The sequence below is a fragment of the Capra hircus genome, chromosome 15, assembly GCF_001704415.2.
Source record: "Capra hircus breed San Clemente chromosome 15, ASM170441v1, whole genome shotgun sequence".
NCBI lineage: Eukaryota > Metazoa > Chordata > Mammalia > Artiodactyla > Bovidae > Capra > Capra hircus.
Genome location: NC_030822.1, coordinates 8291178 through 8432977, shown reverse-complemented (window position 1 = coordinate 8432977; position 141800 = coordinate 8291178). Strand labels below are relative to the sequence as shown.

The 141800-nt window shown below is 52.7% G+C and overlaps 1 protein-coding gene across 4 annotated transcripts; it reads left to right on the top strand.

The window, feature by feature from the left end:
• Positions 73409-129728, top strand: CD82 (CD82 molecule). 4 transcript variants are annotated; one of them, XM_005690138.3, is made up of 10 exons: positions 73916-74065; positions 74389-74440; positions 104195-104277; positions 109944-110016; positions 114986-115110; positions 115254-115328; positions 124902-125003; positions 127827-128033; positions 128404-128487; positions 128788-129728. In XM_005690138.3, exons 3-10 carry the CDS (start codon positions 104215-104217, stop codon positions 128863-128865), a joined length of 807 nt encoding a protein of 268 aa, XP_005690195.2. In that variant the 5' UTR covers positions 73916-74065; positions 74389-74440; positions 104195-104214; the 3' UTR covers positions 128866-129728. The 4 variants fall into 4 exon arrangements, with proteins under 4 accessions (XP_017914700.1, XP_005690195.2, XP_017914701.1 ...); XM_018059212.1 differs by having other exon boundaries at positions 74340-74440; XM_018059211.1 differs by lacking the exons at positions 73916-74065; positions 74389-74440 and adding an exon at positions 73409-73580.

Below are 141800 nucleotides of genomic sequence, written 5' to 3'. Positions count from 1 at the left end.
TCCAGAAGTCCACGTGGGCTGGAGCCTGGGTGTGGCCATTGCTTCAGCCCGCATTGTCCTGGGCTGCTCCAGATCCCCACCCTCATGCCACAGCTCTCTGGTCAGGGACTCCTGCCATTCCAGGCGCTGGAGGACTTGCCAGGGGCCTGGATCTGTCTGCCCACATTAAAGCCCTGCTGAGTCAACCTAGATAGCATATTCAAAAGCAGAGACATTACTTTGCCAACAAAGGTCCATCTAGTCAAGGCTATGGTTTTTCCTGTGGTCATGTATGGATGTGAGAGTTGGACTGTGAAGAAAGCTGAGCGCCATAGAATTGATGCTTTTGAACTGTGGTGTTGGAGAAGACTCTTGAGAGTCCCTTGGACTGCAAGGAGATCCAACCAGTCCATTCTCAAGGAGATCAGCCCTGGGATTTCTTTGGAAAGAATGATGCTAAAGCTGAAACTCCAGTACTTTGGCCACATCATGCAAAGAGTTGACTCTTTGGAGAAGACTCTGAAGCTGGGAGAGATTGGGGGCAGGAGGAGAAGGGGGCGACAGAGGATGAGATGGCTGGATGGCATCACCGACTTGATGGACATGAGTTTGTGTGAACTCCGGGAGATGGTGATGGACAGGGAGGCCTGGCGTGCTGAGATTCACGTGGTCGCAGAGTCAGACATGACTGAGCGACTGAACTGAACTGAGTCAACCTGGTCCTCCTTCAGAGGTGCTTCTGGATAATGTCAGAGTCAAGGGCCAGGTGTGGGGTTGGGAGCCAGTTCAGGGTGAGATGCTGTGCTGGGTCATCCCATCTGACCCAAACTTGGGAAAATGAGTAGAATTTGACAATGCTGGCTGAGTTACTAAAATAACCAAGAATTCAGATCAAATCCTTTGAAAGATCATCAACAACAGTCAAGTGAAAAAATTTTTTAATAGGATTTGTAGAACTATCACATCTTTGCAAATACATGTACTTTAATGAGTGTTTATGTGTGAATCTATGTCTATTTCCGTATGGACCCAGAGATGGGCCAAACTTTACAGATTCAGAACATGGTCTTCCACAAACTGTCCTCTCATCAGCCGCCGGGGCTACCTGCACTTCAAACCAGCTGGCTCGGAGATCCCCATGGACTCCCTCAGGTTTGACAATTCACTAGAAAGACTTACAGAACTCAGAAAAACACTGTAATTATGATTACTACTAAAAGGGCACAAGTTAAAAGATACACATGGAGCTAAGTCTGGGAGGGTTCCAAATATAATGCTTGCATCACCCTCAGGACCGTGTTACCCTCCTGGCACCCACATATGACAAAGAATACTCCAGCCAAGAACCTCACCAGGACTTCAGTGTCCAGAGTTTTTAATGGGGCTTCATTGCATAGGGATGATTGACTGAACTCAATCGTCAGCACCTTCCCTTCCACAAATGTTGGGCTGATACCACATGGCTCAAAGCCTTGATCCTCTAATCACAGGACTGCCCTTTCAGGCATGGCCAACTCCTGTCCTGAGCCATCCTGTTAGGAGTGGCCCAGGGGTCCACCAGGAGCAATAACGCACTCCCGTTACCCAGAAAATTCCAGTGACTTAGAGACTGCCTCCCAGGAACTGGAGACAAAGACCCAGTCAAATGCTTTATTACACAAAATGTTCACAAAATTAAAAAAGATTGGAAGGAGCTCCCTCAAAATGTGAATATTGGTTCTGTCAGCATGCTGAAGGTTGGATTATGGCAGACATTGTGGTATATTCACCAGAACTCACTTCTCTGCTTCCTGACACACAGTTAGACTACATTCCCCAGCATCCCTTGCAGTAAGATGTGCCCATGGGACTTAATTCTGGCCAATGAAATGTGAGCGGAAATAATGCTTGCCATTTCCAAGCCTAACACATAAACTCTTTACCTTTTTTCTTTTTTCCCTACCTACTGGATAGAGACAAAGAATTCAGGGCCTTAGAGGATGATGGAACCATAGCATGTGAAGGTTCTGGGTCCCTGAATCATCCAGAGAAAGGTCATGGATCAAACACTGTCATTGGACTTTTGCATGAGCAAAAACAGTCTATTATTTAAAGCAACTGAGATTTGAAAGTTGTTTATGAACATCAGGTACCCACCTTAATTAATGTACAGGCAAATTTCCTTTCCTCCCCACTTATGTTAATTTTCTTAACATGCTGTAATAAATGTTATGCTGAAAAAAGCAAACACCAAGGTTATATTTTTAATGACAACATACAAAAAATTAGGTAGTTAGAGTGGAGAGTGCCTGAATGATTTTAAAATGTTTTTGAAGAAAAAAATTAAAAGAAACATTTGATAGCACGGGAAGGAAAATCTTTATCCTTCTTGAAACCCTTAACCCTGAGGATCCTCTCCTTTCTCAGTAACCCACCCAGCAGGCCTTGAAGTGGCCTTTTTTCTTGAGTACCCCCAGAGTTAAAATCATGTTTCCCCCAGAGGACTTCTTCCCAGCCTGCTATTTGGGTTGCCTCCCGGGAGCTGCTTCTGGTCCTACTCTGTCCCCTCAGCTTAGGGATGTGGCCCAGGGATGTCGAAGAGAACTCAGGCTATGACCCTAGTTTTCTCTCCATCCACAAGTTTTCTCCCTTATAAGGTGGGTGCTTCTTTATAGAGAACAATCTGGGCTCCATAAGGATATCTCATCAACCTTACTACCTTGATGTTTCATCAGAAGGAGGTTTCTTTTTTTTTTTTCTTTTTCCTCTTCTGCTGAATCTGCTGTGGTTTTACAGAGTAACCAGACCCAGGTGTGGGGCCTGTCCCCAGTGCCCACCCCTATGATGTCTTAGAGCTTTCCCATGGTCTGGGGCTCCAAGGATGTGCTTCCTGGGAATACACTTCCAGTTCAAATCTAGAGAATTTCCCTTTTCTCACTTTTCATCCATGAGGTGGTTGGTGCTGCGTGGGTATGCTTTTCATTATCAATAAATACAGGATTTGTATTGGGATTCTCCAGAGAAATAGAACCAATAGAATGTGTGTGTCTACATAGAATGTGTGTGTCTACATATAATGTGTGTGTATATTATCTATATGTGTGTATATATATACATATATATGTGTATGTATAAACATTTTTAGAGAGTGAGGTTTATTTTGAAGAACTGGCTCATGTGATTACAGAGGCTGGCAAATTCAGAATCTACAGGGTTTCTCACCAGGCTCGAGACCCAAAGACTAGTCCTTATTGCAGTTCAAATCCAAAGGCCCTCTTCTGGCAGGATTTCCTGTTGCTTGGGGGATTCAGCCTTTTGGTCTATTCAGTACTTTGACTGTTTGGATGAGGCCCACCCATATTTAGGTACTTCCCTGGTGGCTCAGACAGTAAAGTGTTTGCCTGCAATGCAGGAGACCTGGGTTCAATCCCTGGGTTGGGAAGATCCCCTGGAGAAGGAAATGGCAACCCACTCCAGTACTCTTGCCTGGAAAATTCCATGGATGGAGGGGCCCGGTGGGCTATAGTCCATGGGGTTGCAAACAGTCGAACTTGACTGAGCAACTTCACTTTACTTCACCCATATTTATGATGGGCAATCTGCTTTACTCCAAGTCCACTGATTTAACTGTTAATTTCATCTCAAAAATCCTCACATAAACATCGAGGGTAATATCTAACCAAATATCTAGGCACCATGGCTGGGTCAAGTTGGCGCATACAATTAAGCATCACAGTTTCCTTGAAAACCCAGTCTTTAGGTCAGTTTTCCTTGAGACCTAAGACTTCATATTCCAGGAGATTTTCAGCTCATGGAAATTATGAGAAACAGCTACCTGCTGAATGCTATGGACTCCTCACCATCCCCATCACCATCACTACCATCATTGTCATTATCATTATTCCCACTTTACCAAGCAGGTACCCAAAGCTCAGAGAGGCTCAATGACTCATCCAAGATTTCATAGCTGGGAAAGAGAGGAAATGGGTTTGAACTCAGATATTCAAACCAAGGCTGTGGTCCATGTGATCAGATTGGTTAGTTTTCTGTGACTGTGGTTTTCAGTCTGTCTGCCCTCTGATGGAGAAGGATAAGAGGTTTATGGAAGCTTCCTGATGGGAGAGACTGACTGAGGGGGAAACTGAGTCTTGTTCTGATGGGTGGGGCCATGCTCAGCAAATCTTTAATTCAATTTTTTGTTGAAGGGCGGGGCTGTGTTCCCTCCCTATGATTTGATCGGAGGCCAAATTATGGTGGGGGTAATGGAGGTAATGGAGATAGTGGAGACCTCTTCAAAAGGTTGGTCCCACGCATGCACTGCATCTCTCAGTGTCCCCAACCTTGCAGCAGGCCACCGCTGACCCAAGCCTCCGCCAGAGGCCCCTGGACACTCACGGGCTCAGACCATGAGCTCCTTATTGCCAAATTCAGACTTAAATTGAAAAAAGTAGGGAAAACCACTAGACCATTCAGGTATGACCTAAATCAAATCCCTTAGGATTATACAGTGGAAATGACAAATAGACTCAAGGGATTAGATCTGATAGAGTGCTTAAAGAACTGTGGTTCCTGACATGGTACAGGAGGCAGGGATCAAGACCATCCCCAAGAAAAAGAAAGGCAAAAAGGCAAAGTGGTTGTCTGAGGAGGCCTTACCAATAGCTATGAAAAGAAGAGAAATGAAAGGCAAAGGAGAAAAGGAAAGATATACCCATCTGAATGCGTAGTTCTAAAGAATAGCAAGGAGAGATAAGAAAGTCTTCCTCAGTGATCAATACAAAAAAATAGAGGAAAAACAATAGAATGGGAAAGACTAGAGATCTCTTGAAGAAAACTAGAGATACCAAGGGAACATTTCATGCAAAGTGGGCTCAATAAAGGACAGGAATGGTATGGACCTAACAGAAGCAGGAGATATTAAGAAGAGATGGCAAGAATACACGGAAGAACTATACAAAAAGATCTTAGTGACCCAGATAATAACGATGGTGTGATCGCTCACCTAAAGCCAGACATCCTGGAATGCAAAGTCAGGTGGGCCTTAGGAAGCATCACTATGAACAAACCTAGTGGAGGTGATGGAATTCCAGCTGAGCTATTTTAAATCCTAAAAGATGATGCTGTGAAAGTGCTGCACTCAATATGCCAGCAAATTTGAAAAACTCAGCAGTGGCCACAGGACTGGAAAAGGTCAGTTTTCATTCCAATCCCAAAGAAAGGCAATGTCAAAGAATGCTCAAACTACTGCACAACTGCACTCATCTCACATGCTAGCAAAGTAATGCTCAAAATTCTCCAGGCTTTAGCAGTACGTGAACCAAGAACTTCCAGATGTTCAAGCTGGATTTAGAAAAGACAGAGGAACCAGAGATCAAATTGCCAACATCCATCGAAAAAGCAAGAGGTTTCCAGAAAAACATCTATTTCTGCTTTATTGACTATGCCAAAGTCTTTGACTATGTGGATCACAATAAACTGTGGAACATTCTTCAAGAGATGGGAATACCAGACCACCTGACCTGCCTACTGAGAGATCTGTATGTAGGTCAGGAAGCAACAGTTAGAACTGGACATGGAACAACAGACTGGTTCCAAATTGGGAAAGGAGTACGTCAAGGTTGTATAATTGTCACCCTGTTTATTTAACTTATATATACAGAGTACATCATGAGAAATGCTGGACTGGATGAAGCACAAGCTGGAATCAAGATTGCCGGGAGAAATAACAATCACCTCAGATATGCAGATGACACCACCCTTATGGCAGAGCGCGAGGAAGAACTAAAGATCCTCTTGCTGAAAGTGGAAGAGAAGAGGGGAAAAGTTGGCTTAAAACTCAATATTCAGAAAACTAAGATCATGGCATCTGGTCTCATCACTTCATGGCAAATAGATGGGGAAACAGTGACAGACTATTTTGGGGGGCTCCAAAATCACTGCAGATGGTGATTGCAGCCATGAAATGATAAAATGCTTGCTCCTTGGAAGAAAAGTTTTGACCAACCTAGAGAGCATATTAAAAAGTAGAGACATTACTTTGCCAACAAAGATCCATCTAGCCAAAGCTATTGTTTCTTCAGTAGTCATGTATGGATGTGAGAGTTGGACTATAAAGAAAGCTGAGCACCGAAGAACTGATACTTTTGAACTGTTGTGTTGGAGAAGACTCTTAAGAGTCCCTTGGACAGCAAGGAGATCCAACCAGTCCATTCTAAAGGAGATCAGGCCTGAATATTCATTGGAAGGACTGATGCTGAAGCTGAAACTCCAATACTTTGGCCACCTGATGTGAAGATCTGAGTCATTTGAAAAGACTCTGATGTTGGGAAAGATTGAAGTGGGAGGAGAAGGGGATGACAGAGGATGAGATGGCTGAATGGCATCACCAACTCAATGGACATGAGTTTGAGTAAGCTCCTGGTGTTGGTGGTAGGCAGGGAGGCCTGGCGTGCTGCAGTCCATGGGCTTGCAAAAAGTCAGTCATGACTGAGGGACTGAACTGATTGACTGGCTGATTCAAACCAAACCTTGCACTTTTCATTATGCCGTGCTGTCTCTCTTCGAGCAAATACAAAAGCATTTGCAGCAGGGCCTGGCACCACTCTGGGCACTGATAGTATTCTTGTGCTTAGTCTCTCAGTTGTGTCCGACTCTTGGCGACCCCATGGACTATAGCCCACCAGGCTCCTCTGTCCATGGGGATTCTCCAGGCAAGGACACTGGAGTGGGTGGCCATCCCCTCCTCCAAGGGAACTTTCCAACCAAGGGATCGAACCCAGGTCTCCCTCATTGCAGGCGGATTCTTTACCGTCTGAGCCAACAGGGAAGCCTGATAGTATTCTTACCCATCAAATTTCTACAATAGCCCTATGACATCAGCGCCTCTAATAACCCCATTTGGCAAATGAGAAAAAGCAAAGTGCAGAGGTGGGCTAACCAGCATCACAGCAGAGCTGAGATTTGATCCAGGCAGTCTGACCCTGGAGCCCACAGCTAACCACAACCTCTCTCTGGTGTCCTTCTTTCCTTTCCACCCCTCAATTACTTATATTTTTAAAGAAATTTCATAGAAAAGAAGAATCTAAAAACCATTAGGTTCCTGCTCTTTGCAACCCTCCTAACTGAGCCTTTTGGGAGACAAGGACTGGGTCCCATGGTGTACCTGTCCTTAGACGTGCTGGCTACCCAGATATGCATGAGAGGCAGGTCCTGCTCCTCTCTGGTTCACTGTCCAGCCAGGCAGCATAACCATATCCTCTCCAACATGCAACTGACTTCCCAGGACCCCACGTTGCAACCCCTGGCCAGCCTCCACCTTACAAGTCAGCCTCCCAGCCTCCAGCCTGCCGCCCAGTGCCAAGGCCTGGCCTCCCAGACGAGGTGGCATCTGGTTCTGCTTTGCTTGGGAAGACAGCTCCATTTACAAATATTTGGACCATGTAGCTCGTCTCCCCAGTCAGCCTCAGTGTGGGCCTCAATATGAAGCCTTCCTGTAAGGCACCCAAGACAGGTTTACTGCCTGGGGAAGGGGAGGTCTTTGCTGAAGTCATCATTTTCTCTAATGGAATCTGCACTGCCAACCTCCTCCCCTGCAAAAAGGGCAGGGCTGCTGGTGGCCTGGAGGCCCTGGATGGGCAGTATTTCCAGATAATGGGGTTGAGGTGGTGGGGCTCACTGCCTACCTGCCACACGGAGACACTGGACCCCTCCCTGTGACCCCTCAACAAAAGGCCTTCTAGTCCCATTTCCCGTTCCATCCCTCTCAGGGTTTCCCTCCTGCCTTCTCAGATCCGGCAGCAAGGTTGGCCCCCCAACCCCAGCACTGCAGCACAGTGGCCTGCAAAGCTGGTGCCCTTGGGAGCAAGGGTCTGGCCCTCTAGAGACCAGGGAGGTTTTTCCGGGGGGTGGTGGGTGGCGGGTAGTGCTGTGACAGAGCTGCATTTCAGCCAGGAGTCTCCCCTGCGGACTCACAGGCAAGAGACAGCGCTGTTCAGAATTGCCAAGAGACATGAGTCATTCATTCACCGATCACTGAGTTCCCACTCAATGCCAGCTCCAAGCTAAGACCTGGGTGGGGAGCCAAAGCAGACACAGCCTCTTCCTTCCTAGGAGGTGGGAGGCAGTGAGAAATAGTGATGAATGAGAACTAAACTGATGGAAGATGCTGAGGGAAAGAGGAGACTGATTCTTTGAGGCCTGATACAAAGAACCAGATGGGAGTCTGGGAAGACTTCCTGGAGGAGATGAGGCTTCACTTTGGCTCTGTCATATCAGTAGGAGTTAACCGAGGGATGGGGGAAGAGTGAGGATCCCAGGTTTGGATGAGCAGCCAGTTTTGAGGAAGTATACAGAAATCCTGGCTGGCAGGAGGACAGAGATGACGGGAAGGTCATAGGGGATGGGCTGAAATGCCTTGGGCGAGAGATGGAGGAGGAGGCGGACCAGGCACGGTCTTGAAGGGTGTATTAGGGATCTGGATTCCCATCCCTCATCCCCCAAGGGGCAATCCGCATCTTTACCTGGGTCTGTGTACCTGTCGGGCAACTTGCCCAATGACCAGAGTGTTTAATGTCCATCACTCGCTGGAGGATTTTGATATCCATATTCACTTGTTATTATTTATTTCTTTTTAAAGAAATGCTAAATAATTTATCCAAGTGATGAAAAATTGTTAAAACATTAAAAAATGTTGCCACAACAATGTTTAAAAATCCTATTACAGTATCCACAGGAGACTGGTTCCAGGAGCCCCTTCATACACCAAAATCCATGGATCTTCAGATCCCTTATACAAAATGGCCTATTAGAATGAATATAATGGTCCCTCCATGTCCATGGATCTGAAACCTGCCAATATGGAGGGCTGACTATATTTTTATTGAAAAAGATCCGAGTATAAGTGGACCTGTGATGTTTACACTCATGTTGTTCAAGGGTCAACTGTGTTTATAAAAGTTTAATTATTGAACTGGAATCAAGATTGCCAGGAGAAATATCAATAACCTCAGATATGCAGATGATACCATCCTTATGGCAGAAAGTGAAGAGGAGCTAAAGAGCCTCTTGATGAAAGTGAAAAAGGAGAGTGAAAAAACTGGCTTAAAGCTCAGCATTCAAAACACTAAGATCTTGGCATCCAGTCCACGTCTATCTCCCATGACATGATGGGACCAATAAGGTTACTGTTGAGTCTAACAATTAAGAGCAGGCACATGTGTACTTGTGCCCTCTTTTCTCATCTGGAAAATGGGAAATTATTTAGTTCACAGTAATATTGGCTAGTTAAGGAACAAGTATAAGCACATGGCAGGTACTTTGTGTTCGATTCAGTTCAGTTCAGTTCAGTTCAGTCTCTCAGTTGTGTCCGACTCTTTGCGACCCCATGAATTGCAGCACGCCAGGCCTTCCTGTCCATCACCAACTCCTGGAGTTTACTCAAACTCATGTCCATCGAGTCGGTGATGCCATCCAGCCATCTCATCCTCTCATCCCCTTCTCCTCCCACCCCCAATCCTTCCCAGCCTCAAGGTCTTTTCCAATGAGTCAACTCTTTGCATGAGGTGGCCAAAGTATTGAAGTTTCAGCTTTAGCATCAGTCCTTCCAATGAACACCCAGGACTGGTCTCCTTTAGAATGGACTGGTTGGATCTCCTTGCAGTTCAAGGGACTGTCAAGAGTCTTCTCCAACACCACAGTTCAAAAGCATCAATTCTTCAACCCTCAGCCTTCTTCACAGTCCAACTCTCACATCCATACATGACCACTGGAAAAACCATAGCCTTCACTAGACGGACCTTTGTTGGCAAAGTAATGTCTTTGCTTTTCAACATGCTATCTAGGTTGGTCATAACTTTTCTTTCAAAGAGTAAGCGTCTTTTAATTTCATGGCTGCAGTCACCATCTGCAGTGATTTTGGAGCCCAAAAATATAAAGTCTGACACTGTTTCCACTGTTTGCACATCTATTTCCCATGAAGTGATGGGACCAGATGCCATGATCTTCATTTTCTGAATGTTGAGCTTTAAGCCAACATTTTCACTCTCCACTTTCACTTTCATCAAGAGGCTTTTTAGTTCCTCTTAACTTTCTGCCATAAGAGTGGTGTCATCTGCATATCTGTGGTTATTGATATTTCTCCCAGCAATCTTGATTCCAGCTTGTGCTTCTTCCAGCCCAGCATTTCTCATGATGATATGAAACAGAAGATATTCAGAAGAGGTGGCAAGAATACACAGAAGAAAAAAGAGCTTCAAGACCAAGATAATCACGATGGTGTGATCACTCACCTAGAGCCAGACATCCTGGAATGTGAAGTCAAGTGGGCCTTAGAAAGCATCACGACGAGCAAAGCTAGTGGAGGTGATGGAATTCCAGTTGAGCTATTTCAAATCCTAAAAGATGATGCTGTGAAAGTTCTGCACTCAATATGCCAGCAAATTTGGAAAACTCAGCAGTGGCCACAGGATTGGAAAAGGTCAGTTTTCATTCCAATCTCAAAGAAAGGCAATGTCAAAGAATGCTCAAACTACTGCACAATTGCACTCATCTCACATGCTAGTAAAGTAATGCTCAAAATTCTCCAAGCCAGGCTTCAGCAATACGTGAACCGTGAATTTCCAGATGTTCAAGCTGGTTTTAGAAAAGACAGAGGAACCAGAGATCAAATTGCCAACATCCGCTGGATCATCGAAAAAGCAAGAGAGTTCCAGAAAAACATCTATTTATGCTTTATTGACTATGCCAAAGCCTTTGACTGTGTGGATCACAATCAACTGTGGAAAATTCTGAAAGAGATGGGAATACCAGACCACCTGACCTGCCTCTTGAGAAATCTGTATGCAGGTCAGGAAGCAACAGTTAGAACTGGACATGGAACAACGGACTGGTTCCAAATAGGAAAAGGAGTACATCAAGGCTGTATATTGTCACCCTGCTTATTTAACTTGTATGCAGAGTACATCCTCATCATCAACATCATCACGTGTTCGATTAGCTATAGTTATTATTGTTATTCGTGAACTTTAAATTTTCTCCCACCAAAAACCTATTCCATTCTCACCAGGATATAGTACTGTTCAAGCATCAAATCCAGGAGCCCCCTTTGTAGCTTACACTTCCTTTACCCTCAAAAGCTGACCCGTCTGCAAATGGCGCCACCTCCTGAATCTGCCCATGTCGGCCACCTCTCCGTGTCTCCCCCACTGTCTCTCCTTCCAATTCTGCATTGCAATCCTCCTGCTCACTGTACTGTTTCCCAAGTGGTCTCCCACTTGCCCGTGCCCCACCCCACCCTACAGTCCATTCTCCACACAGTGGCCAGAGTGACCCTCAGGTCCCTGTAACTCTGAATCCTTCTTAACATTCAGGTTTAGGGTTAATTTCAGCTCCTTACAGAGGCATCTCCTGAGTACCTGTCTTAAGTCATTCCTCCCCACCTCTAACTTTCTATCCCTTTATCTTATCTACAACACTTCCACTGATTTGAAATTATCTTATTTATTTGTTTACTTGTTAGTGCCTAAGTTCTCGGAGGGCAAGGACCTCTCAGTGTGGTCTATCACTCTATCCCCAATACATAATACAAGCTTGGTAAATATTTGTCAAATGTAGTGATTACTGATAATGATATGGTTCCTACAAAATTAATTTGGCAGAGCCTCAAATGTCACCTCCTCTCTGAAGCCATCTCTGATTTCTGGAGCATTTTTGTGTCTATGTCCTTTAGCCAGCTGACCCAGAGTTGAGCTGGTTTAAGGCAAGGTGTTCCAGGGCTGCTGAGAATTGTTGTAGGGTTTTTCTGAAACAATAGCTCAGCCTTGTTGCCTTGGAGGCCTGGAACCCTCACAAAGGAACTGGCTAGCACAGGCCTTCATTCCCATCATGCAACTGATGGGCTGGAGAAGAAGGGATTAGGACCAAAAACTAGAAGCAATTTTCAAAAGATGGAGAAAACTTCAACCATTGACCACAACATAATGAAATGAGAGAGCTCCCCAGAGAAAATTTGAATTTTAAAAACAGATCTTCCTGGGCCCAGTCATATCAATTTAGCATCTGGGATTTGCCCTATAACTCATCTCTCCCCACATTTCAGTTCAGTTCAGTCCAGTTCAGTCGCTCAGTCGTGTCCGACTCCTTGCAACCCCATGAATCGCAGCACACCAGGCCTCCTTGTCCATCACCAACTCCCGGAGTTCACTCAGACTCACATCCATCGAGTCACTGATGCCATCCGGCCATCTCATCCTCTGTCGTCCCCTTTTCCTCCTGCCCCCAATCCCTCCCAGCGTCAGAGCCTTTTCCAATGGGTCAGCTCTTCACATGAGGTGCCCAAAGTAGTGGATTTCAACTTTAGCGTCAGCCCTTCCAAAGAACACCCAGGGCTGATCTCCTTCAGAATGGACTGGTTGGATCTCCTTGCAGTTCAAGGGACTCTCAAGAGTATTCTCCAACACCACAGTTCAAAAGCATCAATTCTTTGGCTCTCAGCTTTCTTCACAGTCCAACTCTCACATCCGCACTGGAAAAACCATAACCTTGACTAGATGGACCTTTGTTGGCAAAGTAATGTCTCTGCTTTTCAATATGCTATCTAGGTTGGGAAATAGATGGGGAAACAGTGGAAACAGTGTCAGACTTTGTGTTTTGGGCCTCCAAAATCACTGCAGATCATGACTGCAGCCATGAAATTAAAAGACACTTGCTCCTTGGAAGGAAAGTTATGACCAACCCCACAGTTAAGCCTCCCCAAATATCTGTTTTTTTGATAACCTGGGGCTGCCTGGAAAGCTAGGAGTCCCTGACTTCCTCAGGGTGGCTGAATCAAAGAAGATGCAAAAGAGAGAAGGCAAGTTCTGTGGTTAATCTGGATTTGGGTTTCAGAGGTTATTCTGGAGCTTGGAATAAAGAGGAGGTTTCTACTGAGTTAACTCATGCTACTGTAGAGACTATTGGACAATGAACTCCAGAATTACTGGATTCAAATCTTGGCTCTACAGACTGTAAGCCTAATGACCATAGAAAATTCATCAGCCTTTCTGGGTCTCAGTTTCTTCATCTGTAAAATGGGTACCCACTTCAAAGGGAGATTAAATGAGACAATTTATATAAGTGTTTAGGAGAGTATTTAGCATACAGCTAGTCCTGCTTTGGTGTTTACGTTTATAATTATCCTTTATCTACACAGACTGACTTCCTATAATATGACAAAATTACAGTTCAAAAATTCAAGGTTCATTTTACCTCGTCACCAATTCAATGGGGAGTTATTCTGGATTCTTATCTACTAACCTTGAAGTTTTCAGTCCAAGTGTAGATTAGAAGAAAGAAAACATATTTAATGTGATGAACCATTTTGGGCTAAGAGCTCACTCTGAACCTCCAACTTCTCCCACCCCAGTCTTTCCTAGAGAGTAATCTTCCTGAATAATAGATTTGGAGGCAAGAAGAATATCTTCATCTCTCTGTAAAGGCCAAGATGATAATGGAAAACTATGATAAACAGTAAAAAAGCTTGGGATAATATAAAGTTAAAAAATAAATATACAAAAATCAGTAGCTTTCTTATAAAACAGTAACCAGCACAGTGAAAATAAAGAACAACAATAATATCAACAAAGAATAAAATACCAAGAATAGATTTGGCAAGAATCAGCAAGTTCACATGAAAACTCAATATATATATATATGAAAAATAAATATATAACCCCCAGAAGTCCAGAGAGGAGAACCTGAGTAAATAGATATGTATCTTGCTCTTGTCTAGACGGTCTCAAAATTATATAAACGTCAATTCTCCTAAAACATATTGAAAAATCCAGTCCCATGTCAACCCAAACTCCAGTGTGGTTATTTTTGGAGTTTGACAGCATGGGAGAATAAATAGGAGAAAATAGATATCTGGGATAAAAGTGAGAAAAGAGGGGAAATTTCACTTTCAGCAGATATTGAAACACATTTTAAAAATAGGATACTATAGATGCTTTGATATGGGATCTGAAACAAGAATGTCAACAGAGTCGAGTAGGAGGTGCAAATGAATATGAGGACTTAGTGCTCTAGAAGAGACGCTTCTACTCAGAGGGGAGAAAGGTGTTATTTAATAGATGATGTGGGCAACTGGCTGGCCGTTTGGAAAAAAAAAAAAAAAGACAGATTCATACTTCTTTCACCAGAATACATTCCAGATGGAATAATATTTAAATGTAAAAATCCAAACCATAAAAATATTAGAAAAAAGCAATGGAAGAATATTTTATAAGGAAAAAGTTTTATAAGTAGCAAATGAGACCCAGAATCTATAATGGAAAAAGATAGGCAGTTTGAGGTTTTACAGATTTTACAGTAAAATACACTGCAAATAAAGTTGAAAGACAAGCTTTGCCTGGGGGAAAAATATGACAGAGATGCATTTAGTATCCATAAGACAAAAAGAGTTTCTACAAATCAATGAGCAAAAAAAAGCAAAGGACCAGAAAACCATTCAAAAAGATGATCAACCTCTCTAATAATAAAAGAAATAAAAATTAGAATAATGAAATGTATTCTCCCCCCACAACATAGACAGTTTTCAAAGATCAAATACTCCAAGCTGACTAGGAGGTAGGGAAATGGGCCTCTTTGTTCATTGCTGGTAGAAGTATAAATTGGTTCAAGATTTCTGAAGAGAAATTTGGCCATATCAATCAACATTTTAACCGTGCAAAATATGGAGAATATATTTTTGTCCTTTTTTGGGCTCTTACATATCTTTTCATGTGAGAAGCATGGTGATGTAGTGGACACAGTGGTGTGTTGACCAGATGCTCCCTCCGCTGCTGAGAGGGTGGACAGCTGAGAGCTCACAGTTGAGAATCACCCCCACTCCAACCACCCCTGGGACTGGATTGCATATTGTGCACGCCAAGTCGCTTCTGTCACCTCTGTCCATGAGATTCTCCAGGCAAGAATACTGGAGTGGATTTCCATGGCCTCCTCCAGGGGATCTTCCAGACCCGAGGTATCCTAGAAGACTCAGGAGCCACAGTAGTGAAGTTTGTGGTCCGGTCTAGTTTGTCCTGGCCTGCAGCATACCAGGACATTCCTCTAAAGTAAAGGGCAAGTGGCTGCATCTCACACCTCTCACCGCTAAGGCAGAACTACAGTGCCTGGTAGATCTCTGAGGGTTCTAGAAGCAGCATATTTTTACATGTGTTCCATCCATATATTGAAATATATGGGAAGCAGCCAGTTTCAGTGGAGATCAGAGCAGGGTTTGTCTACAACAGATCCAGACTGCAGTGTAGGAAGCCCAGCTGCTTGGGTCATATGGCTCAACAGACTAGATGGTACGGGAGCTCTCCAAGGTGGGAGAAAACACTATGTAGATTCTGTGGCGAGCCCCAGTAGGAGACTCTCAGTGCAGACCTCTGAAGTCCTGGAGCAAGTTCATGCCACCTGCAGTGGAAAATATATACATCTTTCAAGAACAGTTCTTGGAATGATTCTGTGCAAAGATGTGGATAGAGTACCCAACCACGGACAACAAGTTTCCAATAGCCAGGGCTGTGCCTCATTAGCTGAGTTCAGACAGCACTGCAAAGATAGAAGTTTGGCCCAACAAGACCAGAGGGTACAAATAGGCTGACAGGCCATAAGCCAGATCTCCTTACTACCCGCCACTGTTCCCCTCATCCCATGCCCGTCTCTAGAGTCCTTATAAATAACTGAGACAGGAGGGGACAAGTTCACAGATGACATTTAGAATGGATAAACCATAAGGTCCTGCTGTATAGCACAAGGAACTATATCCAATCTCCTGGGATAAACCACAATGGAAAAGATTATTTTAAAACGTGTATGTATGTGTATAACTGAGTCACTTTGCCATACAGCAGAGATTGGCACACCATTATAAACCAGCTGTGCTTCAATTAAAAAATATAAAACACAACACTTTAAAAAAAGGTTCACAGATGGGTTAACTTGATGTGTGGATGCAAGCAGCAAATGGACCCTAACACTGCCCCATTCAGGGTTTATCCTGGAAAACAGTAGTGGGGGGGAGATCCTGGCCTTGGGTGGAGTTTTGGGCAGTGATCTGGCCATCTACTCAGTGCAGAAAGAGAATTGGCCAGAGGTTAGAATATGGATGGATTCATAGGCAGAGGTGAATGGCTAGACTGGCTACTTAGGAAAACGAAAGAGAAAATTTGGAAGAAATGGGTGGAGGGATTTAAGGGAACAGGCCTAAAGTGTGAAGATTTCTTTTTTTTCATTGCATGTTAACGCCTGCAAGGGAGTGTCCACCTCAGAAGAGTCAGTAACCAACCAGCCAGACAGAATGACTCAGCCAGATGATGTCAGCTGGTGATATCAACCACCCCAGTGCCTGTACAACGGGCACGGAATGGAGGAGGCCTGGTGGCCAGGGTGGAGGCTATGCTTGGGAGGGGTCCCAGTTCTTAAACTGCCGCTGCTGAACAGCCAACCTGCCAGGAATGGGACCAACTCTGAGCTCCCTATATGACACTTGACCTCAAGGAGACCAAACAGCCACTTGGTGACAGGTAACTGTTTTGGATTCCTTCCACCCAGGAAGGAACAGATTTATCTTGACTGAAAGTTACACATACTCCATATGAGTTTGTCCTTTCTGTCCAGAGGGCTTTGGCCAATACCTACTCCTATTCCAGGTCTAGCCATGCGTTCATCCACCCAGCCAGGTTTGTGCATAATATTACATAGGATCAAGGTACCCATTTTAGAGCAAAGAAGGCATAGCCCCTTCCTCCATCTTCAAAGTGCGTCGTTTTAATCTCTGCTTCCAATGTCATATCTCCTCTCTGAGGCTCTTGTCTTCCTCTTGTAAGGATGCTTGCGATTATACTGAGCCCAACCTGAAAACCCAGGTTCAACTCCCTATCTCAAAACCCATAAGTTAACTGCATCACCAAATTTCTGTTTGCAATGTAAAACGACATAGTCACAGGTTCCGAGGGATTAAGATGTAGATAACTTTGGGGGAGAGGCAGCATACTGTCCACCACAAGTGATAACCCCAGCAGCCGCACTATTTATAAGACAGCCAAGATGAAACCCTAACTACAGTTCTTTCATCCACTACGTCTTGAAGTCGAGTGAGCTTGTTTACCTGATTTTAGCTGGGACAGAGAGCAGAGCAAGGCGTTTTAAGTTTGAGTCCTAGAAAGGCTAATGGCTTGGTGAGAGCTAAGGGTTGGTGATGGCAATGATGCTGGACAGGGCGATTAGCCCAGGGTCTCTGCACACGCGGGTGATGGAAGGGCTGCAATGCAGAGCCTGAGAGGATTGCAGTGCTGTGTTGGCAAGACAGTGCCAACAGTCAACCTTCAAGCCAGAGTCCAGAAATGGGACCCCAGCCACCTTGCCAGCTCCATTAGAACACAGACGAAACTGCTGCTTCTGAGAGGCAAGGCTGCAGCAAGGGGTCGTTGATCAGGGCCTCATTCCTCAGCTAGAAGATGAAGGCAACAATAAGGATCCTCTCTGGTAGAGCTGCCATAATGGTGGGCATAAAGGGTATCACATGGGACCAGGCACATAGCCAGGGAGTGCTAGCCATTGAGACAGTGTTGGTCCCCAGTGCTGCCCCCAGTGCTCAGTCCAGGGGGCAGAGTCATTGCTGGCAAAAGCAGTCAAGATGAGAACTGCGTTTCCCAGCCCCCTCATCTGTGTGTGCTCACATGACTGGTTCTGCCCGATGGAATGTGGGCAAGCGGTGAGTTCCTGCAGACTGGACACGGAAGGCCTCCTGGTGTCCCCTCTTCCTGTCTCTTGTGTCTGCCTGAACGTTGATGTCCCCTGTGACCTCTGAATCTAGGAGATGAAAATGGCAAAGCCTCCATCAGCCTATGTCCCTGGGTATGTGGGGAACACCTCCCTGGTATTCCACTGCCATTTAAATTTTGTGTGAATAAGACATACGCTTCTATTATGTTAAATCAATGAGATCTTGAGATTTACTCTTTTTTTTTTTTTGGTTGTGCCGCAAAGCATGCAGGATCTTAATTCTTTGACCAGGGATCGAACCCATGCCCCCTGCAAGGAAACACAGAATCCCCCAACCACTGGACTGCCAAGGAATTCCCAGGACTTACTCTATCTTTAATCTTAACTTTACCTCAACTGATCCAGTTGTCAGTGATGACTTAGCCATCTGATTATCCTGATGATCTAACTCAAGATATAAAACTGACATGAAGTTCAGAGAAGAGCTTCCATAAATTCAGAAATAGGAGGAAAGGGCAGTGTGTCAGCACCCCTTAGGTCCCAGGACTGACCCTGTTGGGACAGTGTGGGGCATACAGGCTCATTGTTGTGCCTGGGCTAATGAACACATTCATCATGACAGATCCAAGTCATCGAGCACTTCCTGTGTGCTGACTCCTCCTTTGCTTTCTCTTGCTTGTTGTCCAGTCGTTCAGTCATGTCCCACTCTGCAACCCCATAGACTGCAGCAGGCAGGCTTCCTTTCACCGTCTCCCGGAGCCTGCTCAAACTCATGTCCGTTGAGTTGGTGATGCCATCCAACCATCTCGTCTTCTGTCGTCCCCTTCTCCTCCTGCCCTCAATCTTTTCCAGCATCAGGGTCTTTTCCAGTAAATCAGCTCTTTGCATCAGGTGGCCAAAGTATTGGAGCTTCAGCTTCAGCATCAGTCCTTCTAATGAATATTCAGGACTGACTTCCTTTAGAATGGACTAGTTTGATCTCCTCACAGTACAAGGGACTCTCAAGAGTCTTCTCCAGCACCACGGTTTGAAAGTATCAATTCTTTGGTGCTCAGCCTTCCAACTCTCACAACCGTACATGTCTACTAGAAAAACCATGGCTTTGACTAGACGGACCTTTGTCGGCAATGTGATGTCTCTGCTTTTTAATGCGCTGTCTAGATTTGGAGAGTGAAAAAGCATTATCTCTCTGAACTCTGTGAAACAGCTACCAAGTTTATGTCCATTTAACAGAGAAGAAGCCTCTGTAAAAACCTCACAAAGAAGTTTTATGATTGCACAGCTGGAGGGCAGGGGAGTTAGACTCAGGGCCAGGACTCCTGAAGCCAAGCCATACTCTCAAGCCCTGTGCTGGCCTTTCTTCCTAGGCTGGTGGGAACTAAATAGATGGCCAGACTCATAAGGAGATTTTTTGTTTCAACACTGAATGGCTAAAGCCATCCTATTAATATTAAGATGCTTAGAATCAGATTTGTATAATTAACAGGGAAGGTCCTAAAAAGAGTGCTCTAATTTCTGATTCTGGAGCCAAGGTGGCTAAAAGATTTGGGTTAGAAGATATAGAAGGAGAAAGTGGTCTGGCCTATTTTCTCCTCTCGCTTCCTCTGTCTGGCGACATCATTAATGTTTCTGGCATTTTTTATTCTTGGTTCTTTACCTCAAACGGAACAAAGCAAAACAAAATAATGAAGCTTATTTATTATATCTCAGATCTGGAGATTCATGGGCTCACAGTTAAATAAGCTTATGGGGATTAGAGTAGGGTGAACTCTCTTTACAAATGTCAACATCTTTGGGTCTTAAATGCTGTAAGAGCCATCTAAGGGAGTCTGGATTTCATAAACAAGCATCACTAATATGGCATACTAAGATCTGAATCTATTATCTGTTGCCACAATAATGCTGATTTATAGCCACAAGGACTTGGATGCCTACATCAATAAACATGTCTTTGGCTCAAGAATCTGTAAGGTTCCACTGATCTGGTGTGGGCTTGGCTGACCCCCAGTGGACTTGCTCATGTGTCTGCTGCCAGCTGTGGGATGTCTGGGCAGCTCTATCTTGGCCAAGTCTGTGCACATGTCTGGAGTTGGCTGGCTCCCGGCTGATCTGGGCTGGCCTCATCTGAGATGACTGGGCTGACTTAGTGCTCCTGCAGAGGTGGCATCCTCCAGTAGACTAGCCCAGACTTATTCTCACGGCAGGTGCAGAGAAGCGAGACTGACAAAGTGGAAATGCGCAAGCTCTTGAAGTACAGGTGACCCTTGAAAAACATGGGGTTTGAACTGTGCGGGGTCCGCTTATACATGTTATGTTCAATAGTAAATACCATAGAACTGTGGGTACTTTAGTATTTACTATGGGTGGGTTGGTTGGTTGAATATGGAGCCACGGATATGCGGGATCTGCAGACAGAAGGGACCTGTGCATAAGAAGGGCCAACCATAAGTTACACTTGGATTTTTCAACTGCACAGAAGGTCAGCACCCCTAAATTCCATGTTGTTCAGCACCTACTATCATTTCGTTGGTTAAAGCAACTCACACGTCTGAGCCATAGTCAGATATGACACTAAGAAGTGCGTAACAGAGAATGCAGACATGGGAAGGCGTAAAGAATTAGACAAAGGGTGGGGAGGCCGGGATGGGGTGGAAGTGTTAGCACTGTTGATCTACCATGAAACTTATCGTTTATTGTGTATCTACCATGAGCCAGGTCCTGGACCAGAGCCTGCAAACATCGTCTTTAATACTCACAGCTATTATCATCCTGTCCCTGATTTCGACCTCAGAGGTGCAGTAGCTTGCCCAGGGTCACACAGCTAGGAAACCGCAGAGTCGAGATTAGATTTCTAGTCCTGCTGCAGTAGGTATTCTTGCCAGCACACAGCTTGGACCTAAATATCTTTATTACAAACTTTGAAGATTTATCATACCATAACTGCTTAAATTTTTACCTTAAGCTGAAGATCAGTCTAGAAGATTTGATTAAGTTTTTGTTGGTTTGTTAGGTGAACATCTAAAATGATTATCCCCAGATAACAAGGATAACAGCAAGAGTAGTATTAACAGGAACTTACCGTATGATAAGCACGTAACTGATTATAATCATGATGATGTAAGTATTATTTCTCCCTCTGTTTTATGGATGCTGGTTGGAGGCAGTTCTGGGTGCTGAAACAGATGGGATGGAGCCGGAGCACGATGGCTCCCTTCCTTCGTTATTAAGTAGAATTTAATATCTTGGGGGCCACGTTGGGGATGGTCAGGTATGTACCACGAGGCTTTCCCTCTTTATCTCATGTGATCAGTCTCCTCACAGGGATGAACAGGTTCTGGGTAGAGGTGGGAGGACATTGGGTGGAGGAGGGGCAGTTTCTCAAGCTGCAGCTAGGAAATTGTGCTGGAAAGGGGAGGAGGGATCCTCCTCACGGAGTGAGCAGCCACTGGCCATGGGGACCTGGCTTCTTGGCTGTGTAGCCTCCAAGATGGATGGCCACGGCCTTCAGGGCCGGACAACCTCTTCTTAGGCCTTTGATGCTGAAAGCAGAACAAATGTGAGTCGGCCGCCCGGCCACAGCTGCCTCTCATTAGGGCCCGCTTCCTTCAGCCCAGGACAAGGTGGGCCCGCGAGGTAAGCCGGGGCAAACACCAGATGTGTCCGCCACAGCTGGCTGCAAAACCTTGCTCTTGACTTCTCACCCCCAGACCTACTTCCCTGCCCCCACCGAACAGCCCCCTGGCTGCTCAAGCCAGAACGGGTCTTGCTCCCCACCCCCACCACTCCCCCCCCCCTATATATCCAATCCATCAGCAGATCCCATCAGCGCCGCTTTGGGAATGTCTCTGTCTGACCACTCTCTCCGTCTCCACCGACATCACTGATCCGGGCCAGGGGTTATATCTCTCCTGGACGATTGCACTAGCCTCCTGGGATGGAATGAAAAAATTTAAAAATGTTGAATGCGTATGTTGAAATCCTAGAGCCTCAAACCTCAGAATATGACCTGACTGGGGAGTAGGGTCCTTATAGATGTAATTCGTTATGATGAGGTCATACTGGAGTAGGATGGGCACTAATTCAACATGACTGGTGTCCTTATTAAAAGGGGAAATTCAGACACAGACGCATAGATAGGGAGAATGCCACGCGATGATAGAGGCAGAGATGAGGGTGATGCCTCCATAAGCTAAGCAATGCCAAACATTGTCCGCAAAACTTTAGAAGCTCGGGGAGAGGCCCGAATCGATTCTCCCTTCCAGCTTTCAGAAGGAAGCGACCCTGCCAACACCTGGATCTCAGGCTTCCAGCCTCCAGAATTGTGAGACAACACATTTCTGTTGTTTAAGCTGCCCAGCCAGTGGTTCTTGGTTGTGGCAGCCCTGGTAAAGGAACACACCTCAAACTGCAGTCTCTGCTTCCTCTCTTCTCTTCCTGTAACCCATATGCATGTTATACTCCACAGAAAGTGGGTATTTTAGAATTCCAACTGGGATCATGTAATTCCCCTGCACTTGCCACCTGTGGTCTGCAAAGCCCTGGGAGACTTGGTCTTGCTGAGTTCGCCAGTGTCCCCTCTTCCCCCTCCTCCCAGGACCCCTACACACCACTCACACCATGTCAGTCTTTGTGGGGTTTTTTTGGCCATACCACGTGACTTGCAAGCTCTTACGTTCCTGACTAGGGATCAAACCCAGGGCCTGGCAATGAGAATGCCAAGTCCTAGCCGCTGGACCACCAGAGAATTCCCCTCCATGTCAGTCTTGAACATGCCAAGCTTCTCCCAGCTAAGCGCCTTTGCACATGCTGTACCTTCAGCCCTCTTCCAAGTCTTGGCATAGTCACCATGTCTGGAGAGCCAGAGAGACATGGACACCAGTGACGTGGCTGGGACAGGGAGGAGGATGTCGCTGGAGAAAGGGGAGGGGAGAGAGGGATGCTGATGCAAGGCTGAGGGCCTGTGCCCAGCTCACAGCCTCTGAGAGGAGAGGTTTGCCTGTCAGGGGTTTTTATGTTTTGATGTGAAGACCCAGACTCTTTCACCCAATTCTTATCTAATATCGTGCGTAACCTTGGATGAGTCTTTGGGATAGCAACGTGGGCCTCAGTTTACCTGTCCGTAAAATGGATCTGTACATGACCTCATTCAGTTCTCCTGAGAACAAGTAGGTGTCATCTCATCAGTCACGTCTGTTAATGCCTTCATTCGTTAGAGGGGGAAACTGAGACAGGGTGGTCAATGAAGTCATTTACCCGGATCACCCAGCATGAGGGATGGCAGAGCAGACGTTTAAACCTGAATCTCTCTGGCTCCAGAATTCGCATCCTCGACCACTGTGCTGACGTGTGTCCAAGAAACTGGGCCTGTGACTGCCCCCACCCGCAAAATGGGCAGGTGTCTGTGGAGGTGAGGTTACAAGGCACTGGGTAAATTCACTCGGAGTGAGTCTATGACACCTTTCTAAAAGGAGCAGTCCATCAATATACGAAGCCAGATGAGAAGTACCCCACAGACACACACGCGGTAGTGGTGTACACATCCCGCGTGCCTGCCACTCTGTGGCTTAAGCAGGAGAGAAATGTCCAAACCCATGGGGCCAGACTCGGCGGGGTCTCCCCGCAGGGTCAGAGGTCACTGGTGTTGGGGAGAGGGAGAAATAGCTGGAGAAACCTCTGAGACTTTGCCGCAGTGGAGATGTTTCCAGTGGACACAAGGCCCCATTTCTCCAACTTAACACCAGTGCTGAGTTTAAGACCAAGAGATGGATGGAAGATTACAGGATCACTATGACTGGAATAAGGTTTGAATCCACTGTAAACAAACTACTTTTAAACATTGCCTTTGCTGATTGCGTATCATTCATGGGAAATCAGTAGAGCTTACCCACCACCTGAAAAGAGCGGGTCAGGGATGTCAGGCTTGAGTGCAAGTCTCCAGGCTAACACCCTCACATGCACGCCCATGAAGCTCTCCAACAAACTTCTGAGGTGGGGAGCAGCCTCCCTGTACCCATTTTACAGACAAGGAAACAGCTTCAGCAATGATGGCCTATCATGCTGGGATCACAGCAGGCTGATACGCAACATCTCAATTCATATGTTTTTCTACAACTTTCTTAACCCTTTGATGCTCCACACCTCTCACCTTTGTGTACTGATCCTTTTAGTTTTAAGTAGGCTTTAGCTGCGGAGAAGGCAATGGCAACCCACTCCAGTATTCTTGCCTGGAGAATCCCATGGATGGAAGAGCCTGGTAGGCTGCAGTCCATGGGGTCGCTAAGAGCTGGACATGACTGAGTGACTTTCACTTTTCACTTTCATGCATTGGAAAAGGAAATGTCAACCCACTCCAGTATCCTTGCCTGGAGAATCTCAGGGACAGAGGAGCCTGTTGGGCTGCCGTCTATGGGGTTGCACAGAGTCGGGCATGACTGACGCGACTTAGCAGCAGCAGCAGCAGGCTTTAGCTGTGGTCCCAGGGAGGTGTCACAAGCAACTGAGAAAGATCAACGATTCCAACATTCTAATTCACTCTGATTTAGGTGAGCTCAGTTCAGTCACTCAGTCGTGTCCAACTCGTTGCGACACCATGGACTGCAGCACGCCAGGCCTCCCTGCCCATCACCAACTCCCAGAGCTTACCCAGACTCATGTCCATCGAGTCAGTGATGCCATCCAACCATCTCATCCTCTGTCGTCCCCTTCTCCTCCTGCCTTCAATCTTGCCCAGCATCAGGGTCTTTTCCAATGAGTCAGTTCTTCACATCAAGTGCCCAAAGTATTGGAGTTTCAGCTTCAGCATCAGTCCTTCCAATGAATATTCAGGACTTATTTCCTTTAGGATGAACTGGTTGGATCTTCTTGCTGTCCAAGGGACTCTCAAGAGCCTTCTCCAACACCACAGTTCAAAAGCATCAATTCTTCTGTGTTCAGCTTTCTTTATAGTCCAACTCTTACATCCATACATGACTACTGCAAAAACCATAGCTTTGACTAGATGGACTTTTGTTGGCAAAGTAATGTCTCTGTTTTTTAATATGCTGTCTAGGTTGGTCATAATTTTTCTTCCAAGGACCAAGCATCTTTTAATTTCATGGCTGCAATCACCATCTGCAGTGATTTTGGAGCCCCCAAAAATAAAGTCTGACACTGTCTCCACTGTTTCCACATCTATTTCCCATGAAGTGATGGGACCAGATGCCATGATCTTTGTTTTCTGAATATTGAGCTTTAAGCCAACTTTTTCACACTCCTCTTTCACTTTCATCAAGAGGCTTTTTAGTTCCTCTTCACTTTCTGCCATAAGGGTGGTGTCATCTTCATATCTGAGGTTATTGATATTTCTCCCGGCAATCTTGATTCCAGCTTGTGCTTCATCCAGCCCAGCGTTTCTCATGATGTACTCTGCATATAAGTTAAACAAGCAGGGTGACAAAATACAACCTTGACGGACTCCTTTCCCTATTTGGAACCAGTCTGTTGTTCCAACAGATTTAGGTGAAGAGCTAAGCAATTTGGGGAAAGGGTTTATTTCAGGAACGGCAGAGTTTGGGGGAGGCAGTGGGAGGCTTTGTGTCAGAATGGGGGATCTGCTAGCACTGGAGCAGATCAGAAAAGCGGGAAGGACCACCTTCTTTACTCTGGGAGGTGAGGAGGCTGAAGGAAACGGCATCTCGTGGCTCAGGGAGAGCCCAAGGAAGCCTGGAGCTCAGCCCTCTGTCCCCCCAAGGAATGGCAATGATCACACATGTCCGTGAGAAAGAAGGACGTGGAGCAAGGGCATGCCTATAGTTTGGCTAGACGATGGAAAGGGAGGGACCCAACGTGGAGGAGAAGCCTGAGTCAAGGAGCAGCCCAGAGGATGCTGAGCTCTCTCCGTGGGTATCAGCCTGGGGCGCCGGCAGCTGAGAACTGCATCCGAAGGATGAAGGAGGAGGCAGCGGTCCCAGACCGAGTAACGCCTGCCTCTACGTCAGCCCGGGAAAAGCCCGAGACATTCATGGCCGTCAGTGTCTCCGCCTGGATGGGACAAAGCTCCACTGCATCAGCAGCAAGAGGGCTCCGGAGAGAAATCAAGATTGGTCCTCGAAAAACAAAGAGGTTACATTTGTTGACACACTTGAGTTTACAGCCTGTGAAGCATCAGTTCAGTTCAGTTCAGTCGCTCAGTCGTGTCTCTTTGCGACCCCATGAATCGCAGCACGCCAGGCGTCCCTGTCCATCACCAACTCCCGGAGTTCACACAGACTCACGTCCATCGAGTCCGTGATGCCATCCAGCCATCTCATCCTGAATATATGTAAAGCATATACCTGCCTTATTGCCCCGCCTCACAGTATGAGGGGGTTCCTGCTAGAACGTTCAGTTCTATGCACACCCACCGACCCTTTACACGTACGCGCGCGCATACACACACACACACACACACACACACACACACACACACACACATCCCGAGGAGGGTCTCTTTCTTAGCTCGTGTGACTGGCAGAAAATGCCCTCCTCCAGTATGTCCCTGTCCTAATTCCCAGGACTGGTGATATGTTACATGATGGGCAAAGGAAAGTTCATCTCAGCTGAGGCTGCTAGGGGCAGGCAGGTCCCATGGGGCAGGGCAGGAACAAGCCCTCACTTTCCTGGGCCTCTTCAGTCTTTTCCAAGGTGGGACCGATCCCCCACCTCCACCCCCTGGCCAAGGGTGGGGAGTGCAAGCCAGGGGCTCCTGCCTATGAAGGCTCTAATGTGGGCTGGGAGCGGGAAAAGGGGGTGGGGAGGGCCCCCGAAGTTCCCAGAGAACATCACACCTCATAAAGCAGCGCGAGCCGGAGTGCGGAGAGGGACAGCCCACCCGACTTTCATCTCCTGTCAATAAAGCATTATCAGCGCTGAGCTGGGTTTTTGGCTCTTAATTCCAGATGTGGCCCAAGGCCCATCCCCGGCAGGCTTCTTCCCTCCCCACCCCACCCTCTTCCCACAGAGGCCCCTCAGGGTGATGTTGCTCTGGGGGAGGGAGAGGGACAACAGGCCTTTTGGGACCCCAGTCTCGGGGTGCAGGAGTCAGGCTAGCCCGGCCAGGCTGGAGGAAGGTCACGCACATGGAGCTGCCCGCTCCTGAGACAGAGAAGGGATGGTGGTGCCCACCGAGGGGCTGCCTGTCCCTGCAGAGACGTGTGATGGGCACACCGTGCCCCAAGTGTTGGGATGGCTGGACCCCTGGCCTGGCCTTGACCTGAGCGGTAACCTTGGGCAAGTTGGTTTCCCTTTTTTGGTTTCAGTAGTCTTGGTGAAATGAGGCAGTCACTCTAGCTTCCTTTGTTAACCAGCCAACAAGCATGTATTAAGCCCAGTGTGCATGCTGGCTTCTGTTTAATCTTGGGAAATGCGGGGCAGACAGAGAAGGGCTCCTGTTTTTGTAAAGCACCCATTCTTGTGGGAGGAAGCAGTAAATCCCAAGTAAACAAACGCAGGGGTGAAATACCCGGACTGGGAAAAATGCTGAGTAAGAAAGTAAATAGGATGCTATGCCAGAGGAAATTTTATGTGCAGGACCTCTGCTGGGAAGGCAATGGGATGTTTGAGTGAAGCTAAATGGGAAGATGTGAAGTCAAGTGGGCCTTAGAAAGCCTCACTATGAACAAAGCTAGTGGAGGTGATGGAATTCCAGTTGAGCTGTTTCAAATCCTGGAAGATGATGCTGTGAAGGTGCTGCACTCAATATGCCAGCAAATTTGGAAAACTCAGCAGTGCCCACAAGACTGGAAAAGGTCAGTTTTCATTCCAATCCCAAAGAAAGGCAATGCCAAAGAATGCTCAAACTACTGCACAATTGCACTCATCTCACATGCTAGTAAAGTAATGCTCAAAATTCTCTAAGTCAGGCTTCAGCAATACGTGAACTGTGAACTTCAAGATGTTCAAGCTGGTTTTAGAAAAAGCAGAGGAACCAGAGATCAAATTGCCAACATCCGCTGGATCATCAAAAAAGCAAGAGAGTTCCAGAAAAACATCTATTTCTGCTTTATTGACTATGCCAAAGCCGTTGATTGTGTGCATCACAATAAACTGTGGAAAATTCTGAAAGAGATGGGAATACCAGACCACCTGGTCTGCCTCTTGAGAAATCTGTATGCAGGTCAGGAAGCAACAGTGAGAACTGGACATGGAACAACAGACTGGTTCCAAATAGGAAAAGGAGTCCGTCAAGGCTGTATTTTGTCACCCTGCTTGTTTAACTTATTTGCAGAGTACATCATGAGAAACGCTGGACTGGAAGAAACACAAGCTGGAATCAAGATTGCCAGGAGAAATATCAATAACATCAGACATGCAGATGAACCAGCCTTATGGCAGAAAGTGAAGAGGAACTAAAGAGCCTCTTGATGAAAGTGAAAGTGGAGAGTGAAAATGTTGGCTTAAAGCTCAACATTCAGAAAACTGAGATCATGGCATCTGGTCCCATCACTTCATGGGAAATAGATGGGGAAACAGTGGAAACAGTGTCAGACTTTATTTTTTTGGGCTCCAAAATCACTGCAGATGGTGACTGCAGCCATGAAATTTAAAGACGCTTACTCCTTGGAAGAAAAGTTATGACCAACCTAGATAGTATATTCAAAAGCAGAGACATTACTTTGCTGACTAAGGTCCGTCTAGTGAAGGCTATGGTTTTTCCAGTGGTCATGTATGGATGTGAGAGTTGGACTGTGAAGAAGGCTGAGGGTTGAAGAATTGATGCTTTTGAACTGTGGTGTTGGAGAAGACTCTTGAGGGTCCCTTGGACAGCAAGGAGATCCAACCAGTCCATTCTGAAGGAGATCAACCCTGGATGTTCTTTGGAAGGAATGATGCTAAAGCTGAAACTCCAATATTTTGGCCACCTCATGCGAAGAGTTGACTCATTGGAAAAGACTCCGATGCTGGGAGGGATTGGGGGCAGGAGGAGAAGGGGACGACCGAGGATGAGATGGCTGGATGGCATCATGGACTCGATGGACGTGAGTTTGAGTGAACTCCGGGAGATGGTGATGGACAAGGAGGCCTGGCGTGCTGCAATTCACGGGGTTGCAAAGAGTTGGACACGACTGAGCGACTGAACTGAACTGAACTGAACTGAACTGAACTGAACTGAAACGGGAAGATGAAGATGAAAAGCCTTCCAGGGAGACAGAACAGCAAATGCAAAGTCTCCGGGGGGAGCAAGCTCGGAGCACTGCAGGAACAGGAAGGCCATTGCAGCTCTCATGGAGCTCGTGAGGGGGAGAGGGCTGGTGAGGGCGGTCTGGTAGGGACAGATTTCCTAGTATTAAATAGGATCAGGTCAGGCGCATGGCAAAGATGTCCAGAGGAATGTAGCCTGGGGCTGGCGTGACTCTCTACAGTGCCACAGCCCCCGCTCCTTCCATGGTGCTTCTTTACATTCTCAGCATGTGACTTACTCCTCATGATACAAGATGACTGCCTGAGCTCCAGACAGCAAGTCCGCTTTTTAGTTATCCAGAAGAAGGAAGGAAACAAAGGAAGGTAGCCTTTCTCCTGTTTGGGACACTTCCTGTTGTTGAACACAGCATTTCTGCTCCCATCTTGATAGTAGGAAGTACCTCTTTATTCCAGGTAGTTATATGCCCAGCTAAGAATCAAGGGTTATATTACTAAAGAGGAAAGAGAGAGTAACTATTGAGGTGGACACCTGGCACCTCTGCCACTGCCTACAAGGCAGGGAGTTCTCATTCAGAACCTGCCTCCTGGTCCCACCACTCAGAGCCACCAACAGTTGTAAGCTAGTCACGTACCTTATACACCTAGTCTTCCCCATCTCAAGAACTGGCATCATTGCCCAGTGAGCTGCCCATGCTAAGCATCTGACAACTCTTCCCTCATCTCCAGCAAAGAGCCACACACAACATATTACCAAAATCTGCTGACTCGACCCCCCAAACATTCCTGAATCTCTCGTCCCTCTCCATCTCCCCAAGTCACTATCTTAACTAAAGGCCCGTCTCTTCCTTGGTCGACTGGGGTAGCCTCGAAACTGGTTTTTCTTCTTCCACACGATCAGTTCTGCACAGAGCAGCCACCATCATCTGTCTAAACGTCACTGCTCTGTCTAAAGCCCTTCAGGATAAAAAGTCCTTCAGGATAAAAATAATGAATTCCCGATCTATGACGAGGCTTTTATCTTACCTTGTTTCTTCTCCCCCCCTCCCCCACCGCTCTCTCCCTTCTTCCGTCCATCTGTTTGACTGTCTGTCTTTCTCTCTCCTCCTATCACACTGACCTTCTCTGAAGTCATCAAACTTTCCAGGCTCCTTCCTGCCACAGGGCCTTTGCACATGCAGGTCCCCCTGCCAGGAATGCTTCCCCCACCTCTTTTCTCACCTGATTCGATCCTGTGGAAGAGGGCTTTCCATCTACCCGGTCTTATTTGCTCCCTCCTTGCCCTGTGTATCTCACACATATTTATCACAACTGCAATTAATTGTTCCATGTCTGTTCTCCTGCCAGAACATCCACTCCTGCATGGGGGGAAATGTATCAGGCTCAAAAAGAGGGTGTGTAGTAAATGGTTCGATGCCTACACTGAACTTCTCCATCAGTTCCCTGCACCCCACTGTGCACTAATGGATGCCTCTCAACCCCGAAGAGGGATGCACAGACATCTGGGAATTGAGAGACAGTTCATGTTAATGGTAGGACTCATACGGCCTGCTCATTGCAAAGTAAAGCCTGTGGCTCCTTGAAGAGGCCCTAATAGTTTAACAAAGTGCTGGGTTCTCAGCCACACACACATGGTGGAGCCCGTCTCTGGGTGTCAGCAACGGGCTTAAACCTAACTCGAGAACTCCAGCAGGCAGAATTCCAGCAGGGGAGAGAGGGAGGGAAGGGGAGGAACTGGGGACTAAGGAGAAGGGGTCTCCGCAGAGTCTGAAGGAAGCCAGGGAGAAGAAGCAAGTCTCTTGAAATTTTAAGTTATTTTTCACTGAAGCTTTGGTTTGACCAGCTGGGCTGATAGGCTGCGGACCAGGAGACCCCCGCTGAGGACTCACCCATGGGGCACTCTAACGCCTCTCTGAGGCTGTTGCTCCTCCTCTCTGGGCCTGTCTCAGTTTATCCATCTGTGAAAAGGGGGTGGCCAAACTAGAAGACTTTGAGAGCCCTTACAATCAACTCTCATGTTGATAAAGCTATGAGCTCTTGCCTGTCTCTGAAACAGGTAGGGACATATTTAGATGTGAATCCAACTACTAGTCAGTATGGACCAGGTTATGTTATGGTAACCGACAGGCCCACCCAGCTCAGCAGCTTGGTGCAATACCCTTGTCGCCCTCACTCCCCAAAACTTTGCCGTGTGTTAGCAGCAGCCTTTGGAACAGGTGGCCTCCTAGGTCCCAAGGCGGAGGAGAGAAAGATGAGGAGGTAATGCTGGCTCTAACTGCCTCTGTCTGGCAGGGATGCCCAGAATCTTTGTTCAGAGTCCACTGGCCCAGGGAGTCCAGGGGGCCCGCCCCAGCTGTAAGGGATTCTGGGAGATGGAGGGACCACTTGGAATATTTGGTGGATTCCCACCGTTTCTGACACCCTCTATGATGTGATGTCAAGGGTGAGAAAAACCTCTGTACTCTTAAGCCTGTGTTGCAACACGTGAGCATCAAGCACCTTCCTGGTTTGTGTCCCGGAGCTGGGCTTCATCTACGCCCTCCCCTTGGCTCACACTCATCTCAGCTGACACATAGAGACCCTGATCTCTCTTCTACAACACAGCCCCCCCCCCATTGGCTGGGCAACCAGCTCCTCAGAAACATCTCGAATCCCTCCTTCCCAGTGGGAGACACGGAACTGGCCACAGATGGTGTCTCGCCAATTCTGGGGCATCCTCAGTATGACAAAGAGGACATCTGTTCTCTCCTTGTCTGGAGTATGGTTAAAGCGAAAGAAAGACAAGAATGGTCTTTCAACTGAAGAAAACATTCGGTTTATTGATCTGGCTACGTCTGTCGTTCTTTCTCCTGCCACACCCTCCGTCCACCTTTCCATTTAGCTATTCAGTCATTTCACACTGACCCCAGATGAGTTTAGAATTTTGTTTTAGCTCAGTTGCTAAGCTGTGTCCAACTCTTTGAGACCTCATGGACTGCAGCACGCCAGGCTTCCCTGTCCTTCACTATCTCCTGGAGTTTGCTCAGATTCATGGCCATTGAGTTGGTGATGCTATCTAACCATCTCATCCTCTGTTGCCCCCTTCTCCTCCTGCCTTCAATCTTTCCCAGCATCGGGGTCTTTTCCAATAAGTCGCATCTTTGCATCAGGTGGCCAAAGTATAGGAGTTTCAGCTTCAGCATCAGTCCTTCCAATGAATATTCAGGACTGATTTCCTTTCGGATGGACTGGTTTGATCTCCTTGCAGTCCAAGGGACCCTCAAGAGTCTTCTCCAACACTACAATTTGAAGGCATCCATTCTTCGGGGATCAGCCTTCTTTATCGTCCAGCTGTCTCATCCATACATGACTACTGGAAAAAACCATAGTTTTGACTAGGTGGATCTTGGTCAGCAAATTGATGTCTTTCCTTTTTAATATGCTATCAATGTTTCCCATAGCTTTCCTTCCAAGTAGCAAGCTTGAATACGACTTTAGAATACGAAGCCCCTCAAATGTGCAGAGTATTGTTGAGCACACAGGAGGACCATGTAGGGGCCTTGCCTTGGCGGCCAGTCTAACTGGCTTTACCATCACGCCAAGGATGCTGAAGACGATGGTGACAGCTGCTGTGTCCTGAGTGGCTGTGTCACCAGGCCCTGTGGTGCCCTGCTGAGTGCCTAACAGAGAGGGTTGTCTTTGAGCTGTAAAGCAATCCCATAGAAGCAGGAATTACTATCCTCACTTGCTCAGTAATTCAGTGTCCCCAAACCAGTGATGGTATCTGGCGACTGTCAAGTTAGCTGAGGTCTACTCGGGAATGATGGTGGCTTATTCCTGGGCCCGTTCCGTAGAGCAACTCAGGGCTTTGCTCCTCTTGAGGGCATAATATCTGAGCCTGGTTTTCCACCTGTGCCTGTGCAAAGTAGCAGCCATTTGTTTTGGTCACTTGTCACTAGGAGCTCTGTGTTGTTGGCATCAATCAGCTGGGAAATGCCCCAGAAAATGGGAGAGAAATTCATCAGCCCCTCAAAGGTGCCCTCTTTTCCTTCCCTCTGCCTGGGTCCAAGGCCACCTCAACTCTCCCTGCATCGTTAAGACAGTTGCCCGGGTGATCCTCATGATTGTGCTCCACATCATCCACACAGCCACCAGAGGGCGCTTTCCTTCTAATGTGGAAGTCTGAGCCTCACACCCCCACCTTCAAAGCGGGGTGAGCTCAGGAAAAAGAGTCCCTCTTCCCCCAGGAAAAAGAGTCCCTCTTCCCCCAGGGCGTCCGGGCCCTTCAGAATCTTCCACTGCCTGCCCTGGGCCTCAGCTCCAGTCTTGCCTTCTCTTGGCCACCTCTGGGCTGTTCGCAGAACCTTGATTCACATTGTCCTATCCAGTGAAGAGCTGTTGAATGTTGAGCCCCGTGTTGGTCCGTGAGCCTCCCTAGTGTCTAGCTTGGTGCCTGGCATACATAGAATTCCCCCAAATGGTTGTTGAATTGACTGAATTAAAGTTAGACAGGACTCTTGAGTGTTCCCCTCATTGGGAGGTTTCAAACACGGTGGCCCCCATGGAGGATTCAGCCCGCATCTTTTAAAATTCTATGTAACTAGCTTTGAGCATTTTTTAAAAGTTAGGTTCCATGGAAGAATGAACCCCACTTTCTCTTCGATAAGCAGAAGGGTTGCCACCGCCTCCTTTCTGGGACCTAGCTCTGACAAAAAGCCCTTTGGTTAAAGCTGGGAAATGCCCCAGAAAATGGGAGAGAAATTCGTTTTGGTTACAACAAAGCAAATGTTCTCCTTTTTTCCTGAAGCTTCTTCCCCTGTCACTTCTCCCATTTACACAAAATCTGTCCTAGACTCCTGTAAGCACTGACATTTTCGGCCTCTGATTTGTTTAAAACCTTATTTTGCAGGTGGACATAGATGCGCGGCTAGGGGGTTGTCCAAAATTTCATTTAGCGACAAAGTTTGGGCCAAGGCTGGGACCGAGGTCCCTGGGTCCTGCCTCCACTCTTCTGCCTGGCTCAGGGTCCCCATACGTCCTTCCCTGTACACTGGGACCAGCCCGCAAGCACCCCACACGTGCTTGGAATCTCCGCTTTGGATTTGCCTTAAGCTCCTTTTGCTACAAGGTTGGGATGTTTTAGAGCTTCCTAAGTCTACATCAGCCCCTCCCATTACCACCCCCAATGAGCTCCTCAGTGCCCCCGAGCGCGGTGTCCAGAGCTACATCCATCACGGACACTGGGCTGTCAGCGTGGCCACGTGCCCCTCTCAAAGGCCCGAATCCAGAATGGATTTATCCCAGGGGGAACCTTGTTATGCTTTTATGTCTTCAATTCATTAGATTCTCTGTCAGCAGCATAAATCAGGGCCGGACCCTCTTCTCACACACTCGGGAATGGGGAAGACATGCAGAGAACAGAGAGAAAATGCACCGAGGGCTGGATGTGCTGGACAGTGGCTTTCCCATCCCCATATTTATTCTTTTGTTTTTTTAGCCAGAAAGGGATCTTAGATCACTGGGGATACCAGGGAGAGGGAGAGGCTAGATGGGGGAGACTGAGGCTAAAAGTGTTGCTTTCCCCATAATTTTATCAGATTGCCCCTAACTCTACCCCATTTCCATAGTCAAAAGCTTTGGGGGAGATTGAGGCTAAAAGTGTTGCTTTCCCCATAATTTTATCAGATTGCCGCTAACTCTGTCCCAGTTCCGTAGTTGAAAGCTCTCCCTTTTTATTCCACCATGGCATGCCTAGAGGAGTTATCTTTACAAAAAACCAACCAAATCACGTTAAATTCTTCCACACCTCCCTGTTTCAATTAGTACAAGCCCCAAACCTCCTACCAGGGTCTCCTAGTTCCCCGTGGTCTCTCTCCTTCCTTCTCTCTCATCTCCCTCCACTTGATAAGTTGCAAAAACCCTTTTCGTTCATTTGCTCATGAATGCAATCATTCAACAAATGTTTCATAAGCACCTGACGGGGCCCAGATGCTTCCATAAGCCCTCAAAATGAAGTCAGGAACAGACTCACCTCCTTGTTCTCCTAGAGCTTACATTTTGGTGGGAGAGGGACAATATCACAAATAAACAAACAAACACATAATGTGTCAGACTGTGATAAGTGTTATTCACAAAAGGAAGTGGAATAAAGGTGGGGAGGCCCAGAGGACCTCTCTGAGGCCATGTCATTTGGGCAGAGACCTGCGTGAGGTGAGGGAGTGAGTCACTGGGGTGAAAGGAGAGAGAGTGGTCCAGGGAGAGAGAAGGGTGATGCAAAGGCCCTGGGGTGGGAGTGTGCCATGTGCATCAGGCAAGTGCCAGGTGGCACACACGGCAGCCAAACGGTGGGATGGGCGGGCATCTGGAAGAGGTGACCAGAAGCCAGCTCACACAGCGCATGCCGGGGAGCCACAGCAGGGACTCGGATGTATTCCAAGTGTGCTGGAAGCTCTGAAGGTTTAAGCCTATCAGTGGCAAACTCCTCTGCTTTAAAAGGATCACTCTGCATCCTTTTATCTTTGCATGGGATAGACCTCGGGAAGGTCTGAGTGGGTGCTGGAAGCAATCCAGGCGGGGGCCTGAAGTGGGGCAAGCAGAGACTGGAGAGGGAGAGTGGGCGGAGCGGGGGCTTTGACGTCAGTACAGAGGAGAATGAAGCTTTACACCTTAGGTGTTGGCCGGGGGCACACACTGTGCCATCACACCCGCACTACACCTTTATATCATGACCATTTCCGCTGAGCCATCCTGCTGTCCAAAAGCCTCCATGGGCTTGGAAACTCAGATCGTCTGCTGATTCCACCTCCCACATTGTTTTGCGCATCTGAAAAAGTGCTAGGTTTGAGCCAGCATGAAATGGGTCTAGAGGGAAGAAATGCTTTTCTAAGAATGCCTAGTAGAAAGGTGGGAATTTTATTCCTCGTATTCCCAAACTCATCCGCATATCTGAGCCTTTAAAGCAGCCACTGCTACCAGAATGCGGTCCCTTCTCCCCTGCACCTTCCCGCTTCCTCCAGGTCCTCATCCATCCACCCTTTAGAGCAGAGGTGTGTCCCCCCCAGACTCATAGGTTGAAGGCCTCACCTCCAAAGTGTTTGGAGATAAGGCTTTTAGGAGGTAATTAAGGTTCGCTGAGGAGCCTGGCAGGCTGCAGTCCATAGGGTCCCGAAGAGTCAGATATGACTGAAGTGATACAGGACACACGCACAAGGTTCAGTGAAGTTGTAGGAATAGGAGCCTAGTCGGATAGCCTTAGAAGAAGAGGGAGAAAACGGGGGCTCTCTCCCCACCCATGTGCAAAAATACTGGAGTGGGTTGCCATTTCCTCCTCCAGAGCATCTTCCTGACCCAGGGACCAAACCTGGGTCTCCTGCATATCCTGCGCCGCCGGTGAGTTCTTCACCACTGAGCCACCACGGAGCAAGAGGAGGGGCTTTCCAACTCTTCTGATAACGTTCCTCTCGCCCAGCAGTGAAAACACAGAGCGCACCCACCGCTGCGTGGAGAGCTATTTGTGATTTCATGTGTATGCCACATATCCTACCATCACGCATGTATTCAACGTCAGAAAAAATGTTCCCTTCTTTTCTTTTTTCTGTTTATGGTTTATCGATTTTTGACAATGGTACCAATGCATTTCAAGGGCAAAGGAAAGTCTTGATTGCCATACATCTGTTTATTCATTAACGTAACCAGTGTTAACCACCCAATCCGGGATGTGCCCAGTGGCAGTAACTGAGGGTCTTTTTGCACTGGAGTGTGGTCGCTTTACAGGGCTGTGTTAGGCTGTTGTTTGTCATTTAGTTGCTAAGTCGTGTCCGACTCTGTTGTGACCCCGGAGCTTGTAGCCTGCCAGGCTCCTCTGTCCGAGGGATTTTCCCGGCAAAATTACTGGAGTGGGTTGCCATTCCCCTCTCCAGCGGACGTTAATTTCTTATTTTTAAAACTGAGAAACAAAAGCAAATAGAATTTCTACTCTTTTCTTCATGTAATCCAGTCAAGTGAGAGTCGCTCAGGACTCGCCATTTGGGAGACATTATTTTAGAACTCAACCTCTGTCCTTCAGAAACCCCTTTTTTGATCTGCAGCTCACTCCTTTATTCATTCATTCCCTGGACAAATATCCATAAAGGACCTTCTGGGGACCCGATGTATGTGGATGCATCGGATAAGAGACAGTTCTGACTGTCCTGTTAGGTATTCTCCCCTGTAATTAAGTGCAATTAATTAAGGGTTGAATTACCTGTTTACAAGACATCGATCTTTCCTCCCAGAGGACTGAGGAGGACAGAGGTCAGCCTGTCCTCTTTCACGGCTGCATCTTCAGCGCCTGGCATATAGTACACAGTTAATAAAAAAGTGAATGGGCGAGAGACGGGTGATGGGTGAATGAATGAACCAGAAGTGAATGACAGAGTCCACTCCCCTTTTGTACCTTTTCCTCAAGTCAGTCTTGCCCGGAGAAACTGTCAAGAGTAGCTGAGGGGCAGGCGGGCTGGCCGCAGGGTGGGGGTAAGGGGAGAGATTTGTGAGCAGGGCCAGGTTAGTGGTGGTTTTATTACATGCCATTAAGCATCTGGTCATGATTATAATAAGCACATGAGTTATGGCGAGTGACATATGTTTCTTGAAGGAAGAAAAGGAGCGAGGAGGAGGAGGAAAAGGAAGACGGCAAGCCCCCAGTGGTGGCCTGGCTGGTCGACCCAGGCGTGGGCCGGGCGTGGGCCTGCGCTGCCCGGGGCTTTTTAACCCTCTCACATCCTGGGTGAGGTGCCGGGGAGAGAGCGACTCCTGGGGGACAGGCAGGGTCTCGGGGCTCCCAGGGGGATCCTTCTTGCCCACTTGTCTAAGAAGCCATCAGAGGACTGGGATGTGATTGGTCAGTTCAGCTTAAAGGCCTCAGTCTCTGGGACAAAGCCTGGTCCAGAGCAGACATTTGGAGTGTGAAAGGTCCGTCTGGTCAAGGCTATGGTTTTTCCAGTGGTCATGTATGGATGTGAGAGTTGGGCTATAAAGAAAGCTGAACACAGAAGAACTGATGCTTTTGAACTGTGCTGTTGGAGAAGACTCCTGAGAGTCCCTTGAATTGCAAGGAGATCAAACCAGTCCATCCTAAAGGAAATCAGTCCTGAATATTCATTGGAAGGACTGATGCTGAAGCTGAAACTCCTATACTTTGGCCACCTGGTGCGAAGAACTGACTCATTGGAAAAGACCCTGATGCTGGGAAAGATTGAAGGCGGGAGGAGAAGGGGACAACAGAGGATGAGATGGTTGGAGGGCATCACTGACTCAATGGACATGAGTTTGAGTAAGCTCCGGGAGTTGGTGATGGACAGGGAGGCCTGGCATGCTGCAGTCCATGGGGTCTCAAAGAGTTGGACACGACTGAGCGACTGAACTGAACTGAACTGAACTGAGGAGTGTGTAGGAGGGCAAGGAAGAAGAGAAAGGCAAGGTTGAAGGAAGTAAGGAGGAAGGGAAGGAGGAGGTCAGGGCTTCTCACTGAACTTTCATTCATTCAACAACCAGGGTCTTTCTATTGTACACAGTGTGGTAAAGCAGGTGAGGCCTGGGCTGAGGTCAGAACACCTGTGTTGCTCCCTGGGCTTTGCCATGAACTTCCTGCCTCTATGGCCTTGGATGAGTTTCTTTCCTTCTCTGTGTTCATTTGTAGAAGGAGGCAATCACTCAGGTCTCTCCCAGCTCTCTGGCTTCACGGGAGCTACAGATCTCTGATGGGAAGGACACAGAGACACCTGTCTCCTGCCGCAGCGTTGGGAAGGTCCACACGCAGTGCGCAGCTGGAAGGAGTCTCCTTCCTGCTCACCCATTTCACAGGTGTGGAAACAGAGGCCTGGATGTCCGTGCTGCCTAATGTTGAACTCTCCAGTTCTCTTCCATCTCTTTTCTCCCCTCCTCCTCATCCCAGGGTCAAAGGGGATCATAGCCACTCAAAGACCCAAGCTTCTGTGACCAAGGACATCTCCACATCTGGGCAGCAGCAGAGGAGAAGAGCTTGTGTTTGGGGAAGTTCCCTGTCACCCTAGCAACCAGGCTGTGGCTCCAGCAGCAGACCTTGGAGCTGCTGGGGGGTGTGGACACTGGGGTTCCTTGGGTGTCAGGAACTGTGAGGCCCCCACCTCAATGTGCTCGCGAGCCAGATCACCTAGAGATCTCGTCCTTAACTTCCTCACGTGGTTTCATATCCTCTCTCCAGCTGAGTGGGTGATGGAGCACAAGTGGGTGGTGGAGCTAGGCTGGGATCCAGGTCGGCCTGTCTCCAGAGTCTGTGCTAGGTCTTTTTCCCCGAGGTCTCTTCCTCTGCAGCCTGGAGGCCTGGCCTGGGCTCTGTCAGTGACTGTGGGCAAATCAGGTCACTTCCCTAACACCCGGTATTCTCACCCGGAGAATGGGCCCACTCTCAGAGGGCCGACAGGAGGAGGTCATCACAGTACCATCAAGCCAGGATCTGGGGCAGGAGGGTGGAGATGGGGCTGGACCAAATCAGAACTTCCCAGTCTTTTTTCCAAGAAAGGCAGCTCTTATCTTGTGTTTTGAGAGATCTTATTTCTCAAACACATTTTGTTTTAAAGTAATACTTAATCGGGAAAGACCCTGATGCTGGGAAAGATTGAGGACAGGAGAAGAGGGAGACAGAGGATGAACTGGTTGGATGGCGTCATCAACTCAACAGACATGAGTGTGAGCAAACTCCGGGAGAGAGTGAAGGACGGGGAAGCCTGGTATGCTGCAGTCCATGGGGTTGCACGACTGAGCTGCTAAACAGCAACAACAGTGCTTAATTCCCCTCTGCCCTTCTTAGTCCTCAGACACGCCCATGGCCGTCTTCTGAGATGACCGCTGTGTCCACCCACATTAGGCTGTCAGAATTCTAATCACCCCCAAGACAGAACATTCTCTGCCCGGGCAGAATTCCCTGAGCAGGGCCTGTACGGGGCTTGGAAATGCCAGGATAAAGGGATGGTACCCATTCTGTTACCTCTCTTGAGGACCCCAGGTCACGAGCCCCTGGGAGGGTGATGGTGGCAGGAAACGCAGTCACAGGCCTTCACAGAGTTCCCGTCCCATGCCTGCATGGTTCCAGGAAGTTCCCATGTGTTACCTCACAGATGCTGTTTCTTGTTCTCATTCTGCATGGAGGAAGCCTGGTAAAGGCCCAGAGACTTAACTGACTCCCAAGGTCATGAGCTGGGATACAGAGTCAGTTCTCCTGTGTGATTCCCGAGCCACGTTTCTGAATCACAGCACTCGTTTTCCTTCCCTTGCCTGAGTCTGTTGTGGTTTGTCAGTTGCTAAGTTGTGGCTAACTCTTTGTTACCCCCATGGGCTGCCCCATGCCGGGCTCCTCTGTCCTCCACTCTCTCCCAGAGTTTGCTCAAATTCACGTCCATTGAGCGGCTGATGCTGTCTCACCAGGTCATCCTCTGCCTTTCATCTTTCCCAGCATCAGAGTCTTTCCCAATGAGCTGGCTCTTCACATCAGGTGGCCGAAGTATTGGAGTTTCAGCATCAGTCCTTTCGAAGAAAGTCAGGGTTGATTTGCTTTGGGATTGACTGGTGTGATCTCCTTGCCTGAGTCTAGAATCCTGTGATTGGAGTGAGGGTTGGAGGACAGCGTGGGCCTTGCCTGAAGGACTTCCCAGTCTAGCTGAGGATACTGGACGTGAATGAATGTGCCCAAACTTGCAGAGCAGCAGCACAAAGGCCTCAGGAGCCCCTGCATGATTTGGCCAAAGATGGTGCCTGCAGCAGAGCCAGGCAGCCCAGGCGACCCGTGAACTGCTGCTCCCCACTCTGTGCCTCAGTTTCCCCAGGCAGAGCGCACAGGCGCTAACGCTCCCAAGGGCTGCTGTGAGGCTGCCAAGAGACAACAGAGGCCCAGACGCCCAGCCAGCATGGCCGGTGACTAAGACGAATTGGCTTCAGGCTTTCTCCGAGCTTTGCCAGGTGGGGGCTGGAAAGGAAGCTGGAGGAGGATCGCGTTCTGGGGGCCTGTCCCAAGAACCGGGGCTTCCCCGCAGAGTGATGGCCGCTGGGGGACGAACCTGAAGATAAATAAGAACAGTCCGCGTGAGCCCGGGCTCATCTTAACACTAAGCAGAGAGGCCTGGGGCTGGACTTGAAAGCGTCCGGCTGAGACGGATGGGCTGCGGCCGAGGTGGGGGCGGCTGGGCGTGGGGAATGAGTGATGGGGTGTCGGGGCGCTCAGTCACCGCCAGCCAGAGATGCCGGCCCCTGTCCAGCCGCCAGGACATGTGCGGGGGCCTGCCCCTCCCGCCGCCCGGCCCAGGGATTTATGGCTTCGGTAAGGCCTGGAGAGGGGCTGAGGCCAGGCCCGAGGTGGGAGGGTTTGATGTCAGCCTGGCAGCCCCTGTTGGATTTCCGCCCCGAGCAATGCCGGGGAAAGCAGGCCCAGCCCCACGGGGCAGCAGTGACTCAGGGTCACGCAGAGAGGGGCACAGGGCCTGGCCCCCTTCCTTAAGTCACCTGGGAGCCTCCTGACCTCAGCCACCTCCAGCCTCCAAGCATTTCCAGCCTGCTTACCTTTACCCAAGCCGGCCCCTCAGCCCAGGGGACCGGGTGCCCTAGAGAAACCCCAGCCGTCCTTGTAGCCTTGGCGTCTGTGCCACCTGCCGTTGGGAGGCTCGCTTTGGCACCCCTCCTCCACCAGGCCCACTCCTCGTCCTTACCAACCTCTTCCTCAATCATCTGGTATTTGTCCCCAGATGACCAGGAGCCTGCCTTTCTTCATCTTGACCCCCTGGCATTTACTCCATGATATAAACCACTGTTCACCAAGCTCTTGCTGTGTGCCAGGAGCTAAGTGAAGTGTTTTTCTATCTTACTATCTATCATATTCATCTACTTTACAGGCTCGGAAACTGAGGCTCAGAGAATCGTTAGCCAGGATTCAAACCAAGTTTATCTGATTCCAAAACACGAGTGGTGGCCTGCTGAGCTAAGCACCAGTCTGGGGGATAAGTTGGCAAGCAGGGAATGTTTCCTTTTTCCTCCCCACCCCTGACCCAACCCCTGGTGGCGGCGGTGGTGGTTTAGTTGCTCAGTCGTGTTGGACTCTTTGTAGCCCTATTGACTATAACCTACCAGGCTCCTCTGTCCACAGGATTTCCCAGGCAAGAATACTGGAGTGGGCTGCCATTTGCTTCTCCAGGGGAACTTCCCGACCTAGGGGTCGAACCCGCATCTCTTGCGTGCAGGCGGATTCTTTACCAACCAAGCTACCAGGAAAGCACTGACCCAATGCCTACCCTTTGCCATTTGCAGAGCAATGGGGCTTCTCCCATTGATCCCCATAGCAACCCTGGGGGTCAGCATTATGGTGATCATCCCATTATACAGAGTGAAAAAACTGAGGTCCGGAGAAGGGATATGTCTGCTAGGGTCACGTCCAGCAGGTGGCTAAGCCAGTGCTTTTGACGTGGACATCCCATGCCCTCCCCACAGCCCCTTGGCTATTCCCACACCTTCTGCCTCTCAGGCCCATCTCAGCTCAGGAGGGCAGGGCTGAGGGATGCTGAGGCTGCAAGTGGACCCTTGGCCCTTGCACTGGGCCACAGAGGAGCCTCTGCAAAGCCCAGGCCCTCCCTAACACCTCCCACCCAGGAGAGAGTGCTCCCTCTGGTAGAGTAGAGCCCCTGACTGCCAGCCAGCTGGACTCTCCTGAGCCCGGGACACTCCGGAAGGCCCTGCCTGCCTGCCCGCCTACAGCCCCGTGCCCGCCCCTTGCTGAGCTTGCAGGTGCCCCCCACCCCTTCCTGTCTGGGCCTGCTGCTCCAGAGCCAGTGAGCTGTGAGGAAGCCGCCCTCTGTCACCACTTCAGCCACCCTGGCGGGGGCCCCGCTTCCCACAGGGGTGTGGGTGATGGCCCATCGGGGCTGTCCGGAGCGCCGTGAGCTGGTCCTGTCTCTAGCTCCCCTTCCTCCCCCTTCATATCCCCGCAGCCTTGCTGCTGGCTCCCCCAGTCATCTATTCTGGGCCCAGGTGGTTAACAAGTGGGGATTCTCAGCACCTGTCCCAAAGGATCCCTCAAGCTCCCTGTTCACTTGCCTTTGGGGCAGGAAGGGGGCCTTTTTTCTTAGATTATTCAACCAGTGGTATAGTTGCTTTACAATGCTGTTAGCCTCCACTGTACAATGACGTGAACCAGCTATATGTCTACCCGTCCCTCCCACCCCACTCCCCACTATCCCACCCACCTAGGTCATCACAGAGCATAGAGCTGAGCTCCCTGCGCCATATAGCGGGTTCCCACTAGCTAGCTATTTCACACATGGTTATGTATGTATGTGAAAAGAAAGAAAGGAAGTGAAGTTGCTCAGTCATGTCCGACTCTTAATGACACCATGGACTGTAGCCCACCAGGCTCCTCCATCCATGGGATTCTCCAGGCAAGAATACTAGAGTGGGTTGCCATTTCCTTCTCCAGGGGATCTTCCTGACCCAGGGATTGAACCCAGGTCTCCCGCATTGCAGGCAGATGCTTTACCGTCTGAGCCACCAGGGAAGCACCTATGTGTTATGTCAACGCCAATCCCGCAGTTCACCCCGTGCCCCCCTTTTCCCCGTGCCCGCGCCTACACATCTCTTCTTTACGTCTGCATGTCTACTCCTGCCCTACAAGTAGGTTCATCAGTACCATTTTTCTAGATCCCACCCATATGTCTTAATGTATGATAGCTGTTTTTCACTTTCTGAATTACTTCACTTGGTATGACGGTCTCTAGGTCCATCCTCGTCTCTACAAATGACCCCGTCTCGTTACTTTTAATGGCCGGGTAATATTCCATTGTGTAAATGTATCACATCTTCTTTATCCATTCTCCTGTCAATGCCGTGTAGGTTGCTTCCACGTTCTGGCTGTTGCAAATAGTGCTACAGTGAACACTGGGGTATGTGTGTCTTTCCGAATCATGGTTTTCATCAGCTTATGTGACGCTCAGCATCACTGATGATTACAGAAGGGAGGCTTTGAGGAGGAAACTGACAATTCTGCATCCTCTCTGGGGCAGGAGTGCGATTAGAATTCCAGTGTGCAGAGATTTTCTGCCTCTCATTCATTCATTCATCCACTCACCTCTGTGTGCAAGGCACTGATCATTGAGCAGCTACCATATGCCAGGTCCCACTTTAAGCATTGGACAAGACAGGACAATGTGTGTGTGTGTGTGTGTTTTTTTTTTCATGGAGTGACAGTCAGGTGAAAAAGACAGACATTAGATAGACCTTCAGAGAAGAATGTGGTCATGCTGTGAGAAATCGTTTCCCTACAGCTCTGCTTTGGTATCACCTCCCCAGTGAGACTTTCCCTGATCCCTGTTTCTAAAATACCACCCTGTCAATCTCCATCCCCTTTCTTGACTATTTAATAACAGTAGGAGTATTTGGCGTTATGTATTTCTTTGTGCATTTTCCATCTTTCCCCTAGAATGTAAACACCGTGGAAGTGGATGGTTTTGTGCTCCGGCTCCAGCCCCCGGCAAGTGGTAGATGCTGAATAAACTCCTGTAGGATGAGCAGCGGATGGATGGGTGAAGGCTGAGGAGCCACAGCTTGTGTCGAGCCCAGGATGCCTCAAGGACCAACAAGGTCCCTGTTGATGCTCCCCTAGAGGACAGTCATGGGCAGCTGCCATGACATTTTCCCACAAGCCTTTGTTGGCACCACAGATGGGCTCTGGGTCCTTGGATTAAAATCCTCCATCTGCCTTTGTGAGTGATCTCGGGCAAGAATTAACCTTCCTTATCCTCCATTTCCTCATCTGTAGAATGGGGATGAGTATACCATCTACCTGGTCCGGTTACTATGGAGACACATGGGATGACAGCTGTGACTGTACTGTTTTCTCTTAATTTATTTACTTTTAGTTGGAAGATTGTGTTGGCTTCTGCCATACATCAACATGCATCAGCCTTAGGTACGCATATGTCCCTTCTCCCTGAGCCTCCCTCCCATCTCCCCGCTCCACCCCCGCCAGGTCGTCACAGAGCCCCAGGGTGAGTTCCCTGAGTCATGCAGCAAATTCCCACTGGCTATCTATGTTACCTGTGTTTCCGTTCATCCCACCCTCTCCTTCTTACCCACCCCGCTGTGTCCATAAGCCTGTTCTCTGTGTCTGCATCTCCATTGCTGCCCTGCAAATAGGTTCAACAGTTCCATCTTTCTGGACTCCATATAAATATATATTTATGATATTTGTTTACTCTTTCCGACTTGCTTCACTCTGTGTAATAGGCTCTAGCTTCATATTTAGACCCACAGTGAGAGCTTAATAAACGCTGGCTATTGTGGCCCAGTGCTGCCTCCCATCTCCCACAGAAACTTAGGCTAAGATGCTTGCTCTTTTAAAGAAGCCGTTCCCGGTTGGCACGGATATAGGAATGATGGGGTGGAAAGTTGGAAGCACCGAGAGTTAGGTCATTTCCAGTCTCTGCCTTGAACAAATCATCCATCTCTCAGCCTCAGTGTCCCCGTCAACTCCAGGGGGCGTCAGCCAGCTTCCCTCTGCTGCCAGCCCTTTCCCAGCCAAACTCCCTGTTCCCTGAGGCCTTAACTTCCTGTCAGAGCCCTCAGGGCCATGCAGAGCTGGGCCTTCACCTCCTGCATGAATATTTTGCACCTTCCCCCAGCCCAGATGTCCTGGAGTCTTGCCTCCCCCACTCTCCCTGGGGCTGCTCTCTGTCCCCACCGCCTCCCCGCCAGAAAGCCCCCGGCCCCACCCCATGCCCCCAAGCGCCTGTTGCAGGGGCTCTCTCAACCCAGGAAAGCCCACCGGACCCCCAGCATCCCGCAATCCCTCACTTCCTCCCATCTATGCAGCAGGAAGTTGTGCTCACACCTATGGGAATTACTCTTCGGGGGTTGAGTCACAGTGAGGCTTGGTTGGAAGGGTCCCCCACCTCCTCCTGCAGGAGAGACGTGCCCCAGGTAAGCGCAAGCGTGTGCTTGTGCACGCGTACACACACACACACACACACACACACACGGCTTCAGGAGGGCTGCAAAAGCTTCCCCCCCACACCCCCACACCCCCACACACCCCCCCCCCCCGAGACAGAGAGTGAGTTTCAGAAACTCGGGACAGTAAGAGAGGGGTCGCCGAGGGGGCAGGCTCTGGCACTGGGCCCAGAGCTGTGGTTTCTGGAGCGGCCTCAGCCTGGGGCTTGGAGGGAAGCAGAGGGTGGGGGTGGGAGGAAGTGCTGAGTCTATAGCTGAGCATGTCTGGAGAAGTTCGCCAGGCAGAGGTGGCCCCCGGGATCGGTACCAGGACAGGGTGACCTGGCTTCTCCTGGTGTGGGGACCCTGGGGAAGTCACTCTTCCTCTCTAGGCCTGTTCCCTTCTCTGCAAAATGTCATTTCCAGACAGTGGGCCACATGGAGCCAGGCAAAGATTAGGCAGGCCCGGGTCCCTATCACAGACCAGGCCCCCCAGGACTGCGGGGTTGCAACGGAAGGTTGCATCTTGCTGGACCTTCATCCCTTCATCCACAAAATGCAGAAAACAACCCTTACCTTCCCGTGCTGCTGTGAGGTTAGCTGATGTATGGAAAGCCTCTCACTCAGTGCCTGAAAACACATCCATTCCTCCAGAGGAGCCTGACCCCAAGGTGAGATCCAGCCTCATTGACAGGACCTTTCTTTATAGCCTCTGTCCTTGACAGCCCTGACTGCTTTCTGTAGTATGTATTTATGTAATGATTGGATGAACACCTTTATTCTCTACTAGGTTATACACTTCTTGAAGGCAAGAACCTGAGCCTGGCACATAGTTAGGGCTTTTATTAGATCCAGTTAGGAAACCAGAGCTCCTGCAGTTCTTTCCACAGAAGGGATTTAATATAGGGCACTCATTTTGAAGGGGTTGGAAGAGCCGAGCTGAAAAACTTTATGGAATGAGGGGTGACTCGAGGACAAGTAGCAGCAGGAAGCTGCAACATCCCTGGGACTAGAGGGACCGAGGAGTAAGTGCCCAGGAGCCAGGATCAGGGCAGGATGCTGGAATCACAGTTAGGCACGGGCTGCCCATAGGAACTGGAGCACAGAGGGAGCTCCTCCTGTCCCCAGGACCTGGGAGCACAGGCACAGACACTACCTGAGATGACAGCTGAAGGAACCCTGCCTCCTGTCCTCTAATCTCTAACTGGCTCATCCCACTGGTCAAGGATAACAGGAAGCCGGTCAGCAAGGGAGCTTCGGAGACGTCCTTCGGCAGGAATCATCCCTGAGATACAGAGGATAAAGAGCAGGGGGCAGATCTGAGTTGAACAGACAGCAGAATCAAGCCTCAACTATTTTGTTCATTCAGGAATGCATATAGTTGATCATACACGTGCATATACGTGTGTGCGTGTGCTAAGTCGTTTCAATAGTGTCCAACTCTTTGCGATCCTACAGATGCTAGCTGGCCAGGCTCCTCTCTGTCTGATTCTCCAGGGAAGAATACTGGAGTGGGTTGCCATTCCCCTTCTCCAGGGGATCTTCCTGACCCAGGGATTAAATACCCATCTCTTATGTCTCCTGTATTTGCAGGCAGGTTCTTTACCACTCGCAAGACCTGGGAAGCCCATGTGCGTGTATACATGTGGGAGGCTCAGCTGGTCAAGAACCCACCTGCAATGCAGGGGACCTGGGTTTGATCCCTGGGTGGGGAAGATCCCCTGGAGAAGGGAATGGCAACCCACTCCAGTATCCTTGCCTGGAGAATCCCATGGACAGAGGAGCCCGACGGGCTACAGTCCAAGTGGTCACAAAGAGCTGGACACGACTGAGCAACTACGCACAGCATGGCACAATGCTTGTATATACACTGGGCACTAGTGGAAGGGTGTTACAACGACGAACTCCTTTAATAAGCGTTTGGGTTAAGAATAAACAATATGCCCTCAGTAAATGCTGCCTGCCCTTGTTGACAAGACTGCTTGAAAGGGCTCAGGCTTGCAGCGACTCTGGGATTTTCCTGTCTGGGACACCAAGACCTCCACCCCCGAGCCTGGACTTCCTGGGCCCAGACAGCAGAGACCCAGGCCCCCAGGCTCTGCTTGGCTGAGAGCAGGGAGGAAGGGCAGAGGATGCGGGCCCTGGAGCCCCGAGCCCCACGGAGTCCCTCCATCTCTGCCCGGGTCTCCATGGGGAGCCGGCGCTCCCTTTCCGCGCCTGTCAGTCAAAGCCGGCTGCTTGGAAGTTCAAGCGTGGCCAAAAGGAAGCAGATTTCAAAACACACCTCTGCTTGCCCCGCTTCCCTTCCCACCCCCTCCTGGGCTGTGGCTCAAGGCTCCCCGGGGGCTCCCTTGCCCCTGGCCTGTCCCAGGCAGAGCTGAAACCAGAAGGATTGGGGCAGAGGTGGGGGTGGGCTGTGGGGAGTGAGTAGGGGGCACCAGCCTCTGTCTCATGCCCACATGGAGGGGGAAGGGATCGGAGCAGGATTGGGGTTGGGGAGGGGTGGTGAAAACTGCCTCTTCTTTAGTAAGGAAAGGGGTGGTAGGCAAGAGGGGGCCAGACCCTGAAATTCAAGGAAGCTTGCTATTTTCCTTAATGACTCTATGCCTACACTAGCACAAGCCTTGGCTTCTAGAAGATTCTCTGCAAGCATCTGTCACATAAATGAATGGATGAGTGGATTCTCACTAACGAGAAGTTGGCTCAACTTCGAAGCTGAAGGTAAAGTAGGCTGTCAGGTTGGAGGGCCCCCCTACATACACACACACTGCCACTGACCTCCAAGAACCAAAGTCTTCCACTCAGCAAGGGCATTTGGGTCCAAGCTCTTGGACACCATCTTGACTCTCACCTTTGAGCTGTGTGATATGGAAGAAGCCTCAGTTTTCTGCACCTGTAAAATGGGCAGAGATGTCCTCTGCTCCTGAGAGTGTAATGTGCGAAGTCGCTTCGGTCGTGTCCGACCTTTGCGACCCCATGGACCATAACCGGCTAGGCTCTTCTGTCCATGGGATTTCCCAGTTGAGAATACTGGAGTGGGTTGCCATTATCTCCGTTAGGGGATCTTCCCAACCCAGGGATCGAACCCACGTCTCCTGCAGCTGTTGCTTTGGCAGGCAGGCGCTTTACCACCAGCACCACCTGGGAAGCCCCCTGAGCATGCTGGGAGGCCTGAATTGAATGAGTCCCTGAAAATAAATCCTATCGCAGGCCTCTGGGTGCAATTAAAAAACTTCACAAATACGGAGGCCATTGAAAGTCAGAGAATGAGCTCGAATGTCCTCCTGTGAGTGTGTCAACAGCATTAATCACGTGGCCAAGGGTGCTAAGACGGAGCCACGGCTCCTTGTAATTTCTTTGCTGCAGCAGATGGAAGTGAAGTGAAGCCATGCCCAGCCACGGAGGCCGACCGTGGGATGAGCGCCTCGATGGGATGGCGGGAGTTTGCCTTTCCTGGTGGGTTTGTCGGGTTTTTCCCTCCCGCTCCGCACTCCCTCCCCGCTCAGAGCCCAGCCATAAACGCAGCGCCAGCCCAGCCCACGCTGTTCGCTTTATTGCCGTGTTGTTTTCCATTTGGAAGCTCTCTCTCTGCAGAACGTGCTTGAGATTTTGAAGAAGTGAGTTAATATATCGATGATGTCTTTATTGTCAGGACACTTCCTGAATTAGAAATAAAAGGCCCTGCTGAAGTCAATAAAATGACATGGGGGAGAAAACATTCTTTCCCAGCATGAGAGCCCTTCTGCTACGGCTGGCTCGGGGTGGGGGGGCGAGCATGGGGAGGCCACGTTCGGAAGCTTGGAGCTTCGCCTGAAGGTTCTTCCAATAACTCGGCTTCTCCCAAAGGCAGAGGAGAAATCCCTGCCCTTCCAGGAGCAGTGAGCAGGGCCCATGTGTGTCCGAGGTCCGGGCCTGTCTCTGACACTCTCCTGGCCTTCCAGGCCCCCTGACAGCTCTGACCTGACCCTCCCCCGGGCCCCCAGTACCATGAGCCACACAGCAGCGTGGGGCAGATCCTCCCCTCTGCAGAACTGGAAGGTAACAAGCCCTGCTCTTGAACGCCCTTCTCTTTCCAGACCCTGCCAGGCTATGCCCTCTGTCCCAAGACCCCACTGCCTTGCTGATCTTTCCAGTCTGAAGTCTGCCTATGAGTCATTAGAAGAGGCAGACTTGAAAAGCAAAGCCTTGGGTTCCCACAGGTCTAGACTTGTGTCTCCTTGACCTCTTCGTTGCTGTGTGACCTTGAGCGAGTGACCTGACCACTCTGTGCTTCAGTTTCCCCTGCAGTGATGGAAACACCCAGTACAGGGTCTGGTAACTAAGACTGCTACGTATTCACTTGCCTGTAATCTTGTTATCGCTGAGGAAGAAGTACGCTGGGGGAGAAGGCGCCTGTTAGATAGTATGTTGGCAATAGGAGGGGTGGAGCAGCGGAAGCCTCCTCTCAAGGGGAGACAGAAGAAGGGGGATGACCTTTTTAATGAGCACCTATCGTGGTCTGGCATACAGCAACCCTTATTCTACAAGGCTCAGAGAGGTTAGTTCATTCGACTAAGGTCACACAGCAAAGAGACTCAGATTCGTCCCTGGGTCTTTCAGACTGCCAGTTCACGCTTAGCTTACTCTGTCCTTGAGAATACCTCCCCCAAGGCCATGTGTGCCTTCAAAGGTACAACGGGGGACCCACAAGTGGGTGGGGTAGAGTCCTTGGGGGCCGAATCCTGCTGTGAAGGAGGGAGTGGCCGGGCCAGCTGTCCCCTTCCTCTGGCAGCCCTTGCTGTGGGTGATGAGGGTGTCTGCGCCCACCTATGCCGGTCATGTCCCGGGCAGTGCCCCTCTGCCTTGAGAAAACGCCCCGTGGTCCTGGGAGTATTTTGCTGACTCAGACACCTGAGTGGGCTCCGTCTCCCAGGGCCCGGCGCTTCCAGTTTCACTTCTCGTTTCCTGCCGGTGGGTTTGCCCTTCCATCCCAGCGCCTGCCACTTTGAGTCTCTGATGTCCTGCTTCCCGGCTGCCATCTTGGTCCCCATTAGGCCAAGTGGGAGGGGGCTCAGGACCCAGGAACAGGACGCTCGGGACAGTGGGCCATCTCCTCTGCACGGGTGCGGCTCCTGCGGTTTGGTACCCCAGCTGGGGAGGAGGCAACAGCTGGATGGGGTGGGACCCCAGGCACCCCCGGTCTGCCTAATCCTCGGAAGTGAAAGGCCCTCGGTCGTGTCGGACTCTTTGTGACCCCTTGGGCTATACAGTCCGTGGAATTCTCCAGGCCAGAATACTAGAGTGGGTAACCTTTCTCTTCTCCAGGGGATCTTCCCAACCCAGGGATCAAACCCAGGTCTCCCTCATTTCAGGAGGATTCTTTCCCAGCTGAGCCTCAAGGGAAGCCCTAAAATACCGAAGTGGGTAGCTTTTTCCTTCTCCAGGGGATCTTCCCGACCCAGGGATCGAACCCAGGTATCCTGCACTGCAGGCAGATTCTTTACCAGCTGAGCCACCGGGGGAGCCCGCCTAATCCTCAGGGCCAGCTGTGGGTCAGGCTGAGGGACCTCGTCCAAGGTCAAGGGAAGGTCGCGCTCTCAGCGGTCAGCACTGCTTCTCTCGTGCCGGGCACCCTGGGCAGGGACCCAGGGCCTCAGGTCCATGTGCTATGAGGTCCCCTGAAGGCGGGGTCCCGTGAAAGGATGACTGGCCCCCTCTGCGCCCTGTGGCCCCATCGACACCACCCACCCTGTGCGTGCCTCTGGGACTGCCGGATCCTCTGCAGCTTCACGCTCCTAAACTTCAACCTAAACTACGGCTATATCCCGACTCCTCTCCCCGCCGGCAACCCAGCTTTGTTTTCCAGAAACTTCCAGCTGGTCTAAGGACACCGGCCCATGTTTAGTGCGGAGGCCGTTTCCTCCCTCCCCGGCCCTGGGACAGACCCAGCTCTACGCCTCCAGCCGGGGAGCCTCGGACAGCTGTCTCCTGTTCCTCACGGGTGAGATGGCGATGACCCCTCCAGACCCCGCCTTGTGCCCTGGGTTGTTTGGAATATGAACCCGAGCTCCCATGGGATGAGTCACCCCTCTCCCAGCCTGGGCGTGCCTGGGGCCAACCAAGAGTCCAGAGACCAGCCTTGGCTTTCAGACCTGGTCGCCACCTTACCCTGTAGCCTCGGGGACGTGACCCTACCATGCCTCTGTGCCTTGATTTCCCCATCTGAGCAATGAACATGCCCCTCTTCCCCATTCTTCCCACTTCTCCCATCGTCTAGCTGCTCAAGGAGCCAGTGCCCGGAGGGTCTCAGTGGCCGGAGCCCCGAGGGGAACAGCTCAGTGGACCTGGTCTGGAAGCCTGGGGAGGGTGAGGAGGTGGGGTGAGGCCGCAGGGTCCGAGCTCCCCCCACCCCAGAACGCCCACCATACTCACATCTGCAGCCCCATCTGGAACAGCCGGGCCCCACCCCCACACACGGTCCAGCAGCCAGACCTCCAGTCCCCCTCCCCTCCCCTCCCTCTGCCTTTCCAGCCACCCCCGGATTTGTACCCATAATCTGCATATTTAGCAGTTCACCACGTTGCAGGCCAAACCATAAATCCTTCTCTGGCGGGACCCTGGGAAAGAGTCCCCGCGTTTCCACAGAGCCCCGAGCCCTGACCTCTGAGACCCCACTCCTCTGAGTCTTCAGGCCCTGAGGGGCATCTGCTCAGTCCTTAGGTGTCCTCTGGCCCCCAGAGGCTGAGCCACACAGCTCGGAAATTGGAATAACTGAAATGATTGGAGGAGGAATCAAAGAGAAAGAATGGTTTCATCTGACTTTTAGGTCACCGAGTGAGGTGGACTGGGCAGTACTTTTCTCCCTATTCTGCAGAGAGGTAAACTGAGGCTCTAATTCTGTCCTCAGTCATTCAGGGCCAGCTCAGCGACAATGCCAGGGTGACATGTCATTTCTCAAAGGCCTGGCCAGTGCAAGTAAACTTCCATTTCTTAAGTCTGGAAGCTGCTAGGAACTGTGGAAACACACAGCAGGGGGCCCATACACTTGGCCTCTAGTCCCCACTCAGTTCTGTAGTCATGGCAATGGGCTCGGGCCCTCTGAGATTCTTTCCATCACCCATTTAATCCTGAGCTCTCTCCAGCCTCCTGATGCAGCCTCCCCAGACTCTCCAGCCCCAAACTCAAAGGGGCAGGACCTTTTAGCGTCACTGATTCTCCTCAAAGAAATAGGAACAGACAGCTTTGGAAAGTTTTTACCAACAAATATGCAGAGTAGACCTCTTGGTACTCCTAACCCATCAATGAACCTGACCCCGCTATCCCAAAGTAGCAGGCATTAGCATCTTCTGAGCTCCTTCTATGGATCTGATGCTACAGTGAGCGCTCTGGGAGGACTTTCTCATTCAATCCTGATGTCGGCCTTTTAGAGAGGGAGGAAGACCATGAAGATGATGAAGAAGGTGGTGCTGGTGAGTGGCAAGGGCCAGATTCCAGGCCAGAGCTGTCAGACGCGGGGCCTGAGCTTTCACTCCCACGCTAGAGCCCACGGCCACGGATGTCCTTGGGAGGAAGGAATCCACCCAAGCTCTGTGCTCCGCTGCTCCCTGCAGCCTGGCCTGCCCCACGCAGCCCACGTCGGCTCTGGATCCCAAAGAAGTGCCCGCCTCCCCACTGCTCCTCCGGGGTAGGCTGGGGCATCTCCCACCCAAGATTTATGCCCACAGGTGTTCTCCACAGCCTGCCCCTGCCGCCCGGGGTCCGGCCCCTCTCCCAGGCAGAACTGGGTGCTCATCAGGGAAGGATTTGGGGTTCAGTATGTTCTCTCCTCTCTATTCATGCGTCTAAAATGTGCCTCCTGTCAGACACTGTTCTGGTGATGGAGATACAGTCATTTAAAATGGTCCTCGGTTCTGTTATCTTCAGAACAAGCTACTAATAGCCCTGGGCACCCCTTAAATGTCCACTGATGGATGGAACAAAGAATTTAGAAGGGAAATGCAAAAAGCCACGCCTGAAACGGGAAGACCAGGCTACACATGTTCACCTTGCTGTTAACTTCCTCTGTGACCTTGGACGAGTAACTCACACCCTGGGCCTCAACTTCCCCGTCTGTCAAATGGGAGGCCTGGACTCCAGCATTCGTGAGCCTCCCTCACTCCTGGTCCCCACTCCCAGCTTCTGCCACGTGTGCCTACCACCTGTAACTCTATTAACTAAATATTATTCTTGAAATCAATGTACGCTTTCTGACTCGGCACATTTATTTTAAAAGGGAATTTTGAATCACTTCTACAAATTGAAAATTGCAGTATCGTTTGCCAGAAGAAATAAAAGGTAACCAGAAAAATAAATACCATGAAGATAACATAGTGTTGTTAGTCTCGCTGGAAACTCTCCTGCCCAAAGCTGCGGTCCCATTGCCCACCTCTCTCTTCTGCCCATTCAACTGGCAACTGTTCTGGGAGTTCCTTCCATGTGCCAGCCACTGTTCTGGTGCTAGAATAAAGCAATTAGAAAGAAATAGCCGATGAAGGAAGGGGAATCCCAATTGCAGATGAAGTGAGTATTGGGAGTGGTGGGGGGAGGGTCTCAATGTGAACTGGAGCAAAGCTTTGAAGGGAATGAGGACAGAGCCGCGCGGATCTTTTTTTTTTTTTTTAAAGACAAGAGCATTCCGGTTAGAGAGGACAGCAAGTGCAAAGGCCTTGAGGCAGGAGTGGTTTTCTGTGAGCTGGGGGAGGGGCCAGCAAGGTGCGAATCGTACGAGGCTGCAGTTAGCAGGGGAGGTTGGGAATGTCCAAGGGGGGTTACAGGTGGAGGAGCAGCAAACTGAGGCCTCCTCTGGGGCTTGATCAGAAAGAGGGAAAGTAGTGAGGGGCTGACAGCTCCCTGGCCCTGTGACTGAGCGCTACGTGCTGCTGGGTCTTTGTGGCCTTCTAAAGTCATCTTCTGGAACTACAGGGGCACACATCCTCACTGCCTGCCCATGGAGCTCACCTCGGGGCAACTGGGGTTCTTTACTCCTCACCTGGCCCATGATTTCTTGTGTTTCCAGGCTGGACACCAAGCTCAGGAGGTCATCTGAAGCGGCCTACAGACGCCCAGCAGGCTGGACACCAAGCTCAGGAGGTCATCTGAAGCGGCCAGAGACGCCCAGCAGGCTTCCTTTCCACCTAGTGTTTCTGTATCTGCACATTATATGTCCTGCCTTCCTGCTAACCCTGGAATATTCATTGGAAGGACTGATGCTGAAGCTGAAGTTCCAATACTTAGGCCACCTCATGCGAAGAGCTGACTCATTAGAAAAGACCCTGATGCTGGGTAATATTGAAGGCTAAAGGAGAAGAGGGTAGCAGAGGATGAGATGGTTAGACAGCATCACCAACTCAATGGACATGAACCTGAGCAAACTCTGGGAGATGGTGACGGACAGGGAAGCCTGGAGTGCTGCAGTCCAGGGGGTCGCAAAGAACTGGACACGACAGAGCGGCTGAACAACAACAACCTTCCTGGACAGTCTGCACACACGAGGCACGCATTCATTCATCCAACTAAGCCGCACACATCCCTTCAGTGGTTAGAACTGCTCTAGGTTCAGATCAGTGCAAGGAGGCAGACACAGCCCTGCCTCAGGGACATACATGTGGGTGGGGAGGTGAGAGACAGGGCCAAATGATTTTAGCTGTAAGAGCTGTGAGGAAAAGACACAGTGGAATGAGCCTTGGGGAGGGGCAGGGCCACCTTAGGGTCCTTAAAGACGCCTCTTTGAGAAGCGACGTTTCAGCTGAGCCCTGGATGATGTGGCTCTCTGGAGGAAGGGGAGTCCAGGCAAGGGACACAGCCAGGGCAAGTGTCCTGGGGCGGGTACAAATCTCTCACTAGAGTGAAGGCCAGTGCAGCTGGAACTTGGTGAGTTATGAGGGAAGGAGCAGTTGACAGGGGGTGAGGAGAACAGGGCCCAGGGCGTGCAGGCTGAGGCTGGGTAAGGAGTTCGGCAGGCTGGAGCAGGGTAGCATCTTCAGCTTCAACAGACGGCTCCAGATGCTGGCTGAGAACGGACCTGAAGGAGAGCTAGAGGAAGCAGGCGTGCAACCAAGGTTGTCTGAGTGAGACGGCCTGGTGTCTGGGCTGGAGGTGGGGCAGATGGCGTGGAGGCTCTCGTCAGGAATCTGTTTGGAGGGAGGGCTGACAGAAGTTCTGAGTGGACCTGTCTCTGTGCTCTGCGGGTAGATGACCTGGGGGGCAACTCCCTGCAAGGGCCAGGTCTAGTGAGTGCGTTAAGCAACCAGCTTGTGAGCCCTGAAGGGCCTGGGTAATTCCTCACATGTCCTCAAGAGGGCAGAGTATGGCTAAAGAAAGCATCGGGAGAAGCAAGGGCTGGATGGGGCTGGGCAGGCTCGGAGGCAGGGCTCATCCCAGCTCCTGGGAGTCGGGAGCTGGCTGGAGTGAGGTCCCAGCTCGAGAGCATCCTGGGAGCTACGGCGGGCCGGGCCTGGAGCTGATTAGCCACTGGGAGGGGACCGTGAAGGTGGTGACCTTCAGAGACCGGCTGGCGTCCTGCTGGCCCCAGCACCAAGCTTGGCACCTATGGACATCCAGCCCCTTCTCCAGCAGCCTGGAAGAGGCTCTAGGGTGAGGGACAGAGGTGGGTGCAGTTTGGTGGGGAGGACCCAGCTCAGGACGGGACGTCCATGGACCTGGCTTCCAGCCCCAGCTCAGCCCCCTCCCAGACTCTGGAGACCTTGGACTAGTCCCTGATCGCCTCTCCATCACTTTCCCATCTACAGAAGGTGATGGATGAAGCTGGTGGCCCCTGCCAGGGGCTCCCTTCCAAGCCTCACGTGCCCTGGGCCTGAGACTGCGAGGAAAGTTCAAGGGATGGGAGGCCCGGGGGGTGGGTGAGGACAGCAACGTGACCGGGAGAGGAGGACCTGCAGAGTCATCGAACTGCGCTTGGAGGGGACCTTGGGGATGCTCAGGGTCATTGCAGGGGCGGGGTGGTCAGAGGGCTCCGAGCTCCTCTCCTGGCCCCTCCAGACCCTGACAGTCTTGCTTTATCTGCTCCCACATCTGACTCCACAGGGGATGTGGCTCAATGCAGTATCTACTGCTAAAGATCAGCTTGCGAACTCCTGACCTTCGCCCATCCCATTTCAGGAGAGAATGACCCAGAGAGGAGAAGGGACTTGCTTGAGTCACACAGCCTAAGAGGCTGAGGGGACAGAGGTGAGAGAGGACCATCCACTCCATGCCCTTAGCCCCTTAGCCCTAGCATGGTTGCCTCCCGAGAAAGATCTTCATTCTATCCAAGTGGGCTCAAAAGAGGTACCCAAAATTGTTTCCAGTGTGTCTGCAAATGCCCCCGGCATCCCTCCAAATGTAGGGGAACGGTCAACTTAAAGACGAACAAGGAAACTAGAAAGCAGATCAAATCCTTATCGATTATCCAGTAGGGCCTGCCTATGTCCAGTGGTAGCATTATTGCCCCCACTTGGCAGATGAGGAAAACTGAGGCTTAAAGGGTTGAAGGGACCCTCCTGATGTTGTTCCCTGCAAGGACGAGAGCCCAGGCCTGAGGACTCCACAGTGCACGAGGCTTGCTATGGTGAGATTTTTCATGCTTCTCCCGGTGCTTTCCCCTGGATATTGAAAAACTTCCTTCCTGCCCATCCACTGAGCCAGCAGCATCTTCCCGTGTCCCCTTCCTGTGCCCTTGCCTGAGCCTGGACCAGTGCACAAGGCCATGAAGTGTCCCCATTTCAGAGACAAGGGCGACACCTGGTGGCAGCTCATAAGTATGACACTCTGCTAAATGCTCTGAGCGTAGCCCTGGAAAAGAATCAGGGCAGTTACTCTCCTCTCCACCCTCTCTCAGCGTGCATTTATGGAAGGCCTATACTTTGCCAAGCACAGTTCAAGGTGTCAGGGACACAAAGCTAAATGTGATCTTCGCCCTCAAGAAACCTCAAGCATAAGAGAGAAGCTTCCCTCAAGAAACGTCAAGCATATAATATTCTTATATAAGAATAATTGCAATGTAAAGTACGAAAACCAAATTTTCACAGCCTTTCCTTTCAGTCAGGGCAAACTAACCCAATACGGAAGTGCAATTTACAGTAATATCTGACACTTCCTGAACACTTACGACAGGCCAGACACTGTCCAAAGTGCTTTATCTGAAGAAACTCACTGAAGCTTCCCAAACAGGCACTGTCATTAGCTCCATTTTCAGATAGTATGTATATTTCTAGCAACATGTGATACCATGCACACGCTATCACTCAGTCGTGTCCGACTCTTTGTAGCCTTATGGACTGTAGCCCGCCAGGCTCCTCTGTCCATGGGACTCTCCAGGCTAGAATACTGGAGTGGGTTGTCATTTCCTCCTCCAGGGGATCTTATCAAACCCACATCTTCTGCATTGCCAGGTGGCTTCTTCACCATCTGGGAAGACTCTGTGATATCAAGTACATGGTAATACTATTAGCTTCATTTGTGAAATGGGTGTCCAGAGAAGTTGAGCAACCTGGCCAAGGTCACACAGCTTGAGAGATGCAGAGTCAGGATTTGAACTCAGGACTTCCTCAGTGGCTCAGAGGTAAAGAATCTGCCTGTATTGCAAGAGTCACAGGTTCAGTCCCAAGGTTGGGAAGGTCCCCTGGGGAAGGAAATGGTAACCCACTCCAGGATTCTTGCTGGGAAAATCCCATGGACAGAGGATCCTGGAGGGCTACAGTCCCTGGGGTCGCAGAGTCGGACACGACTGAGCAGGCACCATACACGCACAGGTTGGCTTTATAAGCCTTGCCCTTCATCTCGTGTCACACTGCCTCTGGGGACAGCTTATACAAGCGAGGCTTCTCTGGCTGAAAAGAAGGGGGTTGTCTTAGGAGTCATGCTTGTTCAGCCCCTCCTTCACTGCCTCTGGACACCCAAGGAGTCATCAACAGCTGTTGACCTCACAGTGAACACCTGCCGTGGAGATGGTGACAGATTTTACACAGAAGAGGAAAATTAAATTTGCACGTTGCAATGATTATTTCGAGGTGGGCTGTGGACAAAAAGTTCTACCTACCATTCCATGAAACGACAAATGTCGCCTGCCAGCAGGCCGTTGGCCACTGCAGCTGTGCCCCGTGGCGCATCTTCAGGGGCATTCAGGGTGAAGAAAAACAGGATACTGGTTCTCGATAGTTAAGATGTATAACTAAGCAATAATTTCAGTGAACTCAGACTGTTGCATCTTCCCATACATAGAAAATCACTAAGATTATTAACTTGACATATCTTATGATTAGCGATTAGTAATCTTTTCATGTTTGACTACTTCTTTTTCTTTTTTTTTTTCCAGCAGAAACTACAAACACTGGATCCTCCCTTACCTCTTCAGAGCAGTTTCTCAAGGCTACCTGAGAAGCTGTCTCCCAGGCTACAGTTCTCAGTAAGGTCCCTGATAAAACATAACCTGCCACTTAGGCTGTGCATTTTTCTTCAGTTGTCGGGACCCAGAGGCTCAAGACTAGAGGCTGTGATCAGAGTGAAGGGGCTGAACTGGGCTAGTAGAGGACAGAAAGGCAGAGGGGGAAAAGTGACTGGCCTTCGTCATGAAGATCATATGGCCACAAGCCTAGCCTGTAATTTACTTGGAGGTTGGGGATGGGATGTGATTCTAATTTGCCTTGGGAGCCAATCAACTCACTGAAAAGTATTTATAAATAACTGCTATGTGTCAGCCATTGTTCTGGTTGCTGAGGATACAGTGGGAAACCAGAAGGCATTGCTAGCTTTGCATTTGTTTTCTAAGATTTTTGTGGATAATTTTTGCGTCATTGTTCATGAGAGATACTGGTCTGTAGTCTTCTTTTCTCATAACGCCATTGTCTGTCTTTGGTGTTAAGGTAATCCTAGCCTCATAGAGTGAGTTAGGAATTAGCCCTTCTGCTTTTATCTTCTTTTATTTATGGTGAAATCGAGAATGGAGCAAGTGTATATGAGCATGTGTCTGCTACAAGGACAATGTCAAAATCAAATGTCCAACAACACCTTTATAAATATCTTTACTTTCTCATATATGAAAAAAGAGCATGTTCAGTGGGTGGAGGCCCACGTGTGGGCACATGAAGTCTCATTTCCTCCCTTACTGAGCTTTCCTACTAGTAGATTAGACATTCCAGGCCTCTGGACTCACCTGCTTTCTTCCCAGGCTTTTTTCCTTTCGTAGAAGGGAAATGAGTACACTTAACAATGTGTATTATTATTAATAATAAGATGACAGTGGTGGCTCGTGGTCCATCACACGGTGTAGACTCTGGATGTAGCTCTCTGGGGAGAATCACTGAGCTGATGCCCCTGCTCACACGGTCTTTGCCCTGTACCTACCGGCAGTGCAAACGTTCTCATGCCGTCGTCCACAGAATCAGGAGACGGAGTTGGTTCATTAGAGAGTGAAGTTTGGGTAAGTATTTTTTTTAGGTCATTTGGAGCATGTGTGTGTGTGTGTGTGGCCCTTCAAAAGAAATCTTAATCTGATATATATATTAAACAGTTGAGCGCAGAGCTGTCCGAGGAAGCGAGTGATGGGGCGCGAACTCATGGCACCACCCTAGGGGACCCCAGGCACATCCACAAAGCTATGAAGATGCTCATCACCGTAAAACTTGCTTTGAAGAGCCTTGAACCGGATTATTTCCACTTTTCCAGCATTGCGGCGGCTCAGGTTTGGGCTCAATTGTCTGAGCTATTCTCAACTGGGCTTTCTACAGGTATAAGTTCCCTTTCTCTTTGTGACTTCCATCTTTTTGCATGTGTTGGTAATGTTTTCTGGGCTCCTCTCATTGTGACTGCCAGCTGCTCTTGGGGATGTATCTAAGCCGATGAACGTGCTACTGAATGCCTGCTGGGCCACCGTGGTCAGTCCAGGTCATCTCCCACCCAGATTATTCAGGAGCACCCCCTCTGGTTTCCCCTCTTCTAGCCTTGCCTCCCCAGGTCTGCTTTCAATCCAGCAGCTTGGGGGATCCCATTAAAACAGGAGTCAGATCGTGCCATGTCCTGGCTCCAAGGAAAGCCTAGGCCAGGAAGACCATCCAGCATTGGGCTCTGCCACCTCTCTGGCCTCATTTTCTATTGCTGGCCCCACATGCATCCTATTCAGCCTAGCCTCAGCCCCGGGGCCTTCACACAGGCACCTGCTCTGTCTGGGATGCTCTTCCTCCCAAACTTCATTCAGGGCTCTGCTCACATGTTACCTCCTCACATGGGCTTCCTTGACCTGTTACATGAAATACCTTCCTTCTTCCAGAAACTCCCTACCCTTTTCCCTGCTTCAGGAGTATCTAATACACACACACACACACACACACACACACACATGTGTATGTGTATGTGTGCTAAGTTGCGTCTTTGTGACCCTACGGACTGTAGCCCACCAGGCTCCTCTGTCCATGGGATTCTCTAGGCAAGAACACTGGAGCAGGCTGGGCAACCCACTCCATACCCACCACCCGCCATATTGCATATATTATTGTCTATCCGTCAATGGATGGGAAGATGCTCCAAGAAGGCAGGGCCCATGACTGTCCTCTCAGTGCTAGAACTGTCTACACTCAAACTTGTATGGAATGAAGAAATGAATGATCGTTAAATGTCAATTAGTGTTAGGTGTGATTTTTGGCATTTGGTTGCTTTGCTACTGGTTCATATGTTAACTCTGCTGCCTAGAATGCAGCTCTCAGTGCTAGGAGAGCTGGTGGTAGAGGGTACTTTTGTTCCCAATGATCCTTACTGCAAAATTCAGGCTTAAATTGAAGAAAGTAGGGAAAACCATTAGGCCATTTAGGCAAGACCTAAATCACATCCCTTACGGTTATACAATGGAAGTGACAAATAGATTCAAGGGTTTAGATCTGATAGACATTGTGCCTGAAGAACTATGGATGGAGGTTGGTGACACTGTTCAGGAGGCAGGAATCAAAACCATACCCCAAAGAAAGAAATGGAAAAAGGCAACATGGTTGTCTGAGGAGGCCTTACAAATAGGTGAGAAAAGAAGAGAAGTGAAAGGCAAAGGAGAAAAGGAAAGATATATGCATCAGAACGCAGAGTTCCAAAGAATAGCAAGGAGAGATTAAAAAAAAAAAAAAGCCTTCCTCAGCGATCACTGCAAAGAAATAGAGGAAAATGACAGAATGGGAAAGACTAGAGATCTCCTCAAGAAAATTAGAGATACCAAGGGAACATTTCATGCACAGATGGGCTCAATAAAAGACAGAAATGGTCTGGACCTAACAGAAGTAGAAAATATTAAGAAGAGGTGGCAAGAATATACAGAAGAACTGTACAAAAAAGATCTTCACGACCCAGATAATCATGATAGTGTGATCACTCACCTAGAGCCAGACATCCTGCAGTGAGAAGTCAAGCGGGCCTTAGGAAGCATCACTACGAACAAACTTAGTGGAGGTGATGGCATTCCAGTTAAGCTATTTCAAATCCTAAAAGATGATTCTGTGAAAGTGCTGCACTCAATAAGCCAGAAAATTTGGAAAACTCAGCAGTGGCCGCAGGACTGGAAAAGATCAATTTTCATTCTAATCCCAAAGAAAGACAATGTCAAAGAATGCTCAAAATACCACACAATTGCACTCATCTCACATGCCAGCAAAGAAATGCTCAAAATTCTCCAAGCCAGGTTTCAGCAGTACGTGAACCAAAAACTTCCAGATGTTCAAGCTGGTTTTAGAAAAGGCAGAGGAACCAGAGATTAAATTGCCGATATCCACTGGATCACAGAAAAAGTAAGAAAATTCCAGAAAAACATCTACTTCTGCTTCAATGACTATGCTAAAGACCGACTGTGTGGATCACAACAAACTGTGGAAAATTCTTCAAGAGATGGAAATACCAGACCACCTTACCTGCCTCCTGCAAAATCTGTATGCAGGTCAAGAAGCAACTGTTAGAACTGGACATGAAACAATGGGCTGGTTCAAAATTGGGAAAGGAGTACGTCAAGGCTGTATATTGCCATCTTGCTTATTTAACTTATATGCAGAGTACATCATGAGAAACACTGGACTGGATGAAGCACAAGTTGGAATCAAGATTGCCAGGAGAAATCTCAATAACCTCAGATATGCAGATGACACTATCCTTATGGCAGAAAGTGAAGAGGAACTAAAGAGCCTCTTGATGAAGGTGAAAGAGGAGAGTGAAAAAAACTGGCTTAAAATTGAACTTTCAAAAAACTAAGATTATGGCATCTGGTCCCATCATTTCATGGCAAATAGATGGGGAAACAATGGAAACAGTGAGAGACTTTATTTTCTTGGGCTCCAAAATCACTGCAGATGGTGACTGCAGACTAGACAGTGTATTAAAAAGCAGAGATATTACTTTGCAGACAAAGATCCATACAGTGAAAGCTATGGTTTTTCCAGCGGTCAAGTTTGGATGTGAGAGTCGGACTATAAAGAAAGCTGAGTGCCGAAGAATTGATGCTTTTGAACCATGTTGGTGGAGACGACACTTGAGAGTCCCTTAGACTGCAAGGAGATTAAACCAGTCCATCCTAAGGGAAATCAGTCCTGAATATTCATTGGAAGGACTGATGCTGAAGCTGAAATTCCAATACTTTGGCCACCTAATGCGAAGAACTGACTCATTGGAAAAGACCCTGATACTGGGCAAGATTGAAGGTGGGAGGAGAAGGGGACGACAGAGGATGAGATGGTTGGATGGCATCACCGACTCAGTGGACGTGAGTCTGAGCAAGCTCTGAGAGTTGGTGATGGACAGGGAAGCCTGGTGTGCTGCAGTCTACGGGATCACAAAGGGTCAGACATAACTGAGGGACTGAACTGAGCTCAACTGATCTTGACTTGTTCCTGGCTTTGCCACTTCCCAGCTGCGAGATCTTATTCATTACATTTAGTTAAACACACGAGCCTTAGTTTCCGTCTCCACAAAACAGAGGTGGTAATTGTCCCTACCTCTGAGGGTGAGTGTGAGAATAAGATGGGATAATGTCTGGAGCCTGGTGTGTGGTACACCCTCCATCAGCAGGAGCTGCAGTGGACACTTGTCATGCTCACAGCCACCCGGCATCTGTTGGATACTCTTTCTATACTGGAAGAAATCCCCACATTACAAGTTCTGCCTCCCGGAGCGAGCATCAGAACTCTTAATTCCCAGCCTCCCTGGCGCCTGCAGGCCAGCGGCCTCGGGGCCTCGGGTCTGACACTCATTCGGAGGGAACAGGCTCCGCGAGGAGCTTCTGCATTTCACTGTTGTGATCGAGGTGGTGGGCTCCCAAGGGTCTGCAGTTCCTGGGGCAGAGAGGAATCAGGAGGAGGATGCGATGGGGACAGCTGTCATATCAGGCCAGTGCTGCAGCATGGTTTGAGCTTCCCTGACGGCTGGGTGGGTAAAGAATTTGCCTGCAGTGCAGGAGACACAGGAAATGCGCGTTAGGTCCCTGGATTGGGAAGACCTCCTGGAGGGGCACATGGCAATCCGCTCCAGTAATTCTTACCCGAAAAAATATCCATGGACAGAAGAGCCTGTCGGGCTATGGCCCCCAGGGTCACAAAGAGTCAGCCACGGCTGAGCGACAAAGCACGCAGAAGCATGTAGTGTAGTTTGGGGCCTTATTCCTGGAAACTGAGCTGAAGCCTGGATCTCTGCTGCTGCTGCTGCTGTCAGTCGTGTCTGACTCTGTGTGACCCCATAGACGGCAGCCCATGAGGCTCCCCCGTCCCTGGGATTCTCCAGGCAAAACACTGGAGTGGGGTGCCATTTCCCTCTCCAACGCATGAAAGTGAAAAGTGAAGACGCTCAGCCGTATCTGACTCTGCAGCCTTCCAGGCTCCTCCATCCCTGGGATTTTTCAGGCAAGAGTACTGGAGTGGGTTGCCTGAATCTCTAGCCAACCCCAAATCCACTCAACAATTCAGGGGGCTTTGCAAGTGCTGTTTAGTAAATTTTTCTGCATAAACAGCTAGACTCGACTTCCTGGGCTTTCAATGCCTCAGTCAGTCAGTTCAGTCGCTCAGTTGTGTCCGACTCTTTGCAACCCCATGGACTGTAGCACACCAGGCCTCCCTGTCCCTCACCAACTCTCAGAGCTTGCTCAAACTCACGTCCATTGAGTCAGTGATGCCATCCAACCATCTCATCCTCTGTCGTCCCCTTCTCCTCCTGCCCTCAATCTTTCCCAGCATCAGGGCCTTTTCAAATGAGTCAGCTCTTTGCATCAGGAGACCAAAGTATTGGAGTTTCAGCTTCAACATCAGACCTTCCAATGAACACCCAGGACTGATCTCCTTTAGGATGGACTGGTTGGATCTCTTTGCAGTCCAAGGGACTCTCAAGAGTATTCTCCGACACCACAGTTCAAAAGCATCAATTCTTCAGCACTCAGCTTTCTTCACAGTCCAACTCTCACATCCATACATTACCACTGGAAAAACCATAGCCTTGACTAGATGGACCTTTATTGGCAAAGTAATGTCTCTGCTTTTTAATATGCTGTCTAGGTTGGTCATAACTTTCCTTCCAAGGAGTAAGTGTCTTTTAATTTCATGGCTGCAGTCACCATCTGCAGTGATTTTGGAGCCATAAAAAATAAAGTCTCACTGTTTCCACTGTTTCCCCATCTATTTTCCATGAAGTGATGGGACCAGATGCCATGATCTCAGTTTTCTGAATGTTGAGCTTTAAGCCAACTTTTTCACTCTCCTCTTTCACTTTCATCAACAGGCTCTTGAATTCTTCTTCACTTTCTGCCATAAGAGTGGTGTCATCTACATATGTGAGGTTATTGATATTTCTCCCAGCAATCTTGATTCCAACTTGTGCTTCCTCCAGCCCAGCGTTTCTCATGATGTACTCTGCATATAAGTTAAATAAGCAGGGTGACAATGTACAGCCTTGACGTACTCCTTTTCCTATTTGGAACCAGTCTGTGTTCCATGTCCAGTTCTAACTGTTGCTTCCTGACCTGCATACAGGTTTCTCAAGAGGCAGGTCAGGTGGTCTGGTATTCCCATCTCTTTCAGAATTTTCCTCCACAGGAGACACTCAAAGACAGTTCTGCCTCAGTCTCTGTGGGGTCCCTGGGTCCTGGTGTGCATAAGGTTTGTTTGAGCCCTCTGAGCCTCTCTGGCGGGTATAGGGTTTGATTCTAAATGCGATTTCACCCCTCCTATTGTCTTGCTGGGGTTTCTCTGCCCTTGGACGTGGGGTATCTCCTCCATATAATGCCTACTGCAATATTATTTCATTGCCTACTTAATATCATCTCAATGCCTACTAAATTTTTTTCATCACCATTATTAAACAAGAGTCATCAGTCTTCAAGGCCTTCAGACACCCAAAGGTGCTGCAAGCCAACTAACACTGGCTCCCACATCCCATACCAAGTTTCTGTGTCCACGCTGGGTGAGGAGTCTGCAGCTGGAACCTCGTAAGGAGACCTCATTCCACATCCACCCTTACCTGGCCCTCATGTTGGGCCCATACTTTGCTCCTGGGAGCCTGAACTGACCCGAGGCCCAGGGTGGAGGCTGGGGACCCTTGCCTCTCCCCCCAGCCTTTCCTCTCCAAGCTTCTCTTGATTGGTTGCACTGACAGCTACAGACACCAGACGGCGCTCAGTGCTCATTTCAGAGGGAAGCCTGTGAAAAGTTTTTTTAATGTTTTGTTTTCATTTTAGTTTCTACATGTCTGCTAGTGAAAGCAATGACTTGGAGACGACTAACTAGTCCATCTTAACACCCTACTGTCGCAAACGTTGCAGGTATGTTGTCTGCAGCTTACAGACGAGGGAACAGACCCAGACAAGTGAAGATGTGAGCTTAAGGTCATCTGGCCAGAAAGCTACCAGGGCAGGGACTTGAGCTTAAACCATCCCTCACAGAGGAGAACTGTGCTAACACTGCAGCTTTCTTAGGGAGGGTCGTGGAGAGAAGGGAAGAAAGTCTGTGGTGTCTTCTGGCAGAGGTCTGTGAGGCAGTGCTGCTACTCAGAGAGCTCTCAGTACGAAAGCCAGTTCAACCAGCCTGTGATGAGCCCAGGACTTGCAAGCTCAGTTGCCCACTGCAACCCGGCAGATCCCACAGAAATGAGGAGTGCAAGTCAGGTAGGCAATAGGGAGAGGTGGGGACTGTGGTCAGCTGGGGGGTGTAGATTACAATCAAAGCGGGTGTCATACTCAGGTCCACTAGCTATTGCCCTATCAGAAGGCACATCGGGGTGTTTTGGACTTTTCTGTTTCTTTCTCAGAAGGTGTACATCTAAATATTGTGAAATCCCCAATGATGAAATGCTCATGATAAAAGCAAAAAAATTTTTTTTCAATTCAGTTCTCTGAGCTTTGGCATCCTCAGCTTTACAATGGAGGACACTGTCGACACCCCTAGCTTTTGGGGTCACGGGACTGTTCTTTCTGGCCTTGCACCTGCTTTAGGGAAGGATCTCACACTGGTCTTGTGCAGCGCCACCCAATGGCGGGCGTGAGAGCTGCCATTTCTGGTCCCCTTTTGGTAGTAGTTCCCCATCCACCTCAGGGATATAGGTGTATTTAAAGACACTGAAATATGTTGCCCAGAGGAGCCTTCTCTGTTTTCTTCTCTTCTGCTCCTCCCTGTGGGCACTGAGGCCATAAGAGATGGTCTCCAATAGGATTTACTGTGGTTCAAGGAGAAAATAATAGGGCTGCCTACTGATCTTTATGTTTGCGCATGTTTTATGTATCTTGAATATTTTAAATGATTTTTTATCTTGTTTTTTAAAATTTTGAATTGCATACAGTTCAAACTATGCCAAATGGAAGCAAGGTGCTACCATTCATTTGCTTATTTATAATCGAGATGCCTACATCTCGATTTTTATTTATAAAGAAATGTTGCCATTTATTTATAACATATGTAATCAAGAAGCATACATCTCCACATTTATTTATAATCAAGACGCATACATCTCAATTATAAATAAATAAACTAACATTCATTGGCATGTGGGCTCATGACTGTTTGGGGTGCCCAACCCCTGCCATGGGGTTGACCTGATGCCCAAAAGTGGAAAACAACAGATGTAACAGGGAACTGAGGATGGGGAGACATCCTTTAACAAACAGTTGCCCAAGGTGTTTTTAAAAAAGCTTCATAATATGTAAAGCACTACACAAACGCTAGTTATCCAATTAGTTGAATATACTCATAGCCGTTTTTAAATCGTCTGGCGCACGGTAAGAGCTGGCTTTAAGGATGGAGACTCTGCCGTTACTGTTGCCATCATGCTTGGTGCTGCCACGCTGCAGGGCGCCCCTGCCCGGGTTCTGGGTCAGCTTCCCAAATGTGCCGAAAGCCCCATGAGGCCAGGGCTGTATGGGATTAACCCTCAGACCTTCAGATGTAGTAGGGGGCAGGGTGGGATCCAAGCAGTGGTCTAAATGATCTTTGTTAAATGGCTGAGACAGAAAATTAAAAAAAGAAAAGAAAGCAACCAACGGCTCAGTCCCTTTGGTGGGAACTTGGGGCTTCGCTTGTGGCTCAGCTGGTAAAGAATCTGCCTGCAATGGGGGAGACCTGAGTTCGATACCTGGGTTGGGACGATCCCCCAAAGAAGGGAAAGGCTACCCACTCTAGTATTCTGGCCTGGAGAATTCCATGAACTGTATAGGCTATGGGGTTGCAAAGAGTCAGACACGACTGAGTGACTTTCACTTTCACTTTGCGTCCTGTCCCAGCTCTAACCCAGCAATGAGGGGCTTAGAGTTTAGATCCTCATCCAGTCCTTCGGAGAAGAAAGTAAAGACCTTGGCTGTGCTGAGCCTATTCAAATGCAGGCATTACCATGCTCAACCATAGACTCAGGCTTGAGAAATTGCTATTGACCATTTCTTGGCCTAAGGCTCAGAAAGAGAACACAGCAAGGAGCAGGTGTGTGCCCAGCAAGGGTGGAGCCCAGCTCCCCGGAGACCAGCATTTTTCCTGCGTCTCAGGCAGGAAGGCGAGTGTTTTCAAGGCCCCGGGGGAGCTTTGATTCAGTGTGAGCCTTCAGAGATAGACCTGGTGGCTTGGTGCTGGTGGTCAAACTCTGGGTGTCTGTGTCCTGCCCAACATGGGCCTTTCCCATTGGAGTCAGTTTCTTGCGACTGAAAACTGGGTTGGCTATAAACTCTCACTTCTCTTCCCTTTGTCAGTTACTAATTATATGACTCTGAGCTGGTTACTTGCCTCCTCAGGGCCTCCGTTTCCCTATCTTAGAAATGGGAATCATAATAGTGTGTGCCTCCCAGGATTGTTGTTACGAGGATCCAACGGTTGCTATTTGAGTTTAGAACTTTAAAGACACGGTACAGGTCGAAGTTCTGAGAACTCTGAAGAAGGACAATCCTAAACAATCCAAACTCTCAAGACTGTGTGTCCGTTACCAGGGTTCTGATTTATTTGTGCACAAATGGTTGTGTGAGCAAATATTGGGCACCTTTTTCTTTAAAGCAGCTTAATTTGGATTTTCAGTTCCCGCCAGAGGACTTTCTACTACAGTCATTCTGAGGTCCTGCTCAAAACAGATTGTATTTTTCAGACTGATTCTCCCGCCAACAGGAATATCTGAAACAATATTTTCTGTCCTGCAAGCACTTTTAGGACACTGCAACCCCTCACAGAGAGAAGGGGACTATACCCCCTCCCTTGAACCAAGTGGAACTTTGTGATTGTCTCTACTGACAGGAGGGCTTCCCAGGTGGCGCTAGCGGTAAAGAACTCGCCTGCCAACGCAGGAGACGCAAGAGACGTGGGTTCAATTCATGGATTGGGAAGATCTCCTGGAGGGGGCATGGCAACCTACTCTAGTATTCTTGCCTGGAGAATCCCATGGACAGAGGAGCCCAGTGGGCTACAGTCCCTAGGGTCTGAAAGAGTTAGACATGACTGAAGCAACTTAGCATGCACACGCCACTACTAGAACACAAAGGAAGGGAGGCAACATGATTTCTGAGTCTAGGTTGTTAAACATCATAAAATGTCACATAACATAGTTTTAAACATGTTTTGTGACATGTTTTAAACTTAACATAGCTTTAAGTTTCTATCTTGATCTCTGTTAGCTCTTGAAACCCAGCCATCTTGCTGTGAGGGGGCCCCAGCAGCCTGCCGGGCCTCATGGGGAGGATCAGTTCCTCAGCTCTAGCTGAGCTCCCAGCCAACAGCTGGCGCCAACTTGCTAGCCAGCTGGGTGAGTGTGCCATCTTGAAAATGGATCCTTAACTTCCAGCTGAATAGGCTGATATCACGTAGAGCAGCGAGAAGCCTTCCCTATGGAACCAACCCCAAATGGCAGATCCGTGGGCTGAATAAATGATCAGTGGTTTGTTACACAGCAATCAGAAGCAGATGCACCTCTTGCCCTCCATTCTTCCCCCCCAGAGCTGTAAAATGTCTTGGCCACTTACCTTGGCCCAGGCATCAGTGAGAGCCTGACACCCATGCTCTTGCACCACACAAGGACCTTCAGGTCTCCTGCTCGGCAGCTCCTGAGCCGCCTCTGGAGTGGAGAATCTTTTGAGAGGCTGCTGCTGCTGCTGCTAAGTCGCTTCAGTCGTGTCCGACTCTGTGCGACCCCATAGTCGGCAGCCCACCAGGCTCCCCCGTCCCTGGGATTTTCCAGGCAAGAACACTGGAGTGGGTTGTCATTTCCTTCTCCATACAACCACACCCTTTGGAGGTCTTGCCATAATCACGGTCTCCCCTATCTCCAAGCTGGTCATCTGAAAGCTTGCCTCACGTCTTTCTAGAGTAGTTCTTCTTGCTCCTTTTCCTGCCTCCAGAACTCCCAGATTCACCTCTGAAATGGACTGGAGGTTTCCCAAAAGATTTCTGTCTGTAATCTCTCACTAGAGGTGGCTCAGCTCTCCGCCAGGAAAAAGCCCGAGGCAAGTTATGACAAAGGCTGACTCCAGCTGGAAGGAAATGCTGGAAAACCAACCCAACTTGATATTTCATTAAATAACTGAGACACGCATATACTCAATGACTGTACCCTGAAGGCGATGTCACCCCACTCCAGTGCTCTTGCCTGGCAAATCCCATGGACGGGGGAGCCTGGAAGGCTGCAGTCCATGGGGTCGCTAAGAGTCGGACACAACTGAGCGACTTCATTTTCACTTTTCACTTTCATGCATTGGAGAAGGAAATGGCAACCCACTCCAGTGTTCTTGCCTGGAGAATCCCAGGGACGGGGGAGCCTGGTGGGCTGCCGCCTACGGGGTCGCACAGAGTCGGACACGACTGAAGCGACTTAGCATCAGCAGCAGCAGTACCTTAAGCTTCTAGTGTGTGCTTGGCATTATGCTAGGTGCTTGAAAGACCAGGCTGAACGGCAGGGCCACTCATCGCCCTGGACAGGAGGCCACCTGTGTCTACCCAGAGCCTGCACCCCAACCCCTCCTCTATCATGCTTCAGGTATCTAAAAACCTAGATATTGCTGCCTAAATGGCCCAAGCATAGTTTTAGGATTTATATGAGCAACTTCTCCAGGTCCATCCAGGGGGACAACATGCCCTCCTATGCACCCCTAGAGATGTGACTAGTGGTAGCTGCAGGCAAGTTGTGTAGACAGAGTTTGGGCCTGTGGGCTGGGGTGTTCACAGGCCAGCATCCTAGGCTACTTGTGACACAGGGCAGAGATGGAGCTAGGAAGAGAACTGGGGTGGGTGGCACGGAGGGCTGGGGTCAGGGCCAACTTACTCCACACCGCCACGTTCCCGCACAGAATTCCAGAGTACAAGAATTCTAAATTTCAGCATGGCCTTCTTGGTCGTTGTAAAGAATATTTCTCAAGGCAGAAGAACATGTTTTATTTTCAGTTCAGTTCAGTTGAGGAAGGGGGTAGGGAGGGATGATGGAATCCAGCTGTTTAGCCACCTGCCAATCACCATCACCAACACTCCTGGCTTGAGGGAAGGGGATCTGGAGCAGGGTAGGAAAGGAAGGTAGTTTATGCCCATTTTTCACGGATTGGCTAGGGTGGGGAGTGGGAATCCAGCCCAAGGCAGAATAGCACCATCATTCTCAAAGTGTGGTCCGTGGACCAGCAGAATCAATATCACCCAGGGCTTTTTAGGCTCTTGGCCCCCTGCAGGAAAGACAGGGTCCTTCTAGGAAGGACAACACTATGGGGCATTTCTAGGCTTAGAGGACTCCCCAAACCCACTCCTCTAGCTTCATGTGGAGATTCTATGAAGGAGACTTTTTACTAGAAAGAGAACAGTTATTTATTGAGTAGGCAGGGTGTCTAAGAGTGGCCAAATACTTCATGGGCATTACCACATTTAATCCTCAACAGCCACCCTCAAGATTGTTCCCATGATTTTCCCTTTCAAGGGCTCGGTCTAGAGAGGTTAATTAAGTACCTTTCTTATTTGCCTTGGGTCACAAGGCTCCCAGGAGCCTCCCTGGTCTTTGTGATTCTCACATCACACTAACTTCACCTTTATGCTGAACAGTGTTTCTCGAGTGTGACTTAGAATCACTCTGAAGCCTTGTTAAAGCAAACTTGCTAGGCTCACACCTCAGAGTTTCTTAATCAGTAGATCTGAGATGGGGCCCCCAAACACATGTTCCTGACAAGTTCCCAGATGCTACCGCTGCTGCTGCTGCTGGTCTGAGGACTGCGCTTCGGGAACCACCTTGCTGGGCAGGGATCCAGCTCCCCAGCCTACTCCACCCATGCAACACCAGCATAATCAAGTTCTTGTGAGATGTCAGTGAGATAATGGGAGAGAAAGAGCTTTGTCAGCAAGACAGGTCAATGGCTCTAGTCATTACACAGGGACCCAAGGAGGGCGATGGGATGCAAGTGGGGGTACCACAGCCATCTGAAGATCTTTTGCCACCCATCTTAACTCTGAGCCACTTCTTCTCAAGAGAGAAAGCCACCTTCACAAGGGATGGACCAGCAAGCCCTCCCTGCCACCCAGCTCATCACCCCAGCCTCCTCCCCTTACCTCCGGCAGCCTGCTAGAACTGTCTCAGCAGCTGGCTGGCCTGGGCTACTTCTCCAGGGGCCAGTCCAGACAAGCTGGTGCAGCATCAAGCCTTATGATTCACGGCCCTGGGGCTGGGTCCTGCTCACCACCCCTGTGAGACTCGGGAGGCCCCTGACTTCCCTTCTCTGAGCCTCAGGTTGCTCATCGGTAAAACGGATGCAACACTTGGCCAGAGTCTTGTGAATTCAACGGCCAGTCCTTGTAAAGTACTCTTCTTAAGCCAGAGTTTGGCATAGAGCCTGGCCCATGGCGAGAGTTCAATCCGTGGTGGCTGTTAGTATTTTCAAATCGTGTCTGGGTCCAAGCTACGTCTTGATAGAGGCCCGGACTTGGAACGCAAGCCGCTCCCACGCCGCCGTTCCCCGTAGCACCCGGATATACCCGCCCTGGAATGCCAAGTGTGGGCCCCCCCTCCCCTCGCCCGGAGGCGTGCCTGCCCGGGCTAGGGTTGCCAAGGCAGGGCAGGATTAGACAGGCGGTGAAGCGAGGGAAGGGGCGTTCCTAGGGAGTGGCCTCTTCCTAGGAGGGCTGGTGGCGGGGGGATATAGCCCCGGAGCGAGGGAGGCAGAGGCAGGGATGCTGGGAGGACCTTCCAGCGGCCTGGGAGGAGCCTGGGAATGTTGAGGAAGGCTGAGGAGGGGGCGGGACCGTTAGGTAGCGCTGAGACGGGGCGCTTCCCACCCAGCCTGGGCTGGAGCTCGGGGCCTGGGCCAGAGAGAGCTTTTTATCCAGGCAAGGCCCGGCGGCTGGAGGTGGAGTGGGGTAGGCCTAGGGAGGGCCCCATCCCCAGGGTGACCGTGGGGGCGGGGCCGACCGGGAATGTTTTTGGGGGGAGCCGTAAGCGGGGCGGGGCAAGGGGCGCAGCTCCCCTCGCCACAGGGCCCGAGGCGGGGGAAGGCCGAGGCGAGCAGAGCCGGATCGGGCTGGGAGCCCAGCCACGTTCCAGTAGAGCCTGGAGGCTGAGCTGGAGGCTGAGCTGGAGGCGCGGCTTGGGCCCCGTCCGGAGGCCGAGGGGCGTGCTCGGGGGGGCGGGTCCTCTGGAGGGGGCGGGGCCAGGCCGAGGCCGTTGAGTTCCCCGAAGACCGCTGGGAGGGGAACGGACGACCGAGCGACTGAACCCCGCGCTGCGCAGTGGGACGCGGAGCACTGGGGCGCAAGCGGGCGACTCTTGAGCTTGCAGCGCCGAGCTAAAAAAAAAAAAAGAGCAGAGGCGGCAGGTGAGAAGTGGGTGGGGGAGGCCCTCCGGCAAACCAGGAGCAAGGTTAGTCTTCGCCCCCAATTTCCAGAGCCCGCTCGGGGCAGCTTTCTCGGAACAAGTGACAGGTCGGGCCGCGCAGGCAAGCTGGTGGTTGATTGAGAAGGAGCTTAAGTTCCCAAGTCCTGACCGCCACCCGCCTCCCAGTTCTCTGCCTCCGCCGCGCACCAGCTGTGTGACCCCAGGCGCGTCCCCCTCGCCCCCCGATTAACCGGCTTTGGACCTCTCGGTTCCAGTACAAGGAGGGGCTGGACCCAGGTGGACTCCACTGCCCTTTCTCGCTAGGAACCCTCGGAAGGTGAGGCCGGCAAGTGAAAGCGAGAGCGGACTGCAACAGGTATTTCAGATCGCGTCACCCAGACTAGTCTGTTTCCCTGCAGAGTGGCACTGGGCAAAGCGGGCTCTCTGTGAGCTTGAAGCGCATTGCTTTAAGGGTCTCACTCGTTCCTCCGATGGGACTTGAACTCACAGGCCTGGGAAAGCTGGAGAGCGGAGGGGGCGTGGTGACCCAAGTCTGGGAGGTCTCAGCCTTCCCTTCCCCACACCTGTGAGAGCCCAGTAAGACGTGGGGTGGGAAACTCAGCGGGGACTTTGCCCATCGCGCCGCCCCCCCCACCCCCCGCCCCGCCCCGTCCCAGGGCTTTTCCAGGTGAGGAGGCTTGGGAGGCCCCTGGCGGAAGCTAGGGGACAAGTTCTTATCTGGGTGAGTGGGGAAGACAAGGGAAAACCCCACCAAACGTTGGGCCCAAAGTCAAGCTCAGAGCCTAGGGCGCTTGCTGCATGCCAATTCCTTCTTGGGCTGGAGGTTTCTGTCCCTGTGGCGGTGGGTGTTCTGTGTTGGGCCCTAGTAGCTAGTTCGGTGGTCAAGGCGTTGGGACCACATTGATTCGGGTTCCAGTCACTTTTCATGCTTCAGTTTCCTCATTGGTAAAATGGGCATAGTGATGGTAATCAACGATGGTGGTGGTGGTGGTTGTTTAGCTGCTAAGTTGTGTCCCTCTCTTTTGTGACCCTGTGGACTGTAGCCTGCCAGGCTCCTCTGTCCATGGAATTTCCCAGGCAAGAATACTGGAATAGGTTGCCATTTCCTTCTCCAGGGGATCTTCCCGACAACCCAGGAATTGAGCTTGCAACTCCTGCATTGGCAGGCGGATTCCTTACCACTGAGCCACCTGGTAGGGAGGACATAATACAATAATGTGTATACAGCGCTTAGCAAGGCGCCAGGCACCCAGTGAGCCCTCCCTGTGTGACATCTGCTCTGATGTGGATGGGCAGGTGATAGACTGGCTTCCTGCCTGGGAATGAGACTGTTTTTGGAGGGCTGGCTGAAGCTCCTGATCTTGTGAGAGCCAAAACTCGCCACCTGCCACCAGCAACACTTTGTCCATTTTGGGGTTGGGGGGGGCGTGTCATCTAGACCAAAGACTAGCTGAGTTTTGGGTAATACTCTTGCAGTCTTTAGGTATCTGGCTAAATAACCCCCCAGATGTTTACTTAACATCTATTATATATCAGATGGAGCTAGGTGATGTGATGTAGAAATGAACTAGCCTTCGGGTTCTGCACTCATTTTGAGTTGCTCCCAGTGGGGTCCCTATCCCCACCATGCCTCTGCTGGAGAAGATAACTCACACCCAGAGCTCAAGGCCAGATGAGATGTCATGGATATGGAACTGCTCTGGAGGCCAGAATCCAGCTCTTCCATTGCATGCTGGGCTCAGGGTGGAGGTGAGGGGCAGTGTGTGCACCTCTTATCTGTTTGATCAGGGTTGGGCACTGAAGGTGACTGACTCCTCGAATCTCCTGGCAAGATGAGCCCTATACTTTGGAACCAGCTGGAAAGCACTACAGGAGAAGGAACTGGCAGCCCACTGCAGTATTGCAGCCCGGAGAATCTCATGGACAGAGGAGCCTTACAGGCTGCAGTCCATGAGGCCACAAGAGTTGGACACGACTTACACCACCATAGGACAGAGTTTGGTTGAGGGCCGTACTATTAATATGTGGAGGGGACAGCATGTGTAGGTATGGGAGGGGTGGTGCCCAAGAGAGGTGAGACACTAGGGAAACCAGGGCAGGGGGTGAAGGGGCTTCCTGGAGTTGTTGAGACTTGAACAGGACTTTCTGCCTTCGATACCAAGTCCTGCTTGGGCTTAGATCAACTTGGGGCCCCAGACTCCCTCTCTATGCTTTTGAGTGGCATAATATTAAGAGTTTGGTATGGTGGGGCGGGAGAGGGGTCAGTAGGTGTTGCCTGTGTGGGGCACAGGGAAGAGATGTTCCTTTCCAACAGTGCTTAGTAAACATCTAGAGGAAAGTCCTCCCATCACCCCTCCACCCCATGTGATGACTGGCGGATGATGACACACTGACCCCATCCTTAGTTGCTTACAATCTGCTAAGGAACTTGGACAAGGGGACTCTGACAGGAGATAGACGAAGAGTCAAAGGGATCTTCAGGAAAGTTTCTGGAGCAAGTGGAGTCTTGGGTGGGCCTTAAGCATTTCGAAGGTTTCAGCATCCACAGCCAAGGCAGTGTTTTGGGTAGATACGGATGCCTAGAGGAAGGTAAGGGGGTCAGCGTGTTCAGGGGAATTTTTTTTCAACCTTGTTTGAAAGTAGCCCATATGCTATACAGCAGATACTATAAGCACAGCTTCAGTACCACTGTGCCTCCTTTTATGACCACCAAGACCAGGGTTCAGATTTGATGGAAAAGGGAAGAGGGGGGGTCAGGGAATTTTGAAGAAGCAGCTCGATTCATCAGTCTGGCTGAAGAGTTGCGACTCGACAGGAATGGGAAGGGAGAATGGTAGGTTGCATCAACTCATGGAGGACTTTGAATGCCAAGATGAAATGTTTGGATTTGCGTTATAGACCTTGCGGGCTGCTGAAGGTTTTCGAGCAGGGGAGTGACCCCGTCAGAGTGGCACTTTAGGATGGACGGTCTGCCAGACGTGCTGGGGTTCAAGACCCAGCGGTCAAGGGAGAATGAGCCAATGGCAGTAGTGATAGGGAAGGAGGGCCCACAGGGGCTTTGGGAAGGTCTGGGGCTGGGGTTGGGGGGAAGACACTGTCGGAGGGGAGGGAAGAGCGAGTGTCCCGGAGTGTCTAATGTGCCCTGTGTGTCTTTCTATCCCCCCCCCAGCCTGGACCGAGGAACACGGCAGACACTCAGGAAGGTGGCTGGGCTGGGTGGGCACGGACGCTGGGGAGGGTGATGAGTGCTACAAAGTGATAGGGAGGGAGTCGCCCAAGAAGGCTCTGTGTTTGCCCATGCAGGACAGGCGTCTGGGCGAGTGGAGGGAACGTGAGCCAGTCGTCAGGGGGCGGGGGCTGGAGAGCTGGGTGTTTGGAAAGAAGTGCCTGCAGCCCCTCCCCTCCTCGTCCAGCCCAGGGAGGTCCGGGGTGAAAGGTTAGCCAGTGGGAGCACACATTTCTCACATGGTGGGGGGATTTTTTTTGGTTCCTCCAGGGCTCCTTTGAAGTTTCAGCAGTGTGGGGCAGTCCCCTCTCTCTTGAGGCCTCAGAGTTTTGAACCACTGTCTGGAAGCTCCTCCCCACCTTCTCACCCCCTAACCCTGGGGACGCGGCCCCTGTCCCCCCACCTCTGAGACCCAGACAGCCCCTCCCGGTGGCGCAGAGGGTGGCAGCCCCAAGCCCCAAGCATTCCTTTTGAGTTATAGCATCTGGGGCCCGCTGGCACCCCGTGGTTTTGGCTTGGCCTTGACCCCTTGCTCCAAATCTTTAAACCCACTTCCTCTACCCCACGGGGAACTCAGGGGGCGGTTACGATTTCACTGAGAGCATCAAACGGTCAGGAGTTGGCTGTGTGAGAGGCAGGCAGGAGGGAAAAGCCTTGGTCCGTCTCTGGGACAGACCAGGGCCAGGGGTGGAGGGGATGCCGGTTTAATCTCAGCAGGAATTGTCCTGCCCACCGGCTTCCCCTCCCGTAAGCCTGGGTCTGAGGAGCCAGGAGGGAAGCCCAGAGGTAAACATGGGCTGAGTGTCCTGCTACGCCGGCTTCCCTCTTCCCCTCACCCCCTGATGCTGCCTGGGAGGAGGTGGACCGCAGGCCCAGGGCCTCTGTGATGGGCCCACTGGGTGTCTGAGGGCTGCTTGGTTCCTGACTCATCCCCGGGGTTCCCCTGGCCCTGTGGGTTTCCTGTGAGCAACAGATTCACTCTGGGCTGACCTGAAGAGGCAGTTGAGGGGAGGGAAGAGGCCTGCAGTCTGCATCTTAGACTTTGTCCTGGCTCCTCTGTGTGACTTTTCAGAAGTTCCTTCTCCTCTCTGGGCTGTCCTTCCCTGCTCTGCTAATGACTTATTCTTTACTTGGCTCTCAGGAAGTTCTGTAACACCGGACACTTGCAAAGGAGGGTACATGTGAGTGTGTGTGTGCACACACAGACACACAAAACACAGGGTCCGCACAGAGTGGAACTGGGCAACTCCTCTCAAACACATGGTAATCGATCCCACTTCCTAGCCTTGCCTACCTCTTACCTGAAGCACCCTTGCTTCTCTCTGCCTGTCCACACGGATTTGGTGATGGACAGGAAGGCCTGGCGTGCTGCGATTCATGGGGTCGCAAAGAGTCGGACACGACTGAGCGACTGAACTGAACTGAACTGACACAGATTAGGAATACAGACTAGCATGGTGGTGAAGAACTGGAGCTGCAGTTTTGGCCCTGCCCATCCCTAGCTAGGTGACCCTTTCTGAGCCTCAGTTTCTGAATCTGTGCATTGGGGATAATAATGTTTAATACTTCGTAGGGTGTCGTGAGGATAAAACAAAAAAGCTGCATGTGAAACGCTTAGCAGTTTTCTGCCTGCACACGGTGAACCCTCCTTCAGTGAGAGCTGCCATTGTCCTTGCTTTCTACATCTGGCTAGTCTTTCCAGGCTGTGCTGGGCTGCTCCTCAGGCCCCCAGAAACCTTCCCCAGAGCCGCAGCCTTCCGTACAGGCCCTCCGCATCTCGCCAGCGTTTGTGTGCACGTGCCCCAAGACACCAGTCATTTCTGCCTGCGTGGTGTCCTTCCCGGGGGTCACTGGGTTTCCCCAGCGTGACTCTAAGCTTCCTGAGGGGAAGTGGGTCTAAACGGCAGTGGCAGACTTCCTTCAAAACCCTTCCTTTCCCTCCCCTTCTTCTCTCTGTGCTTGTCCACACGGAGCCCTTGCCTCCCCGCTGCTGTCTTGCGGCACACGGAGTGTGTCCCTGGGAACCCTCCCAGTCAGGGACCGCCCCGTCCATCTCTGTGTCCCCACTCCAGGCACAAAGTCTGGCCCACAGCGGGCACTCGGGAAATGGAGTTGGAACGAGTGAGTGATTCTCCTTGGGGTGGCCCAGTGGGACCCAGTTTGAGCCAGATCCTCGGTGACTCCTGGGCAAGGGTGGGGCCGGGATGCGGGGTCTCACGCCCCTGCCTTGCCCTTCAGGACTGCCCACCCTGGGCCTGGAACTGGGGTCCAGGGAGGTGGGAACAGGGCGCCTGGATTGCTTCAGCCTGGGTTTCGGCTTCCCATGTGAGGCCTGGCCTTTCCCCTCCTGAGAGGGGAAGAGCCCAACTTCCTCCAGCCCCAGCCTGGTGGGGGCATCTCCGGCCTTTAGTGAACCCTGACTCAGCCAGAAAAGCTACCTTCAAGTCAGCAGTTATTTGTGCCAGGTGCCCCTGTCCCGTGAGGCACAGGCTCAGGGCTGGGAGATGGGAAGATGCCCTCCCAGACCCCTGCTTCCTCCAACGTTATCCCTGGAGACCACCCTGTGAGGAGCTCTGGAAGGCCTGTCCGCTCTCCCCTCCGGCTTCTTTCCTGGCTTCTTTCTTTGCCTTTCTCTGGGCCCCACCCCTGGCTCGCCCTGCTGTGTTGAGGGGTGATCCAGGATGGGAACTGCTAAGGATTCCAGACCTGGGCCCATAGGACCCATGCAGGAAAGTGGATGAAGTGCTGTAAACGGGGCACTAGGAAGCCTGGTTCGGTTGCTGGCTCCGCTGTGAAGTGGCAGTGTGAGCTGGTCCAGGGGGCTGGTCCCCTAGGCCAGTTCTCTTGCTTCTCAGGCAGTAAGCGCTCCAGAAGCCCGCCGGAGGTCCAGCTGGCCTCGGCCCAGGACAGTGGAGAAGGAACCACAGACCATGTCGAGGACTCTGGAGTCGGACTATCATTTCTGCTTCTGCTATTTACCTGCTGGCTGTGACCCTAGGCACACCCTAAGGGTCTTAACCCCTCTGCCCATCCGTTTCAGCATCTAAAATGTAGACAGTTATAATGTGTCTCTCATGGGGTTGTTTGAGAATGATATGAATCAATGGATGTGAAGCCTGTGTGATACGTACCTGGCACACAGTGAGTGCTTTCTATTACTATGTGCCAGTTGTTTTGGGTAATGTTGCTATCATTAATGTGCTTGTGCTCAGTCGCTGTAGCCCACTAGGCTCCTCTGTCCGTGGAATTTTCCAGGCAAGGATACTGGAGTGAGTTGCCATGTCCTACTCTGGGGAATCTTCCTGACCCAGGGATTGAACCCACGTCTCTTGTGTCTCCTGCCTAGGCAAGTGGCTCTTTTACTACTCTGCCACCTGGTAAGCCCATAGGGAGCAGAAGTTAAGTCTTTGGGGGCAGTCTTTGGTGAATGGCTTGAGTCTGGGAATCTGGAGACCTGAGTTCTGACCCCAGCTCATCCTTTTCTTGCCATGTGACCTTGGGCAAGAGATAGCCCTTCTCTGGCTGCAGAACTCTTATTATCGTACATTTGGCTGCACTTGGCTTTTGTAAGAGAAGCCCATGCGATATCACATTGGGGAGCTGCAGGGTTTTATTTAGGGAAAGGGCTTGTGGGTGCCCACCCTGTTCTCCTGCCCCAAAATAGTCACTGGAGGTGGGCAGGTCCCCACAGTGTCGTAGAGACACCTCAGAAACAGAATGAGCGAGTGCTCCCCCATGATTGCATTCAGCAAGGCTAAAAACCAGATGAATACATTTATATACAACATAATAATGGGATTATCTAGATCAAATTACAGGCTTTTTTTTTTAACTTTTCCCCATTTTCTGAATCTTCTGCAATAAACCCACATTATTTTTATGCTCAAGAAAGAAAGAACAAACATGATAAAGCTATCAAAAAACGTACTATACATATTTAAACAGAAATGCATTATGTGAACTTGGGGATCACATTGAGGGTTTTGTTGTTGTTAATAAATCATATTTATTTCAAAAGGGGGTGGGGTGTTGGTTTGAAATGAATGTCAATTTGTCAAGCCTCGAAAGACTGAGGGAGTGTCTGTGGAGGAAGCCAAGAGTCAGACGTGTATGGGCGCCCACTCCAGCCTGCGTCGTGGTGGACACGCCCTGCGTGCTGCCTGATGTTGAGAAAGCATTTCAAAAGTCTTTCGCTCCAGAGGGCTGACTTTCCTCACTTGTCAAATAGGAATGATAATAATAACAAACAATTCAGAAGGATGCTGTGAAGGTTACAGGAGCTTCACACTTTAAGTTTAGAGGGAAGCCCTCTCCTGAATTTGGAACCAAGCGAAAAGCGCAGTTGCAAAGGAAGGCAGGAAAACGTGGCTTGAAATCTGGGGCCCGGAGGGCTGGCTCACTCTTCCCTGGAACTGGCAGAGTTACATGTCCGGTCACAGGCGGCTCTGAACAGGAGCCAGCCTCTCCACAAGAGCTGGTAGCGTGTAGGGGAGTAGCCCAGATGGAATGCTTCCAGCAGACAGCCTGGTTCACTGAGAAGGGGAGACTCCCACTGAGAGTACCGAGTACATCTCCCAAATGAACCAATCAGACAAGCCGCTGCTGGGGGTCCTGGCAAGAAGTGAAGACGTGGGTGGAGCCAGGCCTCAGGTGTTCGGCCTGCATGGGTGTTCAGGGAAACAGGTGGAGAGAAGAATATGTGTTCCGCCTCATACCTACAGGGCGCTTCTAATGATACCTGGTAGGCAAACACTGATTAATGTTCATTTGACGTTGCTGACGATAATGTTAGCAATGAGTAATTCTACTACTGAGGCTGGAAAATCACTCTCCCACACACTGTCTTAGGAGATGGAATATGAGAATGCTGTTGCAATGGGACACGGTGAGACGTCCTTATGTATAAAGGAGATAAAAACTCAGTGGGGGTGGATATGACTGGTTTGTCTGAGATCTCGCCGCAAGTGAGTGGGTAGCCAGGCTCTGGGTCACTGTCGGGCACCTAGGCAGAGAGGCCTCCGTGGCCTGACCCCTGGCCTCTCTGAACTCACAGCCGCAGGAGGCCGTGTCGGAGGCTCTCCAATGCCCCTCTGATCCCTTCTCTCACAACTTTTGGTGAGGATTAGGTGAGATCATAGTTCTGGGTGAAACGGTGGTGGGCCCAGCAGAGTACACCCTCCATTCAAGCCAGAGGATGATGAGGGTGATAGTGATGAATGAAGGCTGCCCCTGCCTCCCCTTTGGGGAAATAACAGAGTCCTTCTTCCCCAGAGACCGAGGTCCCTGATCTGGAGTGAAGGACTTTTCTGGGGCTATTTGGAAATCTGGGTCAGGAGGACCTTGGGCCTCTATGGGCTCAGTCCTCCATGAGACTGTCCGAGCCCAGCCTCCACCCGCGTGTGCTTTTGGCCGAGAGCGAGGGCAAAGCTGGGGGCTTGTGACTAAATTCACAAGATCATATAATGCCGTCCTGTGAGCAGCGTTATAGTTCCCTGAGTCAACCTCTCTGCCCTGTCTGATCCCAACATTCAGCCTTTGCTCGCACACCTCAAGGCTTGGAGAACTCACTGCCTTTCATCTCCGGATGGATCGGACTCTTAAAAAACATCGTGTAGAATTTGAACGAATCCATCCTCCCTTCCATCTGTTGGTCCTGATCATGGTCGTGGGGACCTCTTGGAGACCATGCAGAGTATGATAACTCCCTGAGTGTGTGCGTCGGGGGTGGCAACCAAGCCTCCCTTATAGCACCCTCCCCCTCTGCCCTCAGGTCAATGATTCTGACGTAGGAAAGAGACATTTCTATCATCTTTTTTGTTTTTGTTTATTTTTTACTAATTTTTATTGGAGTGTTGTTGATTTACAATGTTAATTTCTGATGTACAGTAAAGTGAATCAGTTGTAGATATAATCAAATATCCATTCTTTTTAGATTCTTTTCCCATATAGGTCATTACAGAGTATTGAGTAGAGTTCCCCATGCTACCCAGAAGGTTCTTATTAGTTATCTATTTTATATATAGTAGTGTGTGTATGTCAGTACCAAGCCATTTATGTCAATTAAAAAAAAACCTTCATCTCTGCCTGAACTAATGGGCCCTTTAAAAAAAAAAAGACTTTCTAATTACTGAAGAAATAGTTTTGTGGAAGAAGTTTGAGGGTGAAGAACAGATGCAGAGGAGGAAATAACTGCTCAGAGATAAGTCCTGAGAAGGGTTTGGTGTTCACACACACACACACACGCGCGCGCGCGCACGCGGTTGGAATCTCACATATGAACCACTTCCTTGCTGTTGCTTTTAGGTTAACACTATGAGGAGGGTTTTTCCATGTTGTTCGATATTCTTCCACAGCGTGTTTCACAGGTCCATAGCATCACACCACATGGATCTGCTGTGACCCAGTTAAACACACCCCTGCCGTTGCACATTTAGGCCGTTCTGAATTTTTCATTCGTGCCCACGTTGCCATAGTGACCACCTTGTCCATATGTCTGTTTGGTTCTCAACTTGAGTGATCTCCACAGGCTGAATTCTTCAAAGTGGCTTTCCTGACAGATGATTTTTAAACTCAAGGTCTGAGGACCAGATTCTCAGGGAAACCCCTCTCTGTGATACATACCAGAGTGTATGTGCCCCCCTCCCCTACATTTAGCTCCAGGTCTCCTGAGGGGAGGCTTCCCTCGTAGCTCAGTCGATAAAGAATCCGCCTGCAATGCAGGAGACCCGGGTTCAATCCCTGTGTCGGGAAGATCCCCTGGAGAAGGAAATGGTAAGCCACTCCAGTATTCCTGCCTGGAGAATCCCATGGACAGAGGGGCCTGGCAGGCTTCAATCCATGGGGTCGCAGGAGTTGGACACAACTTAGTGACTAAACTGCCACCTCCTGAGGGGAGGAGGGGCACCGTCTGTCCCTCAGTGCCGAGCAGGCTCACGGAGGGAAGCAGGCAGGCTCTTGGGGCATGCATGTGGAACAGTCAGTCAGAGACAAAGAGAAAGACAGATATGAAGGAGATTTTCCTCTACGACTGCAGTCTGACTTTTGACCCTCCTGTCGGGGAGCCTGGCATGTCATTAACTAATTATGGGATCTTTACTATTTAATGCCCTCTCTCCACGGTGACGCCTTCCCAGCAGCCTGCTGGGAGCCAGGGAATGGGAGATGAGTCTGTGGGAGGGAGTTTCTCTGGAATAGGAGGCGGGTCATGGGGTGTTGCAATGGTTCTCAAACCCTGACATACATCAGAGTCTCCTGGAGGGTTTGTTAAAACGCAGATCGTACAGTTTCCGGTTCCGTCCGTCTGCGGTGCAGCCTAGGAATGTGTGTCGCCAATGTGTTCCCGGGACGTGCTGCTGGTCTTGGTGTGGGATCCCAGTCTGAGAGCAATGGAGTAGTGGGTTAGGGCAGAGGAGGCTCTGCAGTGAATTTCAGCCCCTGGGGTTGCTGCCAGTAGGAACCTTGGCTTCTTTAACAAAGGCCGGTGTGAGATCTGAACTCAGCTTGCCCCTGCCCCCAGCTCATCACCCTTCTCCAGGATGCACTATTATATAGCCGTGTGCAAGAGGAGAAGATAATCAACCACCATTTCCACTTTATGGAAAGGAAAACTGAGGCTCTGACAGGTGACCTGATACATCCAAGGAGAGCCACCAGGAGCTCTAATATAGGACCCCTGACGTTGTCACCTTTCCATGCTCCTCCCGAATACCCTCCCCCCACCAAATGTGCATGCTGTCTCGGGCTTCCCCCACGCAGGGGTCATGCAGGAGCAGAGATGCAGTCCCTGAGCCCTGCGCCTGCCCTGGGGGACTGACGCCACATGAGGGAACGGGAAGCCAGGTTCCCCCACATCGCCTCTGAGCCAGTGTCTTGCTCTACATCTCACCCCCACTGACCATCCAGTAATGTGATCTCCTGCCGAGATCTCGTGTCCTCCAGCCAGTTTACGTTCCCAGTTATGGTTCTGGGCCGCTTTCCTGGGAGGCTGGCAACTTTTCTCTGGTTGAGCCCAGGCGCTGTCTGGCAGGCACAGCAGAGGAAGGGGAGAGAGCCCCATCTGATGTGTGCCAGGCCTGGCCCTGGACACTTTGCAGCTGTGATGTCTGGTCATCCTCCCACCAGCCCCCTTCCCCCAGTAGAGGTTATCATACAGACACACACACACACACACACACACACCCCTATTTACAGATGAGAGAACTGAAGCTCCCAAGGCTGGAACGACTTGTCCAAGGTCACAGCTGAAGGCAGCAGAGCTGGGCTTTCATTTCTATACCCCAAGGTTGGGCCCCTGGTCTGGAGTGGTAGCAGGTCGTGGAAGGAGCTGGACTGTGGGGGTCATAGCCTGTGCCCCACCCACCACCCATGCAAAGAAGGTCAGCCCAAGCGACAGGGCTCCCCAGGAACTCGGGGTGTTGCAGTGGGAGGACTCTGGCCCGGCCACCAGGAGCCGTACTTCAAATCACGCTCAGTTGCCCCCTGGCTGCGTGACGATGGCAAGTCACCCTGTGCCTTGGGGTGCCCAAGTCTTCATTTCTCATAATGACACCTTATGCTTTATAGCTTTTAGCTGTGGACGTTTTCTCATGTGCTTACTCCTGCAAGCCTCCCAGCCCCTTATGAAGTAGGAGGGGGTGGTGATTACTGGGCCCACTTCACCGATCATGACAGAGGCTGTAAGCGAGATGTCCAGGATCCTACAGCTAAGGAGGGCCTCGAGCCAGGACTTGAACCCGTGTTGTCTTTGCTTCCCATCTTGAGCCTGGTCCAGCACCCCAGCTGCCTCCTAAGTAAGAAGGGAGAACTCTGGGCTCCTTTTGCTCTCAGCTCAGGATTGGGGACCCCAGGGCTCTTAGTTGGGCTGTTGGCTCTTGGGTGCCAGGGGCCAGGACTCCAGGAAATGCTGGCCAGAGGTCCTCGCTCTGGGCTGGGAGCCATGGAGAAGGAAGATAGGGTGGTCCAGGCTGCCCCTGTTACCAGTTCCTCCCCAGGCCCAGGCATGTAAGGTCCCTGGTGGACAGGGTGTGGTCTGGCCAAGGTCCTCCTCACATTTCAGCCCCTGGTCCCCCTGAGGACTGTACCTGCCCTCCAGATATACCATGCAGAATTTCCCAGATCTCAGGACTCAGCTCCCCTGCCCTCTGGTTCTGCCTGAATGCCTTCAGCTCCTCCTCTCCTGTTCTGGGTCTTCCTCCTTCCCTCCAGACCCAACTCCAACCACCTTCTTCCCCTGTGGCCAAGCCAGCTTAGCTGTCTCAGGTTCTGTCCTGCGGGTGAGCTGTCTCACAGGATTAGTTAATGCTCCAAGGTGGCAAGGAGGGCAGCGACTGGCTGCTGTGGGCCCGAGCCCCCGGGGGTCTGTGTGGGCTGGGGACAGCTGAGCTACCTATGGTCAGCCTCAGACCATGAGCAAGTCACTTCTCGTCTCTAACCACCAGCTTCTTTCTAAAAATTAGAACGCCATCTTCCTCACCAGTCACTGTGAGGCTGGCGTGAGATGCAATGGATAAAACACCAACCGCTGATGTCCAGTGGGTTTGAGGCTCTCAGGAAACGCTGGCCACTCCCCTTTCCCTGCACTCAGCTTGGGGTTCATTCCTCTTCCACCACCCAGTCCAAGGGCTGGGTGTCTGGTTGGGCCTTGGTGTCAGGCCTGAACTCTATCTGCTCAGGTTGGGGGGTGTTCTAGGCAGATAACAGGAAGATTGGGCAAACAGACAGAATCAGCTCCCAACAGGCCCTGCCAGCCCCACATGTGGCCCTGGGCACGGGGCCTCCTGAGCCTCAGTTTCCAGGTCTGTGGAAGGGGCGCATGCCTCTGACCTGTGTTCCTAGGGTCACACGGGGCCTCCTGGGAGAGCTGGAGTAGCAGGGGTGGGAACTCAGGTGGCCTGAAGCACTCCCAGGAACACCTCCCTGGGAGGTGTTCTCCCTCCCAGGAGCCTGGAGTCTGGCCAGTCGCAGTTCATTTCCATGTCCACTTTCCTCCTGCGACACAAACAGTCCCCGTTCCCTCTGGCCCCCCGGAGGCTCCTCAGGCTGCTGTGTTCCTGGCTCTGGGCCTGGTGTGCGGGGTTGCCAGCCTTCCGGGCTCCTCTCTTCCTGTGCAGCCCAGAGAGCCGGCCCAGGCCCGGAGCCCTACCTGATGGAAGGAGGGTCCCTGTGCTGAGAACTCTCGGAACCCCATGCCTGGTCCCTGGGGCTCACAGGGGGCACAGATCTTAGCAGCAAGCCCCTTTGCTTTCCACTTTATCTGTCTGTCTGTCTGTATACCCTCCTCCTCCCAACTGCATGTGGCCCGGAACCTTCTCACGGTGATAATAATCACCATACTTCCCTTGATTGTGCGACAGCATTTTTATTCTCCAAGCCTGTCTCCTCCCTGTGAGGTAGGAGTGAACTGCGGTTATCTGAGACAGGGGAGGGGACTTTTCAAAGCCCGCAGTGGGGGCCTCATGACCTGTCTCCCCAGCCCCATTCCCCAGCCCTCAGTGGCCGTTCGTATCTTGGCTGCATTTTGCCGCAGGCGTGCCCCTGGAGTCAGGAGTGGGAAGTGGGTAGTGAGAAGGTAAGGGTGGCAGAGCTCTAGGTTTCCAGGGTCAGGGTGGCAGGTTCCCTGCTTTAGGGGCCAGTAGAGGGCCTACCCCCATGGCTGAGGCAGGGCAGCTGAGGGTGATGGACGAGGAATCAGAGTGTGGGGCTGCTTGGGCTTTCATCTCTCTTCCCCAGGGCCCGAGCTGGGGAGGTCCCAGGGGGCTGTTTGGGACCTGGGTGCTCGTTTTGGTGGCTTAGGTGCTGCTGCCTGAGGTCAAGTCCCTCATCCGGCTTCAGCTCCTTTAGGCCCGGGAGCGACTCTAGCACCTAGCTGGTGATAAAGACCCAGGCTCCTCAGGAATCAGCATGTGTGTGTGCGTGCGCCTGTGTCTGTGTGTGTGTGTGTCTGTGTGCATGTGTGTGTCTGTGTCTCTGTGTGTGTGTCTGTGTGTGTGCATTTGTTTCTGTGTGAGTCTCTGTGTTGTGTCTGTGTGTGTGCGTGCGCCTGTGTCTCTGTGTGTGTGTGTCTGTGTGCATGTGTGTGTCTGTGTCTCTGTGTGTGTGTGTGTGTGTTTGTTTCTGTGTTGTGTTTGTGTGTGTGTGCATGTGTTTCTATGTGTACGTATATTTCTGTGTGTGTGTGCCTCTGTCTGTGTATGTGTGTGGTGTGTGGGGTGTGTGTGTGTGTGTGTGTGTGTGTGTGTGTGTAGGAAGAGGGGGTGCTTGTCCAGGCACTGCTTGGCACTCCCTGAATCTGGGGGAGGCTGAGGCTGAGAAGAATGGGCTGAGGAGGGAATGGACCTTGGTTGAAGGCTGGTGGGAGAAGGGTGGTGCCGGCTGGTCCATCCAGGAGGCCACAGGGGGTGGCAGGGCTCTCGGCTACAGAGGCAGGTGAGGGCAGAGGGCTGGTCAGGGGGCAGAGCTGAGCTGGCTCCCAGGGTGCTGTCCTGCCTGGACCAGTAAGGCCTGCAGTCCTGGTCAGGGGTCGCCTCAGGGCCCCCTGGGCTCTTCGCATGGAGACCGCAGGGCCTGAGGTCTGGAGCCCGGAGCCCTGGCTGTCCTGGAGGCCCGCTTCACCGGGGGTCTGTCTGTCCTCCGCCTATCATTCTCTCTCTCTTTCCGTATCCCTGCCTGTCTCCCTCTCCCTGCCTCTCTTTTACCTCTCCTGCTACCAGCGCCCCATCAGTCTCCTGTGCCTCTGAAGCCAGGGCATCTCCGGAGGGCCTAGCAGGGACTGAGGGGCCACCCTGGCCGAGCCCAGCATAGGGGAGCTGTCCCGGCCCTGCCCCTCTGCAGTCCCGGGGGGCCCTGGGTAAGGGAGCCCCCACAGGCTGCGCTGGTCTCCCCTGTGACCCGCTTTCCCACTCCAACTGCCATGTGTCTGGGCCAGTTACAAGCCCACTGCTCTGCCTGGGAACCAGGGACTGGGTTCTGCCCACCGTGTGGAGGTGCAGCCCTTCCCCTCAGCCTTGGGGGGCCTGGACCCCTGCAGCTGACCGTGGAAATGGGTCCCCTAGGCCGTTCCTCCCTGGAGCCCATGCCCACCACAGAGAGGACTGTCTGTGCTGGAGTCTGGGGTGAGTGCCGTGGACACTCTGGGTGTTCAGAAGCCCTCAGGATGTGAGAAGAGCGACTTGAGATCTGGTCTGAGAAATAGGAAGAGGGGAAGGCTGGAGGAAGCCCCCGACAGATAGACGGACAGATACAGATGGGAAGAGACAGGTGAGCAGGAAGGGCTGCAGGACAGAGCGGGGAGGCCCCAGAGGCCCCTCCCTGGCCCCTCCTCCCCTGGCTGAACGGGGTGGAAGACCCCCGCTCCATCCGGCCCTCCTCCTCCAAAATCTTAGAGTCACCGACCTGCCCTTACCCTCCTTCCTCTTCCCCATCTTTTCTGCGTTTACCCCAGGACTCATGAGAGACAGCGCCCCTATAGCTGTGTGTGCAGCTCTTTGCCATTACTGTGTCTCACTCACCTCTCTCTCTGTCTGTGTCTCTCTGTCCATCAGATAGCCTCAAGGCCAGAATAGCTCTTAGGCCTAGGAAGGTGCTGAGAACTACAGCTTGGGAAGTAGGAAGTATTAGTTCACTTTTCAGATGAGGAAACTGAGGCTCAGAAAAGTTAGGTGACACTGAGGGGTGGGCAGAGTCAAGGTTTGAACCTCTGTCCACCCGATGCCCACCCCAGTGACTCAGGCTGAGATGATCAGGGCTGCCAGATAGTGCCCTGTGTGCGTCTGTGTAGGAGAATGTTCTGGGGAGGCTGCTCAGAGGAGGTGGTGTCACAGTGGCCCCATCTCTTCCTTACTGAGCCCAGGGCGGGAAGGGTGCTGTGTCTGCTGCCATGTGAGGTCCCTGATTAGCGTTTCCCCTCCTTCTCCCTAATCACCTTGCTGAGGGCCCACACCCAGCTCCCAGTCTCCATTTCTGCAGCCCTGACTCAGAGGTTAACCCCTCTTTAGGCACCTGCCCCCAGCTGCCCAGGCCCCTGGGTGGGTAGGGTATGCAAGCTGGGACCTGGTGCCTCTGTGGAGTATCTTCAATTGCCTGGGTTCAGAGGCTCAGCTGTGAAACCCAATGAACGTAGGTTGGACCTTGGTGAGGTTAGTTTTGTATCATGAATCACTTCATTTCTGCAGGTAGTACGGTCATGCTCAGGGCCTCTGGTCAGGCTTCAGGGTTCAACTCCCAGCCGTGTGGTCTGTGTAAACCATGGGCAAGTCCCTTTGCCACCCCGAGTCTCAGTTTCCTCAACTGTAAAATGGGGTTCAAAGCAGTGCTTGCCCCATAGGGTCGTTGCAAGGATACACTGAGCCATGTGAAGGACTGGGCACAATCTCTGGCAGTTGGTAACTGCAAGGGCGCTAGCTTTTGTGATTCTGGAATCCTGGGGGCTGTGTTCTAAAGAGCCCCATCGAGGGAGAGTGGGAGGCTGGGTGGAATCACGGGGCCCAGCTTTATGACGTTGCTAGTGTCTAATTGCTCACTTTCCTGTCTGTCCCCTCTCCAGACTGAGCACTCCCCGAGGGCAGGGTAGGTTTCATCCATTCATTTCCTGTGTCCAGTCTGGGGCCGGAGCTGGGGGTTCAATGAACTACATGGACTCAGGACGGAAACCTAACAGGCATGGCCACTTGGGGGGCCCTCTGGGAGGGCAGCCACTCAGGCTTTCTGGCCCATGAGCCGTTCTTTCTCTCTCTTCTTTTTTTTTTGGCTGTCCTGGGTCTTCGTTGCTGCATGTGGACTTTATCTAGTTGTGGTGGTCCTCATAGGGGTGGTTTCTCTTGCTGCAGGGCACAGCTTCTAAGACAAGCGGGCTCAGGAGTTGTGGTGCATGGACTTAGTTACCCCAGAGCCTGGGGAATCTTCCTGGACCAGGAATTGACCAATGTTCCCTGCATTGTCAGGCGGATTCTTAAACTCTGGACCATCAGGGAAGTCCCCATGAGCCATTCTGGAAGTCCCCTCTCGTCCTGGGTTTGCTGCCCTCTTTGAGGTCACCTCTGAGGATTAGTCCTGGGTTTACTCATGTCCTGGAGGTTCTACCCGGCCCTCTGCGCCCACAGCTGCCACAGTTGCTGGGTGTAAGGTGAGAGTTCCACAGCGCCTGTGTGCTTGTCAGACCTGCAGACACCTGGCCCGGCTCCTGGATACTCTGACCCCATGGGCTTTGATGTTGGGCTGTTGTGACCCCATGTGAGAAGGCTTGGCATTGCGGGGGGTTGGGGGGGCGGGGAGCGGTGTTACAAAGCAGGTGGGACACTGGACTCCAGAGTTGCAGGGTCTGGGACACAAAGTTCAGCTGGGCCGCTGTCCTCCACATGACTGGAGAAGGCGCCCCTGCCTTCCCGCGCCCCAGACACCTGCTCAGAGAACAGAAGCCGTGCTCTGCACATGGCAGGGGCTCATGGGGCTAAAGGAGATAAGATCAGTGAAGCGCCGCTCACGTGAGGATGCTTTCATAAATGTTCGTTTCATCACCCATCCCTCTGCCTGGGATCTGTTTCAGGTTCTTGGGTGATGGTAACTTTCCAGGGGCAGTTTGTAGGAATCTCTTGGCGCCCCACATCTCAAGGGACAATCTTTATGCATACCCTCCGCCTGCCATGTGAGGAGGGGACTCTGCCTAACACGACCTCTCCCCAGAGACTTCTGCCTCTGCCATGCTTGCTTCCTAGGGTTTGGCAAGTTGATTCCACCATCTTCCTGAACAAGCTTTGATATCCCCATTTTATAGACAAGGACACTGAGGCTCAGGGTGGGTAGGCTGATTGCCAAAGGTTACATGTCGCTGTGAAATGGAATTGGAATTTAAGTCTCTCTCAATTTAGAGTTCATACTGTGAACTGATTTATTATTCTGCCTCCATACCTGGGGCTGGGTAAGGGTCCTCAGAAGCTGGTTGACTCCCTGAGAACCCACTTGGGAAGCTGGGTCTTCTTGTCAGGGCCCCTAGACTCTGGGGCTCCTGGGCATCCTCTCATATACTCCTAAAGATAAGGTTGGATGGCATCACCGACTCAATGGACATGAGTCTGAGCACATTCTGGGAGTTGGTGATGGACAGGGAAGCCTGGTGTGCTGCAGTCCATGGGGCTGCAAAGAATCAGACACGACTGAGCGACTGGACTGAACTGATCCCTTTAACTTAGCATTTCCCAAGTGATGTTCCCAAATGGCTGATTATCTCCTCAGCCCCTGGGAGCAGAGCCCTGGCTCTGTCCTGTCTGTCTGCCTCAGGGTGCTGAGCAAACATGTGCACTGCTCCACACGTGTCATGATGGGAACAGGTTGGGAAGTACCGACGGCTCTAACCAACACCCCCCCCCCCCCGCCATGCCCTGTACACATATACTCCCCAGAAGTGGGGGAGTCGTGGTCCTCTTTGTGTCTCGGTCACTTCATCGTAGAAATAAAGACTCAAGCAGGTGACGTCAAAGGCCTTCCTAGCACTGTGAATCTGAGTGTGTGAGCCTTAGCTCCCAGGGTTAGGAGGGAGCAGGGTTTGCATGGGGCCCAAGCAGCCTGCAAAAAACATCAGAAAGGGAGTCATGGACAGAGAAAGATCAGAGGCTATGGTTCAGCCTCAGCTTGAGTCTTTGGCTGCATCAGGCCTGGTGGGGAGGTTGCAAGATTTGAGGGGGTCTGCTCTTCCCCAAGCTGCACCCTCTGTCAAAGCGGCCCCTTCTTCATGCCGAAGGCCCTCTGGTCTCACCGCTTGGGCTTCAGAGAAAAGCAAGGAAGGGCCACATCTGGTGGCCTCATCAGCCCCTGAAGGAACAGCATGGCCAGGATTGGTGGGGCTGATCTTTTCCTTCCTGACAGGAAGCCAAGAGTCATGTTTTGGAGCTGGGGTGGGATGGGGGGTCAGGCAAACAGACCGAGGTTCGGAAGGGTGGGGTTGGCGGGCTCCACCATCGACCTCTTTCGCTTTGGCAGCAGGTGGAGAGAGAGGAGCTCCCGTCTCAAGGCAGACCTGGAGTTGCGTCAGGGCTTAGCCATTGACTTGTGTGGCCCAAGGCAAGTCACTGAACCCGAGTCTCAGTCTCTTGATCTGTAAAATGGGGGTGATGATATCTCAAGGATCGTTGCAGATGAAATGAGGGATGGTGGGTATGGGCTGATGCAAAGACATGGTGCCGTCCCTCTGCTACTGCAGTCTGGCCGGGTAAGACAAGCAGAAGGCTTTGAGCTCTGGTTTGGGCTCTAGGAAATCAAACCAGTCCATCCTAAAGGAAATCAGTCCTGAATGTTCATTGGAAGGACTGATGCTGAAGCTTCAATACTTTGGCCACCTGATGCAAAGCACTGACTCACTGGAAAAGACGTTGATGCTGGGAAAGATTGAAGGCAGTAGGAGAGGGGGACATCAGAGGATGAGATGGTTGGATGGCATCACTGACTCAATGGACATGAGTTTGAGCAAGCTCTGGGAGTTGGGGACAGGGAAGGGACAGGGAAGCCTGGCATGCTGCAGTTCATAGGGCTGCAAAGAGTTTGGACACAACTGAGTGACTGAACTGAACTTGGGCTCTAAAATCCTGGGATTCCTGGGAAGGTCTGATCTGGACGTGTTTCTTCCACCCCATGGTGGTGGTTGTGGGGTTTGCTCACTTGCGTTGTGAGGAGCTGATAGCGTCCCCAGAGCTCTTCACATGCCTCATCTCGGTCCTTCAACAACCCTATAAGATGGGAGGTCCTGCTAGTATCCTCATGTTAGAGCTGAGACGTTGGGCTCAGAGAGGTTGAGTAACTTCCTCGCTGGCGGTCACACAGTAGGAAGCAGAGCTGGGATTCACACCGAAGTCCTAAAGGAAGCCGAGATCCTAATCATGCTGCTGTTTAGTCGCTCAGCCATGTCCAGCTCTTCGGGACCCCATAGACTGTAGCCCACCAGGCTCCTGTATCCATGGAATTCCCAGGCCAGAATATTCGAAATGGCAACTTGGACTGAATACTTGGAAATGGCAACCCACTCCGAGGGCCTCCTTATTTGCCAGTTGCCCAGGGTAATAGCTTTCCATTTTTCTGTTCCAACAACGGGAAAGGTATGACCAGAGATTGAAAAGTAGGATATAGGGAGGCCAAAAAGCCAGCCCCCTCCAGGGAGTCAGCATGGGTTTCTGGAAACACATCACCTGTCACAGACGAAAACAAACACAGCAACCTGTGACCCGTCTCTTTTCTCGGGCAATCGGGACAAAGTCCAGAGAACTGCAGAGCTGAGTGGCCGAGAACCAGCTTGCAGGTGGCGTTATCAGTCGACAGGCAGGCTTCCAGAGCTGAGCAGCCAGCCAGGTGTGCTCTCTCCTCTTTCTGTCCAAGCTGCCTGGGCTCCCACGGGATCAGTTGTCCCAACTCACCCAACTGGCTGGACACCCAAGTCTCAGGCAGGCCGCTGAGAGACAGCCCAGAGGCTCAGAGACAGGGGCCCTGCCCCCACGGAGGGCAGAGGCCTCCTTCCTCAGGTGGCCCAGCCCCGCCCTGCTTCACCCTGCCCCCCTCGCCTGAGAGCAGGGGTAGTCACTCTCTGGCACTCCCCTGCACGTATCTAGAGGCTGGCTCGAGGCCCTGCAGAGGGCTTTGGACTGTTGGTCAGGAAATCAACAACTTCCGGATAACCATCATCATCATCATAATTGGTGGCATTTATTAGACACATACTGGGTGCCAGGCACTTTACAGATACGAAATCATGTAAACCTCACCAGGCCCATTATTAAGTCCATTTTACAGGTGGGAAAGTTGAGGCATGGGGCTGAAGTGATTGCCCAAGCCCGCACAGTTGGTAAGATACGGCAGATTTGGCATCTTTGGGCAGGGATAGTGGGAGGAGGGGGGGCCAGGAGACCTGCATGGATCGAGCCCTACTATGTGGAGCCTGAGTCCAGTTCATCTTCACACCTGTGAGTGGTGGGTGGGTTTAGTCTCTCCATTCAGTGATAGGGAGGCAGCTCTCCAGATTGTGTGGCCCGGAGGTAGCAGATGCAGGGGTGAGAACCAAGAACGACTGTGTGATGCAGAGTCAGTTCTCCTTAAATCTCTATAAGGAAGGCCTGAGGAGCCGGGGCAGGGCAGCAGGTGGAGAGAGAAAAGCTCTGGACCGAGAATCTCCAAGTCCTCCATGGCGTGCTCAGCCCTGAGTTTGCTGTGGGATCTGTAGTCTCCTGCGTTCTCCAGCCCCTCTGAGCAAAGCAATGATCTCAAAAGTCTCCTCCTGCACAGTGGATACTGCTCTGGGATGAATCACCCCAGGAATGTGCCTCCAGGAAGTGGAGGACAGAGCAGAGGTGCAGGGAGCTTCACGTGAGATTCTCCCTGGCCAGGACCTGCTGCCCCGGGGTTCCCAGGCCCGAGACACCCCCACTCAGAGCAGAGGGACCAGGCCACGCTGGGTCTCGATGTATGATAATCCTCTGGGAAGCTTAAAAAATAAAACCCTAGTGTCCAGGAGAAGAGGGGGACAGAGGGTGACATGGTTGGATGGCACTGCTGACTTGATGGACTTGAGTTTGAGCAAGCTCTGGGAGTTGGTGTTGGAAAGGGAAGCCTGGCATGCTGCAGTCCATGGGGTTGCAAAGAGTTGGACACGACTGAGTGACTGAACTGAACTGAGTGCCCAGGCTGCACCCCAGACCAATTAAATCAGGATTTCAGGGGTTTGGGGGTGGGGTTAGCAGGGTAGGCACCAGCAAGGTTTAGAGCTAATTCTAAGGTTCAGCCAAGATTGGGGGCCACTGCTTTAGCAATCGGGAGATGGGGGAAGTAAGGCCCTGGCTTTCTAGGGTTAGTGACCCCATGAAACCAGAAGAAAGCGCGTCCTCATGCATCTTTCTAGAGAGAGGGTTCACGGCTTCTGTCAGCCTTTTCTGATCCAGCAGAGATTAAAATTCAATCTCTTGGGAGGGGAAGTAACCCCCTCCCCACAAGCCAATGATGTTATTTTTAAGCTCCAGAGACTTGCCTTTTCATACTGTTCATTCCAGTAGTCACGTATGGATGTGGGAGTTGGACCAAGAAAAGGCTGACTGCCACAGAATTGATGTTTTTGAACTGTGTTGCTGGAGAAGACTCTTGAGAGTCCCTTGGACAGCAAGGAGATCCAACCAGTCCATCCTAAAGGAAACCAACCCTGAACATTCATTGGAAAGACTGATGCTGAGGCTCTAATACTTTAGCCACCTGATAAGCTCAGTTGCTCAGTAGCGTCCCACTCTTTGCGACCCTAAGGACTGTAGCCCACCAGGCTCCTCTGTCCAGGGGGATTCTCCAGGCAAGAATACTGGAGTGGGTTGCCACCCCCTCCTCCAAGGGATCATCCCAACCCAGGGAAGAAACCCAGGTCTCCTGCACTGCAGGCGGATTCTTTACTGTCTGAGCCACCAGGGAAGCCCTAGCCATTTGATGCAAAGAGCCAACTCACTGGAAAAGGCCCTGATGCTGCGAAGACTGAGGGCAGGAGGAGAAGGGAGTGACAGAGAATGAGGTGGTTGGATGGCATCATCGACTGGATGGACATGAGTTTGAGCAAGCTCCGGGAGTTGGTGGTGGACAGGGAGACCTGGTGTGCTGCAGGCCATGGGGTCGCAGAGTCAGACACGACTGAGGGGCGGAACAACAGCAAGAGGCCCGCAGCTGCAGGATCAAAGCTGGTTTGCCTCATCCCCTCTAAGGCGCTGGTCCTGACTTCTCCAGACCTTCCTTTCCTGTCCTTCTTCCTGCAGGTACACACGGAAGGCTTACGGTGTTCCAGGCACTGTCCTGGACTGTGGGTTACTGGGTAAATGAGACGGATGCTGCCCCTCCCCTGAAGGAACCATATTCTATTAGAAGCATAGAACTAACAGGACCATATGCTATTCTAATGGGGGCTCCGGTCACGGTAGTGGAGCAGTAAGGTGACTGCGGCGAGCAGGGCCATGTGACGAGCCCAGGTGTCCAAGCTGTTTCAGGGGACTCCCCGACCCCGCACCCAAGAGTCCGATGATTTGATTGGGACAGGGGCCAGGGGCTGCGTATTAGCATATTTTGATTCCCACACGCAGCTGGAGTTGTGGCCAGCCAGCCGGCCGTGTAGATCAGGTGTTCAGAGAAGGCCTCTGGGGGGGAATACCTCTGCCTGCCTAGGGGAAGGGAGGGAGCCAGCCCGGGTCTTTGTGGGCAGAGTGCTCCTGGCAGAGGAACTGAGAGGGCAAAGATGCTCCGGTGGGCAGGGGCCTGGTGTACAGAACAACAGGAAGGAGCGGTCTTAGGAACAAACCAGTGATCAGAGGACGGAGGAGGGGCGGGGCCAACCGGGCGGGGCCTCACCGGCCACGTAAGAGTCTGGATCTTACCGCGAACGCCTCGGCTCTGTCACCACCGGAGGGTTGCAGGCCAGGGAGTGACAAGATCTAGTTTGCATTTTCCCAGAGTCCTCCCTGCAGTGGGCATGATGGCCTGACGAGGGCAGGAGGGGATCCCGTGAGCAGCCAGGAAGCTGCACTGGTCCAGGTGGGACGGGGAGCTGGGAGGGTCAAGGGTTGGAGACCCATTCCCGCTGTGGGATGAAGGAAGGAGGAGGAGACCCGAGCGTGGCTCTCGGGTGTCGTGTCTGAGCCAGCTGGTGGGTCGAAGGGCCGTTCATCTCCCCGTCTCTGAATCCTGCAGCACTTGGAGCTCAGGAGCCCCGGTCCCAGGGGACCTTCAGGAGCCTTGGGCTTGCCATTTCCTAAGATGTATTCCGTGCGATGTTAGGCTGTTGAGTGATAGATGGTTTTCGGTCCCCGGTGTTTACTGCTGGGTGTCTTGGAGACGCTAATAGCCTAATGTGACCCTCGGGAAAAACTGGCGCTCCATAGACTTGGTGACAGGGGAGTCTCTAGTTCTGAACGGCGTGTCTTCTAGGACTTGTATTCCGAAGAACTACCTTGGAAACTGCCTCTGCTCTGGTCCCAGCCTGTCACTTGATGGTTGAAGAGGCAGGTCTGGGGTTAGGGTGGGAAGGACAGTGCTGGGTCTCAAGCAGGGCAGAGCAGGGCGTCCCTTCAGAGTAGGCGCCAAGCTTGAGGCCTGGAGGGCACTCCCCCGCCCTGGCCACTTGGTCTCTGCAGGGCTGTTCAGGGACATCTGGGTTCCAGGGTCAGGCCAGGGGGTTCCTCCTTCATCAGGTGCAGGATAAACCTACCTTCCCCTCTACCAGGGTGAACTCACAGGGGCCCGGCACGGACAAGGGGTTCTCTTAAAGAAGGGGCTCTTCCCCACGGGCTTCCCCCCACCCCCGGGGAAGGTGAGGGAGCCGTGACTGTGGGTCCTGGCACGCAGAGCTGGCCCTGAGAGCTGCCCCTATGCATCCCTCACCCCACCCCTTGGCACGAGACAGAAGAAGTCTGAAAAGGGAGTCTCAGCTGACTTAGGGGCAACAGATCTCAGGCCCCCTTCGAGTGACTGCGCATCTGAAATGTCCTGGTTTTCCGTGTGGAAGTTCCTTCCCCTCCCCTCCACCTCTCTATCCACCTCTCTATCCATCCACCTGCCCCCTCTCCACTCACCCCTCCCTCCATCCACTCATCTGTCCATCACCCACCTATGCCTTCATCTGTACTCATCCCTCCCCCCCTCCCTGTATCCATCTAGTCTCTCATTCAGCAAATTTTGGATGAGCCCACTTTGACCTCATAAAGAATACATCACCTTTCCCCTCAAGATATCACAGTCCATAGGGGAGATGGACAAATAAGTAGAAAATTACTATACAGCTTCATGAGTTATAATGGTAATCTCCATTTATTGAAAGCCTCCTTCGTGCCAGGCATTTGACCCACATTATCTAGTTTAATCTCTGGGCAAATCTGCCAAGCAGGTTATATGTTTCTTCTTCTCACAGATGAGCAAGGTAAGGTTCAGACAGGCTAAGTCACTTGTCAGAGGTCACACAGCCAGGAGGTGACAGAACAGCGTTCAAACCCAGGCAGTCTGATGCCAGGGCCTGTTGTGGGAACTGCTTTAGTGCCCAGTGCTGCTGGAAGGAAGCAGAGGGGGAGGGCTCCTAACCAGCCTGTGTGTGAGTGGGGAGCGGCTGGACAAGGATGGCCAGAGTGGGTTTCCTGGAGGAGGTGGATGTCTGAAGTGAGTGTTGAAGGATGAGCCAGAGTTAGTAAAATACCAGTAGTATAATAATTTCATTGTACAAACTGATTTGGCGTAGAATTTCTGTATTTTGGTCAATTTAAATTGAAGTTGCTTAGAAACGGTTCGTTTTCCTGCTCCAGAGTATTCCATGAAATCAGCAGCTCCTTGCTGCTGCTCACAGAGCCGTCAGTGACTGTTCCGGAATTTTCCAGAGATGGGTTTGCATCTCCTTCCCTTTTTTTGTGGCTGTTAAGACATCCTCGCAGGAAAGCATGGGCAGACCTTCTCGTGTCTACGGAAAGCGTATACAGGAAAGCCTAACATCGGGAGCCTCCCTCTTTGTCTCATTTCATGTGCAAGTGAAATGCTCACCCATCGCTTCTCGGGAAAGCGCTGATGAAGACGCTTCCCCAGCCCTTGCTCATCCAGCCCTGACTGTGCCAGGCGCTGACCTCACTTTTCTTTATAACACGGGCTTCCACTGGGCAACGAGACCCCGGGAGCCCCTTCTATGGCCGTGCATTGGCAGAACGAGGATTTGAACCCTTATCTGGGGATCCTGCAGCTTCTCCTTCCTGATTGTTCACTTTCTGCCACCCAGCTCGCTCTCTGCCAAAATCCCAAGCTATCAGCAGTCCTGGTTCTTGCCATCTCTTCCAGACACATGTGCGTGTACCGTCTGCTCCCCTGCGCCAGGAGCCTGCAGCCTTCTTCCATAAAAGGCCAGGCAGGGGATGTTTCGGGCTCTGCAGGCCAGTGGTCTGAGTCACAGCCAGTCCACTTTGCCATTTCTTGAGATAGCCACCATGGGCAAATACATAAAAGGGTGGGCATGGCTGGGTGCCAGGACAGCTTTATTTATTTGAATTTCGTGTGTTACAAGATACTCTTTTTATTTTTTCCCACCTACTTAAAATGGTTCCTGGTCAGGGAAGGTATCATTTGGGGCTCCCCTTGTGGCTCAGCTGGTAAAGAATCTGCCTGCAATGTGGGAGACCTGGGTTTGATCCCTGGGTTGGGAAGATCCCCTGGAGAAGGGAAGGGCTACCCACTCCAGTATTCTGGCTTGGAGAATTCCAGGGGTCACAAAGAGTCAGACATGACTGAGAGACTTTTCTACCTTTCTAACTACTTACAAATGTAAAATCTGTTCTTGTGAGCCATACAGCATCTAGAGGGTGGGTTGGATTTGATCCACAGGCCTAACTGGCCAGTCTCTGCCTTACACCAACCCTTACTCTTACCTCGTGGATGGAGAGACTGAAGTTGAGACCACTGGAGTGTGACCCCAGACCCTCGGATTCCGACTTTGGGGTCTCCTCGGGGCTTGGTGGTCATTGTGATCTCACTGAGGTTGATGTCACTCTGCATCAGGGGCAACCTGGGCGGGTCCCCAGCCTGAGCTGATTCCCTGCCCTTTGTGGGGCCACCCATCTTCTGCCCAGTATGGAAGACGTGTTCATCTCCTGCTGTTTCTGTAAGGGGTAGTGTCAGCACTCGAGGAGCAGAAACACTCTGTATCCCGGATCTCGGCCGACAGGTCCAGGAACCACCCCAGGCTCAGCCCCTTCTCTTCCCTCAGATGAGTCTCAGGTAGTCTTTGGGCTTTCCCTGATTGGCCAACCTCCCTGTCAATCATGGGGCTGCCTGTTTCAGCATCTGAATCCACCCAGTTGCCTCCTGGAGAGGAGGAGGTGGCCTCAGGGGCCAGGAGGCCTGGGTTCTGTCCTTGCTGGTCCATGCACCCTTGACCTTGGGCAAGCTCCCTCACCCCTCTGAGCTCCAGTTTGCTCATAGGGTGCTGAAGGGCTTACTTTGCAGAACTCCTAGTATAATTTGAGCGCATGAAAGAGACCAGCAAGGTTGCCTGTAGTATCAGGGAGTCCCAGCCGAGCAGCCTCTGCCTCCTCCTTACCTGCAAACCAGAGCTCCTTTGAACAGTGGCCTTGGTGCTCACCACCTACTTAATGGAATCCCAGCCATTCCCAGAGGCCCCTTTCTGCAGTCAGGGCCACTCCTGGAAGGCAGCACTCCACAGTCCTTGGGTCTGGAGGTGTCGTGTGTGCTAAGTCGCTTCAGTTGTGTCCGACTCTGCAGCCCCATGAACCGTAGCCCACCAGACTGCTCTGTCCGTGGGATTCTCCGGGCAAGAATACTGGAGTGGCTTGCCATGCCCTCCTCCAGGGGATCTTCCTGACCCCAGGATCGAACCTGCATCTCTTATGTCTCCGGTATTGGCAGGTGGATTCTTTACCACTAGTGTTAGTTGCTCAGTCGTGTCCGACTCTTTGCGACCCCATGGACTGTAGCCCACCGGTCTCCTCTGCTTATGGGATTCTCTAGGCAAGAATACTGGAGTGGGTTGCCATTTCCTTCTCCAGAGGATCTTCCCGACCCAGGGATTGAACCTGGGTCTTCTGAACTAGAGGCGAATTCTTTACCATCTGAGCTACAGGGAAGACCAGAAGTGAAAGTGAAAGTCGCTCAGTCTGTCCGACTCTTTGTGACCCCATGGACTGTATAGTCCATGGAATTTTCCAGGCCAGAATACTGGAGTGGGTAGCCTTTCCCTTCTCCAGGGGATCTTCTCAACCCAGGGATCAAACCCAAGTCTCCCACATTGCAGCCGGGTTCTTTACCAGCTGAGCCCCCAGGGAAGCCCAAGAATACTGGAGTGGGTAGCCTAACCCTTCTTCAGTGGATCTTCCCAACCGAGGAATTGAACCGGGGTCTCCTGCATGGCAGGCAGATTCTTTATGAGCTGAGCCCCCAGGGAAGCCCTTCTTTACCACTAGTGCCACCTTATAAAAATCAATAAAAAGCAATACCACTCCCATGAAATAGAGTGGAATGTGGTGGTCCTATGGCTCAAATACCACACCACTGCTTAAGGATCTCTGTGACTCGGGCAAGTTACTTCACTTGCCTCCCCCTGCCCCTGACCCCCGCCGGAGAGGAAGACCCTCCACACCTTTGGGCAGGTCGTGAGGACTAAAGGGATGACACGCACCGACAGCTGCCCGGAGTCGGCGCCGCTCATGGGGGAGGCCAGGTGGCTGTTTCTGTTTAGTCGCTCAGTCATGTCTGACTACTTGGCAACCCCATGGACTGTCCATGGAATTTCCAGGGCAAGAATACTGGAGTAGATTGCCCTTTCCTTCTCCAAAGGGATCTTCCTGACCCAGGGATCGAACCCGAGTCTCCTGTACTGGCAGGTGGGTTCTTTACTGCTGAGCCCCTGGGGAAGCGCCGGCCAGGGGGTTACTCTTGTCTAAAAATCGCCCCTTTCTGAACACCTGCAACCTTGCAAGGCTGCCCTGGAGACCCGGCCTGAATGGAGGACGTGAAGCCAGAAAGGGTAGAAATGCCTTTCTCTGTGCAACAGCCCCGGCCGGCATGGATTGCCAAAGGAATGACCGTCCCACACTTCTCCAGTTTCACAAGGATGCAGCCAGCATCCCCGCTCCCCGAGGCCGTGGGGTTCTTCTCGGGAAGGGGTGACTTAGCCACAGGCGGCTTGGGGCCGAGCCTGGGGCAGCCCCTCTGCCTTCACGGGGAGGAAACTCAAGCAGGGCCGTGGTCGGCAAGAAAAGCATGCCTCCTTCGGCGAGAGGCTCTTTCTTCTCTTGCTGTTTTGTTCTGTGCCAGTTTACCAAGTGCCTGTGGTTGTCAGGCGCTGCACTGGGAGGGAGACAGAAGACAATAGCTCTCCTTCATGGGGACACCCCCAGCAGGCCTTCCTAGGGCCAGGCCTGGCTTCAGATCGCAGATCTCTGGATCTCTTGACAAGAGGGGAACCCGTGTTCTCTCCCCACTCTGGGCCTGGGGGAGGCCCCAGGTGGAGTTACCGAGGCTGGACTTCCCTGGCTCTGAGTCACTGCTGTTCCCACATTTCTCAGACCCAGGCCTTGGACCCTGGTAGCCTGGAGGAGTGTTCAGTCTAATTTCTCCCAGTAGCGCTTGAATTCCCATAAGTCTTTATTCAGCTGTTGCTTGCACACCACTTGGGACCTCACTACCACCCAGGCCATCGTTTCCTTCCTTGGACGGCTTTGTTCCATGTTGTGCGAGAACATGGGCACATGTCCCCCCTTAACTCCCCTACCCTGGTCCCTGGAGGTGTAGAAAATTGAAGCTGAGCTCCCATTTGGCAAAAATGATGGATTAGACCTGGGTGAGGGTACCTCCACGTGGACAGGGGGAGCCACAGGCTCAGGAGGAAGAAGGGATGAAGCCCACGCCTTGGGCCCTCTGCTCCCTCTGCTCCGTAGCTGCTCCTCCCCACCCTCCACGGGGCGGTGGGAACAGCGTCTGGTGCCTACTTCCCCACCCCCAGGCCAGCTCGGCCCCTGCAGCTGTCCCAGGCCAGCTGTCTCAGCCCCAGCTGCCTTTGCTGGCTCCCTTGGCCCCGTGGGGCCTGAAGGCTGGCCGTTAGGCATTCCTGGTTGTGTCTGACCTCAGGGAGCCTGAGGGTTATCGTTAGTAACTTTCCTGTAGGCCCAGCCCTGGTGGAGCGGCTAAGCCAGACCTTAGCTGCCACCCACACCCTTGCCCCTCTGCAGTGTGGCTCTGGGTCGGTCATCTAACCTCTTGGCCTCAGGGTCCCCTGTGATAGGACCTGACGTCGTTAGCACCTACCTCGTGAGGTTGTGGCGAGGGTGAGCTGGGGTGATCGAGGGTCAGTGGGTCTGGGGTGTCCGTCCTGCGCAGCACTGACCCACCTGCCTTCTCTTTTCTGCCCAGGGAGCTCCAGGACCGACAGGATGGGGTCAGCCTGCATCAAAGTTACCAAGTACTTCCTCTTCCTCTTCAACTTGCTCTTCTTTGTAAGTATGACCGGCACCATCCAACTGCCTAGGAAACAGTCTCTCTTCCTGGGGGCATCCCAGTCCAAGACCTTCCAGCCTGGGGCTGATGGTGGGGGTGTGGCGGCGCTGGGGCCTCAGGCAGACTGTTGGAAATGGAAGCAGGTGGGGGTGGAAGGAGATTCCCAGCGTTCCCAGCTGGTGCGGAAGCAGAACACTGGGCCCCTGCCCCAGCCCTTCCCTCTCCCGAGCTCCGAGGCCATGGGGGCGGTCCGGGTGGGAGGTGGGCGTGGGGAGAACGGCATCTTCCTTGTCCGGTCCTGACTCCCCATCCTCCTCTGCCCGCCCCAGCTGCCCCACCACACTCCCACCCACACGGTGAGGGGTGTCCCCTGCTGCTCTGAGCTCCCAGAGGGTGGGCAAGAGGAGGCGGGGCTCTGGGCAGAGTGAGGACACCGTCGCCCCTCCCCAGACCCACCCTGCAGGCCTCCTGGGCCTGGAGCTGCTGTTCGCTCCGTGCACATCTGGAGCTGCTTTTCCCAGGGCCTTGATTTTCCTCTCTGGTCTGGCACAGGAGGACTCCTCCTGCCTCGGAGTTGCCAGGATGATGGAATGAGTGTGTGTGTGCATGCATGTACATGCTTATGGGTGAGTATATATGTGTGTGAGTGTGAGATTATGTGTGAATGTGTGTGTGCATATGTGCACACACTTATGGGTGAGTATATGTGTGTGTGTGTATGTGAGATGTGTGAGTGTGTGTGCGCGCATATGTGTAACACATGGGTGAGTATATATGTGTGTGAGTGTATGTGAGATTATGTGTGCATGTGTGCGCATGCTTATGGGTGAGTATATGTGTGTGTGTATGTGAGATGTGTGAGTGTGTGTGCGTGCATATGTGTACACACTTATGGGTGAGTATATATGTGTGTGAGTGTATGTGAGATTATGTGTGAGTGTGTGGGGGGGTATGTATGTTTGTGTGAGCATACATGGGTGTGCATGTGTGTGGGTGTGTGTGAGTAGTGTGTGAGAGTGTGAGTGTGTGATGGGGGTTGGGGTGGGTGGAGAGTGGACTAGAGAGACCATTAAAAGAGTGCTGCTGGGGGCTGTGGCCTCTCATGCTATTGGTTCACCCGATACTATTAAAAAAAATCAAAATGTTTATAGGATGTTTATTATGACTCAATTTTATTTTTTTAAAGGTATATAATATACATGCATATTTTTAAGAGGAACAGAAAATACCTCTGAATATTCTTGTTGGGATTCCTGAGATATTTGGTTTCATTCTTTTTGGTTCTCTGCATTTTTCAAATTTTCTACAATGAATTCCTTGTGGAAGAAAAGTTTTTTTACATTACAAGTTACACAGGAGTATAGAAAGTTTGGAAAACAAAGCATCATGCTAAACTCCCTCTCATAGCTTTAACCCAACACATAGATGTTTACAGGTGTGTTGCTGGCACACATGCGTGCACACACATGTACCCACTTGCATGCATGCACACACATACATGTACACATGTACCTACATTCGCATACACACGTACCCACACGCACACACGTACACACATGCACCCACATCCATGCACTCACGTGTGTGCACACGCATGTACCCACGCACATACATGTACCCACACGTGCACCCGTGCATGTACACACATGTGCACACGTGTCTGCACATGCACGTGCCCACACATGCATGCACACACTTGTGTGGACATGGACAGCTCTGGTGCTGCCTGCCCTGCAGCAGGCCCACCCTGGCTCTGGCCCACCTTCCCTGCCTCAAGGATGCTGCTGAGGCCGCCCTGCCGCTCCGGCCCTCCACTGATGGCCACAGGGCCTGGGCACCTGAGTTTCCCAGGTTGGCGGTCAGGGTGCTCCCGGCAGGGCCAGGCTTCTGAAAATCAGCTGTTCGTACAGCCTGAACCACGCCTTCCCTGGCAGGGACTGTGCTCCCGGCTGAGGCCCAGCTTTAAGGGCCAGCCAGCCAGGATGAGGGGTGGAATGTGGGAGCAGGTGGTTCTGTCCCTGGGGTTCTCAGGGCCTGAGTGGGGAGTCTGGGCTTCAGCCTCAGAGGTGGCAGGGCCTGGGGATGCAGGGACACAGACATCCCCTCTCCCCCCATGCAGCAGGAGGAACGGAGATGGAGGCTTCATGGAGGAAGCGAGAGGGGTTGAGGGTTTGGGGCCAGGGTGTCCCTTCCACTCCCAGGCTCCCCACGGAACCAGAGCCTAGACGAGCTTCTCTCGGGCCGCACTCTGAGGGTTGGGCTCACTTCATCTCCTCCCAGCTGCTCCAGGACACTGGCAGGGAGCAGGTGTTCCCTCCCCGGGTGCCGTGGCCCAGGAGGGCTCATAAGGATATGGAGGTGGGGGCTGTAGTGGGAGAGAGGGGGAGCTTTTTATCTCAGGAGGGTGAGAGAGAAATGAGTGAATGAAAGCAGACAGCGTGTGTGTGTTTGTCCATTTACCCATCACTCGTCACTCATCCGCCAAGGGTATGCTTGACAGCCCTGTGTATTCAGACCCCGTGCTGGGTGCCAGGTAGACATTCACTTGGTGGAAGAGCCATGGCTTCTGCACTCCCGGGGCCTGTGGTCTGCGGGGTGATGGGCTTCCATCAAATACTGGCTCAAGTGGACAATAGTACTGTAGTTGTGGGAGGTGCTGGGAATGAAGGACATGGTCCCTAACAGAGCAGATAACAAGGCAGCTGACCTCATCAGGGCAGTCAGCAAGAGCGCCCTGCAGTTACATATGTGGCTGGGGCGCGCGGACCCACAGCAGGACTGGAAGTCCAGCACCGGGGGAGTGGGTCCCAGCGAGCCTCTCTCAGCTGGGCGAACAGCCCTTCCAGGAAGGATCTGGGTCTGTGTTTCCTGCACAGCGGGAAGCAGTTACGTGATTGAACTTGTGGTTCAAAATCACTTTGGCTGCTGTGTGTTCTCACGTATGCCCATGGGTCCACGTGTACACTCTGGCCTACCCTCCCTCGTGACCCCAAACTCCCCAGAAAATTACCCCGTCATCAGCTTTTCTCAGATCTAAAGAAACTTTGAGGCTGCGGGTGCCGTGGCCTTTCTGCAGGTAGGATGCTGGCCTGTGAGGCGCTTGACCCCTGTCAGGAGGCTCTGGAGGGTCTGGGGAGAGGTGTTCATGTGGGATGTGCCCCATAGCCCCAGTATGGGTTCACAGAGAAAGGGGGTATCCTGGTGCTCGGCCCCCCGACCTGGCCTCGCTCCTGGCTGTCCCATGGGCTGGCACGGATCCAGCAGCACCTGGCAAGCGGTCAGGCCGTAGTCCCCAGACCTGCTGCTGCGGCTGCTGCTAAGTCGCTTCAGTCGTGTCTGAGTCTATGCGACCCCATAGACGGAAGCCCACCAGGCTCCCATCCCTGGGATTCTTCAGGCAAGAACACTGGAGTGGGTTGCCATTTCCTTCTCCAATGTATGAAAATGAAAAGCGAAAGTGAAGTCACTCGGTCTTGTTCGACTCTTAGCAACCCCATGGACTGCAGCCCACCAGGCTCCTCCGTCCATGGGATTTTCCAAATAAGAGTACTGGAGTGGGGTGCCATTGCCTTCTCCCCCCAGACCTGCAGAGGAACCGAAAAGATCGTGCCAGGCGCTTCGCTTGCTGGGCTCCTGGAGGCGAGCTGAGGAGCCCAGCTGGGCAGTCTGGGATTTTACTCTACTGAGGGTAAAATCTTTGCCCAGAGGGAATTTTCCGCCCTGTCTTGCATTCTCTATTTGGGAGGGCAGTTCTTCCTGCAGCCCTGCCCCATGAATGCAGGTGAGCAGACCAGGGCTCCTTCACATGGGTGTGAGTGCAGGGCAGACCCTGGGCCAGCTGTGCTGGGGTGCTTGGCTGGCGTGGGGAGGGGTTCAGGAGTCTTTGAAAACCTAACTGCCAGGCCCTGTCAAGCCCACCTTCCTCCCAGCGAGCTGTGTGGGCACGCCACTTACGGGTGGGCCCACCCCAAGGGTCCCAGGAGTTTTCCTGTTTTCAGGGACTGGCTTTCTAGGCCGAGGCCCAGGACAGACCCCCAGAATCCCTGACCCTGGTTTGCCACCACGTGACCAAGCTGTACAATAAGACCTGCCGTTGAGCCCCTGATGGGTGAATTGGGTGACCTCAGGCAAGGTCAGGAGCCCAGTCTCCCCGTCTGTAAAGTGAGGACAATAGCGGCCCATCTGACAGGGAGAGAGGAGGTGACAAGTGAGCTGCTGGGGACAGATGTCGGGGGGTCATTGTTCTTTCTCTTCCTGGCCTCAGCTGCTGCTGTCTTTAAGGGGTGTTGTCTCTAAGGGTGAGGCGAGCAAGGTACTTGCTTCGGCGTTAGCAATAGCCCACCACACTGGGGCCCTGCGCCGTTTCAAAAGGCAAAAGCGGTTAACACCAAGCCTGTCTTTATTTAAAAGATTGATATTTTGTTCGTCATGAATTTTTTTTCCCCATGAGGCTTTGTTTCTTAAAAATGATTGCTATAAACTCATTTATCTTGGTTACTGAGTGGTTTTGGTGTCCCCTGAGTTTTTACATGTGAAGCAAATGCCCCATTCACCTTACCCAGGGCCCCAGCTCTGGTTTTTAATAACTGTAGAGCAAGACTGACGAAGCCCCTGGGGCCAAGGGGCTCATCGCAGGCTGAGGGCTCTATCAGCAGCTGCTGGCCTAGCCCCTGAGATTATGGGATGATGCTAAGGCCGGAGCCTAGGGCTGGTGGTAAAGGGGCATGGTGGTGCACTGTGTTATCCCCAAGCTGGACCCAGGCCAGGCCCCAGGGGAAGGCCAGTCTTGCAGGGTGATGCAGGCCTCCCCACCTCCATCCCCTTACGGGAATCTGTGCTTTGGCCAGCCTGTGGGCCCCTCCCCACGCTTAGCTGGCTTGATGGGAGGGTGGATCTTGGTGGGGGTTCCACCTGGGGAGGTAGGCTCAGGTTGTGGGTCTGCCTACTGGTGCAGGGAAGGGAGGCAGGAAATCCCTGGGCCTGGGCCTATACAACCACGCCCCACTACACACCCCATTCCTTTCCTTTTCTAATCTTGTATGTACACAGTCTGGTTCATGAACTTAGTCCCTCACTGAGTCCTCTGCCCCTGGTACAGTAGGTGCCCAGGTCCACAGGCTGCATGCAACCCACCCCTGCCCTCAGGGAGCTCACAGTCCAGCCAGAGAGACATGTGGCGGAGTTAAACCCAGTGGGTTTAGTGGGTTTAAGAAGGGTCCGATGGTGATTGCCCCACAGTTGAGGCCCCCTTAGTTGGCTGGGGGTCAGGAAGTCTCCCGTGAAAAGTGGTCTCGGAGCCGAGAGGTCTGAGGACAGGTTGGGCTTTGATGATCAAGTCCGTGCAGGGCTCCAAGTGCCCTGGAGCCTGGCTTGTTTGGGAAGCTCCCAGCCCCCAAGCTGGGGAAGAGCCAGGAGGTAAGTAGGAGGGTCCCCCTGGCAGGAGTCGGCACCCTCAGTTTGACCGCACACAGGGTAGGGTGGGGGAGAGCAGAGAGAGAGGGACTTCCCGCTCCTGGCCTGCTCTCTGGATTGCTGGAGTTGGTTGCAGTTGGGGTTCAGGGCCTGAGGCCACCCTGACATCCTGGGTTGGGCAAAGATGGATGTGGCCCCTCCACCCCAGGGCAGCTGGGAGGGGACCCCATTAACTGCCCCTTTCTTCTTCCAGGTCCTGGGCGCGGTGATCCTGGGCTTTGGGATATGGATCCTGGTCGACAAGAACAGTTTCATCTCCATCTTACGTAAGGAGCCCTCTGCTCCCCCCTGGCCCAGCTGTCTCTGAACGAGGGGTGAGGCAGCAGGCGGGGCTGCTCCCACAAGTCCTGGACCCTCAAAGCCCGCCCCGCCCTTTTTCAGCTGCCCTCGGGGCCTGCCTTGCCCAGGTCCTGATGCTGACCACTCTGCCCCTGGGCCTCTCCGCAGGGGTTTTCAGAAGGAATTTTCTCTCCCTCTCCAAACAAAGCTGATTTGTCTGGAGAAGGCTGGGGGATGAGAGAGGCTTGTTCTCCATCCTGGCCCCTTCCCTCTGCCCTGACCTTGAGAAAGCCTCTTACCTCCTCCGTGCCTCCAGTTGCCTGCTCAGCAACACGTGGGCAGTAGTGCCTCCCCTTCCCAGTTCAGAAGAAAAGCCAGGAGGGGCAGATCGTCAGGCATGCACGAAGCACCTACTATGTGCCTGGCCCCGGCCAGGTGGGCCAGGCAAGTGCAGTGATGAGGAGGCGTCAGGCCAGCGTCTACCGTTTGTGGTCACAGTAAGCCAGGCATGGAGCCAAGCGTTTGGCATAGGTAAACTGCCTTAACCTCACAGCAGTCTCGGGCAATAGGAACTTCCTGCCTTTCAAATGAAGACGTGAGCCTCAAAGAAGTAATGTCCCTGGCTCAAGTTCACCCATCCTCAGAGTGACGGGTGTGGGACTCGAACCCCCGGAGCTTTGGTCCAGGTGGTAAGGGAAGCCCCTTGTCTCCCTCTTGAAGCTGGAGGGGAAGAAGCCCAAGGCTGCCCTGCCAGGATGATAGGAGGCCTTTCTGGTCTTCTCGCCGCCTCCTCCAGGAAGCCTGCCAGGCTTGCTGAGCTAGCCTCCAGTGGACGTCCTGAGGTGGGACGGAGGCAGAGAGCGGAGTCCAGTGATGCCACGCCCCTCAGCAAGCGGGTCCTTGGCTCACTTCCCCTCCCAGCAGCTGCCCGAGGCAGCAGGTTTGGACTCAGGCCCATGACAGCTGCTTGATTTGAATGAAACGGAACCAGGCTAGGATGGGTGATGGAGGGGGCCCCGGGGGGCTGTGCCTCCCCTTGGACGTGAAGGGAGGGAAGCAAGGGTGATTCCCCCCTCCACCATATCCGCTGCTGTCTGGGACTGTCAGTCCTGACTTCTCCTGGGGGCAGGGCGTGGACTGCTCCCCATCCGGGGGCTAAGGTTTGGGTTTCCTGCCACAGTCGGGTGCCCACACCCCCCATGCCCTCCCTGCAAGGAGGGTGGGACACATTCTCCCCGGCCCCGCTCGCTCGGCCCAGGCTGCCCGCTTCCTGGGCTGTGGTGCACACTCAGTGGGCACTGTGCCTCGGAGCAAAGTCTCTGGGCCCAGCCGGCTCACCGCGTTTCTGCCCTCAGCGCCCCGCCCGCTCAGCGCTCCCAGGGTCCTCACTGTTCAGGGCTGAGAATCTCAAACTGGCCAGGCTTTGGAAGCCCCTTGGATGCACCCGAGTGATTTTGCAGATACCAAGGCCTGACCCCACCCCCAAGGGATCTGACTCCAGGGGTCTGGGTGGAGCTCCGGAGCACCGAGGCTTTTAAAAATCTTCCCAGGGGGTTCCCCAGGCAGCCAAAGTTCAGAAGCACTAATTTGTTAGCCCAGTCACTATACCCTTGAGTAAACTGAGGCTCAGAAAAAGGGAGGAAAATACTTGCTAAGAGTCTCGCAGCAAGTGAGAGTCAGAACCGGGAGCCCAGGGCCTACTGTGTGCGTGAGCCCAGAGCCTGCGTGACGCGGCTCTCCCCTTACCTTGCTGAATCCTCACTGGGAGTCCCTGGGGCTGGGCATTACCAGCCCCATCTTAAAATGGAGGAAATTGAGGGGAAAGGTAGCAACTTGTCCAAGGGCACAGCTAGAGGGTGGGGGAACAGGAATGGAAACCAGCGGGCATGGCTCCTGAACACCCCCCCGGCCCCCTACCACCGGGCCCCACAGAATACCCCGCATTCACACTGTCAGGAGCAGAAGCCAGCACGGCGGGTCAGGACGCAGAGCACCAAGCCCGATGCCAGGGTTCCAGTCCTGGCTCTGCTATCTACTGGTTGTGCGATCCTGGGCAAGTTACTCCACCCTCTGTGCCTCCTTACCTGTAATATGAAGGTAATAACAGACCACGTCGTAAAGTCCATCGTGAGAAATTAGGCAAGTTAATGTCTGAACGAGTTTAGAAGGGTTTCTAATAAATCGTAAACCCTACATAAATGATTGTTAAATCAGTTTATAATACCATCTGATCCTTAGAACATCTTTAAGAAGCCGGAATTACTAGTTTTATTTCACAGAGAAAAAAACATACTAAAAAACCAGAAGCCCAGAAAATGGCCTGCCCACATCCCACAGGGATCAGAGCCTATTGGCAGCAGTTTGGGTTAGGTAGCAACCGACTTTGCGTGGTCCTTGGGCACTTTGGGAGGTTTGGGCTACTTCCTGCCCACTTCATTGGTACCTCTGAGACCCAACAAGGCCAAAGAATGCCAGTCTTGGTGCATAGAACCTGGGCTATATACATGCCCCCTTCCTACATCAGGTTGCTCAGATCAGGAGCAGCCTGAGGCCCTGGAGGAGGACAGGGACTGACAAAATGTTCTGGGAAACAGAGAGCCCGCACCTCGGCTGGCCTCCCAGGAGAAGGCCCCGAGTGGCGGTGGTGGTGGCGGGCTCTCAGCCCCCAGCCTTGCCCCTTGGGCCCTGTCTGCAGCCTCCTAGCTACTCTGGGCCCCGACAGAGGGATCAGGGTGTGGCGCCACCTTCACTGGGCCGTGGCAGAAATTCAGCAGGCTGGTTTGGATAAAGGGCCTTCTTCGGGGCTGGCACACCGTGGATTTCCAGGCAGTGCCAGTTGATGTTGGGAGGAGGAGGATTCACTGGGAGGGCTTGCTGAAACCCAAACCCAGGAAGTTTAAGAAAAAGCAAAATTTGACCGCCTTCCCCTGCTCTTGTTGGCGGGTGAGAGCCCGGGCAGTAAGGGCCTGGAGTAAGAGGGAAGTCTCCTCACTCACCCCCTTCGGGCCTCTGCTCAGCTTCTCCGGGTCTCCTTTAAGGAGCTGGGCGGGGAGGCCACCCTGCCCTGATGCCTGAGAGTGAGGTGGGCTGGCCAGGGCATTTCCTCAGCTCCAGAACCTTCTGTCTGTGCCCAGGAAGTGGGTCTGGATCACCCCCTCCTACCCACCAACGCGCCAGCTTTGTGGTAATTCCTTAAGGGCCCGATGTACCCTCCATGGCCAAGGTGGGGACCTCAGCCCCTCTGAGGGTTGCCCTCTCCACCGGGAGTCGCGGTCAGTCAGCCCGTTGGCAGCCCTGGCCGTGTCTGTCACTGGGAAAGCACAATGAACAGGTGGATTCCGGGTCATCTCCTGCAAAGTCTGCCCAGCCGCGGTGGGCCCAGGAGTCTGCATCCCCGAGGGCGGTCCTCCTGATCCACTGAGGCTCTCAGGGTCGTTCTGCTGCTGTCTGGAAGCTTTGCCTGCGCCCCCCACGCCCTGAGGGTGCTTCACCAGCTTCCCTGCAGCACCCGGGGCTGTCAGAGGACAGCGCCCGAAGCCCCATGCCCACGGGAGGCGCGACCCCCCGGGCCCTCCTGGCACGTCACAGCCTCGGGGTTTGGAATGGGCTCCACACACCCCACACCTGGGAGCTGGAGGAGGATGTGAGCTCTTTCCTGCGTGATCTGTTGGGATTCTTGGGAAATGCTGGTCGAGATTTCTGACCTCCATCCGCCTGGCGGCGGGGGGCTCTATCATTGCCATTAGGCACCGCCCCCCCTTCCCCTACCCTGCGTATCCCCTGTCAGACTCCTCTCTCTCTCACTTTCTTTTCCATCTTGTCTTCCTGTGCCCCAAGCTTCCTCCTGCCTCAGGCGTCTGCCGTGCTCACTTGACCTTGGCCAGCCTCAGTGTCTTCATGGCCTTTCACACCCCTCACCCCACCGCACGTCACCTTCGTGGGGTGGGGACCTCAGCAGGTTGACTGACCGCTGCATACCTAGCAGTTGGCATAGCGCCTGGCATGCAGTGGTTCCTGGTAAATCTCTGTGGGCCGAACAAATAAAGGAGAGAAACACCTGCGTCAGTGCGGACGGCCCGTGCAGAAGTGGAAAGAGCCTGGCGTTGGGAGTCTGTTGAGTCGCTCAGTCGTGTCCGACTTTTTGCAACCCCATGGACTGCAGCACACCAGGCTTCCCTCTCCTTCACTCTCTCCTGGAGGTTGCTCAAACTCATGTCCATTGGGTCAGTGATGCCATCCAACCATCTCATCCTCTGTCGTCCTCTTCTCCTTCTGCTTTCAATCTTTCCCAGCATCAGAGTCTTTTCCAGTGAGTCTCTCTTTGCATCAGGTGGACAAAATATTGGGTCTGCCTATTCGCAAATCCCAGCTCTGGCCCTTGCTGATGTGCCTTTCTGAGCCTCAGTTTCCTCATCTGTGAAATGGGCGTGCTAGTGCCTGCCGGGCAGAGTTCTGGCAGACGTGTGAAGCCCTGAGGCATAGTGAGTGGGCAAGATGGGCCATGTTTGTTGTTTATGGACACGGAGGAAGGTGGGCCTCTGTGTCCGTAGCCACAGCGGAACCTGCCAGTCTGTTTCGTTAATTCAGCAAGTGACTCATACAGCACTTTGCTGTGCTGGACGCTGTCCCAGGGGCGGGGTTTCAGCACGGACTGGCCCCTGCCCTCATGCAGCTTACAGGCTCCTGCGAGTTGCAGACGATGAGCAAGAGAAGTCAGTAAAACTAGAGTCTTTTCAGTCCCTTAAGTGCTAAGGAGAAAAAGTAAAGCAGGGAAGGGGCGGGGCACACATCTAGGGGAGGCCACCTCCAAAGCGGGGGAGGGAGCAGGTGCCTGGCTGGATGGCTGACCCCAGTGTCCCGACCCCACGGCAGGGATGTGGCCGCAGCCCTGCCCCGACTTTGCACTCAGCAAGGGTGAGACAGGCAGGCTGAATCCAATGTCTTCTCCCCTGGCAGAGACCTCCTCCACCTCGTTCAAGGTGGCGGCCTACGTCTTCATCAGCGTGGGGGCCCTCACCATGCTCATGGGCTTCCTGGGCTGCCTGGGTGCCGTCAACGAGGTCCGCTGCCTGCTGGGGATGGTGAGTACAGTCCCCCCCAGCACTGTCCACCCAGCGCCCCCACCTCATCCTGCCCAGGGGGCCCTGGCCCAGTCTGGGTGGGGGCATCCGTGGTGAGGAGGGCATGGTGGGGACCCTGCTGACTGTGTGCTCTGCATCCCCAGTACTTTGCCTTCCTCCTGCTGATCCTCATCGCCCAGGTGACTGCAGGGGTCTTCTTCTACTTCAACATGGGCCAGGTGAGCACCCCCCGACCCTGTCCCCACCCCGACCTGGGCTGGACTAGCCATGTGGGTAGGGAGTGGGGGTGGGAGTGGCCTGGGGGTGGGTGACAGACAAGAGGCCTCGTGGTTGTCATGGAGAAACCCAAAGGTGGGGAATTCCCTGGCAATTTGGTGGTTAGGACTGCATGCTTTCACGGCCAAGGGTGTGGGTTCAATCCCTGGTCGGGGAACTAGGATCCCCCAAGAAAAAAGGAATCTTGCAGGTGCCAGGTCAGCCTCCAGGGCCTCTGGTTCCCTGGGGTCACATGGCAGAATGCTAGAGGTGGGCGGAGGCAATACAGGGGGGTGGAGTCGCTGCTGGGCCCAATATTGACTGGACCCCACCACTTCCTAGCTGTGTGGCCACTGGCAAGCTGCTTGCCTCTCTGTTCCTGTTTCACCTTCTGTAACCGGGGGTCATGAATAATTTAACTCTCAGGGTTGCTGCAATGATTCAGTGAGATTATTTTAGCGAAACACTTAGCATAATTCTCAGCATCTCGTCCGCAGATGAGGCCCAGGGAGAAGACGGTCCATGAAAATGTTATTCCCATGTCAGAGGGAAGACCTTCAGTGTTAAGGAATAGAAAATCAGACATACTGGGGCTTAAACTCTAAGGACGTATGTTGTTGATTTAACCAGAAGTCAGGTTTGGAAGCTCAAGAGGCCCTGGTTCTGGCTGTCTGTTCAGCATCCTCATCCTGACATCTTTCCTCTATCATGCCACTCGCCTCATGGTCACAAGACGGCTGCCACAGCACCAGGCCGGACATCTGTGCTGCTCTGGCCAGGAGAAAGGGAGTGGGGCAGTGCCAGCCACAGCCATCCCTTTTATCTGAAAAGCAAGCCCCCGACCAAGCAAGCAAGTCTGGGGCAGTGCCAGTGACGGCCATCACTTTTATCCAAAATTCAAGCCCCCGACCAGTCTCCTCCAGACTGAGGTTTAAAGGCACTCCTAGCTTCAAGGGCGGCTGAGAAAGTGAGTATCCAGCTTTCAGCCTCTAAAGACAGAGACGCAAGAGAGAAGGGGGCTGTCTGTTGGCCACCAGGTGTGCCAGTTGATAGTGACTGTCACAGTTAGCATTGTGGAGCACCTGCTCTGTGCACCTGGTATTCTCTGGAAGCTTTACGCACATTATCTCGTCTCGTCCTCCCAGCAGCTCTGCTGTGTAAGTCTTATGTTGATGGGCCAGGAAGCAGATGCTCAGAGATGATTAGCAACGACAGCATCAGTAGTAGTAACGCTAGCCCCTTATCCCTGATCCCTGCTGAGCACGCACCAGACACTGGGCTCAGTGTCAGCCACTTTCCCTGCCTTCTCTTCTGAGCCTCCCCTCCACTCATGCTCCAGGTGAGGGCTGAGGGCATACAGTGCCAGCAGCCAGGCCAGGTGAGGGCCCAAGCGCCACACGGCTGGTCGGAGTTCACCCTGGGCCCAGCTGAGGCTGGATCCTGCCTTCCCTCCAGGACCACAGTTCCCATCCACCCACGGGGCTGGCAGAGCCAGTGGCCATGTGGACTCCTACATTTTACCACTTTGAAAGTCAAATTGCCACAGATCCTTCTTGGAAGGAAGTTGAGAAAACATTACAGCAACATCATCAACTAATACTTCATAGAATCTAGAGCAAGCCTGGCACTAAACGCTTTGTATATATTGCGTTTATTTGTTCCTCATAGCAAGCCTTTGAGGTCATGGGTATGAGTACCCTCAGCTTCAGATGTAGAACCCCAGGCACAGAGAGGCTAAGTCACTGGGCCAAAGGCCACACAGCTAGTAAGTGGCAGAGCCACGGTTTGAACCCAGGCCACCTGGCTTCCTGGTTCACGCTGGTGAAATTTTCATTACAGTGGTTCCTACTGTTTCCTAAGAACATTGGAACTAGCTTCCAACGTAGGCATAGAGCAGCTAAAATCAATATGAGGACTATCAGAAGACACAGCGAGAGAGGAGAAAAACGTTATTCCTGAGCTGGGGGACAAGAGCTTAGAGCTCTTGTCGTGGGAGCTTAGAGCTAACTTGAACACTGAGCTCCCTGGCAGCCAAGGTGAAAGGGAAAATAGCAGTTTAGTAGATGAAAGGAAGTTGGCTTGGTTACCAGACAGAAAGCTGATGTTGCGGGAAGGGAAGCTACTCTCCCAGCGCAAGGGTTGCAGGATTGGGTCTTCATTTCCACTGTGTGGCCCTTGGGGCTTCTCTGGGCCCCCGTCAGTGGCACAGTACAAAGAGAGTGGGTGAGAAGTGGTTCCTGTGACTCAGAAGCTAGTCAAACGGCGTTAGGCAGACCGCCTCTTCGCCCCCGTGTTGTCCCATCTCACAGTGATAAAGACAGTGCCCGTCTGTGAGCAGCAGTCTCGTCCCAGGGGCTGAGCTGGTCGCTTGACACTCATTTCAGTTTTATTGGCATCTTCAAGTTTAAGAACCTGAGGCCCAGGAAGGCAGTGAATTTTGGCCCTGGTCATATGCAGTTCAAATGCGACAGGGTGGAGATTCCCATCCACTCCAACCCGAGGCCTGTGCTTCCCTCTACTTCCACGCTGCCTCCCCTCTAGCTGGCATAATCTGCTTGGCTGCCAACCAGGAGCCATGCCCCAGAGGCGACGCCCAGCCCTGGAGCCAGGCTGGTTTGGAGAATCAGCTCTCCTGACTATAGTCCAGGCTGTGTGTGTCACGGTGCCCTAATGTCCCCTTCTCTGCCTCCCCCAAGCTCCCAGACTCCACACTTCATGCCCCCCCAGCCCCCAGCCCCAGCCCACCTCCCCTCGGCCCACTTCCTTCTCTGGAAAGCAGGGGGAAATTTCCTGGCTTCACTGGGGAAGTTCTGGCGCCACCCGCTCGCCCGAGTTGGAATGAATGATTTATTTTTTCTTTCCCAGCACATTGTAAATCCCAGTGGAAGACTAAACATGCCCTTGGTGGTGTTTATTCCTGCAGATGAGGCCCAGCTGGGGAGGTGGGACCTGGGTGAGCCTGAAGGAAAAAGGCTGTTTTGGAAGGCGACGGGCCCCGTCTCCCCCTTCTCCAGGGCTCCTGAGCAGGTGGGAGGGACTGAGACCCTGGGGCTCCCCTGAAGTGGTCTCCAGTGTCCCTCCTCCCAGCAGCCACTGTTTCCAGGGCGGCAGCAGGGGAGGCTGGGCGCCTTGGGCAAAGCACGGGCCTTCCAAGCTGTGGGGTCTGCTTCTGTCAACGGAGGAGAATACACCTGGCTGGCTTCCCCCCAGCCCCAGGCTTGCTGGGAGCCCAGACTTCAAGGCTTGTAGAAAACACAGATGTATTGGCCCAGGGCCTGGACCCCAGAACCTAGCTGCCCATGCCTGAGCCCAGCTCTGAGACCCTCGGCAAGTTACTCAGCCCCTCTGTGCCTCAGTTTCCTCCTTTGTCAAACGGCAGCAGTCCTACAGGTCCACTCTCCCTTAGCCATAATTCCAAAGTCCAAAAAACACTTCAGGTGCCCCCTGGGAAGTACAGAATGGAAGAGACTGTGGGGGTGGCATGCAGCCCTCCAGCCCTGCCTCAAATCCCACCGTTTCTCAGTGCCGGGGCGCACTGGCCCCGAAGGCCACCTTATAAGTAGCGCACCAAGGGTGGAGGCGTTGACAGGTGGGAAGGGCCTAGTGTCCGCCTGGCCCAGAGCAGAGGCGTGCTGGCATCACTGCAAGAGTTTGCTATTATCGTCACCGTTGCTGACTTCACTAATGCCTCGTACGGGCTCAGTGAATGGGCAGCTGTTCCTATTGTCACCAGTATCAATGCTCATATTAGCAAGGGCTGTGGGAACCGGGGTTTAGGTATGGAGTTAAGATTCCTCTGGCTGTTTCCTTGTCTGATCATTACCCAGCCCCCATTTAGTGGGAAAAACTCAGGTCTGGGTTCTGCCGTTGCCTGCTATGTGGCCTTGGACATGTTACCCTCCCCGAGCCCCTGGTGACCTCTCAGGCCATTCCCAGCTATGTCACTCTGGGATGCTGGTTTGTTCTTTCTGGGTGGTGGAGGGTGGGCAGGGGTCAGTGCAGGAGAGGGTGAACTAGTAACCGGTTCCCAGAACGTGCTGGGTGCTGGGCTGGGTGCACTCACACAGGCCGTCCCACTGACCTGCACGTGTGAGGCCACTGAGGCTCTGAGAGTTTGTATCAGGGGGGCTTCCCTGGGTGGCTCTGATGGTAAAGAATCTGCCTGCAATCAGGTGACCCGGGTTCAGTCTCTAGGTCGGGAAGGTCCTCTGGGGAAGGGTATGGCAACCCCCGCCGGTATTCCTGCCTGGAGAATTCCACGGACAGGGAAGCCTGGCAGGCGACAGTCCATACGGTCGCAAAGAGTCAGACACGACTGAGCGGCTAACACTTTCACTTTCAGCTTGAGCAGAAGGCCTGAGGGCTGAGAGCGTGAGGGGAGGGACTTGCGTGATCTGGGTCGTCGCCGGCGCCCAGGCAGGGGGCTGCTGGTGGTGACGGGGGCTCAGCTGGACTGCTGTGTGCTCCGCAGAGAGGGTGGCCAGCCAGGAAAGCCATTATTCCCTTTCTCCTCCTTCCCTCTCCCCCGCCAGGGGCCCACAGTAGCCAACCAGCCAGCACTCATAGGAGGGAACACACAGGTGATTAAACGAGTTCCTTGAGGACAGCGTGTTCTGTGAGACAGCTCTCCCTGCCATGGAAACTTCCTGATTCACTAGCTTGGGTTTCCACAGCCACAGGGAGGTGGCTGGAGTCGGGACGGGGGTGGAGGTGGGGGTGGTGGGGACCTTTCTCTTCCCTTTCGGGAAAGGGGAAGAAGGCACCCAGACTGTCCTTCTGGAAAGGGATTGCGGAGACCAGTGGGCAGAGAGTCAAGCACCTGCATGTCTGGCTCCAGCGCCTAACTCGGGCCCGCCCTCAGGGAGCCTATGGTGGTGGGGGACAGACGTATATGATGTATATGACGTGGCCCCCTGCCGAGTTCTTCGGTAGCTGGTTATGTAGATTGCAGCCAGACTTTCAGGAAAGACCTAGGTGGCCACTAAGAGTGAAAATGCTACCCCCTCCACATCTTCCAGGGCAAAGGGTCCTCATTTCTTACCAGGTTCACAGGATGAAGCCTCAAAGCGCTTGGTAACCTCTTCTGTGGGTACGGGGGAGGGGGCGAGAAGGTGTGGGTCCCTCTCATTGCATGGGGACCCCTCATTGTGAGAGGCAGTTTGGCACATTAGAGCATGGAGAGTGGGCTGAACACCATCCCAAAGAGGCTGCAGAGGAGCCTGGAGGTTTACCCTGGGGAGGAGGGGCATAGGGAGGTGCAGTTGGGTCTCAAACATCTGAATGACGTTTGTCCTGGGAGAGAACGATCCGATTTGTTCTGTGTGGTCCCAGCTGGGACTTGGGAGGCAGAGGGAGGATGGAAACTAATGGATAGAAGCCATTTGGGCGCAACTTAAAATGAACTGATTGTACCAAGAGCCTCCCTGCAATGTGCTATTTTGTATGGCACTGAGTTCCCCATCGCAGGGAGCGTTTAAGCAGAGCCTGGAAAAGTACGAAAAGGATTCTTAGTTTTGGATGATATGCTGTCTTCTGATTGTACCTCTCTCAGAAAAGTCGCACCACAAAGCGACGTAGAAGCGTAGCGTGGGGTGGGGGTCGGGGGAGAGGTGTCCCAGAGGGCGGCAGGGCCGGGGTCGGGTGGGGATGCTGGGCGGCTTGCTGCGACAGGGTCTCGGGGTCCTGGAGGCGCATGTAGCTGGTGATGGGTGTGCCTCCCCAGCCTGCCAGCTGTCTGGTCTTGTGCAGCTCTTCTCACTGTCTGCGCCTTGGTTTTCTCTTTGGGGAAGAGAGGAGGATGGTATTGGGCAAGAGCAGGACCAGCTTCCTAGGCATGTACACTGAGCAGCCAGCCACACAGCATCCCACACTTCGAAGCTTTCTGTGCTGGGGCTGGTGTCTTGAAATTCCTAATCATTTTGAAGTAAGGAGCCCTGCATTTTCACTTTACACTGGGCTGTAAATTATGCAGCCATTCCTAGGCAAGCCTCTTTATTACATGTAACAGTAACCCAACTGAAACTGGCCCACCCTGGCTGCAGGCTCAGCTGGATCCAGGCTCAGCCACCAGCACTGACTGTCTTCATCCTCAGCTCTGCTCACCTTCGCTGGCTTCCTCCTGGGGGGTTTGGAGTGGCCACTCAGGCCCTCATCCCACCAAATTAGCCGAAAGCGAGGGCCCTCGGGTGTGACCTTGGGTCACTTGCCCATCCCTGAACCACTCACTGTACCAGGGTGTAGAAGGCGCTAAGTGGCAGCCTGGGTTTTTGCTTGCCCCTGGCAGCAAGGGGGCAGGACTCCTCGGCCACATGGAGGGTTTGAGGGGTGCTTACTGCTAAGGAAGAGAGTTGCTGTTTGAAGGAGGGAGAGTGGGCATGGGGCAGGCAGAACCCACAGAGTGGCCCCTGCAGGGGTGAAGTGAGATGGTGAGCTGCTTCTCCCTGCTCCTCCCTGTCTCAGGAACAGCCTGGTTGCCAGGGTAACTTCCCCGGGCTCCCGACACTGCCTCCCGGGCATTGGGGTCCCAAGGCATCAACGCCGAGCTGAATCAGCCCCTGCTGCTGTGGCCCCCCTGGCCCAGTTGTGCCCCTCAGCCCCATTCTGGGCTGGAGGATGGATGTGGTGTTTCCATGGAAACCACCCAGCCTCAGTGGAAACCACCCAGCTTCCATCGCCTTCTCATTTCTGGGGCCTGAAAGAGGGAAGTCTGGGCTGTTGTGGCAACCATGCCGGGTATAAATAGAGCCCAGGTCGGTGGGGGGAGGTCCGGTGGGAGGATGTGGGGGGAGACCGCTCTCTCTGCAAATGCCCCTGGGGACCGCCTTCTTTCCGTGCCTCAGGGATCACCTGCTCACTGCAGAGCAGAGGTGGAGCAGAGAGGGTCGGGGCAGAGAGGCTCAGATTCTGCAGCAGACAGCCCTCACTGTGTAACTTGGGCAAACCACCAAGCGGCTCTGGTTTAAAACTGCTCGTTGCAGTGACCTCAAGGGGTTTCATTCCAAACAAGAGAACTAGGGGAGCTTAAAATGATACCTCAGTTCAGTTCAGTTCGCTACTCTTTGCGACCCCATGAACCGCAGCACACCAGGCCTCCCTGTCCATCGCTTACTCCCGTAGTTCACCCAAACTCATGTCCATTGAGTCGGTGATGCCATCCAGCCCTCTTATCCTCTGTCATCCCCTTCTCCTCCTGCCCCCAATCCCTCTCAGCATCAGGGTCTTTTCCAGAGTCTACTCTTTGCATGAGATGGCCAAAGTATTGGAGTTTTAGCTTTAGTATCAGCCCTTCCAATGAAGACCCAGGACTGATCTCCTTTAGGATGGACTGGTTGGGTCTCCTTGCAGTCCAAGGGACTCTCAAGAGTCTTCTCCAACACCGCAGTTCAAAATGATACCTGGGCAGCTTTTAATTATTTGTTAAGAGAATTTTAAAGTAAGTGGTCCTTGTCAGCACTAGAGAAAAGACTATATTCACATATGTGCGTTAACCTAATGTCTAACTTTACATTTTACATTCTCCGTATGGTACTGTTATAATACATCATGCATTGCGTTACACAGCCATATGGTCTGTAGATTTTTGTAGACTTCCATAGATTTTGACCAAATTAAACATATTAAAGATTAAGTGCTAAAGAAAAAAAAAAAAAAAGAAAGAAAGAAACTGGTCTGACCTATTGCAAGCGATGGCCATGTGGTTTAAATGCTGATAGAGCTCCACAGATAAAAACCTGGGTTCTGGAATCAGTCAGACATGGGTGCAGACCCCAGCTCTTCACATCTTGGCTGTGAGACCGTGGGCAAGTTAATTAACCTCTTTGGGCCTTGTTTTCTGCCTCTCCATAATACCTAGGCCTTCGATCTGCCTGGAGGGATAGTCAAATAATGCATTAAAAGTCCTTCGCACGGTACTGGTAATAACAAGCTTGATTAAAGTTGGCCGCTACTGTTGTGATTAGTTATTGACAGGCTAGCTTTTGCAAGTTGTAGATCTCTGCCAGTAAAACCAGAGAAATATTTGACTAAGAAATTTATGGTAAGAGAGGGACAGAGAGCGATTCTGGGGCAGGTGAACGGAGGGGGCCGGGCCTGCAGGGCAGTCTGCAGGATGTGGGTTCTTTGAGCGCTGCGTTCATGGGGAGCTGGAGGAAGCCCCCGCTCATGGAGTTCTGAGCTGGCTCGCTCTGAAAGCCCCCATCTGGAGGTCCCTGTCCCACCTCCCCGATTCCTCTTCCTCAGGAACTGAGGGGCAGGCATGGGACCGTCCCCTCGGTGTTCCCGCTCCTCTCAGGCCCCTTGCCCTGAGGTTTTGTGGGGACAAGAGGTGACCGTTAGCAGCCTGTTGCAGCTGGGGCGCCCGGGGAGGCCCTTGAGCAAGGTCTGCAGGTGGGGCCGGTTTGGGTCTCACCTCCCGCTGCACAGTGGGCTGGTTCCTGAAAAGCTGCCATAGTGAGATCCTCTGTTCAAACCCCAGAAAGAGGCCTCGGGGGCCGGAGCCTTTTGATCCCAGCACCTCACACCCACCTTCTTTATAAACGAGTGTTTCCTCTGCAGGGTTAGTGAAAAGCAGGTGCTTCCCTCTCCTCCCACAGGGACCCTACATTCCCAGCCAGCCGAGCAGATGTGAGCTTTGGGGGGGCCCTGGAGCTGGGCAGGTGGCAGGGTTCCTCGTGTGTTCATTCTCCATGCTCGCCGCACACTTCCCCTGGCCAGGCTGTCTCAGACTCAGTCGCTGCCCCCCACACGAGCTCCTGTTCTAGTGGGCGAGAGAGACCGTAAATCCTGGAAGCAGATGAGCGTGCTATGACGAGGCTACGGGGAAAAACCTGCAGCGGGCCTCCCCTTGTAGGATAAGGGGGGCCTGGCAGGGGATAGGGCAGGGCTGAGATTTTCCTGGGTGGTTCAGGAAGGCCGTTCTGAGGAGGAGCCATTTGAGGAGAGCTCTAAAGAGAGTGGGAGAATGACCCACATTCATATTTGGGGGAAGAAGATTTTAGGCCGAGGGGACAGCAAGTGCAAAGGCCCCAGGCAGGAGTGCGCCTTGCCCAAAGACCCCGTAACTAAAAAGGAAGGCAGAAGAGCAGGGAAACGAGGTCTGGAAGCAGCAGGGCCAATTCTGTAAAGAATTATCCTTCAATTAAAAAAGTAAATTAATTAAACACAAAGAAACAAAACGAGCTGGCCAAAAGGTGTAGGGCCTTGTGGGCTGTTGAGAAGACGGCAGTGTTTCTCCCGAACTTGGTGAGACGCCCGCCGCTGGACGTGGACAGATTCTCGTCTGCAGGCTCACGCACTGTTGAGTGCTGAGGAGACGGTTGGGCGGGGGTGGCTGACTCTGACTGCACTGGGGTCGGGGGGGTCTGGCGCCCAGGGAGGACCAGGAAAGTGGTTGGAATGGGTGACAACATGCTTCTGAGCAGTGAGCGTAGCCCCGGCGTTTCGGGGCATGGCGGAGAGGCAGCTTAAGCACGTGTGACCAGGGATGGGGTCGCGGGTTTCGAGCATGCTGACCGTGGTCCGTGCTCTCTCCTCTGCAGCTGAAGCAGGAGATGGGCAGCATCGTGACCAAGCTCATTCACAACTACACGGACGGCTCCGGGGACGGCCTGCAGGAGGCCTGGGACTACGTGCAGGCTCAGGTGAGGGGCCCGCGGACAGGCCTCTGGGTGCCTGTGGGCCTGCGCGCCCAATAGACGAAGCTGGTGGTGTGAGTGTGTGTGTGTCTGCTGGGGTCAGGAGCTCCTGAGCAGCCCCTCTTCCTGCCCGACCCTCAGTGACCCCCACAAGTCTTTGCCCAGGGGCCCCAGGCCTGGAGGCTGATCCAGGATTCACAGCACTCTCCCCACCCCTGGCCAGAGAGGTGGGGGCAGTCCTCCACCCGCTCCTCTCCAGCCAGGCTGGGCGCTCCCCCTGGAGGTTACAAGACTGCGTGTCCAAGCTGAGAGGCTACACAGGCCCACGTGAAGTCCGCCTCTGGGGAGATGGCATGGGAACCTTCCAGGGTGAAAGGAATGTTCTATTCAAATTTTGATCCAGGTGGCGGTTATGTCAACAAGGGTAGAAAAGTTCATCAAGACGCATTTGTTCACTTCAGTGTGAAGTGAATTTGCTCAGTCGTTTCCGACTCTTTGCGATCCCATGAACTATAGCCCACCAGGCTTCTCTGTCCATGGGGATTATCCAGGAAGAACACTGGAGTGGGTTGCCATTCCCTTCTCCAGGGGATCTTCCCGACCCAGGGATCGAACCCAGGTCTCCCACATTGCAGGCAGACGCTTTCCTGTCTGAGCCACCAGGGAAGCCCAATACACTTTAGCGTATTTCGCCTCAATTAAAGTGGAAGAGAGAGACGGGCTGACTAACTGACTGGGTTCCCAGCCTGCCTTGATGTCCGTGTTCCTGCCTTGATGTCAAACCAGTCACCACACACAGCAAACACCCTCGGGGATAAGGCCCCAGACCCCCCCCTTGGGTGGTCCTGGACGTTGTGCGCTCTTGGCCTGGACCTGCCCTCCCCGGGCCGTAGCCACCCCCTCTGTCACAAGAGGACCTGCTGGCCCTGCCCGCCCGCTGCCTTCAGGGAGGCCTGTGGGTGTGAGGGGCAGGGAAGGGGCAGCGCAGGAAAGCCTGACAGCAGGAGCCCCCGGAGACTAGAGGCAGATCTCTGCCCTGGCCACGTGGGCACATCTGTTCTCCGAGCAGTGAAGGAAGGGAGGGAGACGTTTCCTGGCCTACATGCGTCACTGTTTGGTGACACGGGGGGCCTGTGTCACCTGCGAGGCTCCAGGCGCACAGGAAGACATTGTCATCCCACCTTTGGTTTGATCCACATTTGCTGAGACCCTTTGCTGAGATCGGGGTTAGGGGGTCCCAGGATAAACAAGTGTCAGGGGAGGAGGTGGACTGACTGGGGGATCTCCTGCAGCAGGCAGGACCTCTTGGTGACTTGATGTCTATCAGAGCTGCTTGGGATGGTGCTAAGAAAACAGGCAGTGAGTCAGGCTCCCAGGGGCTGAAATACAAGACTCAGCTACTTCCTGGCCAGGCCTTCTCTGACTCAGTCTCCTCATCTCTGAAATGGGACTATTGATCCACGCTCACGTGCAATGAGTTTGTAAAGCCCGAGGCACTTATCACGTGGCCTGTGAGTGGTGATATTTTGTTACGATGCAGGGGCCCTGAGACACAGGGGGTGTCCTTGCAGGGGGCCCTGGTGAGCAGGGCTCTGCCTGGTGCAGTTGGACGACCAAGAGAAGCTGCTTCACTTTGCTTGGGTGTGTGAGGGGCTGTGGGTGCCCCTCAGAGGTGCCAGCCTTTCTTGATGGAGAGGAGGCCGCCAGCAAGAAAGGAGCAAGGTAGAAGATAAGCCCTCAACTAGAAACTGACCAGAGCGAGTGAACGCCTGAGTGTGCCAGGCACGCCCCCTGCTGGCCACCGGGCTGCTGTGCAGGAACTCGTCACTTCAGACGGGAAGGAGGCCTGCAGGGAAGTGACCACGTGCTGGGCATGGTGGCACGCAGCTCACCCATACTAGCCCTTCAGCCCTAGCAGAGTGGCTGTCATCACCCCATTCTCCAGATGAGGAAACTGGGGCTCAGAGAAGTGCAGCAAGTTGCCTGTGCACAGGGCAGGGCCAATATTGGACAGGCCCACCCCGACTCTGCTCTGCCTTCAGGGGCATTTTCTGGACACAGGCCTCGCCCCTGAGATCCCGGTCCCGACGGCGATTCAAGCCGCCTGTGATTTGAAGCCTCGTGGGGTCCTCTTCATGAGCTTTCTTTGGGTCAGGATCATCTTGAGCATTTTCTGCTCTAAAAAGGCAGAGGCACCACGTCTCCCTCTTCACTCTGGCAGCCAGGAAGCTCAGAGCCAAACCGCAGCTCCAGCATGTGCTCAGAGCCTGCGGGTGGAACCGGCCTCTCCTGGGCGACCGCTGTGCCCTCCTGACCTGGGCTGGACACCTTGGCTGCCTCGTCCCATTTCATCCTCGTAACAGATCGAGTTAGGGAGTGAGTGAGCTTCCCCCGTTTTCCAGATGGGAAAGTTGAGGTCAGCGCTTTGACCAGAGTTGAGTAGCTGGTAGGTGGCAGAACTGGATTGGAGCGCGGTGGCCTGACTCCAGCCCCACACCCCCGTCGGACGCCACTGCCCTCCTCATGTCCTGCACGCCCATGTCCTTCCAGCGTGGCCGTCCCTTCTGTTTTTTCTATTTTGGCTGCTTCTGATTTTGTCCTCTGCTGTTTTCAGAGTTTGTGGTGTTTCCTGAGAGCCTCTTTCAACTCCTTGTGGCTCAGAAAGCCCAAAGTGAAACCTAAACTCTAATCCTGGGGGTTTGGCTGAGACCGGGGTGGGGGGTGGGAGTCGGGGGGCAGACCTGGATGGGGCAGATGTGAGCTCCTGTCCAGGAAGCCCCCAGCTGAGCAGGCGGTGGGCTCGAGCACCCTGTCCCTTCCCCCCGCTAGGTGAAGTGCTGCGGCTGGGTCAGCTTCCTCAACTGGACGGAAAACACCGAGCTCATGAATCGCGCCAACATCACCTTCCCCTGTTCCTGCAAGAAGAGTGATGAGGATGACGCCCCCATGATGCCGCAGAAGGGCTTCTGCGAGGCCCCCTTTGGCAACGGAACCCAGAGCGGCAACAACCCCGAGGACTGGCCGGTGTACCAGGAGGTGCGTGGATGGTTGTCGGGGGGCGGGGGCTGGGCTCGGGCACAGTGGGTTCAGACCCTCTGGGCGTGGATGGTTGTCGGGGGGCGGGGGCTGGGCTCGACAGTGGGTTCAGACCCTCTGGCCCCCAGCCTCACCTGGGCTATTGCTCCATCGACCTTTCTTCACGGAGCTGTTCCTGCCTTCCTTTGATTCATCTGTTTGCTCGTCATTTGCACCTTCATCTTTGTGTTCATCAGTGGATCCATTCGAGGACCGCCCAGACCCCGCTCTGTTGGACCTCCGGGCTGGGGCGGCCCCGCCCCCGGTGATCCTGCGTGTCAGGGTGACGCGGCCCATCGTGGGGTGACGTGGCTGTGTTCTCTGCTCATAGGGCTGCATGGAGAAGGTGCAGGGCTGGCTGCAGGAGAATCTGGGCGTCATCCTCGGCGTGTGTGTGGGCGTCGCTGTCATCGAGGTCTGGATCCCCTCCCCTCCAACCACCCACCCCGTGCTGCCCTCCACCAGATTCAACCTGCTCTGCAGATGTCCGGGGTGGAGGGAGGGGTTAGTTGAGGCCCATCGGCTTCTAGCGGCCCCGTGGCAAGCCTGGCCTGACCCCCGCCCCTCACAGGGCCCTCTGCCACCTGAGCCACAGGTTGGTCCTGAGGCTGTAGCTGAGGATCGGCTTCATCCAGGTCAGGCCCTGTGTGCTGGCCTGGACCGCAGGATGCTCCTCTGGGGTCCCGCCTCTGACTGTCACCCTATCCCTCTCCAGCTCCTTGGGATGTTCCTGTCCATGTTCCTATGCCGGCGCGTCCATTCTGAAGACTACAGCAAGGTGCCCAAGTACTGAGGCGGCTGCTGTCCCCACCTCCCTGCCTGACCCCCAACCTCAGGGCTCCTAGGGATCTCTCCTGGGCTCCCCCACTCCAGGCCCGCCTCCCACCTCACTGCCAAGACCCCTTGTCCGTCCCGTGCTGGCTGGAAGTGGGGGGTGCTTCCTGGGGACTTGAACCCCTCTCCTTGCCTTTCTGCCGTCAGCCTTAAGCCCCAGCTATTCTGTGGCTCCTCCACGCGCTCCCTGTCTGCCAAGGTTGTCTTAGCAACCCAAAGAAAATGCTCCCTGCACAGGTGGGCTGGGTTTCTACCTGCCTTGGGGGCTGTATATATTGTATGGGAGAAAGTGTGTTAAAAACTGGGTGGGGGGTTGGGAGGGGGGTTGGATAAGGCGCCCTGGGTTCTCACTGCCCACTGCGTGGGTCAGCTTTGTTTCCCACTCTGGAGCTTCTGTCTTTGGTTTTTCCATTTTCCTTGAGGTAGTGGGAGAGGGTGGGCTTGACCTGACCTAAGAAGCAGGACCCCTTCTTCAGCCTGACCCAGCCCCACCCAGCAGCTCAGGCCAGTCTGGGCCATGCTGCGGGGGCAGGGCCTGCGTGAGCTGGGCTGAAGTGGGGGGTGGCCTGGAAATGAAGGTCTGGACTGGCCCTGGGCCGCTTAGGGAAGCAGGGGGTGAACGCTTCCAGTGTGGCACAGAGCTGGCCCTGCATTCACCAGGACCCTGAGCAGTCCAGGGAAGTGAGGATGCTTTCTCCTGTGCTCTGTTCCCCAGGGAATGGGTGGGTAAGGTTGTGCCTTGAAGGCGAGTGGGGAGGGGCCCAGGGCACAGCTCTGTAAAACACACATGACAGATTATTAAAGAGGATTTATAACAATCCAGCCTGCCGTGGTGGAGATGCTGCTTCCGAGGCCAGGGGGGAAGGACCAAAGGGGCGAGCTGATGTGGATGGGGTGGCCGGGCCTGTGGGAAAGAGTGGCGAGCGCCTCCCTGCTGTCCCCAGGACAGGGGCTCCTTTAGGGGCACCTCTGGCCCCCCGTTCAAGCTGGCACACGAGCGCTGTGATGCCTGGCTCTGATCCATTTGCCTGGCTCCCGGCGTGGCTGGGGTTTGATGTGTGTGTTCAAACAGGTGTCAATTGTACCCCTAGGGTACAGGTGCCCCCAGAAAGTAACCCAAAGTGGGCTAACTGTGGAGGTGGGTCAGTGAAGCCACAGAATAAAGTCTGCCTCTTTCTAGAGTATCTATTTTTTTTTTTTTTTTTACAAAAGAAGGAAATATTTTCATATTGAAGAAATGTGATGGAGTACGATGCGCAGAATTCAGGAGGTTTTGAAAGACGCAAGAGGAATCTTTAAAGGAAGCTCTCAGTTGTACTTACTCAAGTAAGGAAGTTGAACCCCAGCACACACCCACGAAGCTCAGGGGGGCTGTGCAGATGCTCTGCCCTGGCGGCTGCTTTAGCAATATGAGCACGGGGAGTCCCCTGGGTGGGTCTGGAAGTGTGGTGGGTCTGGAAGGCTGGAGGAAAGGCCCATCTAGGAGGTCACTTGCTCCACCATCTCCTCTCTGCCTTCTCTGAGGCCCTGGAGGCAGAGGAGGGGGTGGGTGGGGGGGACTCACCTCCCTAAAGGGGGGCAGGAAGAGCAGTGGGTAGGGTGTTTCAGCAGGAGCCACCAGGTGGCATTGCGGCCCCATCCCAGGAGCCTGGTGAGACCCAGAGTGGTTCCCGGGCCCGTGGGTCTCTCCCTGGGGTGCAGCTGGCGAAAGTGCAGATTCCAGGGCTCAGCAGATCGGAGGCAGCAGATCTGGGCCGGGGAGAATGAACCAGCATCTTGGACAGCCCTCCAAGGTGATTCCTGAATCAAATTACTTTCATTTCTCAGGCCCTGACAAGATGTAGCTTAGAGATGCTCCCTCCCCAAAGAGAGCCAGGCTGGAGGATGGGCCTGGGGCAAACAGTGCTTGTCTATCCAGGAAGGAGGGCGGAGACACACCTTAGGAGCAGTCTAACACTTGATCTGAAGCTAATTAAATTCTTGCCAGAGGCTTGCTGTGGCTAAGACCCTAGGCAAACCCAAGTTGGGGCCTGTCAGGGGTATCAAACACAGCCCTGGGCTGAAGAAACCTTTAACTCCAAGGTGCTGTTTACCATAATCAAGGATTCCCCTGGAGCTCTTAATCAGCTCAGAGGGCTGAGGGCTCCCAGTGAAGCCGTTACAGCTGATTTTATTTTATTTTTTTTTTATAATCTGCCTCATTCCACAAAGGAAGTACATATAATAAAATATAAAACAATAGAGAAAATAATAAATTTATGAAGAAGCTCCAATGCCTTGGCCAACTGATGCGAAGAGCCAACTCATTAGAAAAGACCCTGATGCTGGGAAAGGTTGAGGGGAGGAGAAGGGAGAGACAGAGGATGGCATCGTTGCACAGCATCATCGACTCAATGGACATGAGTTTGAGCAAATCCTGGGAGACAGTGAAGGACAGGGAAGCCTAGCGTGCTGCAATCCATGGGGCTGCAGAGGCAGACGCGACTGAGTGACTGAGCAACAAGCACCGCAGTGAAGAAGCATAGGCTTGAATGAAATAAACACGAGTGTGAGTTGCCCAGCCTGGTGACGGCAAGTGCATGGTGTGCCCAGAGTGTGTTCCCCATGGCTGCGCTCACAGCAGACGCCACTAACTGATCACGGGTCTCATTCTCTGAGCCCAGATGTGCTCGGCCTATGCTTCCAGCTGATCTCCCTCAGTGCAGCCTCTGAATCCTTCTCAGCTCAGCACATTTGATCAGTCTGGCTGGAATGCAGAGAGAAAGCAGTTGCCAACCTTGAGCTCTAGTTGTTCAGTTGAACCCTATATAATTTTACCTTGAGCTTCCTGGTGGTCAAAGCAATACAGGGAAAATGTTCAGACATATAGCTTTAATTTCTCAAGATTTCCTTAGCTTAGCCACTAGGAAGACTGCAACTGGCCAGAATCTAGAATTCAAGACGGCTCAATTCAGTCAGTTCAGTCTCTCAGTCATGTCCGACTCTTTGTGACCCCATGGACTGCGGCACACCAGGCCTTCCTGTTCATCGCCAACTCCTGGAGTTTACTCAAACTCATGTCCATTGAGTCGGTGATGCCATCCAACCATCTCATCCTCTGTCATCCTCATCTTCTCCTGCCTTCAATCTTTCCCAGCATCAGGGTCTGTTCAAATGAGTCAGTTCTTTGCATCAGGTGGCCAAAGTATTGGCGCTTCAGCTTCAACATCAGTCCTCCCAATGAATATTAAGAACCGATTTCCTTTAGGATGGACTGGTTGGATCTGCTTACAGTCCAAGAGACTGTCAAGAGTCTTCTCCAACACCACAGTTCAAAAGCATCTGGAGTTGCAGAGGAGTCAGACACGACTTAGCGGCTAAACCACCATCACTCTGCTCTGCAAAGGGACCCATGAGCTACCCCTCTCCCATGGTGGGCTTACAGGAGGAGAGAGGCTAAGAAAAGAGACAAGGCTTGGTGTTTGGCTGAGGGCTGTGGTTCCTGGCCAGATAAGGAAAATCTGGTACTTCAGCTGGACTCAGAGCCGTAAGGGGGCAGGGATGGGCTCTGGTTCAACTTAGTGGTCCCTCGGCACCCAGACAGCAATTCCACCGCACAAGGTTGGGGGTTGGGGACACCCATCCCCTGGCCTGAGAAGGGCTTAGTCCATGGGTCAGGTAGATCTGGGCTCAAACAGGACGCTCAGGCGCTCAGGAGCCACGCCAGCCCCAGCAGACCTCCTCACCGCTTGGTGCCTCTCTTATCTCATCTGAATGTCGGGAGGATGACAGGGTCACGCCAGGTGCAGATCACAGGAAGGATGCGGAACCTGTAGGCACCTGGGCTCCCAGGAACCCTGAACCAGAGCGGACAACTGTCTCCCTGGGCTTTGCCCATCTCCTAGTGCACCCAGCTGAGCAGACATCCATCCTGTCTGTCTGAGACCAGGGCGGCAGAGGGTGTGGGGCCCATATGGAGGCTGAGGGGCTGCAGGAGGCGGGGCCAGAGGAGCCTGGGGCCCTGTGAGGCAGTGGGGGGAGAGTCTAGGTGGTCATAGGGCAGAACTTCCCTGCCCTTCAGTAATGCCAGTGGGGCTGGGGGAAGGGCCCAGCGGGATGCCTGGGACAAGTAGGCAGGAGGGTGTCAGACCCCGGGGATCTCTGCCTGGGGTCTGTCTCAGGACCCTCAGGCCCCTGGAGTTGGGGATGACACCAGTGTGAGGCCAGCAGTCAGGTGAGCACTAGGAAGCCTCCAACTCCTTTCTTCCGCAGGCGCCTCTCTCCTCCTCAATCCCCTGGGCCTGGGTGGCAGAAGAGGAGAGCCAGGACGGCCCAGAAAGCCCAGAGCGCCATCCCCACAGAACGGCAGCAGAGCAGCGTTCTCTGGCTGAGAACACGATGGGAAATCTGGGTGGGCCGGGCTCTGGGGCTGAGGCTGGGAGTCTCGAGAGGCTGGTGTGGGGGTGCAAGGGAGCCCTGAGGCAGCTCCTGATCAGCGACTTCAACGGGACCTTGGCCTCCTCCCAAGGCGGGTGAAGGGGATGGGAGGTGGGGTGTTGAAGGTTCTACCAGGCCTGTCCTCACGGGCCCTGTGAGTCGGGGCGGGCTCAAAACCGCGTCTGTGAATACCGTAGAGAGGACAGAGATGACGGCAGAGAGATGCGGGCCGGGCCACTTCCTGGGGGGTGCCCACCTCGTGAGGCATGTGTGAGCCTGGCAGCTGGAGGGCGCCAGAGCCAGGCCCGGAGCGGCCTGGAGCTGGACTCTGAGGACATCCCCCTGCCTCCACAGCCGCTCTCCACCCCCGCCCCCACCCCCCACCCCCCACCCCCCGATTTCCCCAGACGACCCCAGGGTGGTGTTGCAAAACCCCGTCACCATAGCACTGAGCCTCACTCCTGCCTCCTTGCAGGACCCAGTTTCTCCACCTCCTGCTCCACCCTGCTGCCCCCAGGCCCATGAAGTTCCATGAGGAAGGACTATAAACCGGCTTCTCTCATGCCCAGCTGGCCCCGAGAGCCGGTCATCTGTGTGCAGGGACCCTGGGCTCTGGCCTCCTGCCTCCCTCCCCAGAAGCTGGGCCAGCTGAGGGGCTGCCAGACCTTCTGCGGGGGCAGGGCCACCCCCAGGCTGCCATCACCCCCACTGATGCCCGGGCTGGGGGGCATGCTATGCGGGGGACTGGCCACAAAGGGCCCCCACAGTGCCTGGGTGCTGAGCTCCTGGGCAGTGCCAGCTCACGGCTCCCGGGGGCCAGGTAGGAGGCCTAGGTGGGCACCAGTTTGCTGTCTGGGTTTGGGGGAGCCAACGGTGGTGCCCAGGAAGTGTCCAGAAGGCTGGATGCTGTGTGACATAGCCATCACCAGGGTCAGAATAGGGCCCTTCTGTGTGGACTGGCAGGCGGTGCAGGTCTTCTGGGAGCAGGCCTAGGGGCCTGACTGCCTCCACCGGAAGAGAAATACTTCAGTGTTCTAGTAACTAGCATGGCTAGCATAGGTGAGTTCCTCTGCATGTCAGCCCTGTGCGCGCACACACACACATGCGCGCTCACACACGGGCCCTGAACCTCCTGAGCTGAGTCCATTCCCGGATGGCAGGACTTCCAGCTCTCCTCTCAGCTGCAGGTGGCCGATGGTAGCAGGAAAGGCCGAGTGCTGCCAGCCTGGAATGTTCCAGGCCTGTGTAGCAGAGCCTCCCTCCACCGACCCCAATTGTGCCTGTTCTAGGGCAGAGACTCCTCCAGCCCCTGCTCTAGGATCTTCCAGGTGAGCAAGTTCCCCAGGCTGAGGAGCCGCCAGCAAAGGGGGGTCATCGTGATGCTGGCGTGGCCATCCCCAGCGCATCTCCTGGGCCAGGACTGCCACCACCTCTGCCCCCTGCAGAGGGACGGAGACCTAAGTTGTCACCCTGCCTCTGGGTGAAGACCCGCTGCTCCCTGGGAACCTGTGGGCTCATTCATTCATTCAGTCATCCCATGAACATTTAATGGGCACCTGTTACGAGCCAAGCCCGGTTCTAGACCCTTGAGAACACAGCTGCAGACACCTCCATGGCACTTGTATTCTGGTGAATGCAAGGGAGTCCTGCACACTCACCTGTACACAACTACACGCACACACACACAACCGCCAGCTGCCGACAGCACGGTCCATGCTGAGTGTTGCTGGGGACCCCTGGGGCCCATCCAAGGCCTCTGGCATCCTGTGGAAGGAAGTAGCATAATGAACAGCCAGTGGAACAAACAGGAAAGGGGGTGGGAGGCTCATCACTCAGCCCCCGCCCCTCCAGCCACACTCTGCAGGACTCAATTCTCCCCCCACCCCGGCACCCTCCTTCCTGGCCAAACCAAATAAATTCAGAACACCTGCTGGTCCTGGGGGGGGGGGAGCAACAGGCCCAATGACTTCACCTCTGTTAGTCTCATCTGTGAAATGGGGACTACAGTTCCTGACTCCCAGGGTTATTGTGGGAATCAAATGACCTAAAGCACTTCCTGAGCTACTTCCTGTTAGTGAATTCCCAGGGTGGTCCTAGGCCTCAGGGGGATTCCCCATCCCCTTGGGGTGGGCCTCCCTGGACCTGAACGTGGAGGTTGGAGAACTCTGGTGCCTCCAGACCAGGAACTGCTGGTTGGTCTATGAGGCTGCGGCCGGGCAGGAAGAAATCTGTGTCCAGCCCCCTGCCCGATGGGTAGGAGGGGCCACTAGAAGCCAGCGAGACGTGCACGCCGCCCCCCCCCCATCCCCCAGCAGTCGCCTCTGAAGTCACTTCCCCAGCACCTGCCTTCTGGGCCGGGGGAATGTCAGGCCCAGAGCCAAGCTCCCCCCTCACACCCTAATGTTGCCCCAGATGCCTCCAGCAGCGCCTCTGGGAACAGGAATGGGCTTCCTGAAGGATGCTGGGGGTATGGGACACCAGCAGGAAGAGCTGGAAGTACCAGGGGGGCTGGGGGGAGGGAAGGATGGAAGGTGGGAGCCGGAGAGGCCCAGCACCCTCGGGGTGGGGGTGCAGTGAGGGCCGGATGCAGGTTGACCAGCGTGCAGGGGTCTGCCCCCTGCCCTGCATCACGCACCTGGGAGAGCCCACTTTGGGGCTTTCAGGGTGACCCCCTCTTCCTGCCGGTTCACGGAGGACTCGGGGTCTCGGGGGACTGGAAGGGGTCCCAGGCCTGGGTCTGATAAGATGAAGGGAGAGGCTCAGGCTCACCTGCTGAGCTGCAGAGAGGAGAGGGAGGGCAAGTGTGGGAAGGAGGCTCTGAACAGGACCGCGGCTGGAGGAGGAGCTGGGAACAGGGCTGGGCCAGCTCTGCAGCACGAGGCACGACTCCCCCGTGCCGTGCCGGGAGTAAGAAGAGCGAGGGCGGGCAGCCAGCAGCCACGCAGGCTGGGCGCGTCTCCCTGGCACCTGCCTCCTTCCCTGTCATCACCCCCCTCGTCATCACCATCGCAGCGGCCGCCGTGCACTGAGCGTCAGCCTTTGCCCTTCATAGCCCAGCACCTTGGATGCCCCCTGTGGTTGTGGAACGTGAGACTTGGAAGCTAAGGCACTTGCTGCGACTGCCCCACTACACTAACCCAGGAGTCATTCACGCTGTGGTCTAAAGAAACGACTCCCCCTGGAGGCGGCAGTGGGCAACCTGTACCGCTGCACCTGCCTGCCTCCTGTGACGGTCACACTGGCCCGCAGGCCAGTGGCTCTGTGCTCAGGCCCTTTCTGCTAGACCTCAAAGCCAAAGGGCTCCCCTGACGGCTCTGTTGGTAAAGAATCAGCCTGCAATGCAGGAGACCCAGTTTGATTCCTGGATCAGGAAGATCCACCTGGAGAAGGGATAGGCAGCCCACTCCAGTATTTTTGGGCTTCCCTTGTGGCTCAGCTGGTAAAGAATCTGCCTGCAGTGTGGGAGACCTGGGTTCGATCCCTGGGTTGGGAAGATCCCCTGGAGAAGGGAAAGACTACCCACTCCAGGATTCTGGCCTGGAGAGTTCCATGGACCCCATATAACCCATGGGGTCGCAAAGAGTCGAACACGCCTGAGCCATTTTCACTTTCAAGGCCAAAAAGAATAAAGACTCCTGGTTCAGAAAAGGAGAGAGGAAGTAAGCCCTTTGTGGGGAAGCTCAACACAGTCAAATCTGACTTTTCATCTGTCCATCTGTGCAGTAGCTATTGGGCACCCACTATGTGCCAGGCTCTGTAGAAGGCACTGGGGTTCGCCATGGTCCCTGACATCATGGAGCTCACAGTCTATGGTGGGGTTCGGGCCATAAACAGAAACATAAACTGGAAAATGTGCCCCGTGTTGGGGACACGTGACCAAGACCCTGTCTCTCCCAGCCAGTAAACGCACAGCGGATGGAATAAGCCTGTCCCTAGACTGGTCATTGTCAGCTGACGTCCTCATTGCCTGGAGCACTGCGGGGGTTGACACCCCCCCCCCTCACCCCGCCACCAAGAGGCTGGTGACCCAAGAAGAGGCACAGGAACCAGTCAAAATGTGAACACAAATGAGAACCAGGCGAGGCGCCCCCACCAAGGGAAACTGACACGGCCTCCTGTTCACTGGACGTGGGCAGCAGAGGCTAGCGCTAGCTCGTGATGGTCCAAAGCAGCTCCTCAGGGACACTCAGCTCACCTGGCAGACAGCTGGGGCAATCCTATGGGGAGGGGCAGAGGACCCCCTCGTGTCCAGGGGTGCTGTGCACATTTCCTTCCTCTGAGGACTGAGGGGGTGGGGACTCCATGGGGTTTCCTTGGTGGATGCAGGTCACTGGGTTCCTATGGTTCTGTGAATGGGATGCATGCAGCTGGCCTGTGTGGGGTCTGGTCTCTATCTCCTAATGGTACAGGGATTTGAAGAGGGCAACCCGGCTCTGACTGCAGTTGGAGCATGGCATTGTGAAGCCATCTGAGAAAGCCACGGGCTTTGCTGATGCTGTCACGGGGCAGAGAGGGCAGCTGAGGGGGAGTCACTGCACTGCGAATCAAGAGACCGGGTTCCTGTCCTCTTGACTGTGGCCAACCTCAGACACAAGAGGAGAGCCAAAGGACCACCTAGCTGAGCCCAGCCTGAACTGTCAACTTGCTAAACAGAATCGTGAGCTAACTAAACGGTGATTGTTTTAGGCCCGTAAATTTAGGGATAGGTGTTACACAGCAACAGCTAACTGATACAGTGATGAACTTAGGTAATAACAATGATGGTTACCATTTGCTGAGCCTCCTGGACCAAACCCTCAGCATGAAAGTGAAAGTGAAGTTGCTCAGTCATAACTGACTCTGTGACCCCATGGACTGTATCCTACCAGGCTCCTCTGTCCAAAGAATATTGGAATGGGTTGCCATTTCCCTTCTCCAGGGGATCTTCCTGACCCAGGGATTGAACCCAGGTCTCCCGCATTGTAGGTAGACGCTTTACCTTCTGAACCACCAGGAAAGCCCATTGAATTCTCCTGGCAGCTCTGAACATTGGTGTCTGGATCTTAACTTTACAGACAAGAAAACTGAGGCCAGGCGGAAGGCACAGGCCTTGTCCAAACTTCCCTGAATGGCTGGAGGCAGAAGCAAGATGGGAACCTAAAATCTATCTCTGTGGACTCGGTTCTGAATCTCCTTCCCAGATAAGCTTCAATGTCAGAGCAAGCCAGCAGCACTTGAGATCATAATGTATTCTGCACACGGGAGCTGACGTCATTAAGAATGTTCTCAGCCTCCCATTCCCCAAGAATTATGCCATATCTCACCCTGCTCCTCTCTCACCCCGTCCAATGCCTCTAAGTCCCATGTGCTTTTAAGATGACAAAAGCACAGATGTCGGGATTATTTATTTCCTTTTTATTCAGTCTCCTATTTAATCAGAAAATATTTGTCGAGGGTCTGCCATGTGCCTATTCCCACAGCATTCTTTCTTTGCTGATATTTCCTGGACCCCCGACGGAGTGGCAGGCCCTCAGTCCGCATGTGTAACCCTAACAGCAACACTGGGGGAGCGAAAGCCACCCCCACTTTACAGATGGGAAGACTGAGGTTCCAGAGATGTGGTGTGGCCACCCTGAGGCCACCTCACAAGTGAGTGGCCGGGACATGAGTTTATTCCAGGTTTGATTGAATTCAGGTCGAGCCTCTTCTTACTCTATCACCATAGCTTTCTGAAATTTCCCCTGGGCTTTCAGTATGGCAGATAGGAGACTGGGAGGTTGAGAAGAGAAAGAAAGTGTAGTGGGGTGTTGGAAGATGTTCCCCAACTCCAAGAACTGTTGGGTTCTCTGGCATGGTGCTCAGGTAGTGCTGCAAGCAGCGGCAGGTAAGGGAGGAGGGAGTATGTGCCCCCAGAGCCAACAAGTCCTGCCCATCCTTCATCCCCACCTGCCGGCCCCGCCCCTCCACTTAGCTGCTGGACCACAGCCATCTTCCAGCACCAGGCACCAGGCACAGCGCCCTGCCCCTCCTGGCTGAACTGTTTACAAATGGGGAACTCAGGGATGGTCTCGGCTGTCTCCTTCTCCCAGGGTGATTATACTTCTGGGCTGGGGGCTGAGCCGCAGGCCTTCGAATGTTCCCAGAGTCCCGTTCCCTCCAAGGCTGCCTCCTCTGGGCTGGCATCAGGCCCCACCCAGGTGTCCTGGCCGATCAGAGTCTAACTGCAAGGAGCCCCACTGTGGTCCAGGAGTGCCAAGGGTTGTGTGGGGGGGGGCGGGAGAGTAAGGAGGTACTAGGTTAGGAGGCCTGAGAGTCTTCTTGGCAATGCGGGAATTTCATATCCCACAACCACGCATGGCTCTCTTCCCCTGGCTGGACTGGGAAGACCCCTGCACTGGGCGCCCTCACTGACCTTTGACAAGTTACTCTAAGTCTCTGGACCTCTGTCTCTTCATCTTTAAACTGGATGGAAAATGCTCAGAGACACATACGCACAGACGCTAACAAACAGCGCTTAATAAGTGCCCAGAACTTCATACACATTCTCTCTGTTATTTTTCCAACCAACCAGAAGACCTAAGAACTTTTAGCATCACCCCATTTACAGGTGGGAAAATTGAGGGGGCTTGGCAAGGTTAAGTGGCTCACCCAGACTAACACAGCTGGCAAGTGGGTGGTGGCCACAGGTCATTTGAACCAAGCCACCCCGCCTCCCAGCCCAGGGGCTCGGCCTCCTTTCTGGGGGAGGTACCGTTTGCACACGCGTGGACACGCTGCCAGACTCACCAGCTGCTGGGCCTCCCATACTCGCCTGCCTGGTGTTCTGGGCTAAGCTGCCAGCCCTGCACTCCAGGACGGCCCTGAGCACCAAGCCACCCCGCCTCCCAGCCCAGGGGCTCGGCCTCCTTTCTGGGGGAGGTACCGTTTGCACACGCGTGGACACGCTGCCAGACTCACCAGCTGCTGGGCCTCCCATACTCGCCTGCCTGGTGTTCTGGGCTAAGCTGCCAGCCCTGCACTCCAGGACAGCCCTGGGCACTTCTGTCCAACCCTAGCGCGCTCAGAAACGTCCTCCACTCGGGTCTGGAACCATCTCCCTTGGTCCCCTGTCTAACCCTGCTCCTCCTTCAGATCAGCCATCAGGGAGATCCCTGACCACACCCCCAAGTGATGCTGGTGGCCTTGCTGTGCTCTCCCGTGGCCTTCTCCCAAGGCAAGATAGCACTGACGCCTGCCTGCCCACCCACGGGCCACGGGTTCAAATCCAGACTCTGCCCTCCCAAGCTGTATGGCCCTCAGCAAATGGGTTAACCTTCTAGTTCTTCCTCTGAGAAAAGGGCGTAATCATCGTCCCACCGGGTAGGGCTGATGGAAGGACTGAATGAGTGAGCGCTTGTGTAAAACTGCCAGCAGACGCAGAGCAAGCTCTCAATGCCTGATACCAGGCAGTTTTCCCACTGGGGCTCTGGAGACAGTAACTGTAATTGTTGGTTAAGGTTTGTATCTTCTGTTGAACTCCAGGTTCCCTGAGGGCAGGGAGGGCTTCTAACTTACTCTTTGTCACACTGCCTGCTTGGAACACAATGCCTGGCATGCACTGGCATTTGATACATACTTGTTGAATGAATGGGCTTCCCAGGTGGTGCTAATGGTAAAGAACTCGCTTGCCAGTACAGGAGACAGACACGTAAGAGATGTGAGCTCAGTCCCTGGGTTGGAAAGATCCCCTGGAGCCTATGGCTCCAGATCCCATGGCTACCCATGCCATCGTTCTTGGGCTTCCCTGGTGGCTCAGACAGTAAAGAATCCGCCTATAAAGCAGAAGACCCCGTTTTGATCCCTGGGTCAGCAAGATCCCCTGGAGAAGGGAAGGGCTACCCACTTCCGTATTCTTGTCTGGAAAATGCCATGGACAGAGGAGCCTGGCAGGTTACAGTCCTTGGGTTGCAAAGAGTCGGAGACGACTGAGTGACTAACACTTTCACTTTGTTTCTTTGCTAAATGAATGAATGTGATTTCCATGCCAGAAAGAAATAAGGTGATGCAGAGAAGTCAGGCAACAGTCCTTGGAGCATTGCCCCGTGCTTGCCTGATTTAACAATCGCTTGAGCCTCTCCTTAGCAGTGGAAATTCCCAGGTTCCATGGCCTGGGGCAGAAGGTACAGAGCTGGTGAGAGAGGAGAGAGGAGGGAGGAGAGGTGAGTGAAGAGCAAGTGAGTGAGGATTTGGGTGGGGGGTGTTAGAGGAGGGGATATAATCACGTTGGCCTCTTGAAGAATAACTCTGGTTGCTGTGTGGAGAGCGGTTTGGAAGGGCTTGAACTGGGGCAGGGAGACTAGTCGTCTGAACAAGAGGTGCCGGCAGCCTGGATCACTTGGAGCAGGGGAGCTGGACGAGGGTGACCAGCCATCTTGGTCTGCCTGGGGCTGAGGGAATCTCTGGGATGCGGGGTTGTCAAGGCTAAAGACTGGGAAGTTCCAGGCAAATGGGATGGGTTGG

Coding starts and splice junctions, on each gene's coding strand:
- CD82 (XM_018059211.1), top strand. CDS start 73,466: ATGTTGAGGAAGGCTGAGGAGGGGGCGGGACCGTTAGGTAGCGCTGAG. Junction 115,111..115,253: donor TCCGCTGCCTGCTGGGGATG/GTGAGTACAGTC, acceptor CTGCATCCCCAG/TACTTTGCCTTCCTCCTGCT. Junction 128,034..128,403: donor ACTGGCCGGTGTACCAGGAG/GTGCGTGGATGG, acceptor CTCTGCTCATAG/GGCTGCATGGAGAAGGTGCA.